Source organism: Phyllostomus discolor, chromosome 14 (assembly GCF_004126475.2).
Source record: "Phyllostomus discolor isolate MPI-MPIP mPhyDis1 chromosome 14, mPhyDis1.pri.v3, whole genome shotgun sequence".
Classification (NCBI taxonomy): domain Eukaryota; kingdom Metazoa; phylum Chordata; class Mammalia; order Chiroptera; family Phyllostomidae; genus Phyllostomus; species Phyllostomus discolor.
In genome coordinates this window covers 24,077,615-24,191,224 of record NC_040916.2, presented here as the reverse complement: position 1 = coordinate 24,191,224, position 113,610 = coordinate 24,077,615, and the positions used below count along the sequence as shown (strand labels likewise).

The window sequence follows — 113,610 nt, the reverse complement described above, 5'->3', positions numbered from 1 at the left end:
GGCGCCCAGGATGATGCTCCAGCCCATGAGTCCCACTGGCCAGGGCTCAGGTTTTAAGTTTTGTCAGGAACCTCCATACTGTTTTCCATAGTGGCTGCACTAATTTGTAATCCCACCAACAGCGTCCGAGGGTTCCCCTGTCTCCACACCCTGGCCAGTCAATGCCTGTTATTTGCTGATTTATTGATGGTGGCCATGCTGACAGGTGTGAGGTGGTATCTTATTGTTCTGATTTGCATCTTGCCAATGACTGGTGTTGCTGAGCGTCTTTTCACCTGTCTGTCGACCATCAGTTTGTCCTCTTTGGAGAAATGCCTGTTTAGGTCCTTTGCTCACTTTTTAATCGGATCGTTTGCTTTTTTGTTCTTTTTATTTCTTTGTTTTTCAATATAATATACTACAAAGGTGTTCTCCTAGAAAGCAGAATACCGAACTGCCTTTCAAGTGTATTTATTAGAACCTCGATTCTTCATTCCTACCAGAATGGTGGGTATAAACAGAGCTCTTTCTTAGGTTCTCGATGGGGACGCTGAGGGACGGGGGTCTCTGTCCTTCGAAGTCACACGCCTTCCCTCACCGTGAGTTTGTAGGGAGCCTGTTGTCCAAGGTCCGGTTCCTGGTGCCACAGGAAGACAATAAGACAGTCCCCAACCTCTGGGTACTCATATGATGAATCAGTCGTGAGTCCCACTTCAGGCTTTGCCCCAGAAATGCCACGACATTGATGACCTTTGTCACAAACAGAAGCCAGCTGTGTCCTGACAATAACTCAGTGACTGTGCTGGGCTAGTCGCTAAAAGGCCAAGTCAGATCGCATGCGGCCCTCCTCCCCATTTCTTGAATGCCTGACCCAGAGTTTCTGTATGTAGTCACCAAGGCTCTGCCCCACATGAGCTGGGTCATGCTGCCGCCCCCGTAGAAAGCGTGGCCTACCCATCAGCCCACTCAGCCTGTGTGGGCTGGGAATGTGAGGCCACACAGGCCAGGCCTCGCCATGCCATCAAGGCCCTTTGGAAGAGCGCTGAGGTTGCTCAGCACACATTGCGTGGCGCGGAAGCCATCCTCTGACCTGCCTCTCCCTGCCTCCTGCCCTCCTTTGACATCTGCAATGGAACGCTGCGATTGCTCACTGGCCCTAAACAATTGCACCCTGTGTGAGCGGCGCACCCCGCGAGAACAAACCTATTGTTGGTGACAATTCAGATGTCGTGACACCACTCCTATCATTCTCTGACTTGCATTTGTGTGATTGTAGTTTTCTTGCCTCTGGTCTTCCTAGCTCAGACTGGCCTCCACAGAACAATCAGAATAATTTTCCTAAGGTTGAACGTGACCCTCATCCTGACCTCGGATGGTTTAAGAATTTTGGGTGCTTACCGAATAAAGTCAAAACGCATTTCTGAACTTTGTTAACCGCTTCCGCCTTAGTCTCCACTGCCGGCCTACGCACTCCCTGCAATCAGCTCCGAGGTGCCCACCAGCTTCCCAAAATGCTGCTCAGCTGTCTTATCTCTGCCGTCACTACAACCCTAGTCCGAGCTGTCGCCGTTTCTTCACTGAGATACCCCAGCTTCCCCAAACTTGTTTTTCTGATCCTGGCCTTTCCTCACTATAGTCTATGAGCGTATCAGCCAGCGTGGTCATCCCAAACCCTAGACCAAATAACGCCATTCCTCTGTTCCAGTCCCCGCCCTCCCAGTGGCTCCCCACTGTATCTGGAGCTAGATCCTAAGGTGTTAGCTCGGCCTGTCGGGCCACGCTGCCTGGCCTGCCCACCCCACCACAGGGTGTCCCTGCCCTGGTCTCCTATGACTCTGCAGCGTCCCTGTCTGGGCCAGCCATGGTGGCCTCCAGGGTTCCTTGGAGGCACCGAGCACCCACCTCAGCACCCTTGCCCCTGCAGTCCCCTCTCCCTGGAAGAGGTTCTCCCGAGAAGCCGGTGTGCAGCCCTCCCTCACCGCTCTCAGGCTCTGCCTAGTTCTCGCCTTAGCCCCCTTCAAAGAGCACACCCCCCTCCTGGCGCCACTCTGTCCCCCTGCGCTGCTTTAGACATCTGAGCGTGCGTGCCCACGTGCGGTATTACATATGTCCTCATCGTACTATCCTTGCTCCTAGAATGAGCACCGGAACGAGACTTCCCAAAAGCGGTGGCTTTGTTCCTGTTTGCCGTGCTCCAGCGGTGCCGGGCAACAGGGGTCGGTGGATGCCGCCCGCACTCCCGGGGCCAGTCCGGGACAAAGCCCACCGAGGCGGGAAGGAGCCCTGGATACGGAGCCTGATGTCCCCGTCAGGGTCAGGTTCTTCTACAAGCAGGACTTGGGACGAGTGGCCACGCTTTGCGAATCAGGCCCCTCTGGCGTGGGAATGGGGGCGAGAGATCCCCAAAGTCCTTCCGGCTCAGAAGTTCCATCAGGAGACTCGGCGGGGGGATTGTGCCCAAGTGACAAAGATAAACTGAGTCTGGGAAAAGAATGCATTGTCTCTTGACACCCATGACCTTGCATGCTAAGGATGGGGCAACAGCATCTGGCGCCCGGCAGAGCCTGCTGCACCTGGGCTCAGACCCGTTCACTTCCCCATTCCTGTTGGCACAACTGCCCCGCTCAGCCTTCCAGCACTCGGCTCCCACCTGGATGGAAGAGAAGAGGGTGGGGTGTGGGGATGCCCCTCAAGCGGGGTTTCAGCAATACGAGAACCCGAGAAGGGCCCACTCCGGAGACAGCATGCCTGCCAGCACCGTGCCGGCTGTCTTCGCTCTGCTGGTGGGTGTTGCCCTGAGAACTGGCGTGCGTGTGGCCCCGGGGTCAGGGTGTGTCCTCAGAAGTCCCCAGCGGGCTTCCAGAGCTAGTCACAGGCACGCCAGGGGCAGACCGTCACTGGTGAGGCAGCATCCCCGGTGGACGCGCCTGGACTCGGCCGCAGAGCCTGCTCCTCTCGGACGGGCCTCGCAGAACGGGTTCTGCCCGGACTATTGCGCAGAGCCAGGTGCTGGAATAGTGTATTTTCTGATAGACTTCCATATCTTTTTTAAAGAATGCACAGAACTTTTCAGAAAAAAAATGTTTTAAGTCCTGTCTTCTAAAAGCACGTGGCCTCCCCTGGCACCCTGCAAAAGCAGCAGTCACGATCGGCAGGGAGTGAGTCACCAGTCAGGAAGCTCCGAGCTGAGAGAAGGGCGTGTGCACGTGGCTCCCGTCCAGCACTCATCTGCGGCCGCGCGACCAACCGACCGACCGACCGGGGAATGGGCCCAGTGCTTTCTGGGGTTCCCACAGCCACGGGCAGGCCGTACCTGTTCAGATGCTCCTGATGCGCCCCTCCCCTCGCCCCCTCTCAACGGTGCACGAACACACACAAACACGACCGCTCGCTTGTTGTCTCTCCTCATCCAGTTTCGTATTCTCCATGTGGTTGGCGAGGTATCTGAAAAACACCTCCCAGTGGAAAATTTAGGCTTCACGCACTTTATGAAGAGCCTACCCAGGTGGAAGAGATTCATAAGGAAATGCTCTTCCCCGCTCTTAATACGGACACTAATTCGGGACCTCCAGTCCAGGTCCTCCTGACCCCAAATTCCCACCACGATGTTCGCCTTTCATCTCCTCCGAATTCTAGGGTGAGGGGTCTCAGGTGGAATGCTTACAGCAAAGAGGACGTTTCCAGTTCTTGGCGACGAGATTCGGGTACCAGGGAATGGGAGGACTCAAGCCGTGTGCACTTGTGCTTGCAACAGGCCCCTGAGGCCGGGGAGGGGGCTCCTGGGACCTAGAACTGAAAGTCCTGCCCGGGAGCTTTCCTTCCCCTCGGGGAAGGGGGGCAGGCAGAGAGAAATGTAGACGCACAGGCGCTGGGGAGGGGTGGGTGTGACATGGAAAGTCTTCCTTGATGTTATCTGTTCTTCCTGTGTGCTAGGAGGCGGGGTGTGTGCCCAGGAAGAGGGACAGATGCCACTACAGCGGATGAAAGTTAAAACAAGCTTCTGCAGGGAGTCCCTGGCACGGGCGAGGGGATGGCCCGGCTCAGCCCGTCTGCCTCCCGGCGGCAGCCTGGCTGTGCCACGGAGAAGCCGCTGTTGGGAGTTCCTTGGGGCCGCGGGTGAGGACAGATGGTCAGAGACAAAGGCCTGCTGAGGGTTTGAACGCGGATGAATTGGGGCAGGGAAGCCAGCCAGAGGGAGCCCCGGGCGGGAGATAATGGGCCGAGAGAGCAGGAGGCCTCTGCGGGCGGGCGGGTGGAAGTTTAGGGCATCCACCAGGACTTTCTGGCTGGTTGGGTTTAACATTCCACAGGAGGACCCGTTCGGAGAGATGCCAAGGTTCAGGTCATGCTCGCTCGCAGGAATTGGCTGCTGAAATCCCATGGAATGCAAAGCGGTCAGATAACAATCGATCAGAACACAAAGACAGGAGCATGTAGACACTGCTGGGCTTTCAAAACCACCGCCCCTGTTTCTCTGGGGAGGGTTTACCCATCGTCTGGGAGTGCGGCTGCTACATTGAATACTGTCCAATCCAGCAGCAAATCTGGTTGGCTTAAAATACGCCCCAAACCCCACCACCTTTATCATTGCCACCCTGTCTCTGCCTATCTGCAGGTGCATTTAACCTGGTCTTCCTGCGACTGTCCTTGTTCCCTGACAGTCTAGTCCAAACCCAGCAGCCAGAAAGGTTCATTTACAGCGTAACTCACATAACCCTTTTCTGTTCGAGACCGCAGAGGAACTTTTTGCCTCGTTCAGCAAAAAAGTCCCAGGGCTTTCCAGACCTGCCCTGTCCCCTCCCCCAGCCCCTGCCTCTTCCCCCCCACTTTGCTCTCTGGTCTCCTTTCCTACTCTCCTGCTCAGCGGGCTTCAGCCTGCTGGTCTACCTGCTGCTCTACCTGCTGCTCCTGGGTCCCCACCCCTGCCCCGCGCACTTTTATTGCAGGTGTAAGCACTCACTGTTCATTCTGCCCACAAATGAACATACACCCATACACCCATGTCATTTACTTCCTCTCCTCCTCTCGCTCTTTGCTTAAATGGCACCTTCTTCTCTAGCCTTCCCTGGCCACCCCACCGGTAGTATTGACCTTCCTCCTTCCACGAACACCATGTCCCCTCCTCTGATTTATTTATGCCGTAGGACATTGTCAGACATCCAGTGTGTTTTCTTATTGTCTATTGTGTGTGTCTTAGAACACGCAGGTGAACGCCACCCGAGTGGAGTGGGGATTTTGTCTCTTCTGCTCCAGTCAGGACCTAGAACAGTGCCTGGCTCTTCATGCGCTGGCTGAAGACATGTTTGCTCGTGACCGTGCGGCGAGATGTGATTGAATCCAAGCTCACACAGAGGGACAAAGGAGAAAGACACATGATAAGAAGGTTATGTTACCTGGAAAACAGAAAAGAGGGAAAATGAAAAAGGCCGAAGAGGGCCGAGGAGAGGAGACACTAAAATGCTGTTAATGCTCACTGACAGATCTTCAGCAGTTCAAAGGCTGAGGCAGACCAAAGGTCAGAGAGAGGAAAATGAAAGGGTAGGATGCGGATTTAGGAGATCAGCCAGAGCACAAGAGCTTGTACTCCGAGTGCATTTTGGAGGAAAAGCCTGCAACTGAATTTAACATCCTCCCACATCCTTAAAAATTAAGCTTGAAAGGAATTGAAGAACATCGTTAGAAAGGGTGATTTTTGAAAGTGTGGTTTTAGGTTTAAATAGGCCAGCACTTTAAAAGAGGGCTAAGGTGTGTCTTGTAGGCGATAAAAAACAATACTTCAAAAGAAGTCCTCTTGATATGATAAAGAGGGGAGAAAGTACTTGCATCTTGTGAGTACTGAGAGCGTGCCCTAGGTGAAGTGTTAGGGAAAAGGGTGTGCGGTGGAGAGGAGCATGGGAAGATGTGGTTAAATATAAACCTGGTTTTATTTGCAAAGCTTTAGTCTTGACAAAGGCCATGCTCTTAAAGCAAACACCTTGTCCCGGAGCTCACAGCATTATTTATGTTTCAAAATCCAGGCTATAGTCCAAAGGATTTCAAATTCTGGGACAAACGATTTCTTTAGAGTCCACTGTGCTGAGTGTTAACATGACAGCGAACCATAACCTATTAAGGAACTATTAAGGAGAAATTAATACGTACTTGTGCGAACCAGGCCATAGTAAGTAGAAATTTGTAAGTAAGCCTTTTAGTTCCTTGAGGGCTAGTCATCTGCCGGGCACTTCTCTGCAGTGCCTAGAACTTCTTCTTTTTTTAAAAAAATAAATGACGCGGGCTGCGAACCAAAGTGTCGCAGGTTTGATTCCCAGCCAGGGCACATGCCTGGGTTGCAGGCCATAACCCCAGCAACCGCACATTGATGTTTCTCTCTTTCTCTCTATCTCCCTCCCTTCCCTCTCTAAAAATAAATAAATAAAATCTTAAAAAAATAATAAAATAAAAAATAAATGATAAACAATAAACATTTAACTTAACTGAAACATGTAATGTTCATTTTCAGAAAAGATGATTATTTGAAATGATGAATCTTCACTAAATGAAATAAATTATAAGTGAGAATGAAATTACGTCTGTACAGGTAACATCTGAGTGGATGTTGATGTGTTCAGCACAAGTGTTCTTCTGGGAGCTGGATTAAGGTCTTCTGCTACCAGAATAGAAAGGTGCTCTTGTCCACAATTATAGGAAAAAATTAGGTGAATGGAAATAAATTTCTGAATTTGCATTTTTCTCCCATTAATTGTTCTGAAACATCTGGCTTCTCCTACAATCTGTTCTTAATAGACTCCTGTGTCAGGGCAGGACCCCATTGCACAAATGTGGTTGTTGTATTTTGTAAGTGTACCATCTTGAGCTCATTGGCACTGAAAAGTTATTAAAATTATGCCAAAGAGCAACTATTTATGACATGAGCTGTTGTGCAAAGGAAAACTCCATTGCCCTAGAGACCATAAACTCCCCCTCTGGCTTATGCCAGACCAGCAGAGAGCCGTGAACTTGGACCACGTAGCACTGGCCTTTGAAGTCTTATTTACACGGAACTGTGCTTAGGTGAGAGTCCACCAGCCTCTCCGGAGGGGTTCCCAGGAGACGGCATCTTCAAGTCTGCTCTTTGCAGGGATGCTCTGCACGCTACGTGGTGGCCTCTTTTCGTAGGCCTTCGAGAAGACTTTATTTTGAATGTCAGTATCAAGAAAAGTTCTTCTTCGGAACGTTTTTTGGGTACACGCTCTTGTATAACTAATAAGGTTTTTCTTTTTGCACCTGTTATTAAAAAGACATCCTGCTAAACCCAAGCCCGCCCATAGCAAAGTGACCCGGTTACTGCTCCGCGTGTTCATGTCATCCTCTTTCTTGCCTTTCGTTTGTGTCCCTACCTCTGTCTTTGCTTTCTCTCCGGCTTCTCACATATGTCGCCAAGTAGAATGCTATGTTTTCTTTTAAGCAACCATAAAACTTTCCAGGGAATAAGATGAGGTAAGTAAAAATATCAGTTCATTCAGATAGCCATGCAATTGCGTTGTGTTAGTTTTCACCAAGAGCAGGGTGCTTTCCAGCTACTCTGCCACCTGGACAAGTACGAGAACCATCGATGTGGAGCGTTAGCTGCTGGGGGGCAGGGCCGAGAAGGTTCTTTATGATAACCCGGCAAACATCAAACCACGCTCTCACCATCAGCCACTGATATTTAAAGACCTGTTTGGTGCGCTGCAGGAAAGTACTGTCTCCACAGTCTGCTTGCGAATCTACACCACGCCACAGCCTCGAATGCGGACCATTGTTTCCAGCTTAGCCTCTGGCGCAACTCACGTGCTTCTCCCTGTTGGAAGCCTCCTGAACGCAACTGGCAGCCCATTAATCGTTCTCACCGAGTATGTTTCTCCTTACTCCTGCTTTCTATGACCCAGCTTGTCTGTGGATAATTGACAGTGATTTCTGAATCACATTCTCGGACTGTGGATTCGGGCTGGAATGTCAGTGTTTGCAGCTGCTATTAAAAAAAAAACCGTACAGTCTCTACCATGGAGAAGAGCATAATGAGGTCAGTTAAAACCACTGAAGGAAGTCCGTGCGAGCTGTTGAACCCTTTGTTCGGCCTGCACAGTGGACGCCTGACCGCCACGGGCGGTCAGAACCGACGCTGGGCGTGCTGCGGGACCGCGCTCGCCACCTGCCGGGGAAGGGTGGAGTCGCAGGCTGGAAACAGCAGCTGCAAACAATAATGATAGTTTCACCAGAGCGTGAGCACACCGAACACCCCGGAACTGCGAACCTAGACGACTTGCCATTTCATCCACTTTTGTCATGTATATTTCACCACAATTTTTAAAAAGTGATGAGTGGTATAAAACGAGGCATGCAACATAGCAGGGATGAATAACAATTGTTTATAATAATTAACACCATTCTATTGATATTATAGTATGTCATAGTTATACGATCATTGTTATTAATGATGTTCCTATTGGTAATAATCAATACCTATATTATAAGCACTTTACATAGACATACAGCTTTTGTCACTATTTCCTCACGACCGCTCAGAAAATGAAAGGTTTATATTATCTGTCACACTGTTAAACTTGGCTGCCAGATTCCAGACTTGCAGAAAGCCCCTTTAGTCAACAGGGAGGAATAGAACAGATAAACCCATTACCAAATTTCTTGCCAAAAAAAAAACAATAAAAGCAGGGAAGCGTATGAAGTCATCTAATCTGCACGTCGTTCCTGAGACGCTGGGAGCTGCCCCGAGTGTAAAGCACGAACACCCAGCTGGATGAGTGCCAGGGGCTTGGACGTGGGCTCACGGAAGAGCAAAGCAGTGTGGACCCCATCAGCCCTTTCCAATCTGGCCGTTACCCGGATAGTCCCCTCATCTCTCAGTCAACTTCCCACACGTGACACACTTTTACCCACGCTGTCCCTGCTCCACGGCCATGCCCTCTGGTCAGCACACCTGTCCTGTCGCCCACAGGGAGTCAGAGCCCTGTCCAAAGAGGCAGCCATGATGGCGCCAACAGTGACCCACGTATCTGGCCACCGCCATCCATCACCCACAGTGCGCAGAATGGGGATATGTTTTGTTTATGTATATTTCTCTTACCTTCCCCCCGGATTGTCGGGTCCTCCCAGGGAGCTGCTGTTTGTATTTGTTTTGACCTTGCAAAACACTGAGTTGGTGGGCATGGTGCAGAGGGCGGGAGGTGGAGGGAGGTTGGGGTGGTGGGGGAGGCCAGTATCAGCCCGAGTCCTGAAGGAGCAGGAAGAGTGGGTGGGTATGTCAGGGAAAGCTTACAGGTGCCTGAATTTAAGTACAAGGCTCTTATGCTTCTCTGACTTCACTAACCCTTATCCCAATCCACTTCTCTGGGGTTCTGCACGGATCGCCTTAATATTTGCCCAGGGTCTTCAAGGTCAGGGTCAAATCCCCTGCCCCAAGAGCTTTCACAGTCTGACTCTATCCCGCGTGGGTCGGTCCTCCGACCGACTCCACACTACGCACCACTCAGGGTGAAGTGTGCCCGCAGCCTGCGTTGGCTTCTCGGGCTCGGCTTCTCCCTGCAGCCAGACAACAAGTGTTCGAAGGGACAAGTGTTCAGAGAGACATCTTTTCCTGTCTTTACAGATTCTCCGCTACGACGCCTGTCACGGTGCTTTGTTTCGTAGATAGAATAGGCTTAATACTTATTTTTAAAAAATCGAGATGGTGGTCCATCTACAGAAGTTAATATTATTGAGCTTTATGTCCATATACTGAATGCCAAACACTCGTATATCTTTGGGTGAGGACCTTGCACAGAACCGAGAGAGATCAGATCTTGGATCGGTGGAATCTGCCGCAGTCAGCACCTAGATATGAAAAACTCTGTCTCCTGGGCATCGACCGTGTGAATGTCTCCCCACACACTGTCCCTTGGTGTGCCCGAGTCCCTCTGCTTTCCCTGCCTCTTGACTGCCAGCACGTGACGACTTGGGAGAATCAGGCATTCACAATGTTTCATGACATAACTCTCTGTAAGAAAAAACACACACACAAGAAAAACGGTAGCGTGGAACTCTGCCATCTTTAAGTAGGTGTTAGGCCCACTGCCTTGGGCATGTGCCACTCACTGAGCCAAATCCCACTGCCTGTGACTCGCTTCTTCTTGGCCCATCCACAGCAGTACATAGTGAGACATTTCCTGCTCGTGTGGAGGATCCAAGCTACCTGCTTGGGGCTCTCCCCCTGCGTTTGCCTTGACGGTCCTGAACTCAGAACACGGTGATTACTCAAAGTTATTCTGAAAGGTGGCTTGAAGTGTGTCATTTCTTTTAGCAGCTTGAAAAAATCCCGGAGAACGAATTCCGTGTTCCCTCTGACCGTTTTGTGTTTGTGATACACCCACAGCTCTTCTTCTCCAGCTCTCATTGAGAATGATTAACGCACAGGTTGTATCTGTTTGGCTTCTTCCAAGTCATGATTCTACTGTGAGTCATTTCTTTCTTTTCTGTAGCAACCGGTTATGACATAACAACAGTGGTGTACGGTAGGTCAGCGGACGGTATACACCGCCCGGCAAAAGTTGTAATTTCATCTAAATGACTTCAAACAGAGGGATACAAACACATGTTTTTATTTCAAAGTAAGAGAGGTTTTAATATGTCTACACAGATCAGCTATATAACCCAAACATTTCATGGATCCCCCGAATGAGTGCTTTTCAGATCAATTACTAGTTCTTATTAATTAACATTCATGTCTACCTGTTTGGGGAGGATGAATCATCATCACTGTAATTTCCATTTTTATGAAAGAGAAACCAGACGGGAAGGAGAGGCTGGGAGTCGAATCACCTTGCTTCTGGTTTCAGCTCGGATGGGAACAAGCAGCAGCCCCAGGCAGGTTGCTGAAACTTTGTGGCCTCATTTTTGTGTGTATGGAATAATGAGGTTGGATCTCATGCTCCGTCCTCATCAGTTCCCCTACCTTGTATGTGGCATGATTTTATACCTCGATCATGCCTGAGGTGCTTCCATTATACCTCAGTAGATGGGAAGAGACCCTGCCCATTTCTGCAGTGGAGGGACCCGGGCCTAGCTACATAACTTGTGGGACCTATTGCAAATTGCAAAGGTTGGACTCACTGTTAAAAACTATTAAGGGGAATTTCAAGAGAGGGACCACAGCGCAGTCAGTTGGCCAGGGGCCCCTCCTGGCAAGCAGAGCTGCGTTCGGGACGACAGCCCCAGTGCTGGCTTTACAGCGATCAGCTTCACCTTGGGTGACCCGTGTTTTGAAACAGCATGCCAGCCAGCGTCAGCTAGGACGAAGCCAAGATTCTGTGTCCAGCTCTCCCCTGGTCATTTGCATTCCGCTCTGTGTCTAATGACCCCTAGTGCTGAACCACAGTGCCGTGTCTTCAGTCCCAGGCAGGACCGGTCTGACTCATGAGGCCAGTGGGACTACCGAAAATAGGTGTGTTTGTGTTTTTTCTCATGGAGGGGCTGAAGGTCATTGCCATGGAGCTCAGACAGGGTAGTTTAAGCACTTAGCATTTCATATGATGAGGTTGTTTTTCTCTCCACTGGCAAGGGAAGTTAACCATTTAAGAGTCTTGTTTGTTTCCTTTATTTTTAAATCACAGTTTGTTTTTTTAAAGAAAAAATGTAGGAAGGACAGCTACCCAGGCTAGAAATGTTTTTATTTTAAAAAAAAAAACCCTCTCTTATTAATGTGCTTAGGGTTTAAAGGAACTATCACAAAGCATGTCAACCATAGGAATATTACTTGATATAGCATCTTAATCATTGCGAAAGAGAAGCCCTTTCCTTATTGGTTCTTGAACTTTTCCCACTTGTATTTAAAATAATGCAAAAATAATGGCCACCATCTCCCTTACAGGTAGCAAGGAGTTCCATTATAAAAGTTTCACATATAAAATTGTATTCTCTAGCAGAGACTTTAACACAGCCCTGAAAGGCAATGCCTCCTCTCACGGCGTGATAGCCTCAGGAGACCTCCTCCCTGTGTCTTCCAGCGCGCCGTTCTAGTCGATGTCGCAGCCGAAGAGCTCCAGGCGGAGCGCGATGCTCTGGTTCCACGTCTTCGGGATGATGCGGATGTATCTGGAAATGATCGGGGGGTTGAAAAAGTTCTTCACGTGTCCTTTGAAGTTACTATTTCCTTCGAAAATCTGAAAGCAAAAATGTGAGACAATCCTTAACGATGGTATAATGAGTGTAAAAAATCTCACAGATAACTTTTAAGTTCTTTTGGTTCACAGCCAGGGCCTCGAAGAACACAGAAGACGTGAACTCAGAGGTGGCCCTCGGTCAGTGACGAAGTCCCGCCCCAGGCGGACCTCTCCAGGGGTTCCGCCTGGCCGGTGATCTGAGCCCAGGGAGGGGAAAGGGGAGCATGGGACGTGGGGTCACGGCCCAGCTGCCAGCCGTCCGTGTCCTCAGGCCCCTCGGAGCTGTGTGACGCTGAGCAAGTCGCGTCTGCTTCCTGCTTCTCAGTCCCCCGTTAGCCAAAGGGGGAGCATAACATTACAGAAGTTGTGAAGATTAAAAGAAAGTATGTAAACATGTAACAGGTACCTAGTCAGTGCCAGGTAGGGGCCCCAATAAATGGTTAGCTACTACCAACATTTCAAATAAGATGCAACCATGTGCTTATATTTTTCCTTTTCGATATACCCTGTATCTTCAGCTAAACTGTGTCTCTTCCTTTCTTTTCTTTTCTTTTCTATTTTTTTTTTTGGCATCCCCAGCAAGTTTCCCAAGATTTACACAGAGCAGAAGCTAAACCACTACTTATTTATGACCACGAGGCTTATCTCGCCATAAGGCTGAACTGGTACAGTGAGAAACAAACCAAACCAAGGCAAAGAAACAGCCAGCCTAGCGGTTGGTTGGCTTATGGTCATGGATGCTTGTTCAGTCATGGGTAACAACTACATCCAGGGCAATGCCGAGAGGATGCTACTTCACACCGGAAGGAACTCCAGACCCCTGTGACGGACTGCATGCCTGTGTCCTCCCAAAATCCATCTAATAAAATTGGACATTTTGTATCCAATAAGCGGGAGGGTCTGAGGAGAGGGGGCCTTTGGGAGGTAATTAGGATTAGACTGAATGGAATGAATACACATAACAAAAAGGGGAGGAGTCATGGAGTTCTCTCTTGGCGTGTGCTCAGCAAGGAAGGCCAGATGCGGGTGCAACAGGAGGAGGGCTCTCGCCAGAACCCAACCGCACTGGCATCCCCGGTCGGGACCCCAGCCTCCCGAAGCGCACGCATAACTGATGGCACAGGTGCACGGTGGAAGTGCACAGGTGGCTCAGTTGAAGCAGAAAGGTAATGAGCACGGCCTGCCCCCAGGCCAGGTACCCGCAGAGCCAGGGTTTCGAGGACCAAGAGAGCTGGTCCGTGCCAGTGCTTATCTGTCGGATACAGAGAGCTGCTTGCAAACACCAGGTGCTGCTCTCGGCACAGCACCGTCTCCTGATTCCCTTCTTCGTGCCGGGGCACCCCCCCGTACCTTGTCCACCATGGAGGACCTCTGCCTGTAAGGTGTCCAGTCCACCCCGCCGTCACTGTAGTGGACGGTGTAGCTCTTCACGTACATTTCAGAGGACAGGGACTTGCAGCCCTGTGTGACGATCGCCGTTATCTTCTTCACTTTGAGCAGATCAATTTGCAGCCACTGTCTGTTGTTGTTTGCCTGTGAAAACGGTAAGAACACCATGACAAGACAGGTGCTAGCACCTTTGCCGTTCTAGACCAAGTGACCCCGAAATGGACAGAGCTCAAAGGGTTTCTTTTCCGTGACATTAGGGCTCCCTGTCTCCTCCAAGCCTTCCCAGTTCCTTATTTGTTGTTACAGGACGTGTATTAACTTCTTCCAGAGCATGTCACACATGGTACGATCGTTATTTGGTTACTTCTTTGTATCCTTCTTCTTTAAGGAAGAGGGCCAGCTTAGTTTCTTTCTGTGCCCTCGCCACAATGCATGGCGCACAGTCGGCGTCCATCAGATATTTGTTGAATAAACAAGTAAGTGAAATTTGCTGGGGAAAAATATTACATCGACACCTTGTCTGTAAAATGTTATTCTGGAAAGCAAGTTTCCTTAAACATGTGGTATTGCTGATATTACTGAAGGGTTTTCTGTAAAAGAATTGGACCGTATCCTCTATTTATTCTTAAAAAGTCCCACTAAATGCCTAGTCACGTGTTTGGGGGATGCACGTGCAGAAAGAGGATCAGAAGGACCGACTGGGTTTACAGTATTAAACCTGAGGTGAGTTTCAACTGTGGGAGCTTCCTCATGCTCCACAGACTCAGTTCTGTGCGAAACAATGAGTACTGATATATTTTACTCAGCATCACTCACATATGCGCGTCTGTATGTATACATATATACACATATGTATGTATATACTCATATGCCTTATGTATTTTTGAAGGAAGTTATCTGAATTAAAAGGATTTGCAGTAATTTTTTGTTAACCTCCCAACACCCTCTAGTGGCATTCGGTGGTATCGCAGTGTGCCTTCAGGTCAAGGCTGTGCTGGTGACACCGAATACCGGCAGCTTGGAGGAGTTTTCTCCCCGAACAATTTTCCTGCAGGCACAAAAGGGGTAGAGACCCTTCCATCCGCTTGCACGCCTGCGTACTGCATGCCTTGCTTAGAATTTCAGCCTCTCTACAGAGACCCTAGAAAGACACTTCATGCTGATAGATTAAGGGGGAACAAATAACTCTGACCTAAAATCCCAGATTCGAAAGGGCAGCATTAAAAACCAGCATTTTGTCTCTGGAGCCTTTCCTACTTCACAAAGAGCAGGAGCAAGTTATATGCGGAGCCTTTTTTTTAAGGCTGCAAAGGGGAGGGTGGGGTGGCACGGCCTCACCACGCACTGGTCTGAAGGCTCGTCTGGGAAACAGCTGACTTCCTTTCTCTTTGTACCTTTTTTCTTTCTTTTAATGATTGCATTTTTTAAATGATATGAATGTAACATAACATTGTTACTTCTATTATTTTAACTTTTGGGGTCTCAGCTTCCCCCCTCTGCAAAACTGCAAAGTGAGGTGTTTGGCTTGCCTCAGGCGGTGGGAGGAGCTCTGGGCTGCGTGTCGGGAGAACGGGATTTCTGATCCCGCCACCGGCCCAGACGAAAATTACTCAGTCTCCCTTGTGTTGAGACGTAAGAGGAAAGTCTGGACCAGATGCTTGTAGAACCCTGGCTGCTCTGGCATTCTGTGGTTCTCTGAAAGTCCGGAAATGAGCGTGGGGGCATAGACATTGGTGCCCAGAACTACCTGTGTGGGGCCCACAGTCTCCCGTGTTCCCCACTAGGACCACAGTAACCCGGTGTGGGGCCAGGCTGTGGGAACCTGCTGAGAGCGCAGGGAACCGGAGTGCGGGCTCCTCACAGGAGGGAGTCAGGGGGACGGGAAGTAGGGAAGTCGCATAAATTAGTTGACGGGCCTGTTCTTATTTCTGATTTCGTTCTGATTCCTCGGGTCAATTGAACAGTGCAGGAAAAGTGAGTCAGTTATTAAGAGTTCCCCTAAACCTGTCACCTGAATCACTCAGTGGGCCAGTGTCGGGGGCACCCTAAGTCTCCAGGAGATGTTTCTTCAGCCTAGATCACTGACTTACAACCCTGGTTTTGGAGCATTTTACTGCGCTGCCAGTTGTGTAAAGGAATGTCACAAGTTCTCCAAAAAAAAAAAAAAAAGGAAGCAAAAACAATTTAAATGGCACTCTTAAGAAAAAAAATATTGCTGGACTGTGGGATGGGGGGAAAAAGAGACAATGTTACAAATCTAAATCATGTATCACTAAAGCCAGTTGTCTCAAAGGGGATCTGCAAAGTACAGCTCTAGGCCAAATCTGGCCCACTGCCTGGCTTTATAAATAAAGTTTTATTGGAACACAGCCATGAGCATTCATTTCGATAATGTTTCTGGCCACCTTCCTGTTACAATGACAGAGATGAGTAGTTTTGACAGGAAATGTATGGCTCACAAGCCTAAAATATTCATTGCCTGGACTCATGCCCGCCCCGGTCTAAATTAAGATCAAAGACCTGCAAAGATGGTAAACGACCTCTCTGTGAGCCAGAGCCAACACCGAGGCTCTCGGGTCAGCAGGTATCCTAGATTCTCAGCCCTGGACCGCAACCTGCAGGGATGGGGTGGGGGTGACTGTCTGGCTTCCCGGCCCCCTGAGTTCCTTATGGTGGGGTCTTTGTTTTCTCCTGGAGCAGGGAGGGCTGTGCTCACGGGGGATGAGTCACCTTGGCCTGCCAGGCGTTCACGCGGCCCTGGGCGTTGAGACGGGCCAGGGAGGGCTCCCAGGAGCCGCCCCACCAGGACGTTTTAAACGAGGAAGCTGTGATTTGCTTGTCTTCTATCTTTCTACTCTCCACGCCCAGCGGTGTGGAGCAGCCTGCGGAGAGAAAAGTAACAGGATTGATGACGCGCCAGCGACATTCCCTGCAGGGCATTTCGTGTGCAGAGGCGACAAGGAACACCGTGACCGCTGAGTACCTGCAAAACGGCCGTCACAACAATCCACTGTTGCTCTACAAGCGCGAACCTGTTTCCAGGCTCCCCTTGTACTAGGATGCAAGGCTCCTAAGTACCTTTGTGTTAGCAAGGAGAAAGGCACAGCAAGAAAAAGTAGGTTGCCCGCAGCGACACTGCTGGAAGAATGAGAAACTAAACTTGGGCCCGGGCAGTCTGACCCCAGGACGTCTAAACTCACTTCCCTCCTTCAGAGAGTCATGAGCCTCGCCGTTTGGCTCCGAGGTGGGCAGTACCCTGTCTGTGTCTATGAAAGCGAACTCCGTTTCTTCTTCTCACAACGGCTGAAGAGAAGAAGGTCAAGTGAACCCTTGGTACTCACGTTCCATGATTTATTTTCAGCCCTTTGAGGGCGATGCATGTTATGCACCATTTAGAACTCTGCCAGGGTGTGAATTTAGATGTCACAGGCAGAGAGGCTGATCTGAGAGTGTGAGAACCGTAGCGCGTGAGTGAGCCCAGCCCACTGGCCATCACCGTCATCTGGGTGACACATGGGTCTTGCTAGTAAGTCATGCAGGTGTTGCCTTGAAGTGCTACCTTACTCTCACCATGGTGGTGGGTGGGGTGGGGGCGGGGGGAGGCTGGCCCTGGCCAGGTAGCTCAGTTGGTTAGAGTGTCCTTCTGATATGCCAAGGTTGTAAATTCGGTCCCTGGTCAGGGCACATACTAGAATTAACCAACAAATGTATAAATAAGTGAAACAACAAATTGATGTCTCTCTTTCTCGCTCAAAAAACCAATTTAAAAAGGCTTAACTAGAATACTAATTAAGCCCTGGCTGGCATAGCTCAGTGGATTGAGCCTGGGCTGTGAACCAAAGCATCACAGGTTCAGTTCCCAGTCAGGGCACATGCCTGGGTTGCAGGCCACGGCCCCCAGCAACCACACATTGATGTTTCTTTCTCTCTCTCTTTCTCCCTCCCTTCCCTCTCTAGAAAATAAATAAATAAAATCTTAAAAAATTCATCCTTCTATGGACTTTAAAAAAAAGAATACTAATTAATGTTAGAATACTGATATAAATAATATGAAAATGAGATTTAAAAAAAATGTAATACTTCTTGTATGGAAAATAGAGTCGAATGCCCAGTTTTAGGTAGCCTGACTCTGTGAGCTGGACAAACTGCCCCTCACATCACAGACCACGGGGAACGGAGAAAAGGATGGTGCACGGAGACGTCCGAGGAGTGCCCGGCCCGCTCCGGGGCTGCATTTCACGGGGGCGGGGGGCGGGGGGTTACAGCCCACTGCTACCTGGGCGCTGGCAAAGTGCCCACACCTGTACCCCTCAGAATATCAACAGTATGAGGTAACACTGTCTGCTTTGATAAGAAACCGACTCCCAGGTTCGCTCCAGTCTGCACCGTGAGCGGTGGCCCCCCCACACCCCGAGAGAGGGTGCCGGGGCCTCCCAGCAGGCGCAGCACGGTGGGGTTCCGGCGGGCCTGTGCGTTGGGCTGCCTCTCCCTGCGGGCATGAGCGGCCCGGTGGTGTCTGCATCAGCCAGGCCCTGGGTCAGCTCCTTTATTCTCTTACTCCAGTGAAAAGTATTATTTGCTATATGTGCTTTGCAGCGGAACACTCTAGAAAGCACCACTTGAAGAGTCAGAGAAGGAGAGTAGTTGTTAAGACTCTTAAGCATCTTTGTTATATATAGAATTGTATTACGGCCATTGATGGTCCCCTGGATTTATTTATGGCCTGGATGGTCCCATCACATCCCCTGAAAAATAGCAGCTTATGCAGCAAAGGTTCGGGGACCTACACAGGTGCAGACCGGAATACAGACTAAGGTCAAGGTTCCAGGAAGTCGGGAAGCAGACTGAGATTTCAGGACCATTCACTGAACTCTGATCGGTGCTGGAACGCTGCTGGGTACTCTCATTACACCGAAATGAGCGGAGGACCGGGGAGAGTCGGGCTTGGTGCGCGCCTCAGTTCTACTGAAAATGGGCTGACGGCGTCCTTCCGGGCTCCGGGCCCTCCCTGGAGTGTCAGGGCCGAGCCCATGTGCTCCAGGGGCTGCTGGCACCTGTGTCCTTCTGAGTCACGTCACCTGAGTGGAAGCTCTGCTTCCCAAGAGGTATTTTTAGGAGCCAAAGCGACTGAAGAGGAATAAAATGTGTTCCCCTCCTCCCACACCCCCCAGTCCTGACTCTCTGAGTGACGGTAAGACGGCAGCGCATCTCGGCTCCTTACCGTTGATCTCACAGCCTTGCAGCTCCAGTCGAAGGGCGGGTCTGTTAAAGAACCGGGTTGGGTAGACCCTGATGTACCTGGCCACAATTGGTGGGTCAAACCGATTTTCTTTTATTGAAGAGGCGTCTGAATTGCCATCAAAATACTAGAGGAAAAGGGAAAAGCTTAGTTATGTAAAAATTCTCTATGCATGATTTTATAGTAAAACTTTGGTCTGATTTTCTCCTGTAATTGTAAGTTTCCATGTAACCCGAACCAAATCCACTGGGTCTTAGAAATATTTGAGGATACTTCCGTTTTAGGCATGTGGTGCAGGCGTCCTCTGCCCATTCTTCCTGTTAGGTACAGCTGAAAACCTGAGAGCGCTCGGGAAGGCGGAGAGAGGGAAGCAGGCTGGCTAGAGTTCTAGGACCCAGGGAACAACACGGGTTTCCTTCTCGCCCCACAGAGCCCAGACTTGGGAGAGGAGAAGCCAGCCACCAGGAAACACTAGTGGGTCCAGACAAAACAGCCCCAGCAAAAGCCTGCTTTCTCTAGCCTCAGAACCAAGAAAGGACGGCCCAGCAACACAGAAAACTTTTAGGCAATAATTGCTCTGTTTGAAGCTAAACTCTATAGAAACAACCATAGCCCCACCCCACCCAGCCGTAGCCAAGGCCAAGTGCAGAGCCTGGACTTCCACGGTTGTGAGACTGCAGGGAGGCCCCTCAGCGCCCCCCCTGGGGCTGTGTCAGAGGAGGCCAGCTTGGGACCCAGGACCTTCATCCTCGCAGCTCCTCACGGGGCTCCCAGGGGACTGCACGTCACTGCCACTCAGCAATAAGGAGGAGGAAGTCCCTCTCAGGTGGGGGACCTGGGCTTTGACCATCTGGCAGTAAGGGGACTGTGTCCCGTCCCCCTGCCGGAGCGGTGTCAGAAAGATCCGGCCGGGACAGAAGGCAGGAGCAGACTGTGTAAGCAGCTGAGTAAGTAAGACAGAAAGCAGAAACACGGCAGATAAAAGCCATGAAACAATGAGCCAGTTCTTTGACAAGATAAAAACAAAACAAACGAAAAAAAAAAAAAACCCCAAAACCCTGGCAAATCTCTAACAGGACTAACAAAGTAAAAAGAGAAGGATATCAGACGAGAAACGGGCAGGCTCATTACAGGCCTTGCAGACCTCAGAAGGAAGATAAGGGGAAACTGTAGACAACTCTGGACACAGATTGAACAACTCAGAGGAAATGGATTCGTTTATCGAAAAAGCACCAACCACCCCAACTCACCCAATGTAAAATAGATACTTTGAAGAGACCGCACTGCTAAAGAAACTGAGTCTGCGATTTTAAGACTCCCGGAAGAGCCATCGCAGGCCCCCATGGTTTCACCGGCAAATCCTACCAATGCTTGAAGAATTAACACCAATTCTGAACAATCTCTTCCAGAAGACAGAATAAAAGAGCATGCTTCCCAATTTATTACTCTGATAGCAAAGCCAGAAAAGACAGCACAAAAAGAAAATAAAACTACGCACCAATATCCCTCGTGAGTACAGATGTAAAACTCTTTAACTTAGGGAATCTGACTGGGGTCTGTGTTCTCTCCCCGCCACTGGTTAGTAAGAACCATCGTTTAAGGTTTTTCTGATCTATCTTAAGGTATAATACAAGCGATTATTACTAGGAATAGCTAAGTGATAATATAGAAAATTAGTTACAGGTGATATAGAAAATGAGAATAAAGAAAGTTAATACAATTGAAACTCTTGGTGGCATATTTTTAACACGAGCCTCTTAAGGCACAAGAACAGATATTTTACTCTGTGGTATACACCATCTGCTAATCCTAAAAGTCTGGGTATTTAGTTGGACGATAAAGTGGTTTTTAAAAAAGTTGTGTGTGTGGAGTTTTGAAATTTCAGAAGTCAAACTTATCCCTTTAATTTGTGATAGACCCATCACTTTACCCCCTTCCTCCATAAGAAAGCCCTGTGTGTTTCTAACGCCCAGACCAGCAGTCTTTGCACAGAAAGAAAGAGTCTCGGACACAACCACAGTGACCGTGGGGTGAGTCCGGAGACTCAGGAAGACACCGCCCACACACCATCACGTTCCTCGTGCTGTTCCCTTTGAAAATCTGCCAGTTGGTCTGGTCGGAGCTGTAGGCCACGCGGAACTCCGTGGTGTAGTAGGACTTCAGGTAGTGCTTGGCGCCCTGGGACTGGATGCCCGTGAACAGGACCTCCCTTTCCATGTCCACCTGCAACACAGCAAAGCCCTGAGCAGTCCCATCCCCGTCAGCGAGTCACGTGCTGCCGTCACTCGCTGTGCGACCAGCTTCCTTTAGAACCAAGGAGCCCCCCCCCCCCCCCGGGCCTTAGCAAACTAATAAAACGGCTGGATGCAGTTCGTGTTCAAGCGCAGAGGACCTGGACCTGAACCCCAGCTCAACCAGCAACTAGCTGCGTGCGACTCTGGAGAATCTGTCAATCTCTCTGTCTCGGTTTTTCCATCTGTAAAATGGGACATTACTAGAACCAACCTCACAGGGTTCATTTCAAGTACGCTAGGCACTTAGAACACTGCCGAACACCTAGTGATTGCTATCTCCCCTAACGACATGGCAAGGACAGCAAGAAGAAGTTATTCGCGTCACTTTCATCGTTACAGTAGCAGTAAATATGACCAGATTGATAAGTCATACCTGGATCCAAGGTTGAGTGTCAAATTCTGACATTTTTTCTGTCATCCAAGCATTATACGATCCACCATTGTTTAATCTTGCTAATTTGGGCTCCCAAGAACCTAAATCCAAAGGAAGAAAAGAAGGTATTATGAATTTTTTAAAAAAACACACAGTTCGCAATCTCTTCGGCAAGCTTGGGTGTACGGCAGGTGGCAAACCAGACCCCCTCGGACCTCCGTCTGCAGTTACAAGGCCAGGCAGTCGGCGCGGGTTTCTGCCCCTGACCTGGTCCACGTGATGAAATCTCGGCTTGAGGGTCAGCTGTCAGCCACCACCCGCCCCCTTTCTCGCCTACAGGTCGAGTTTATCTTCCCTTAGTCATGTCGATGTGGCTGCTGCTGGTGCGGAGTGTGCCTTCCCAGCAGGAAGGCAGGGGAGGGATTTTTGGGAGCCCTGCGGTCTCTTGCAATCAACCTCTGGATTTGGGGAAGGGCTCTGAGCCATGAAGACAATCAGGACTTTCTGACACACAGTCAGGGGATGATTAAAAGAGTTTCTCGAACAGGTGAACGGTTGGCACAGCAAAGGGCCCTACTAGTGGGGACTCCGACACTCGGTGGAGAAGACCCTGGGAGTGCGGCTGGGACCTCCCACGTGTGATCGAACCCAGAAGCGGATGAATGGGGAGAGTCAGGGGAAAGGGCACGTGGTTGTTGGAGCAGGTTCCCTCCCACCCAGTCTGCTGATAGGTAGGTCGGACTGCCAGTGTCAGGGGCCAAGCTCCCCTTATGTACTGGGGGCGGGGGGGCAGAGATAAAGGGGTGCCGACAGGCTTCAGCTCCTGCCACAGTGCTCCTTCCTCGACCAGACGAGCAGCCCGACTTGAGCTATTTTTTGTCATGCTGTGATAGAGAAGAGCCTGCAGAGGGGCCACGACCTGCAGACTCAGCGGGCGCGGAGGTCGGGCACGGCTTTCGCAGGCTGTGTCCTGCACCGTGGCGGGAGGCACCTCCTCCCATGGCCTGTGATGTCGTACTCACCCACAAACTCAGACGCCTTGATCTGTCTGTCCGCCACAACGCCCGTGCTCAGCCCCATCGGCATCCTGCATTCTGCGGGAAACAGGACGACGGATAATTCTTGCTTGGAAAATACATTTAACCAGGTGTGACTCCACGGCTAGAGATGGTGCTTCTGGTGGGTCAGTAACGAGATATTGCTTCCGACTTTGACTAGCGCTGACTTAAATGTATCTGGTCACAAAATGGTTAAGGCACTCCCGAGGCTGGTACTTGAATAGAAATAAGGGCACCCTTGAGGACAACCGATATCCTGAAATACGATTAGTTTTTAAAACTGATTTCCATGTGCTTATACCTTAAAATAAGCCACGTTACAACATTAAGCACTAGCCCTCAAAAGACTACGTTGTGAAAAGTTCACCTGCACGGTAATACCAGCTAAGGGCATACCAGCCACTGAGCCACCTGGATGTGGGCACTGTGCTGGGTGCTCAGCGGCTGCCTAACCAATGCTGGCTGGCTGGACAGACAGAGGGACATTTTTTCTCAAATACGGGGAGGCCACGTTTAGTGACTCCGTTGGTTATTGCTGGACTCCTCATATCTTTTTCCTGCTCTCCGCCAGGGGTCTGGAGAGTTTCTTCCACGTACTTTCCCATGGGTCACAGGTCAGGAAGGGGGGTGCTTTCTACTGGCTCCCTGAGGGGGAGGCGTGCCTTCGGGCTGAACCCTTTGGTTCACGTTCCCTCGATGACTGATATTTGTGGCCTAATCAGACCGCGGCCAGAATGCAAGTAATCGCTGCTACAGAGCGTGTCTCTGTGATATCAGAGTTCCGAGCTGAGTACTTCCTATCTAAAAGCAGGTAACATTCTAGTAACGGGACTCTCCTGCTAAAAGGGTCACGCGGCCCCTGCCGATACCTCTGTCCATGATGAGGAAGGGCGTTCGCATCCCTGCCCTCTGGTTTTCTCCGACCTGTGTGTCCAGGAGCCACCAGCCTGGTTTGGATGCCTTCATTTCAAGCGTCTTAAATGAGCCTGAAACAGAGGGTGAAAGACGACATTACACCCTCAAAGACTAACGGGTTCCCACAGGCTGACGGCCATCAGAGAGCCCTAACATCGCTGCATCACTAGGAGCTTTAGACTAGGACTGAGAGAGTTTTCCATTTCTTTCCGGACAGGACTCCGGTGTGACTGACAGATCACAGTAACAGTGTCACTGTCACCACCACCTCCACCACCACACACACAGCTACCAAGAAATGCCCCAGGCCTTGAAAAAATCTCGAACACCCCTTACTTACTGGGAGGAAGCTTTCATTTATCTAAACGTCACAGGTTCGCCCCCACAGTACGGAGCTCCACAGTCCTAAATATCAAAGCAGCCTGGAACGGCCTGTCCTTGGGCCTCAAAGCTACTGTCTGTGTTTCTCTTTTCTCTCTTCATTTCATTAGCCTTTCTTTTCTCATAGAAGAAAATTAAAATAAAACATCCCTTCTCCCACATTTCCAATTTCCAGTCAAGTTTACATAGTTGGACGGAGTATACATACACGGGCTCAGCACACCCCTGAAAGAATGTGACTCCTGAGACCTCTGATTGTCTGGTCTGCTGCTGACCACTGCCCCCTGCCAGTGCACACTCAAATCTGCTCACTGCAATCTGTGGCCTTTCCCCAGGCTGCAGGTAAAAAGTAACAGCCGGTGGTCATACCCCTCAGACCCTAATAAAGACCTCCAGCCCCCCCTCCCGAGCACAGATGTGTGGGTTTGCAGGGCTGAGGGGCCAGCCCACCCAGCTTTTCAGCGCTGCCACCACAGGCCCCCAGTGAGGAGAGCTGGGCTGGTCACCCACTTGGGGGACAGCAAGGAGTGAGTCTGCCCTAATCCACTCTGTCCCTGATAATCCTGGACCTACAGGATTAAAGTTTCTGAGGGTAAAATCTCTGTGTCGGCGCCGGCATTTCAGCTGGCTGCCTAGGTTTCCATGATGCCGCTGTGCTTTGCGAGTCAGTGGCGTCTAGTCCCCGTCCCAGCCCTCCTCACGTATATCTACAAATCACTCATTGGCACAATAGAATCCTTTCAGATGGCTAGTTTGTTTAAACCTTATCATTGTTTTGCACATGAAAGGCTCCAAACACCCTAGTTATTCTTTAGCTTTTATAATCATTTTTTAAAAAAGAATTTAATTTTTTTAAATAGCCTTGTAAGTTGGTTGAAGGTTAAGAATCTTGTAGTCACTCGCCTGAAGATATCAGAGTGATAGAGTGAGGGGGAGAATGCAAGAAATCAAAATACCCCGTGACGCACTGCCTGAGCCCTGTGGGAGTCATGCTGTAATCTGCTTAAGACCCGGCCCGCGTGACGCCTGCTGGCTCGGTGGCTCGGAACAGCCTGCACTAGACCTTGCCTTCTGCAGAGCCAGTTGGGACCACACGTTGAGCCAGGCCAGGGCTGCAAATGGTGCACACCCCAGCTGGCTTTTGTCACGCTCTGTACGCAGCTCCGGGGCGTGGGCTCACCCAGAGCCTGTGCATGACTCCCTAGAAGGAAATGCCCAAGGAAGGCGTGAGGGAGAGTGAGAGATGCAAAGATTGCCTTCTCGCTTCTTTGTAGCCAGGACCTCCTGCCAGGGCCCAGCTCTTTACCAGGAAGAAGGGGCCAGACCCCTAACTGGTGCTGTCGCGTGCCGTTTTCCAGCAGGGTTTGGCCATGGAAGTGAACCACGTGGATGTCTCGGGAGCCGCCCAGGTTCAACAGGTGCAGCCTTACCCACTCCTGCTCGTACATTCTCAGGCCAGGCAAGTTGTAGACCATCCCGTTGATGGCTGAAAGGACAGAGAGCTGCAATCACTTACAAATCTGTGTGCACCAGGAGAGAGGCCGGTAAGGACCTAGGAGGCCCTGCCCATCACCCAGCTTCCTTGCGTGACAGGTCCACGCAGGGTCCCCTGTGCGGCATGATGTCAGGGAGGACCACCGACTCCTTCTCACACAGCCTGCAGCAGAGTGTGGGCGAGCCCCCTTTTCCGCACTTCCTCACTCTTGTCCCCAGACCTCCCACCACTCCTGCCCTGTGCTTTACCCATGTATCCTTCCCATTCGTAGTTCGAATTCTCCTGGGCTACTGATCAGCAAGCCGGCTGAGAGAACTCCAGCGGTTACAGGGAAGAGCGCAAGGGGATGCACAGCACACCACCCTAAGGCCTCCTATGGTCAGAGACACCTGCAGGCAGGCCCAAAGCTGGACTTCACCTTTGCTGCGCCCTCAGCCGGAGTGGTGTGTGCTCGTTCTCTCATTCATAGGGTGGCTGCTCTGCCCCTTCCTGACTTGGGTGTCTGGGCTTCCGAGACCCGCCCACTCTCCCCTCAGCGAGTGTGTGTGTGTGTGTGTGTGTGTACAGCACCTGGCGAATCTGATCACCTTAAACAATAATACGAGGTTTCAATGATAGAGCTTAGTGCTACCCTGCACTTCACAGGGACTAAAGTGAGGGAAATTTCTGTAGTTGTCTATTCTTCTACAACCGAAGGAACGGTGGTGGAATTTCAGGAGCCAAGCCGGGAATTGCCGGCGGGAGAGGAGCTGAGCCCATGTGGGCTGCCCGTTTCAGCCGAGTGGATTCCGGGCACCGCCAGAGGCTAAACCGGCTGCAGCCGCTCCTTTTTACAAAGGACACGTGGGCGACCACTTCTACCACGGAAACAGTTTCCTTTAGAGGTTAAGAAACAGGTTCGTGAAGTTCTTAGGTTGCAGGATAATGCTAATAATTCCCGTTCGATGTGGGTTTCACGGAAGCGCACTGGCTTTTTTTTTTTTGCTGGTGTGTTCGGGCGTGCGTTGCGGCAGCCTCGCGTCTGTCTTCCAGACTTCCTCGCCTTCCCTCCCCTGCCGCGTCCCCCGCCAGGCCCCGTCCGCCCCCCGAGGCACGCGAGGACCTAATTTCAGTGGCAGCTCCTAGTCCCCTGCAGAGGCGTCTCCTGCCTTCTCTTGTGGAGACCTAGGGGCAGGCGCCACTGCCCCCCAGAGTGATTTAGCTCAGAGATCAAGGTCAAGGTCAGAGGGAAATACCATGAAACTCATGGGAGTGTTTTACTTCGGAGGACGTGCGTCTCCAGGACCTTTCGGGTTTCTTGTCGTAATACCAGCTCTTCTTCTCGTCGAAGACCATGAAGAGTAGGACGAATTCTCGCGTGTCCACGGGCATCTTGCTCTCCTTGTGAAGCGTCCCTTTCCGGCAGATCAGAAGGGGACCTATCAGGCCTGAGTGGATGTCCTTCTCCTGGAAGACAGTGGGGACAAATGGGACATGTTCCCTCTCAGCATTTCCTTGGCCCTTCCAGCAGCCGCTGGTCACGGATGAAAGGAAACCTCAGAGGCTCTGACTTCGAAGGTTACAAATAAGTCGCTTCATAAGGCTAGATACTGTTCCTCTAATGCTATCCCATTCCTACGCCCTTCCTTTGACTAATTGTTTATCTTGATGTGGTGGTAGTGATAATGATTATGATAATATGGATACTATCACACATACTATTTATCAAGCATTTACTACTACAGTACATATTTTGCTTATAGCTTCTTATATAATTCTGCTAACAATCCTATACAGTAAAAAAGAATTCACTTATTAAACAAACTTACCAAGGGCCTACTACGTGCTATGTACTGTTGTCACCTCATTTTTAACTGAGGAAACCGAGGCCGAGAGAGGCCAGCGAACTGTCCTGGGGCCACACGGTAAGGGACAGGGCAGGAACAGCAGTCCAGGCCTGGGCTCTCTGTCCCACGCCCGAGACGGAGGAGGCCGGACTTTGCCGCTCCTCCCCAGACACGGCGGAGGAGAAAGCCAGTCCTCGCTCACGGAGGCTGCAAGGGAACGTCCTCCTCTAGGAAGGCAGCCCCTCCGAGAGGGGCCAGCCGTTCCAGCAGCCCTCGCTCCTCTCCGCTGAGCCAGCGCTTCTCTCTCATTGCCACCTGCAGGTGCGCAGGGACCGTCCCTGGCTGTGGTAGCTCTAGAGGGAGGACCGCCGTCCTTACCCCTTCCTCACAGGTCGCAAGGCAGACATTCAACGAGAAGTCATCTTGACCCCTCCACGTAGCGACCTCAGGCTAGGGACACGACTAATCCCGGCGAGCCTACCGTGTTCACGGCTGAGTAGTAGGCCCAGGCCCGGCAGGCAGAGCCGGGGTTCTCGGGCCCCGACCTCCCCGTGGCGTGCCACACGTAGGTGTAACTGCGGTTGGGCTGGATTGCGTTGTCTTCCTTGAACCATTCGGGGGAGTCGTCTTCGTAAGTCTTCCCCTCCGATGATTTCTCGTAGGAAAGCCCGTGGGCGTGCAGAGAATACGGTCTGGATGCTAAATTTTTAAAGCGCACCTGTAAGAAGCAATGATCCACAATGCCCTTGACCGTCACAAGAACCCAGTTGCCGTGTAACTTACATATATCATTTCATCTAGTTTTTACAACCGTCCTGTGACATAAAGCCCAGGTAGTTTCACCAGAAAGACCAAAACATGTCCGTTCTTAGGCTCACAGCAGAAGTATTGCCATTATCTACCAATGCAACGCTAATGACAGGTGCCGCGGATCTGAAGGTCAAGGGGCTTGCCTCTTGCTCACGATAAGCCCTCTGCCTGCTGGTGAAGAGAGACACGCACCTGTGGACTCAAGTTAAAATCTGGGGACACGTTAAAATCTGGGGACAAAAGGTGTGGTAAACCGAGCGTGAATGGGGTTAGAGGGCAGTGCTTGGGAGGGGCCATTGGGCCGACTGTGTAGGGAGGGCTGGGGGGTTAAAGAAAGTTACTCATAGGGGAAACGGCACTGGCCCTTACTGAAGGAGCAGGAGCTCAGCAGGGGGAGAAACAAAGTCATGAGGTTATTTGCTGTTCTTGAGGGTCATCAGCTTACTTGGCAAGCTGTCTTGGAGAAGACATGTCATTATCTGTTAATTTCGGGAAACAAGTAAGTCGCCTACAGCTCTTTCTCGCCGCCTTCCCCTTGACGACCCTGCGGTGCATGCCGACACCCCTCTGATGACCTCAGCACCGCCCCGCAGGCGGCTCACCTGGATAACGTCGTCCACCTCAGCTCTAATCACAGGCCCAAGGATGCCCAGATGCTCTTCGTACTCCCCCCGAGGGTCCCGCTTGGTGAAAGTGCTGTCCAGGTACTTGCGGAAGACGACTTTCTTGTACACGGTGCCTTCCGGAACGGCATCCTCGTCTTCACTGTCCATCTCACTGAAACGGAAATAACAGGGTTTCTCTACGGGAACGAGTCAAAGGCCACTGCAAGAACTGAGGGGATGGTCTCCGTCTCTGAGCGGGCACCCGGCACACGGCCTCGCTCGCACTCTTCTCTGTGCCCGGAACGCCGCCTGGAATCTCTGTCTGGATACGTGTTCGACAAGCGAATGAATGACAATATCAGGCCCTAAAAACACAAGCCAGCAGATAGCCAGCCGCCAGCTCCCTTATCCTTTCTCAGGAAAACCCTCCCGTGAGCCTTTAGACCAGGTCGAAGCTCCTTATAGCATTCCTCCGTGCCTACGGTGTTACTACGGTATACACAGTAAAGTCCTGTGACATTCTTACAGCGTTTTTATGTGTGGCAAATGGTGTGTCATTGAGTTGTGTGATTATCTGCTAATATCTGACCCCGCCACTAGAGTGAAAGCTCCATGGAGTCTGGGGTTGTGCCTGGTTAGCTCATCATTTTATTCCCAGGGCCTCGCAGGTTAATTAGCACTTAATAAATTTTTGTTCAATGCATCAATGGACAAATATAGTCCCATATTAACCTAGCAGAGTTAATATCAGAAGTAGACAAAGCCATGAAATGGGACAATGCCCAGGGCTTAGGGCTAGGTGACGATGGTCAGCTGACTTAGAAGGCCACCTCTGTGAGGGCCACTGGATGGAGGGGTGTTCTACAATCTGAAAGTAGCCACACTTCTCACATTTCGTTTGCTCAGTTGCATTACTCCCCACGCAGCCCACCTGCTGCTCTGCCTGGGGCCAGAGCACATCAGATTTTCCCACGACCCTTGAATTCCCGCAGGCTGTGCAAACACAGGCTCATCTGTCAGTCTCCCCCACTTTGTTCCACAGCACGAGCCATCAGCAGGTGACCCCACTCCGCCCTGCTCCCAGCCTTTCCGCCCCGCTAACCTCGTCCCTCCAGACTCGAAGCATAACACCCAGCCTCACAGAACGCGGGGGGGCGGGGGGGGGGGCGAAAACCGCCTGCGTGCCCTAACCGTGGGCGGCACTGTTTAGTTTCTTTGTTTCTAGGCTAGTTCACATCCTGAGCCCCCGCTATTAGAATTTCCTGCAATTCGAATTAAACTTCACAAAGATGCCATCCACTTTGGATCCCGAGTGGATGTTTACATGGATCCGGAGACAATGTTTAAGTCTTTTGGTAAACAGGCAAAGGCAAAAGGAAATTTCTGTATCACAAACTGGGACGTAAGCTAACGTCAATGAAATCACATTGACGAGCAGATGGCTGTGGAGAGGCTGGGCTCTGCCCTGGAGCCAGACGAGGCAGCAGGGACACGCATGATGGAGAAGAAGAGAGAGTGCGGGCCTACTGAACCACAGAGCATCACAGACGTCTTACAGTGGCTGTTCGTATGCTGTCCAGATGCTGCCCAGAGCGGCTCATCTTGGAACTGACAAAGGAAATCGTGTGGGCCAAGTTGCAATAGGGGAACTCAATTATACTTAGCTAGTTTGCCCAGAATTACCTCCTTGGACTTTTTTTTTTTTTTTAGCAGTAAGCAGGGGGAAAAAAACTCGAGGAGAAAATTGGCCAAACCTTTGTGCAGATTTTGAGTAGTCCCAGGATATTTCCTCAGCAGCGATATAATAGTATTTCCTGTTGCCGTTGTTGCTACGGAGGTACCATTCTGCGATGCTGTCCGGGTTTCTGGAGGAGTTCATGTCCGTCCTCATGTCGGTTTGGTAGGGATCGTCATAGGCCACGTGGCCAAATTCGTAAGAGTCGTCTTCATCGTTCTCTTCCCTCTCGCTTGGTATCATCTCAATGTAATCTCCGTCGTCTCCACTGAAGCCAAGCACAAACGGTAGGTTAAATTCCTTTGTTAGGAAAGTGTCATTTAGTGGAGGAGACGGTTGAAGAGATGACAACTGACCGAGGTCTGAATAAGGGACAGTCTGAGCAGGTTCAGAAGTGTCGGGTGTCTGATCAATATCTGGAGGGGCTGATGTCTGCCAGACAGCAGGAGGAAGGGTCGTCTGGCCGAGGTCTGGGGAGAGGGTCTCCTGGCCAAGGCCTGGGGAGTCAGTTGTCTGGCTGAAATCTGGGGAGAGGGTCTCCTGGTCGAGGTCTAGGGAGACAGTTGTCTGGCTGAAATCTGGGGAGAGAGCATCCTGGCCGAGGTCTGGGGAGAGGGTCTCCTGGCTGAGGTCTGGGGAGAGGGTCTCCTGGTCGAGGTCTGGGGAGTCAGTTGTCTGGCTGAAATCTGGGGAGATAGTCTCCTGGCCAAGGTCTGGGGAGAGGGTCTCCTGGCCGAGGTCTGGGGCAAGGGTCTCCTGGCTGAGGTCTGGGGAGTCAGTCTCCTGGCTAAGATCTGGGGAGACAGTCTCCTGGCTGGGGTCTGGGGAGAGGGTTGTCTGGCCAAGGTCTGGGGAGACAGTTGTCTGGCTGAAATCTGGGGAGAGAGCATCCTGGCTGAGGTCTGGGGAGAGGGTCTCCTGGCTGAGGTCTGGGGAGAGGGTCGTCTGGGTGAGGTCTGGGGAGTCAGTTGTCTGGCTGAAATCTGGGGAGAGGGTCTCCTGGTCGAGGTCTGGGGAGACAGTTGTCTGGCTGAAATCTGGGGAGAGAGCATCCTGGCCGAGGTCTGGGGAGAGAGCATCCTGGCTGAGGTCTGGGGAGAGGGTCTCCTGGCTGAGGTCTGGGGAGAGGGTCGTCTGGGTGAGGTCTGGGGAGTCAGTTGTCTGGCTGAAATCTGGGGAGAGGGTCTCCTGGTCGAGGTCTGGGGAGACAGTTGTCTGGCTGAAATCTGGGGAGAGAGCATCCTGGCCGAGGTCTGGGGAGAGAGCATCCTGGCTGGGGTCTGGGGAGAGGGTTGTCTGGCCAAGGTCTGGGGAGACAGTTGTCTGGCTGAAATCTGGGGAGAGAGCATCCTGGCCGAGGTCTGGGGAGAGGGTCGTCTGGGTGAGGTCCGGGGAGATGGCCGTCTGCCAGACTTCAAGTTCCAAGGACGGAGACATTTGTCCAGAGTCCTCGGGGGAGGACGGGTGTCTTAGGTCAGCACTGACCGCCTGGCCGGGCTCTGGAGAAGGCCCGTGTCTGGGCCTCATGGGGAGATGCGTTGGATCGGGGTCTGGGAGGGGGAACTGGTGATCGCGCCCTTCTGGGGCTGCTGTCCGCGGAATGTCCGGCGAGAGGCCTGGCTGACCGGTGCCGTTCGGGGGGCTCCCACTGCGGTCGGGCAGTGAGGCCAGCGGGCTGAGGTCTGCAGGGGCGAGCGGCTGGTGCAGGTGCATGGGGATCGACGACTCGTTGGACGTGGGACGTGGGTCGGAGCGCGTGCCGTTGGCCGCCCCTCCGAGGGGGCGGAAGCTCCTTGGAGAGAACGGGGTGCGGTGTGCAAACTTCTTTCTTCGTGTCCGGATCAAAACGGTGCTGTTCCTCGGTCGGCTGCTTCTCCCTCCCTGCCTGAGTCGTGGATATTTATGTCTAACGCCATAAAGCTTTGGGCGGCCACTCCGATGTCCATCATGCTTGTTCGGAGGAGGGGCGCTCCCCGCCCAGGGCCCGGAGGCATTCTGGGGGTTACTAACAGCCAAGTCCTTATCCGCCTCTGGGATGACCTCGTAGCTCCCCTTTTCAGAAACCAAATGCCATTTCCCGTTCAAAGTCTTAGATGGCGTGTCCTGTTTCAGGAGTAGCAGGTCACTGGGGAGGTCCTCCCAGGGCTCTGTCTCGGAAGAAGAGCTGTCTTGGCTTGCCGGTCTCCCGGTTATATGTTCTAGAAGTTCCGTCTGGGACAACTTGTGCCCGGCCTGTCCGTCTCTTCCCGCCTGGAATCCGTTGCTTGCAGCGTGTCCTTGACCTCTCAGTCCCTCTGCCCCGGGCGGAAGGAGGCTTATCTCCGTGACGATCGACGGTAGGGGGTCCTCCCGAGGGTCTTCGGAGTAGGGGCTGGAGCGCTCCGCTGCGGGGGGGCTGCGATCTGCGGTCTTTTCTGAGCTGCGTCCCCCGGGGGGGTCGGCTGTGGTGGTTGCGGGGTGAGGGAGGCTTTCGTGAGCTCCTGCAAAGGGACGGGCCGCGAGCCCGCTCCTGTTACCCGGGGAAGGAGAATTCGGACCCACAGCCGTGTCAGGACTTGGAGGCACGAGTTCAGCGCTGTTGTCCAGGGCCAGGGCGGTGAGGTTGAACTCGTCCCCCTGCGGACTCAGGGGTGCGTTCCTGAATGACCGCAGTCCCAGCTCTAAAGCCAGCCTGTCCTGTTCATCGTAGTCCGCGTCGTCGTCGTCCGCCCCACGGTCTTCTGGGAACTCGCGCATTTTCCGTGTCGTCATGGAGGCAGACGGAGGCTCGTAGATGACATAGTCGTCCTCCCTGTCGTCCCAGATGCACTTCACGTCCCTGAACCTCAGCCTCAGGTTCCTGCTCCTTGGGTTAGAATTCATGGTGGTTAACATCCAGGTTCCTATGGAAGGGAGACAGGATGGGGAGCCCTAAGTCCGGGAGAGGACACAAAAGCCCTCACAGACGTGGTGGCAGGCAACAGCCGGGTCGTCTGTGGACCCCGCTGGCCCCGAGGAGACAAGCTGAGGAATGTCAAGTGCTTAGGACACTCTCGGCCCTTTGACATTGCTGTGACGTCCAAGCGTGTGGTCAGGACACTCACCTGGTGTAACAGAATGCAGACCAAACATATGGGTCAGTGGAGAGTAGGGAGAAAAAACTTCTTAGTAGAGACCGTTGTAGAGCCGCTACGTTAGAACATATTTTAAAAGGGATGAATTGAGACTAAAGTGAACTTTGAAAATCATGTACCTCTTGTGAGCTGTGCATCTCATTTGGAACTGGGGCTCAGGGGGAGGGTGGGGATGTCTGCCCCCAGAAATCAGGGACATTTCGGCATTCCAAGTGACCAATAATTCACGTGGGCCCGGGGCAGTTTTGAACCTCTTTGAAATGCTGTGATCTGCTGGCACACGGGAGATTTCCTGGGAAGTCTCCGATAGTTACCGCTCGCTGAGTGTCCCCCGAGTGCTGGAATCTTAGCACACAGTATAATCAGTGATCAAAGCACCTCTGCAAGGTGTTGCTAGTCTACTTCTTTCAGACGAATAAACGGAGGCTCAAGGCACCTGCCCAGGGTGGCACAGATACCGAGTGGCAGGGCAGGATGTGAACCCAGGTCTGGTGACCTCCAAAGCCCTCGTGCCTTCCAGGACACTGTGCTGCCCCGAGGCCAGCCTCTAAGGCGCTGTCTCCGGTGACCACTGAGCCCAGTGGGGCGGGCTGTCTTAAAAAACCAAGAAGGGCATGCTGATCAAAGAAATTTTCTTTTGCGACCGAATACTGATGCTTCCTCCTCAAAGTGGTGCCGTATCTTTCTGTGGGTATGTGTTTTCGCTGAGCTCTCAGCCCAGAGCAGGGCAGGTGGGACTTGCATGAAAGGGCTGGACCCACGGAGGTCGTGAACTCCCCAGACAGAAATCAGGACGAGTACTGGAAGGACGGTCCGCAGGGCAGCAGAGGGGGGTGAGCCCAGGAGCTGCGGGGTCCGGAGGGCCGCAGGGGACATTCAGAGACAGCGGGGGGGGGCCCCCTCTCTGCGGCCAGGCCCTTACCTACGTTATCCATCGTGACGGTCACAGACTCCCCGCTCATGGGAAAGAGGGCCAGAGTGTCCTCATGCCTCTTGCCGTAGATGAAGGAGTGCCCGGTGAAGTGGATGGTCAGAACGTCATCCTGGGTCCCCACGCTGCAGAAGTGCCACTGAACGGTGTCGTCAAAGCAGAAGCCCAGCGTGGATATGCTCTCGGGCACGTAGCCGTTGATGGCTGCAAGAGTCAGACCCGTGAGCACGCCAGGCCTGCGCCCACCAGGAGGCGCCTGTGCCGCACCCAAAACAAACGCCCCCGTGCTGACTGGGTTGCACCGAGGCCACGAGTACCTGGGCTAAGGTTCACCAGCTCTGACACGTGGCTGGAAGATCACACGTGGACTCCCCACCGCAGCGGCTCTGGACCCTGAACCTCCAATGGCAGCACAGGCCCGAGCCAGGGCTCAGAGAACCCCTGCTGCCCGGCACGTCTCGCTGCGCACTTCACACCACGTCATGGAGTGCCCTTGCAGAACTCCTGGCTCCTCCCCTGCCCCCAACGTCCTCAGCGTGATGTGAAAGTGCAGTCTGGAATTACTTACCTTGTTTCTGCCCTGGCCGTAGGGTACCCCCCTTGCACCCACTCTGCGCCCCAGGCCCCACTGGCCGGGGCCCGACGCCCTTTGCTTTGCTGCTCTGGCCCCTCGCCTGCTCTTCCCTGTTCAGAGCGTGCCCACCAGCACACGCGTGCACACACACACGTGCACACACACACACACACACACACACTCGCAGCAGGAGACCCAGAAGACGTGTGCGAATAAGCAGCTTCGGGCGTCCTGCAGTGAAACGGTGGCCCCCATGTCACCGTTTAGGTCCTCTCACCACCGGACCCCGGCTGCGGTGAGGCCGAGAGGCCAGCCAGTGGTTCTAACTCTGGCTGCCTCCGGACCCCGCCGTGCTTCCCCCGCAGGGGGGCGCCGCCACTCACTGCTCATGATGTTGGACTCGTAAAACTTGGGGTCGGCCCGGTCCACCTTCTCGGGGCTCGCGCAGAACTTGTTGATGTTGTCCTCGATGTACCAGCTCCGGTTCTCGTCGAACACGGCGAACACAGCCTGCTGCTCGATGTCTGCCGCCCGCTGCGGGGAAGGCGCCGGGCTCAGTGGCTGCCGTGCCGGCCAGCTCCCCACAGCGTCGGGCACCGAAGGGACAGGCACGTCCTCGGGGCCCCCGGAGCCACGCACGTGGGCATTTGCGAGAGACCGGCGGGCACAGAGCCCTCGTTAGGAAAGGCACTCCCCAAAAGCAAGCGGGGAAGGTCAGAACACCCCGAGACCGAAGTGGCCTGAGAGGAAAATTCCATTTGTCGGGGCAGCTGCAACTCTGTTTATCCCTGTGACCGAACACCTTTCCGCCTGACCCCTGACCCTTCCGCCTGACCCCTGACCCCGGGCTGGGTGCGCTCGCCGAGGACTCGAGAGGAGGAGGTTGCAGCAGGAAGGCGCCCCACCTCTCCCTACCTGCTTCCTTCCCCAGCTCCACGAATCAGGCTCTACCAAATGTTCGTTCCTGCTTTCCCTGGGTGTATATTTATTTATCTTGTATGCCTTGGGGTGAAACTTTTGGAATTAGAGCTTAGCCCGATTGTCTGTGAATTTTATGTTAATGATAGGATGCTATTCCACGGTGAAGACCAAGCCAAAAGACCCGCCGCTTTGTGTCATTCGGCCTCACTAGAGACGGGCCATCACTGAGGCCCGGTCTCACCGGGAGCTCTGTCTGCAGTGTAGCTCTCTTATCTCTTTCTAGTGAAGACCTCAAAGACGACAAGGGTCGGTACGGAGCCCTGCACTTTGACTGCGTGGTGTCTCACCGCGCCCCAGCACAACCCTGTAAAAGCTTTAGCGTGGGTATCACCCATTTCGTAAAAGGCAGAAACGGAGGGAGGCTACGTGGCCTGCTCAGCACACAGAGCACACCAGCGGACCTGGAACTGGAAATGATCGCAAGGTACGGTTTTGCTCCGCAGACTCGCCCTCCGCAGCGGGAGTCCCCGGGAAAACAGACAAGACGAAAAAGTTACCCAGGGAATGAATGTTATCCCGCTCGAGAGGACGGCTCAGTGTCTTCCGCTCCCTGGAAGAGCCCCGTTGTTGTTTAGCAAGGAGACCTAACCTGTCCCAGCCAGGAGAAATTCCTGGAATCCCTGAAAGGTCACGTCGAGGGCGAAATACCTGTATGCCTCGCTTGTCCAGGGACCTGCTCTTACAGATCAGAAGCAGCCCTATCAGCCCCGAGGCCAGGTCCCTGGTGACGTCCACAGCACTGTAGTACGGCCTCGTCAGGCACTGGGCGTCGTTTTCCGTGGGCTCATCGGACTCTAGGACATTCCACTTGTAAGTGTAGGTCTCCCCTGGCTGAACCGCTTTGACCATGGGGTTGCCGCCTGCAAGCAAATACAGTCACAGTCGTGCGCACTTTCAGGGGTATTTCATGAAGATGAGCACAGGAATAAACGAACAGAAGGAGGCATAAATAATACGATTGAGCTCTCACTGCAACCAGTTAGCATCGGGAAAGGAATATTCTTTTTATATTAAGAGCCACTTAAGAGAACCCCGGGGTAGCGTGCAATCGGCAGATCTGGCTCCACTAGGGGCCGCTGTGTCCCTGACAAAAGACACTGTTTTGTCACTAGTGCTGTAGACAAAGTCCCTGCAGGGAGCAGGGTTTCCTTGTGACTTCTAGGGGGCCCGATGATCACGTGTCTGCCCTGGCGTGTACATTCCCTGGCGGCACAAGTGCTACTTCTGAGCAAGGGAGGGAGTAGAAAGAGGAGGGAGCCTCTCAGAGGCCACAGAGGCCAGTAGACGTGAAGGAGTCAAACCTGTGTAGGAGGAAGAGTTGGTTTCCTCTTCAACGGGGGAGAAGGTCACTCCATGAGGGTAAATGCTGTAGGGGCGGCTGGCCATGTTTTTGAACACGATCTACAAAGTTAACACAGGTTCGTGATTCGGGGTGTAAGATGTTCACTCTGCCCATTCACTTGCTGGATGGCGTGTGTGTGTGTGTGTGTGCTCGCTCGCACAAACTAGCTGCTTATCTGAGCAGCAATCTGTGCTCTCACGTGACAGAAGCGTTTGAGAGTTTCACCTCACATCGCAGGACCTAGGAAGTGACATTCCCCTCGCAGTATGCCGCCCTCTGCAAGCTGGTGCCCATCCCCCTTCCCCTCTTCTTTCAGCTTGGACCGCATCTGCCTTGGAATCTGCTCCTCCTTCTCTCTACGCCACGACCCCCTTCTCTAGCCGGCCAGACCCCCCAGGAGCCAGCTTCTAGAAGGGCATGGCAAACAGCCGGACCCTAAATTTCCAGGGAGGCATCTTCGCACTCCCTGCCAGCACCTGTAAGGAATCAGGGGTGAAGGGAGGGCAAGAGGACCAGGGAAGGCTGCCCTCTGGTCCTCTTGTTATTCTCAGATGAGCAGACTGGCCTGGTCTGCAGATGTCCTCTCAGCTCAGCCCCCCGCAGAGGTGGTGGGGGGCTTTATTCACTCGGGAGTCCTGGTTAGGCCCCTCCCTCTTCCAAAGAGAACGTTAACCTTCTTCTACGTGGCTGATTGCCAAAGCATTTGGATCGCCCCGCATAATCTAGAATGCAAGATGATCCGCATTCTAGAATCTCGCCGGAGATTGCAGCCTTGCATTCCCTGCTCTCCAGCCCTTACAAAAGCTTGGTGGGGTGACGCCACGTTAAAGGAACACTGTCCGGAGAATGTGCTCAGGGCTCGTGATCCGCATCTCGGGTTACTTCCGTCTGAGACCAGGGTTCGGAGGACGACCTAGCTGGACCCCAGCGAAGAGCAGGTTTTCTCTCACTTGTGTTGACTGTGGTATCCTCAGCGCTAATGAGCAACATTCTTAAAAGGCTCTACAATGTTTGGTTTATCGTACCAGCTGTAGGGATTATGCTGAGGAATCCTTCCACCGCCTCACACGGCATCCTCTTTTCGAGGACCCGTGGGAGGAATTCCTGTCCGGTTCCTGGGCTGCCTTGGTGACTTCCGTGAGCCTGGCCCTGGCACGCTTCCCGTCTACTCTGGCAGCTAGGGACGCTCGGGACAAAGCTGACAAACAACCAGGTGAGATCATATGGTGTGTGTTCCATTGTACTTACCTGATCCTCCGTTTTCTTTTCTTGCACCCCTTATTACTCACCCCAGTTACAGTCACTCTTTGTTTACTCCTTTACAATTTGATCAGCTGTCTCAGGTTCTTTGTATTATCAGGGAGGCTATAACTAAGTGCAAATACTAAATAAAAACTGAAAGTTACGTTTGAGTTAAATTATACGGATATCTTTAAAAACCCACCACTTACAATGTCCTGTACTATTTAATTTCCCCCACACGGTCCGACGTGTCTGCCACTTACTTTGAGTGTGTCCCTGACCTGGGCTCTGATGACAGGGCCCAGGATCCCGTCGTTTTTGTTGTCAGAATCCTCCAGGCGTTTGGTGAAGGACTCATCTTGGTACTGTTTGTAGACAGCCTTCTTGTACTGTTTTCCAATTTGGTTCGAGAAATTATCCAAATGCAGAGACCTGTATTTTCTTAAAGTGAAATAAAACTATTTAAAAATTAACCGCTTCCTCAAGTAGAGACTCTGGTGGGGCGGGGAACCCCTGGTGCTTAGAAGTCCTGTTCTTGGATTAGCTAAAAAGCTAGTTTTCTAAAAAAAATAAACAAAAACAAAACAAAGAACAAAAACTCTTAATGTGATTTGCAAAGTCCTGACATCTCCCCTCTGACTGGAAAACTGGAAACTTCTCCTCTGTCTGACAACATCACGGTCAAGCTTAGAAGCAGCTACCTAGAATTCCTGTCACTCTGGTTGCTAGAGGAGACCCGAGGTGTCTCTGGTCTCGGTGACTGCTCCATGGTACGCCATTTCCCCTGTGAACGGGAACATCTCACAGTCAATTCCCAGGGTGAGACTGCAGGGTCAAAGGGCACAGGCATTTATCACTTTAATACGTAAGGCCATATCCTCTAGAATGGCCCTCCCAATGTGCTCGTCCGCCAGCAATGCACGGCCGTGCCTGCGTCTCACGGCCCTGCCAGGGGATGTGCTGCCTGGCCCGAGAGTCCGATAGGTGAAGACCGGCATTTCAGAGAAGCTTGATTTGCATTTCTCTTAGAGTGAGTGGGCTTGAATGTTTTCCAAATTTCTTAATTATCTCTGACCTATTTCCTAATCTACATAATAAATGAGAGCTGTTTCTCGCTTCTGGAGTTCAAGGGAAGCTCTTCAAAAGGATTTAACATAGTGCTTGGAATCAATAAACATTCAACTAGTGGTAGCTGCCATTATTATTATTTTTTTCCCTTGGTGAGTTGGGGTAGTTCCAGGTTGACTTTGAACAAGACCTGAATGGAATCCAACACATGGGTTCCCTGGACAGCCGCCAACCCCTCACACTTCACCCACGCAGCGAGGACCCTGCGGGACACACCCTGAACCTCTGCCCAGTGGTCGAGGCCCCCCCCACTCACTTGTCCATGTTCACTGGTATGACAGGCGCGTAGTCCCAGATGACTTCCTCCGCAGCGATGAAGTACTCCCACCTCTTCATGTGCCGCCGCTGCTCACGCGTCAGCATCTTGGAGCTCCTGGTCTTCTTGGGGCAGTCTCGGATGTCCACGGAGGCCTGCATGCCCGCTGGGTTGGTGTGGGAAGACGGGGAAAGAGTATGAGAGAAGAAATCAAGGCTGATCACAATGTGCATCTTGGGAAACTGTGGGAGGTGTAAGTAATAATCGTAAAAGCAGTGCTCTGGCAGCTTGCGACACTTGGGTCTGGAGCTCTGTTCGGGCAGTGGAGAAAGAGGCAAGAGGAAAATGTGAGGGAACAGGAGCATGGGTTAGGGGAAAGGCTTGGAAAGCTTTCCTTTGCTTCTTCCACAGCAGGAACCTTGGTCATTTCCAGACCCTTAAAACCTTCTGACTTAGGTTTTGCTGATTTCTCATTTTCCCTGTCATCTGTCTCTTTATTTGTAAAGTCAAAAGTACGTGCTGTATGAGACTTCTGGCCAAGGTGGAGGCGTAGGTAGACACACTGTGCCTCCTCGCACGACCAAAAGGACAACAACTAATTTAAAAACAAAAAACAACCGGGAACTGACAGAAAATTGAACTGTATGGAAGTCTGACAACCAAGGAGTTAAACCACAAACATTCATCCAGACTGGTAGGAGGGGCAGACTCAGGCACTGGTAAGGAGGCGGATTGCAGACAGGGTGGTCTCACATTTGCGTGCAGATAAACTGGGAGGAACAACTGGGGAACAAGACAGACCACACAACCAGGGTCCCAGCTCAGGGAAATACAGCTTCAAACCACTGATTAAAGACACCTGTGGGGGTGGAGGTGTCGGGAGAGACTCCCGGCCTCACAGGAGAGAGCGTTGGAGAATCCCACAAGGTCCTAGAATGCACACAAGCCCACCCACATGGAAATCAGCACCAGAAGGGCCCAATTTGATTGTGGGAAGTGGGGAAAGTGACTGAAATCCGGCAGAGAGCAGAGCAAGCTCCATTGTTCCTCTTGGACCCTCCCCCACATACAGCGTCACAACCCAGTGACTGGGTTGCCCCGCCCTGGTGAACACCTAAGGCTCCACCCCTCATACATAACAGGCACATCAAGACAAAAAAAAAGAGGCCCAAACAAAAGAACAGGTCAAAGTTCCAGAAAAAATACAACTAAGTGACGAAGAGATAGCCAACCTATCAGATGCACAGTTCAAAACACTGGTGATCAGGATGCTCACAGAATTGGTTGAATTTGGTCACAAATTAGATGAAAAAAGATGAAGGCTATGCTAAGTGAAATAAAGGAAAATGTACAGGGAGCCAATAGTGATGGGAAAGAAACTGGGACTCAAATCAATGGTGCAGACCAGAAGGAAGAAAGAAACATCCAATCAGAAAAGAATGAGGAAACAAGAATTTAAAAAAATGAGGAGAGGCTTAGGAACCTCTTGGATAACTTTAAACATTCCAACATCCAAATCATACGAGTGCCGGAAGAGAAGAGGAAGAACAAGAAATTGAACACTTATTTGAAAACATAATAAAGGAGAACTTCCCCAATTTGGCAAAGGAAAGAGACTTCCAGGAAGTCCAGGAAGCTCAGAGAGTCCCAAAGAAGTTGGACCCAAGGAGGAACACACCAAGGCACATCATAATTACATTACCCAAGATTAAAGATAAGGAGAGAATCTTAAAAGCAGCAAGACAAAAGGAGACAGTTACCTACAAAGGAATTCCCATCAGACTGTCAGCTGATATCTCAAAAGAGACCTTCCAGGCAAGAAGGGGCTGGAAAGAAGTATTCCAAGTCATGGAAGGCAAGGACCTCCATCCCAGATTGCTCTATGCAAGATTGCTAATGATAAAAGCTATCATTTAGAATGGAAGGGCAGATAAAGTACTTCTCAGACCAGGTCAAGTTAAAGGGGTTCATCATCACCAAGCCCTTATTATATGAAATGTTAAAGGGATTTACCTAAGAAAAAGAAGATAAAAATATGTACATCAAAATGACAGCAAACTCACAATTATTAACAACCACACCTAAAAGAAAAGCAAAAGCAAACTAAGCAAACAACTAGAACAGGAACAGAACCACAGAAATGGAGATCACATGGAGGGTTATCAGCAGGGGAGTGGGAGGGGGAGAGAGGGGGAAAAGGTACAGAGAATAAGGAGCATAGATGGTAGATGGAAAATAGACAGGGGAAGGGTAAGAATAGTACGGGAAATGCAGAAGCCAAAGAACTTATATGTACGACCCATGGACATGAGCTACAGGGGGGGAATGTGGGTGGGAGGGAGTACGCAGGGCGGAGGGGAATGAATGGGGGAAATGAGACAACTGTAATAGCATAATCAATAAGAAATATTTTTTAAAAAGTACATGCTGTATGAAATTGTTGTTAAAAATTAAATAAATTAATACCAAAAGCACTTCACCTCAACAGTGTTAGTTTTGTTGCTGTTTCACTGTGACTCGGTGTTCTATCTGCCAGGGATCCTGGGGCACTTGTGTTACTTCCAATACGGTTTGGACTGCTCGGTGCAGAGGAAAACCAAGTGGTCCCATGAAGTCTCTCTCATGTGCTTTGCTTATCTACGTACTTTTGGTAACAAAGTGGTTTCCTATAGTCGTGTGATTGACTTACACTTTAATTTCTGTTCACAGAAACCCACTGGGTTCCTCTTCGTGCCAGTCCCCGCGCTCACCTCGTTAGGAAAGAGGACCTTCTCACGGCACACCTGTTTACACACTTCCTGTAACCTGGCGCTTCTATAAATTTGCACATTTGTCTCATTCTAGCCTGCGGGTCTTTTCTTTCGGCTGCGTGTTAAATGCCCCGAGAAAGAATATCTCTTCGTAAACATATGCTTCCTTCCTCCTTTCTCCTTTCAAGGAAGTGGGGACCGCTTCAGCGTTTGCTTCACTTTGAAAAACTCTTTGTCAATATCTCCACGTCCTCCACCCCCCCGCCAGGGCTGCGTGTCTCACAGCGGAGAACGCGTGGTCTGTTCTCAGGGCCCCTGAGACACACACGTGTGCCTGGAGCACGCGAGACATGCAAAAGCAGAGGACACGGAGGGAGTCCGTGCCCGGGAAGAAAGGGCTCTGCTTTCATAAGCGAGACTGTGGGGAGGGCCTCTTGCCTTGCATGTGAGTAGGGGTGAGAGAGGACACGATCCACTTCCCCCCGGGGCCCATGGTCATGTTCGCAGTGGTGGACGTGGCGCTGACGAGGGTCATGGCCGAGATCTTATGCCGGTTGTGCTCCAGCACCTGGCCGTTGAAGTGAATGGAGAACAGCTCTGGTCCGGAGCTCATTCCAATCAGATGCCAGCTGACTTGGTCGTTGGCGCAGACCGTTATATCTGAGGGAGGGGGAGAGAGGAGAGGGGTGCGACAGGCGGTCAGCACTCTGTGATCCGAGACCCACGCACCGGGTAGGTACGGAGTGCCTGCCACGCGCCAGGCTCTGCCAGGTCCCGAGGGAGAGACCCTGCAGTGGCAGCCCCTGCCCTAGGAAGCAGGCGCCCGAGTGAGGGCCCACGAGCAGTCCCAGCTCGCTGCAGTAGGCGGCGGGCACTGCAGCGGTGAGAAGAGAGCCGAGGGGCGGGGGGCGTTCCTTCAGAAACAGGGATGGCTAAGGGGTTAGGCCACGAAGGGAGCCCAGTAGGTTCCAGTGGTGCAGCGTTTTCAGTGTCAGCTCAGGGACAGTCCTGGGCCAGCCTGGGCACCTGGTCACTGCAGAGCCAATCTGGGCTGAGCGTGGGAGGCCCCAAGGCCTCCGATAGGGCCGAACTCAAGAAGGAGACGTGAAGGTGACCTAGGGGCTGTGTCTTGCAGTCTGTGCCCACTGGCTGGTTGTTTTAAGGACAAGGCATCGAATGACGCTGTGAGTCGCAGCCTCCCCCTAAAATGCCGCGGATGGGTCCGCACTACGCTGGCCACTGGGGGCATCATGTGGATGGAGGAATGAGAGCGGAGCGCAAGCGCGGAACTTGGCTCATTGTTTCGCTCCCACGGTAACTGGGAAAACGCCCATTTGCTGTAGGGGAGACTCCAACTCCGGCTTCTAGGGTTGGCCTGGGCTTTACGTGTCAGAGCCGTAATCGTTAGACACCAGACCGTGGGGCTGGGGACCAGTCCCTTCTCTGTAGAGGAGCTGAGGGCCTTGTCTTTTTTTTAGGGGCTCCTTACAACAAGACAGGGGTTCTGGTATCACGGGGAGAACAAGAAGCTAAAACCTGAGAACGGGAAGCTGAAAGGCAGGAGGCTTTGGTGGGAGCACTTGGCCACCCCAGGGAAACCCTCGCATCGACCTGAACATTTAATACATCTGCACCAGCATTTACTGTATTTACTCCATTTATACTGCTCTGTGACGCTGCTTTACAAGCCCTTACTTATTTCCGTTTCTACAGATGCCATTTCCCTCCCCTGCCCCTCTGAGCCCCAACCAGCTTGTCTTTTTCAACTACAACTTCATAGACTGTATTCCCTGGCCAAGTTATTCATCTTTGTTTCTGGTTTTCGTATGGTTTGCTTTTGGGGGCTTCTGCACATCTACCCAGATGACTCGCTCTGCCGGGACACAGACACAGTTTCCCTTTTCACCACGCCCCTGTACAGCCCAGAGTCCCGGAGATGCTATTTTTACAAGTGAAGAAATTCTTAAACACCCTCTCTCCTAACACAGATAGTTACTCCATTTTTGTACATTAGCACGTGGAGGCAGCTACCTGCTGGGGCCCACATTACAGTGGAGAAAGGAGCTAAACTTGAACTCAGATCTCCTGCGTTACACTACTTCAGTGGAGTCCTGGAACTCCGCCGGATCAAAGCCCAGAGCTGTCAGAGTGTGTCTGCAGTATAACCCAGGGGGGCTGACGCAGTCAAATGGAATTGAAGACAATTTAAAACCAATGTCCAGCTCCCCAGTCTTGCCAAGTTTTGTGTGTAGTGAGGCCATTTGTGATTTTTCAGATACGGAGAATGACCCCTGAGAAACCTAGGTTTTGGGTGCTTTAATTAATAGAGTAATATTTTCACTTTTCCACTTTCTTCTTCAGGACCTTTGGCGCTGAGGCGCCTCTATCAGACAGAAGTCACAAGCGGTTCAGGTGGGAGTCAGTGCCTTTCTCTAAGAGTTGCCCTGACTCACGTGCAGATGGAAGAGAAGACATTCTGTGTGCCTTCACTGTTCCCCACCCAGCAGCTTTGGACAAGCGAGGAGTGCTCTGGTGTGGTGGGTGTTTGCCCTAATCTCCCGTTCATCTTACTGCAAGTGCCTCCACTGAACTCTTCCTGCGGACCCTTTCTGCCAGGGGCTGACCTTGAACTTCTGTCCTGAAAGGCTTCCTCTGTGGATGAAGGCATGCATGGTCACCATGCGGCGGGGACCACAGGACCCTCTGAAGGAGACGGATACCCTGGATACCAGCGAGCTGGCATCCTGGAGCAGACGCAGGCCCAGGGGGAGCCTGCTCGGAGCGCCGCAGCTAACAAGCTGCACCCTCCTTCACTTGGGCAGCTCCCACTTTGTCTGCTGTCCTTGATGGCCAAGAAAAAAGAAGACACAATCTTGAGACCCACTGAGCTAGACTACATTGCCTTTCTGAGTGAGAGCTGAAACAGAGTGCGGACGGTCAGCTTCCTAGGGCCCTGAGGAGGACCGTGCAGAGTTGGAGGTCCTGGCCGTGCCGGCGCCGCCGGGCAGTGCACGGCCAGCCCGTTCCTTACCTGGCATGGTCCCGTTCACATAGCCGTTGACCGTGTACATGACAGACGGCGACCGGCTCCAGCTCTTGCTTTCGTCAAACACGGCGAACATCAGCACGTGCTGCTTGTCAAACATCTTCTGAATCCCGCCCTCACCGAGGGTGCCTGGGAAGGAAAGACGGCGTGTCGGTCGCATCCCGGAAAGAGGTCCCCACGTCTTCTTCCCAGACAGCAAAGAGTTTAAGGCAGGCAACCCATCACAGTGAAGTCAACGCGAGGAAAATCTTATTTCCAAAACAGCACCTTTACCAAGTCATGACGATGGGGGTCTTGTGAAAATCCTGTGTTTTCTCTGGCACCTCATAGCCTTGAGGAATGGGGCTTTAAAGGTAAATGTGGTCTGGCACAGAGAGGATGTTTGGTGACTGTCAAGGATTTGGTGAAAGTGTCCATCCCCTCCACCCCCACCCGTGTCAGGCCAGCACAAAGGCACCACAGCTCGGAGGGTAAAATCACTGCTGTCCAAGTTTAATGCAGCCACCCTGCTAGTGCAAGGAACGGCGCACTAGGTGTTGGTTGAGAGTTCAGGATGAATCCACTCTCCCATGGGAAAAACGCAGCTGAAAGTAGGAGGAAAGAACGGCTGTTTCTCAGTTTTGATTTCTGTAGGGCCACCCCAGTGTCCCCTAGATCCCAGGCAATGCACGCACGCATGGGTGCAGCGAGCACACGCACTGGGACTCTGCGTGCGTGCAGACACAGGGTGAGCTCATCCCATTGTTTCCCACCGTGCAGTGTTGCGTGGTGGTTGTTCGTTTCATTGAAAGATGAGCCGAATTCTTTTCGGGTACAAGGAAAACGCAGGCTTGCTGCTCAAAGCCCAGCCAATGACATCTCGTGTAAAGCGGACTGAGTGTGTTTGCAGCCTGCCACCAGAGAGTTGGGCTCTTTGAGGGAAAAGCAAGCTGGAATTGTGTGTATGTGTAGACCAGATTACCAACCCAAACCTCACGTATGTTCACGTTCTTTCCAAGCGCGATCAGCAGAGTACAGGCTGCTGTGACTTTCAAAAAGACTTGGCTTTGCCATGACCAGTGTGGCTCAGTGGGTTGGGCATTGTCTTATGGACCTCAAGGTCGTTGGTTCAATTCCCGGTCAGGGCACATGCCTGGGTTTGGGCCAGGTCCCTGGTTGGGGACATGCGAGAGGCAGCCGATCGATGTTTCTTTCTGACATCTCTCCCTTTCTCACTCCCTCCCCCTCTCTCTAAAAATAAATAAATCTTCTTGTTAAGATTTTATTCATTTATTTTTAGAGGGGGAAGGGAGAGAGAGAGAGAGAGAGAGAGAGAGAGAGAGAGAGAAACATCAATGTGCAGTTACTGGGGGCCGTGGCCTGCAACCCAGGCATGTGCCCTGACTGGGAATCGAAGCTGCGATGCTTTGGTTCACAGCCCGTGCTCAGTCCACTGAGCTATGCCAGCCAGGGCGATAAATAAATCTTTAAAAAAGAAAAAGGGAACTTGGCTTTGAGGTAAGCATTACAGACCACGCGGGCATGGCCCCGGAGCGAATTCTCAGACAGGGATTTGCCCGGGAGGGACTGGGAGGAACGGAGGAGGCTTCTAAGCCCCCAGGCCCCTGTGCGAGCGCAGCGCTCTGGCCCCCACACCCGCCGCCCTCTGCTTGGCTCACTGCAAGGTTCCAAGACTCTCCCCAGCCTCATTCCACCGCAGTGCTCCTCACCATCCCGGTGTCTTTGGCTTTTGCTTTGTTACCTTTCTTGCAGATAAGCAGAGGGCCGATCAGCCCGGAGTTGAAGTCCTGTATCAGGTCGTCGTAGGAGTAGTAGATGTACGTGAGGCACGGCGGGTCATCGCGGGTGGGCCCACTGTCCTCACGGACGGTCCACTCGTAGGTGTACTCATGGCCCGGGGCTACAGCGTCGTCCATCTTCTCCACAGGAAACGTGTGGTCCTCGTAGGAAGCACCTGGGGAATAAAGGGCGTGAGCACACCTGGACAGTCGGTGAGGATCGCTTTGTAGTAGCTATCAGGTTCGAAGGAACGGGAGCGCCCTGCAGAGATACCTGACCCTCTCTGTGGCGAACCTTCATCGTGTGGAAAGATCCCCATTATACCCACTTCCGTGCCTGCGTGATTGTAAGGGCTTGAGTCCACGGTGACCTGGAGTGATTAAGAAGTGTTGCTAGTACATGGTTGGAGGTGGAGTGAATTCACTTCCCAGGGTCCCTAAGTAGTTACTGTTTAAATGTAATCAGAGAATTGAATCACCCTTGATCAGCGAACCATCTCAGAATATGGAAATGGGTTGTCTTTTCTCTGTGGTGCTTGATGCGACATCTGATCTGTAACAGCCTGTTAGCGCAGGGTGTCACTGCCCTCAGGCCCATTTACGTATTGTTCTGTGTCAAAGTGTACGGTTTTCATTTCTCCTTTCCAGCCGCCGCCACCTTCAGCCCCGTTTCGCTGCTGTGTCACAGCTACAGCGCCCGATCGTCCCAGCCCCGTCCCCAGAGTCTGGCTCCTACATGCTGCTGAGGTGTCCTCGGGGTGGGAAAAGCATCCACCCCCCCCCCCCCCCCACCGAAACTTAGACGTCTTGCTTCGTACACCCGCAGACCCGCCATTAACCCTTTCGTCTATGCCTCTTTCTCTGCCGGTGACAGAGGGGAGGACGCACGGTAGAAATCGGTCTCCCTTATATTGCAGAGACGCCACTGAGATTCCGCAGATGAAAGGATTGCGGAAGGCCGGGGGACGCTTTCGACAGCCCAAGGAAGATGTGGCCGGAGATGGAGCAAGTGCGGTCGGGAAGGGGAGAGTTCCTGCCGTCCACAGCCGTGTGGGACGGGCAGCTTCCCCAGCCTGCGACATCCCCCTTCCACTAGGTGACAGTGTCCCTGGCCTGGGCTGGTGCCAGAGTCTCTCTTTGGGAAGCAGGCCTCTCTGCTTGGTACAAGGTCCTGACAAACTCCTCGAGGTGGAGGGTGAGGTCATCGGAGCGTGGACGTGGGCAGACAAGGAGGAGTTTTTAAACTATAACTAAAATGTTCTCCATGACAGGGCGAAGGGCCAGTGGCAACCATTCTTGCTGAAGGGACTGTGCTTTCTGGAAACAAAAATGCTCCATGTTTTGTTTCCTTATTCCTTTCCCTTTCTTCCTTTCTTTCTTTTCTTTCTTTCTTTCTTTCTTTCTTTCTTTCTTTCTTTCTTTCTTTCTTTCTTTCTTTCTTTCTCCGTTTTGCTGTCTTTATTGAGTTATAAATCACACATAATGAAATCCACCACTTCTAAGTACGATATTTGCTGAGCTTTGACAGATGGGCACTGTCCCACGGCTGCCGTCACTACGAAGGCGCAGAACGCCCCCCCCCACCCCAAAACTTCTGTCGCCCGTGCCGTTCGTCATCAATGCCTTCCCCACCCCCCGGGCCCAGGTGGCCGGGGCTCCGCTTTCTGTCACGGTATTGTGTTTTCTGATCATGGCGTAAAAGTGGAATAACACGTTAGACACCCCCTGTGCTTGGTTAGTGGGAGTATGGTGTATCGTTTTTTATCCTTTTTCACTCATCTTTAATTTAAAGTGGATTGCTTGAGTTCAGCGTGCAGTGGGTGTGGGTTTTTATCCAACTGTACAATCTGTCTCTTTTAATATAATTACTGAGATGGTTGGGTTTAAGTCTGCCTTCCTGTTATTTTCTATCTGTCCACCTGGTCTTTGTTTCTTCTCCTCTTCTTTCTGGCTTTCCCCCCCTCTGGATGGACTATTTTTTATTGTTCCTTTCCATGTCCACTATCGGCCCGTTAGCCTCGCTCCGTGTCGCACCACGCAGACAGAATGTTCCTTAAAGCCCCAGATCTTGGTCACGTTCCTGCTCTAAACCCTGACGATGGTTCCTTGTTTCCCAACGTCCTTCGCACGGGCCACCCGTCCATGTGTGCTCCACCCCTACTCCTCTCTCCACTGTCCTTCTGTCCTTCTGTCCTCCTGTGTGACTCCTGCCCCAGGGGCCTGTGTAGCAGTCACTCGGGCCCCTCTGATTCCCCGGACCTGCCGACTCCCTCCTGCCGCAGGGCCTTTGCAGACGCTATTCCCTCGGCCCAGCGTGTTCTTCCTCCCTGTCTTCTCTTGGGCACACGAGCGAGTGCTCATCCTTCAGACGCCAGCCGAAGTGGAAGCCCATCGCTGCCCCCGGCTCGTGCTGTGCTGCGCGTCTTTCACTTCCACAGCACTCATCCCGGTTCAGGGTCGAATGTGTGGCATTATACGATCAATCTCATTGTATCCTCCTGGATAGGAGTCGTTTGCATGCTGCACATAGTGGGACCCGAGCAAGCTCCGCAAAGGCGGGTGCTGGACTGTGTTCATCTCCGTGTTTCCGGTGCCCGTCCCTGTGCCCGGCACGGGCAGGACGCTCCGTGAATGTCCACGGAACTCTTAGGATGTCAGGTCCTGAGGGCCAGAACCCGGGTCCTCAAGTCATAGCTCGTGGGTGTGTTCCATTAGAGCTGCACGTGTTCAAACAAAGGAAATGCCAACATGGACAGTATGGGGATATTGTATGAGAGTCTGGCTTGCTGGTTGCTCTTAAAAACAAAGTAGAGCCTGAAGACCCGGTGTCCCGGGACCGAACTCCTGCACAGAATTGGTCTGGACGTGGGTCCTGACTGTCCCCTCAGATAGGGCACAGCTGTCTGATCGCCAGTTCCTACTGGACTTATTTTTCATTGAGTCACCCTCTCGGCTTCTGCGAGTGTCTGAGTTCGTGACCCTCGTGCTAGTGGAAAGCGTAACACGGGGCTGTGTTTTTTTCCTTTTCCTAAAAGGTAGTTTGCCATTGATAACCGTGTTTCCTATAGACCACACTTTCACTCTGCTGATAAGAAGGATTTGAGTGTTCAAAAGACCAGGAGCCGACAAACGTCAAAAGCTTAAATAACTTCCTGTAGTATTGTTCCAGCCCGATCTGAGAAGAAAAAAGCATTTACGAGGAAGACTCTCTGATAGCAAACAGGAAGGGTTTCTCTGGAAAGTTGCAAAACAGCTTCTGTAGCGAAGCACAAACAGGGCTGATAAGGACTGCAGTGCTCTCGGTCCAACCTCGTCTGTTTGACAGGGACACGCGTGGCGGAGGGGTGGCCGGGTCTGTCTTGAAGCGAGTTGCTGGCCCTTAGCCAGTGCCTCCTGCTCTGTGGCCTCGGGAAGTGAAAACAGAGCATTCCCGGACACGGCGCTTGCACTGTCCCAGCCGTGACAACAGCCCAGGGTAGCCCGTAGTGGAGGACAGCGGTCTCTGTCGCCTCCGCAAACTCTCGGAACGACGAGGCGAGACGTTTGTAGGGGGAGAGAGGACTCTTTCTTTCTTTGGATAAATGCACGCTTGTCCTCCAGATAGCAGCTTAAATGTCAGCTTACTCATTCCCTGGTCTCTGACTGCGTATCTCATAATAGAGATATATATACATGGGTGTGCATCATCTGCGTTTATGCTATGAATACAGGCACATGGAACAGCATTATATGCTACATCTCTGTAACAGCACTCATCAATATCCAGTTAAATATCTGTGAGGTCACCTGGTTCAGGACACTTCTCCTAGAGGGTGAGATGTTTTGTTGTGGTGGCTGAACCACTTGCTAACTGCGGGAATGTGGGAAAGCTTCTGATCTCCCCCTGAGCCTCGGGTTCCTCACTCCTCACTAGATACTCTCCTCCTCGTGCTGGCACGCACATTTCTATCTTAGCTGGGTCAGGAACAGCAGGAAGCACAAGCGACTCGTCCAGCCCCAACCACTGCCATGGCGCCGCTGACGTGTGGGGCCGCTTCCCAGCCTCCTCCCTCACGTTTCACTTCTAATAAGATGCGTCTGCAGCACTCCTGAGTTCTCTCAACGCTTGCGAGGAAGACTGACGGTGGCGATGTATCTATTCTAAAGGTGGTAAAGGCTGGTAATAAGATTGGGTAACTACTCACAGTCAGCAATACAATACATTTCAGAGCAAGGGGAAATAAACGTAGCCTCTCCTTTCTAAGCCAGTCCTCAGTCCCTCAGTCTAGTTCAGTTGTCATGTGACCATCGTCATCATCAATATCTTCATCATCATCATCATCGCCACCATTATCATATCATCTTCATCATCATCATCATCATCACTATCATCATTGCCGCCATTATCGTCATATCATCAGCATCACCATCATCATCACCACCATTATCATCATATCATCATCATCACCACCATTATCATCATCATCATCATCATCATCACCACCATCATCACCATCACCACCATTACCATCATACCATCATCATCACCATCACCATCATCATCATCTATGTTCTCAGCTCTATTCCCAGCACCAGGGCACAAATGTAAGGAAAACAGCCTGAGACCCTGAGGGGCTCACAGCCCAGTTAACAGTGGGGTTCCTGCTGGCGCCCCAGTTGCTATAAATGTCACCCCTAGAATCCTTCTAGTGCCCCTTCCATGGAGATGCCACAGTTAGAATCCATTATTCTTCCGCAATGAGAACTGGTTGATAGAAGCATCTAAGAATCACCGAGGAGGCTGTAACTCATGCTATCATCTTTGGAGCCGGAGTGATTTCCCAGGGATAGCGAACTCGTGTTTAAATGGTCAATGTTTCATATCCAGGTTTCACTGAACACGTAGTAGTTTATAAATGTTCATCTAGTTGACCATAGTAAATTATGGAGAATTTCACATTCACATATTAGTTAAATATATAAATTTCAAATAACTGAATGAATGATTTTAAGTTTGCTGTATTACTAAAAAGGTGAATTTGGGGCATCTTGAGACAAACAGTGAACAACATAGATTTAGACATGGAGGTAGATCTTGTAATTACACTGAGTGAGGATTACCAAGGAGATAGTTTGGGGATAGTTTTATCAGTGCTTTTTTTTTCTTTTCCCTTCAAAGCATTTTATTTTACCTTTAATCTACAATAGAACAGGCACACTGTATCTGTGAATTTGCAGCCTACGTAACGGGAGCTGTGGAATATAAACAGCTATTCAGAAGCAGCAGTTTCATGAAAAGCATTTTTGGGGGCAAATCTAATTGTGACTCTGCAATCAGAATAAGGTGAAACTCTCAATGGAGAAGGAGAGAAACGCGCAGGAAAGACCAGTGCTCTAGAACACAAAACGTCCTTGTTCAGCTTCTTGCCGGACGGAATTCTCAGCACAAGGGCGGCCCTTCATCTCACATTTGCTCAGTTCTGTTCGCTTCCTGATGAGTCCTCAGTCCGCTTTGTGATGTGTTTGCCCGCGTCGCGATGAACTAATTATTTGCCGAAGGGCTCTCAGTATTTTTTTTTCAGACGTAAAACGGTGTGACCCGTTTGGGGAAGTGAAGTTACATAAAGAGCCCCTTTGGTCGCCCATCTGGGTGTTCCTTCATGAAATCCTTCCTTGTTACTTGTCCTTCTTTTTTTTTAAACAGCTCTTTTCCTCTCCATTTAATAATCTTAGTGAATGCGTCAGTGTGCCTTTAATGATGCTGAGGATTCTTTTAGAAGCTTTCATTGAGGCGATGGGAAAATTGGGATGCCGGGGTTTTGTAAGGGGCCTGGCTCCCCTGCACAGGGCAGGCAGCTCCCTTTTGAAGGGGAGTTCATGCTAATTCCCATGAATAGATTCATGAGAATTATTACGTCAGCTCTTACAGTTTGTTTTAGGTGCTTATCATAGACTCACAGAAGTGTCTATGTTAGGCCAAAATACTCAGATGAAAAGTGAAAAATGTAATTGCCTATATTAAGTCAAACATTGGAATGCTTTGGAAAAACCTAGAAGACTAAGTTTTCATATAGAGAATGTGGCAACACTGAGGTGCAAAGAACAATCTCCAGTGTAAATTTTACTTTTTTATATTTTATTCAGAGAGTTGGCTTACCAGCAGAAAGCTGAACATTATAGAATGTTACACTACAGTACTTATCATGTAACTCATATTTAAAATATGAGAAAGTAAATCAAATAAAAGAATAGTATAACATTCATTTTGAAACAAACTTTTAAAGGTAATCACGCAAAGAACTTCAAAGATCTTAATGAACAACAAAATTTGCTGGAAGGAGCAGCATTATAATCAGCCATCAAACGCTAGTTACAGAGTTTCTGAAATTTTAGCCTCAAATCAAAACTCTTTTAGTGACAGAAAGTTGAAAAGCAATTAGGTGCAGTTGTGACTGCAGTTTGAAACACATTCCTGTTAAAGACGTTTCTAAAGGAAAGGACCTTGTAAGCATTTTTATAAGTCAGGATCTGTCCATCCTGTCGGGGGGTTACTCATCCCTGCCCTGCACACTGCCGAGGTCACCCTCAGGCACACCTGGGGAGGGTGCACCTGGGCGAAGCCGAGAGACACCAAGCTACAACTCAGCCTTTATGTCAGATGCTGCCGGTGCACGGACGATGGGCCAGCGTGAGACTTCCACACCAAGTGCAGTGACACCTTTCCTGTCCAGAACCCAGATTTCCAGCCATCGCCTAATTTAAGCATAGCCACACACTCAAAAGGGAGCCACGGAAAGAATGCCTGGGAACCAAGGCCCCCGGGCAAAACGATGTACAAAATCCATGAATGAAAGCTCAGGGTTTTTCCCTGTGAGTACTACCAGAGAAAAATAACATCAGATTTCATTTAGAATCCGTCCACTCTTAGACTGCACAGAGTCCTAACGTTTACGGGTGCCTGTGAAATCTCCCGGTAGACCGGAAGTCGTGGTTCAGGGAGGGATTAGAATTTTGCTTCTCATCCTCTGTTTCAAAAGGTATACTGAGGAAGTATACCACTTAGAAAGATTTATGCCCAGAGTAATTACGAGGAAATATCTTAGGCGCTCAATCTGGACAATGTAATTATTCAAAATGACTTACTCCCTGTGCGCTCAGGATAACTGACTTTTTTTTGTGTGCCATTGAGTTCATTTTGGCGTCCGAATTCTGTGGGAGAGTTTTATCTCATTTGAGTGTGATGACGCTATCCAAGGCCAAAGCCTTCATTCGATCTCAGCTTCTGGAAGCAAAATTGAATGCCTGCACCATGCACAGCCATGACATGACCACCGCAGCAATACCCAGCATCACTGTGCATCGACTGCGAGCTTAGAAGTTTCCCGATGTTGTGACCAATAACCTTGGCTGGACAGGAGTCGCTAATCCCCCTTTATAGATCTAACACTGAGGGTCAGTAGTAAAGGAAATTGCTGAAGTTTGCTAAGGGCTCATGTCCAGGCATTCTGGCCCTGAAGCCAGCGTTCTCCCGTGGCTCTCTCTCCTTGCAGCTGACGAGAGTAGGTGCCCGAATCCTGGAGGGGCCCAGAGGTTAACTCCCGTGCAAGGAGGGCTGCTGGCTGGCTTGTTCGGTCCTCTGGTTAGCTCTGGCAGCCACAGGGCTGAGGACTCAGTCCGCTCGACCTGTCACTTGTCTGGACCTCCCACCACCCACCGCTCAGTATCGACCTCTGAGATAAAGAAATCTGGGCTCTCAAGTAGCTGGCCCAGCATGGAGCTTCTCTCCACTCCTGGAAAAATAATTCAGACCGTAGCAGGAGGCTATGGGGGAGGGCGAGAGTCAGGCACGAAGAAGATATTTTATTTTCACACAGAGGGCACGACAGAATGCAGAGACTGGTCTTTTCCCATGAAGGGTACCCTTTCTCCACTCACTAGATTTGCATCTCATTCCCGAGACAAAATTTGACTTTCCCACCCATCTGTGTTTACTGTCCCCAGAGTCGCGCAGCCGGGGGCAGTTGGCAGGTGACCGGCGGAGGGGGTGGGAGCATCTGAAGCCGCCGCTCACCAGTGATTGCTGGAGGTGGGGGAGCGAGTGAGTGCAGGGGCAGATAAACAGGGAGGGAAGAGGGACAGGGTTGCAAGGTTCACTTCCTGCACAAACAGCCCCGCTCGGAACGCAAAGTCCACAGCACTGCCTCCCCCACGTTGGGAATGGGTCCTGCATGGGACACAGTGGGGTCCTCTCCTCTGGCCACACAGAGCTGACTTCCTGAGGCAGTCAGCTGGGAGCCTCGTAAGGAGGCTGCGTGGGTGTTCCGTGTCACCACATGACCGTAGGGACACAGAAGGGACAGACTCCCACGCACACTGCCTCGCCCAGCGTCTGGACAAACTGGCCCTTTAAGGTGCCTGAAATTTCATGGCTGACGATTCACTGGTTCCCCTCCAGCCACAGAGCGAGTTTCCGGGGAGGGCAGGTCATCGCCCTCCTGCCAGCCACGCATCCCTTAGCAGAGACGGGTTTGCACAGACAATAGTGCAAGTACATCCATGCATCATTCAAACTATCTGAATACCAGAAAGAAATTTAATTGTGATGTAATTGACATATAACATCATTTGGACAAATTTTGATTCAAGAATCACCTTTGCCATCCTAGCTAGTATTTTATCGAGTGCTTTTCATATGCTGGGCATTGTTCTAAGCTTCCCTGACGACAAGCCTGCGTGAAGAGGGCCTGATTGTTATTTTCATTTCACAGATGAGAAAAGTGAGGCACAGAGAGGGTGAGTCACTTTCTCAAAGACACACAGTTAGTGTTGGAGCCAGGATTTGTGCTGGGCAGTCTAAATCCCGAACCTGCACCGGAAACCGCTCCCCTGCACAGTCATTCTCTTCCAAGGCGTGATGGTTGGGACACGCGGCAGAAAGAGGTTTGTGAATTATAGAAGGACTGAAGTTCCTTTTACGTGTTATTATGCTAACATCTATTACAAAGTGGATACAATTTTCTTATGTCACTTCCTAACAGAGCTCTGCTCTGTTCATTACGAACACCAGTGTAATGGGAGTGATTAGAACAATGGCGATGACAGGTGCCTACTACCCTGTGACTGATGTGGCCGCTCCTGTCTCCATCACCCTCATGATCCTCACCGTCATTGTCCTCATTATGGTCACTGTCATCATTGTCATCATTCACCGAGGGCTTTCTACCTTTCAGGAACCATGTTTATTCAGCATAACACCTAAATGATCTCCTTTGATCCCCAGAGCAATACTACGGAGCGGGCATAACCCTCCCCATTTTACAGATGAGAAAACTGAGGTTCAGGGATGCTGAGGTCACTCAGCCAGAAATGATACAGCTGGAACCTGAACCTAAGTCTGCCTTCAAAGCTCATGTTCTTAAGCACTTCGCTATGTCCAAAATTTTAATAGTACTTATTAATTGTCATCTGTGCACCCGGCTAGCCTGATGTCAGGCTAGTCCTTTGACACTATTTCAAACCACAGTTACGGGCCAAATCCAGCCAGCTCCATTCTCTTTGCAAATAAAGTTTCCTTGGGATGCAGCCGTGTTCATTCTCTTACATCTGTATCGCCTTTAGCGGCTTTGGTTCTAAAAGGTGGAGCGGAGTCACTGCCACAGAGATCCCACGACCCACAGCGCCAAACATAGTTCCTTTCTGGCTTTTGGTAGAAACGTTTGCAGACCCTGGCCTTAAACCACCTGGCAATATATGTAAGATTATTCTCATTTTGCAGACGAACGTGCTGGAATTCCGAGAGATCGGCTGATTTGCCCACCTGGCTGTTAAAGAACAAGCACCTAGCAAAACACGGCTGGGGTCTAGTTGGTGCCAGAACTTGCTCATGTCCCTCTCTGAAGCTTAAGGAGACAACCACTTCGCTCTCACCAGCGGCAGGAGCGTTCTCTGACATGTGGCTGATGAGGTGGTTTCAACTGTTTGACACTGGTGTTCAGGAGTCGTGCACTTTCCTCTCGTCAGAGGGACAGGGAGTTCCGCTTACCTTCTGAGAATTTACTGTACTTGATTCCTTGAGGGTGGATGCTTAAGGGCTTGTCCGCGTTGTTTTTAAAGTGGACTCTCATGATGTCTCCAACTTCAGCATATAAAGTAGGCCCAAGGAGTCCTAGGGAAGCAAGGATACATATACATCAGGATCGCCAAAGACGGAGCTGCTAAGCACACACGTACACCACGCAGAAAACCCCGTGAGTGATGGCTGCCACGTCTCCAGGCTCTGAGGGTGACCCGCTTGCCTCCCACCTGGTCGGCTCTGCCCGCTCACGAGCTCAACACCGCATGTAGTCAGGTAAGGACAGGGAGGTAGCGACACCCGGCCTGGCTCAGAGCCAGCCGAGAGACAGGGAGCGATCGCTCTGGCCAGGCCCACCCCCTTCTGAGCCACTGTCACTCCTCAGAGACGACCTCTGGCCACGCGGATAAAGATGTGCCTTTTCCATTGTCCGGGGTGACGTGAAGAGAATGTTTTCATAAAGGCGTTCCCAACGCCTTCATGCATGAAGGCAAACACAGCGCGGAAAGTTCCGGAGCCACTGCTCAGCGCCTCCGTCAGCCAGGTGTCCAAGAAGCGCTCCCACCCTCTCCTCCGCCCAGAGACAGGCTGAGGGCAGGGGTGGCCCGTCCTGGCCTCCCAGGACGGCAGCACAGCGGGCATCAAATCTGACCCCTGCTACTTGGGTGAAGCAGGGACTGCGGAAAACAGGGCAGCCCTCGCTGCAGCGCTTTCGGAGCCTTCCAGGACAAACATGTCATAACTTTCCTTGAAAAAACGCAAAGACTCAAGCTAGCCATTCTAAAGCCCAAGACAGGATTTCCGACAGTGAGCCCCGCCCGGCCACCTGTCCAGGGCAGGCACCTGTCTTCGGACCTCCAGGGCTGCAGCCTAGCACCTCCACCCGGCCACTTACAGTAAGGTCTGGGCTCTTGCTGCAGACGGGGGGCCCACGACTGCTCCTGTTGGGGCTAGGCTGGAATCACACCCACCAGCCGAGTGGGGCAGGAAGTGGGGGAAAGAAAGCACCAGTGACACAGAACTGGGCTGGCCAGGGGGAAGTCACTGAGTCAGGACAGTGTACAAAGCCAGAGCTTCTCATGCACCATCTGGGGCTTGGTCTTTGCACCAGATTTGCCTCCTTGCGTCAGCTTCTACTGGCACACAAAAGTGAGCGAGAGGTCACCCCTGGCCGCCAGGGGGTCACGGGTCGGTAAGCGCCTTTGGGGTTTAGGAAGAGGCTGCATGCAATGGATGTTAGAAGGCCTCAGGGCTCACATAGAACAAGTCTGTCCAGGAGACACACGGAGCGGACAGGAAGATGACGTTTTCAGTGCACAGGGCTTCCGCAGAGGTCATCTGTCAAGGTCTGCTTCTGAAGAATGAGGGTGCATCAGGAGGTCACTACAGAAGTGCATCGTCTCAAAGGAGTCTGATCACACCGCTCTCCTCAAAAACCATCAGTGCCTTCTTATTGCTGAAAACATGGTCTCCAGCCTGGCACCGGTCCTTCCTGCCACTCACAGGGCTCTCAGCACGATGGCTGACACAGCGCAGATGTTTGCATCCAGCTAGCTCGGCAGGAGCCGCAGAAGGCAGGGCTCTCGGCTCTCGGCACTCGGCACCCAGCACCCGGCACCCAGCACCCGCCCGGTGCCTGGTTCCGCAGGCCTTCCGAGTTTGTTTCCTGGCCCGTTTTCCCTTCACCGGCCCACAGTTTAAGTTAATTAAGCCGCTCTGAAGTATCGATTGTGTGTGCTGGGGTTGGAGCCAGAGCTACGAAAAGGAGCAGACTGTGACAGAGGACAGGAGACCCTTTTGAAAACTTCCTGCCCACAGTTACAAACTCAATCATATTAGCAACCTCACAGCCCCTAGCGGAGGTGGTATCTGGTCTACCGCCGGCTCACCAGCTCCGCTCTCAACCCCATCATTCCCTGCTTCTTCTGAGTGTGGCTCCCTCCAGGAGGTGTCTTTATTCCCTCCTTTCCTATTGGATTCTTCCCTTGAGAACTTAGGTAATATTTTTAAAAGATCTTCTTTATTTATTTTTAGAGAGAAGGGAAGGGAGGGAGCAAGAGAGGGAGAGAAACACGGATGTGTGAGAGACACGTCGGTTGGTTGACCCTTCCGTTCGCAGGCTGGCACCAGCCAGGGCACCCTTAGCTATTTTAAGTCACTGCATTCCTTTTATAAAGCTCCAGAACATCCTTAAACCTCATATTCCCTCCCAGAGCTCCGCTATCTCTCCTCCCACGTGGAGCCATGTCCCCTGGAGCCACGCCCCGGGAGAGGGTTATCTACACCTCCCTCCTGCTTCCTCTTCCTCATCGCCCCTCCCTGCGGCCCTGCTGCGGCTCGCCCGCCCCAGTGGAGGCAGCGCTGGGGACACCAGGCAACGGGAGCGTGTCTGGAAGGGGAGCATCGAAAGTCCTAGAAACGTCCAGTCAGAAAAGGCCTGGCAAACAAACGCTGGCCCTGGCATCTACACAGTCACAGATGCTCTCCTTGGGAGAGGTTTCAGTGAGCTCCCCGTGGAGCAGGGGACACGGGGGGTGGGGGGGGCGGAGGAAATGATACCCTGGAGAATGCACGGACCGTTCCCACGGAAATGGGTGGTGAAGAGAGGGGAGGAGAAGGAAAGGCAGGCAGAGTCCAGGGGGCTGTTCTTTCCTAGGTGGAGTTTAACCTGAGCAGAGTCGTGCCTCCTGTTGTTGCTAATGGTCTTTGGCCGCAGGGAAGGCGCCCGTCCAGGAAGGCGTGAAGATAAAGGGGGATCAGAGGAGGCGGGAAGAATGGGATGAATCGGGGGGGGGGGGGGGGGGGGGGGGGCGGAAGAGTGAGTCTGGGGCAGGTCACAGGTCTTCCCCTGGCGGGGGGTGGGGGGGGAGGCGGGGGGGCGGGCTGAGTGAATTATTGACCTGGGGACCCCAGAGGAGGACGTCCTCTCTTGACGGCCCTGTGAGCCTGTGAAAAGGTGGTGCCCTAGGTCAGCTCCCCAAATCCATGGACTTGCTATCCTTGACTGAAGAAGAGAGGAGGAAAGGGGTTTTTCTGTAAAAACACGAGCTACCATGCACATGACACTAAATGACACGGGAGAAGAGAAGGGGAAGACAGGAGCACGAGAACTGGCCACGCACAGTCCCTCCGAATGAGCCCAGGGGGCCGGGGGGCTGCCCTTGACCTGCACTCGTCAGACCGGACCCGGAGCCCCAGGGAGGCAGGGCACTCGCGTCTCATCTCCTGTGGCCTCCACGGCGTCTAGTTCAATGCCCCGCCCTTGGCACGAGCTCAGTAAGAGTTTGTTAGACAAGTGGAGAAGAATTCAAATAACTGGGGTGTTCCAGCTTTTTGATCAAGGTTAACAACGGCTGTTTTCATGGGCATGGGGTCTGTGACCTGCGACCCCCGGGGTTACCCGGGGCCCCCTGCTCGGCTCACCTGAAGTTCTCGATCGTGGTTTTTCTTTCTCAAAATATGCTTCATACTCTCTGTAGACAATCTTCTTAAAGGAGGTTGCAGACGGGTTCGAACTGGAAATAAAATACAAGAATTACTTTGGAAGGTATGTGTGATATCTCCTCCTCACATTGCAAGAAAGGGGTCTCTCGTGTCCTCAGACTTGTACCAGGAATAACAGCATTTCCCACTGTGTTTCGGAGACCCGCAGTGTTTTAAATATGAAGAATAAGCGAAGAGTGGATAGAAATAATTATCACTCTCTTCCAGAATATTCTGTTGTGGTGATCATTCTACCACAAATGAAGTCTGCCCTGACTAATCCTGCTACTCAGAATCCATTTTCTAAAGAAGATTCCAAGATCCCAGCGTGGACCCCAATTTTAAGTTTCAATGTTAAATGATCAAAAGTATGGTCAAATCTTTTATGAATAAACACGTGGGCTGTTTGCAGCCGGTCAGTCAGATACAGTGGTAAGCCGCAGGGGAGCGCCGTGGAACGCCGTGGGGAGCTCCTATCGGTCTGGTGGGCCCTGTTTCCGCTGGAGAAGCTGGATGTGGCTCACGGAGTGACATCCCTGGGACTCATTCTGGGGACACACAAATGAGTGAAAAAAACCGAACTCTTGAAAAGCTTAAGTAACTTGACCAAGGAGAAGCCGCCGGTGAATGGTAGAGCCAAGATGCGCAAAAGAGAAACGATTGGATTCATGGTGAAGCCAGTGCGGGGGCGGGGGAGTGGGCGGGTGTTGGCAGGGGCGGTGCCCGGATAACCTCCCCTCCCTGTCCTTTGTGTCTCCGAGGGTGCAGGGCTCCTGGGGGAGGACCATTCAGAACAAGTTCGTAGTTCAAGCAGCCAGATGTACAGGTTAGACTTTTTCACACGAAAGCGCTAGAGAAGAAACGACATGATTCGAGGCTCAAACATATGGAGACTTGGTCTGGGTTAGCAGTCTACGGTCTTGACTCGATAATTGATACCAGAGGAGTGACTCGTCCCAGAATTCTGGAGACACGGCCGAGGCATGAGAGGGCAGGGTGCCCGGCGACGGCTCCCTCTGGCTCACCATGTGACTCAGGCTGTCGCCCAGTGTGGCTCTGCCTCCGGGTCTGTGCCTGCTTAGTGTTGGCACCGACCAGGGGCGGAAGACCAAACCTCCCAGCCTGAGCTCCGCGGCCGCTGGCAGGCCAGCCACCCAGGCAGCAGCCAGCCACCCAGGCAGCGTCCCGCCCGGGAGCAGGGGAGATGGGTGCTGGGCGGGCTCTCTCTCCCCTGGGGCTGCAGTTCATGGCAGTTCCCGGACTGCGGGGGTGGCCTGGAATGTCACCTTGAAGCGCAATACTGAAGGGTAATTTTTTTTTTAAAGAGGGATTTCTTATTATTACAAGACCAAGGGATATATGCACGGCCCTCCAAAATCACCCTTACACAGAAAATTCTTAAAGGGTTAAGGTTATACCTAAAAGACTCTAAAAATGTTACGATATCTCTTGGTAGACCGCTTTGTAATTGTAAAAGAGGAACACAGCTTTCGCAATCATTCAGAGTGTGATGTTTAGTTTAAAAAAAATTTGAGTCACACCAAGAGGCTTACCATGAAAACAAATAAAAATATAACCAGCTGGAAATATTGAGTGGGTCCTGTAATTTGTCTCATTTCCGGGAAGCCTTATTTTTAGCCTTTCAATTAGGAAAAAATGTCTGCGACTCAAAGATAGACTTTTGTTATTTAAACCTCTACCCTTGGAGTGGCCGCCCCAAGCCTCAGGGCAGACACACCAGGGAGCGATTGAGGGAGAACAACGAAGGGTCAGATGAAGTGGAAAAGGGCGCAAGAATAGAAATGTTGCGTTTTCCCGGACCGGCAATGCTTTGACAGTGAATAACAAGAAACAACAAAATGAGGGCAATGGCTATGGGATAATAATAGTAATCTGCTCACAGCGAAGTACAGGGTGAATGCCCGTCCTCGCGTTTAGAAGATGAAGCTGTGCAGAGAATGGAGTAGACAATATATGACTAGAAGTTCCATGCAAACACCAGACTTCTCAAATGCTACCACAGGAGGCTGCAGGAGGCTGCCGAGGGGGTGGGCGCCTGGTGGTTTTGAGTCAATCAATATCCTAAACCAACAATCAATCGTACTAACAAGACTGTGGATCAGCAAACTCTTGAAAGCAGCATCCAGCCAATCGAACTGCGTGGTCTCTATATCCTCAGAGGGACAGGCTGTGTCCCTGGAGGCAGGACGAGCGAAGGGAATGCCGTCTAAGGAAACAGCTCCCTCTCCCCGGAGGAGCCGCCCGGGACACCGCGCCCGCCTTACCTGTGCTCCGCCGGCTCAGGGTGGTAGTTCCAGCGGATGCCCTGAGCCGCCACATAGAACTCCCTTAGCCGCGCGGCCTCAGCCCCCGTGCGCCCCCCGCCCGCCCAGCTAGAGCCCAGGACCACCAGGACCCAGAGGCGTGGGCAGCCTGGGGACATGGCTCCTTTTCTGCTCCTGCCCTCGGCTACCCCCAGGGCCCGGACAGAGGTCTCCTGCGCCACCGAGTCGCCGCGTGTGCGCGCTGCACTGAGCTCCCGGAGGCTGTGGGTGGCAGTGTCCTCCCCTGCAGCTTCCCCGGCAGGCTCCGCAGCGGCAGCCTCCGTCTGTCCCCGCCTCCCGGGGCCTTTCCAGGCAAGGGGCGGGGGGAGGGGGGATGCGGCTAGGTCACTGCCCCCGGTGACCAGAGGTAACAGGGAGGGCACCCGGTTTGGTGACTGTTTTACTCCAGGTGAAGAAAGGGCGGGGCTCAGAGGCTCCAGCAGGTGGGGCTATACCCAGGGATTCGCACGCCAGGGGCAAAGCTGTATCCTTGCGCTTGCAGATGCTGGGCCACAGAGCGGCAGCCCCTCACCCCGCCCCCCTTAAAAACCGCCAGGGGCAAAGTTCACACTCGCCTCACCCTCCGGAACTCCGCATGCATGCCGTGCGACCCACACCCTGAACCACAGCACTCCGCTGCTCTCAGGAAAGGGCCTTTGCGCACTGTTGCCCGGCACAGACCTGTGTCCCCAGGTGGTGGGGAAGCCAGGGGACGAGCCGGAGGCCAGGGCCACACCACTGACATCCGCCTGCACCCAGCTCTGCCCTGACAAGGTCCTGCCTCCAGGCCAGCAAGGCAGCCCCAGGGCGGGGGCTTCCGAGTATGGCGGAGAGAGGCAGCACGCCAGGCCCCAGGCCCCCTCGCTAGCTGTGCGCGTCCTCTTGGACACGCCCCTCAGCCTCTTCGGAGCTCAGGTTCGCGGTCTACACTGCAGGGATGACAACAGCAGCTTCCCCGATAGGGTTGTAGGTGGCGGGTAAGAAAATACGGCAGAACGCGTAATTCCTGGCGGCTGGAAAGCACTGAGCACGTGCTCGTTACTAGGATCGTATTTTTTAAAAGATTTTATTTATTTATTTTTTAGAGAGGGAAGGGAGGGAGGGAGGGAGGGAGAGAGACAGACAGACAGACAGACATCAATGTGCGGTTGCTGGGGGCCGTGGCCTGCAACCCAAGCACGTGCCCTGACTGGGAATCGAACCTGTGATGCTTTGGTTTGCAGCCCCCACTCAATCCACTGAGCTACGCCAGCCAGGGCATGGATGGTATTGTTCCTGCCTCTGCCAGGTCCCTTCTGTGTCTCAGACCACCTGTTTCCACTGCCTTGAGCCCTTGTTTTGCTGCTGGCAGAGGGGCAGAGAACTGTGCTGTCTGCAGCGTCAGGACGACTTGTCGCAGGTTCCCTGAACCTATGTGCCCCCTAAGCCTCTGTCTTAAGGTTTGTCCCCGTGGATGGATTGTCACCGGCGCCTTGTGTGAGGTCCCGAGGATGCCAGGCTCCTCAGCAGCTTCGCCCCCGACACGCCACCTTCGGCCTTTGCCCCTTCGCTGACATGACTCTCCCCACTCGGAGCGCCCGTTCTGCCCAGTCTTTGACGCCCACTCAGAGTTCTACCGTCTCCTGATTCTGGGCCCAGGTGGACGTTTCCCTCTCGTGGCTCCTACAACACTGTCCAAATCACAGGTGGTGGTGATTACCCTTTCGTGCTTTGGGCGGGTGTCTGTCATCTCCCCAGCGAGACCATACGCTATTCAGGAGCAGGACACTCCTCTGTGCTGCGATCGATATCAGGCTCCCGGGGAGCTTTGGCAAAATGTGACTCAGACTCCGGAGACAGGGCGGAGAACCACTGTCCTATGGCGAGCCCCACCCTAGCGACCGGCAGTCGGAGATGCCGGCGACAGTACACCAGAGCACGGCGTCCCTCCGTCCCATGCCTACTACCAAAGTCTGTGCCCTTGACTTAGACTGTTCCGCCATTTTTATTTGCACAGTTGCCTGTGTGTCATCTCCCATCTGCATGACATGTCCCCGGCCTCACGTGTCACAGAGACCAGAGAGCTGCCTTGTGGGCCTCTCGATATCTGATTGGCTCCCGATGACCACCGTGCGACTTTCAACAACCTGTTTATTGAGAATGTGACCTGCAGGATGTGCGCAACACACCCGTGCCTCCCTGTAGGACGTGCAGGTGATGAAGACCCGCGGCGCGCCTCTGGCCTGCCCCTTGCGGGGAGGCGGTACGGTACATACTCTGACCCACCGACCGACGGGTCAGACAGTAGAGGGGACAGTGGTAGTTCTGAGTTATATGGATGTAAACAAAGCGATGGACACAGACCTTATTGGACAAAACACCAAATGATAGAGCATGGCATTTGGGGGGGGCAGGAAGCCTGTTCATGACACATTTGAGTATTGGTCTTTGGGGGAGAGAGTGACAGTGGGGGGACCAGCTACAGTGGCCTGCGCCTTCCCGTCTTCATCCTCCGCCTTCTGCAGCGTCCCTGGACGCCTCAGCAGCAGAGGGCTGAGGGACATCCCCAACAGCCGCACCAGCGACCCTGGGGGCCCACGGACAGTTCCCCGGCCAGAGACACCCTTCCGGCCTTCCGAAGAAGTACAGGGTGCCTCCCTCCACCCCCAAAATACAGGCGCCCTTTCACGTCTCCCCAGGGCGGTCTTCTGGTGACTCAGATGCTCTAGTCGTTGGCTAATTCGTATTCCGGGTGACAGCCGGGGCGAAGCCCGTCACAGACCGCGGCCCGCCCGCTGCCCGCCCGCTGCCCGCCTGCGTGGAGGCTTGCGCTGGAGGAGGCGGGGAGGTGGGGCCGGAAGGGTGGGCTCGTGGCGCAGGCCCTCTGCCCTGGTGCAGAGCTAATCTCAGGGAAATGCCATGTCCTTCGTGCACAAACATTTGCAGAAAACCGCAGCAAACACGCTCCGGTTTGTCAAGTCTCGCAGGAAGCCTGGCGGTTTTTCGACGACAGGAGTCTTCTGAGGCCGAGGGACCCGCAGAAGGACATGTACTTGAAAACGAACCAAGATAAATGAAAGTCATTCCGTTTCCTTAAAAAAAAATAAACGAAAGAGAGAAAGAGAGCTCTCATCGTCTCTGTCCCCCGAGGCCCCATGTAATCTTTGTGGATTCCAGATTTTCTGCCACCCAGGCCACGTTCCGTGGGAAGCCCAGCTGCCCACCACCCGCCGAGCCGTCTGGGAGCGAGAAGGGGCCGGGCCGGGTCGTTTCCGTTCGCCCGGCAGGCCGACACAGGGCACTGGCTCCCCAAAAGTTTGTAAAATGTCCCCAGCGGTCAAGACGGCTGGCTATGAAGCCTCCGTGTCCACACCACCCAGGGGCCATGAAAGGGTGCGCCGTGCATCCTGACATGAGTGAGGCCTCGCTAGACCGGGGCTACGCTGGGGGCGACGGAAACCCTCACACGGACCCACTTTCTGCTGTCGCTGCGCTGCCCTACCTGTCCCCTGTGCCAACACAGTCTCCTTCACGGCCTGACACCTTAATACATGCGTGAAATTTAACTCGTGATCATATAAAGAAAAGTCAAGCTTCAAGGCTTCCCCTCCCCCCTACCGTTCTGCTCCCTTTAAAAATGTCGTCACCGGGGACTTACCTTAAGGGGCCGGGTCGAACGCAGCGTTCGAGAAGACTCCGTAGGTGCCCAGTTGGCTGCAGAGCAGAAACACAACGGTGACCGGCCGTACGGTGCTTAGCCCCCGGCCGCGGTCCGGCCCCTGGCTTCTCCAGGCCGCGGGTTATTACCGCCCACCCCGGGGATTCTGCTCTCGAGGGGGAAGGAGAAATGCCAAGGGAATGTTCTAGACCCCACTTAATCTCTCTGGGAAGTGGGCATTGCACTCCGTCCCCGGGTGAATGTGTTGTTGACGCCGTGGGCGCGGAGTGCCTGCTATGCCCCCGCGGGGCTGCGGGTTCTTACGGTGAGAGGAAATCCTTCCCAGATGCCCAGCCTCGATTCCGAACCGCCTGGCAGTGTGTTCAAAGGGTGCGGGTAGCGCCCCCTCAAGGCGTTTTTTGGTTTTCACGATGATCAAGAGATCTGTTGACACTTCGGGGCAGGGACCAGGACCCTGGATGTCCTGATACGCACAGGAGGCAAAAGGACTGTCCTACACCCCACCCACCTTCGGACTAGGTACTCGGTATTCATGTGGGTGAGAACCTCTGAGCCTGGAACGTCACTGCTTTATGTAGAAACAGTACCATTTGGGTTGTTTTTTTGTTTGTTTTTGATATCTTCTCACATGCATCTGCCACGTGACTTGAGGGAAGATTTTAACCGGTTTTCCAACTTTTTACCAATTGTTTGTCATTTTAAAAATCAGGCTGGGACCCTGGCTGGCGTAGCTCAGTGGATTGAGTGCAGGCTGCGAACCAAAGTGTCGCAGGTTTGATTCCCAGTCAGGGCACATGCCTGGGTTGCAGGCCATGACCCCCAGCAACCGCACATTGATGTTTCTCTCTCTCTCTCCCCCTCCCTTTCCTCTCTAAAAAAATAAATACATAAAATCTTTTTAAAAAATCAGGCTGGCAACACCTCTGAAGCCTTTGGAGCCACTCCTATGGTCTTCCTGTCTGCTGTCCTCTGAGGCGGAGCCTCCCCAGCAATCCCACCCGAAGGCACGCGCCTCGGTGACCTCGCGGCACCCGCCGGGGAGCCAGCGCCCCGGCCCTGGCAGTTACGCCTACTGTTCCTCCCTCATACTGTAGTTCTGGCGCCGGTGGGTTTTGAAAGGCTTGCCTACTTAGGGTATATGATCTGTGTGCTTTGATTCAGAATTCAAAAGTTTTGCCACGAGGAGGGAGTGTTGTGTACAATCATCCTGACATGTTACGGTGAAATAGAAAGTCAGACTAGAACATTTAACTCAGGCATAAAACATTTCCTTCTTACCTGTGAGGGTTCAACGGGCTTTTCCCATCATCTGAAATAAGCAGGAGGACACAGATGATTGGTTTCAAAGGAGGAAACAAGGTGAGGGGGAAAGGTCATCTGGTCAAGGTGAAGGTGGGAGTTGTTGGGGAGAGCTGGTGGCAGACAGGTTTTCAGACGGACTTGTTAGAAGGGGCGGGGCGGGAGCCGTCTCTCCCCGAGCGGCAGGACCTGCCCGTTCCAGGCTAAACCAAGCATTTGCCCACGTAGCTCCAGGGCCCTCTCCTCCTCCCCTCGTCCCCGTCAGGGACGGCCTCCCCTCCCGCGTCTGCGGCCTGCCTGCCTTCAGCCCCTTGAGTGTTTGTGGGTGGTTGTTGAGATCACTGGCTCTCAGAACCCGTCTCCTTGGCACTCGCGGTGGGTCCCCTCTCGCTCGTCCTGTGTCGCACTCCCTCAGCCGTCGGTGGGCAAGTTAATTACATGAACGAGCCCACCTTGTCACTGTGGCAGTGACAGTCTCCCCTGCCCTGGTGACACATGTGATCAGGAGCCTCCTGTGTTAACCCTGACTGTGAACTCTGACCGTGGGAACCCAAGTCTCCGTAGCAGGCCTGTCGGTTGAAGCATCTCATTAGTTAGTTTTAAAATGTTAGGTCAAATGAAGGTGAACTAGTATGTTTAGTCCAGAGCACTGTTGAGCCTTGAATGTGAAAATGAACGTGCGTTCTGAACTTGCAAGAGAATACAGTAGGACGCATCGTCCTATTCTTTGACCACAGGATCCTAGGAAATTTAAAATCAAATGGGGAGAGGGCAAGGGAAAATCCTCACAAATAAATCTATTTTTTAATAAAGATTATTGGGGATTGCGTGGCTGCGGGTCCCTCTCCTTAGTTCAGAGGGATCCCTGGAAATGTCTCCAAACCTGAGGAAGAACTTGGGGGAAAGGCAGGGGGAGTTCGGTCCCCACGCGGGTATGGAGAACAGCTCTGGCCGGCCGCCTGCTGGGTTTGCCTGTGCAAGCCCGGAGGCAGCGCAGAGGGACCGGTGAGGGTCTCTGGTTTTCACACGGTGTTGCTCTGTGCCTACGGTCCCCCCGCCCACGCACCGGGGAGTCCGTGGGGGACCTTTGGACAGTGAGCCCCCACACGGTGACAGCCGTGTGGCCCGAGGGAGCGTGGGAGTAGTTGAGACTAGGAGGGGGAACTCCTCAGCTCCGGGAGAACCATGGCAGGTGCTTTGGACAGAGCCACTGCCGGTGGCCACCAGGGGCGGAGCGTTCGGACTCCTCCAACACCCCTGGTCGCTCCCCTTCCGGGAGGGAGGGTGAGGAGCCTCGCTGGCTGGTCAAAGGAAGTTTCTGAACTCAGGGACGGGCGGAGCCTCGGAGGCAGACAGACAAAGGCCGTTCTGACCCTGGAGAAATGGTTCCCTTCGCGCATGCCCAGGCCAGAGCTGGTTTCTGCAGAGGAGTCTGATGAACACGGTTTCCCTTGGAGGGTCTTCGTCCCTTTCGGTCCCTTCCGGTCCCTTCCCTGCTCAGGCCCTGCACTAACTCCACGGGTTTCCACGTGCACACACCCCCTCTCAGCTTCTCCCACCCAGGCGTGAGCAGGGCAGCGGCGCTTCCGACCTCCAGCTCCGAGTCTCACCTCCCCCACGACTCGGGGGCAGCAGACTGCCGAACACGGCCCTTCCCCGATGACGATGACGGGTTCGCCCTGTTCAGTCTCTCCCGCCTCGTCCCCTCTGCTGGAACTCGTTTTTACTGCCCCCTCTCCCCCCCACCCCGTGGCAAAATCCTTCTTTACTTTTCCAAGCTGAGCTTTAAAAGAGCCTTTCTGAATGATCAGTCTGGTTGTGATAGGGGCTTAAGACTTGGGAAAATTTAGCTTAAGATAAATAGTCATAAATCTAGCAAGTAATGTGTATGTTAAGTTTTTGTTTCAGTAACTACAGATCAGGCCCATCCTGGTGCCTGAGAATAAGCAGCTGACCTCCTGGAGAGGTCTGCACCAGGAAGAAGCAAGCGACTACCCTTCCCCCCTTGGAAGCAACTGTTGAATTTCAAAGGCTTTCGCTGACACCTTGTTTGCCCTCCCCCAACCCCCTTATAAAAGATCTGGCTGGGAAAGAAAGAGTAAGATGGTTTGTTAGGGTATGAACCAGCCATCTTCTCGGATCACCAGCCATCTGAATAAAGCGCCTATAAAAGATTCAATCACTGTCATTGCTTATTGGATTTGGTAGTGACAGGCAGCCCTAACGCCGGTGTCTTTTCCGGTTACAGTTGGGACCCCTCTGTTCCGTGTTCCAGTAACACTCAGGTTGCAGGCCTGTCCTGGCACAGTGCTACCTTCAGGAGCGGCACGGGTTTCCCTGGGGTGTCTCCCCGGTGGGTCACCAGGGACCATCGGTCTGGGTCCCGCTACCGAACACAGTAGATCAGGGATGACCAGGGCGTGAAGGAACAGGGAGGAGAGCGGAGGAGGAGAGAAGCAGGACGCTGTTTTATTAACTCGCTTTGCTGTGACTGACCTCCCCTGGACCAGAGGCCCCGATGCCGGTGTGCCTTTGGAGGGGCGGAATGCCGGAAAATTCAGATTTCTGAGCTCCTTCTCAGGTCCCCTGTGTGAGCATCTGTATTTCATTAGAAGTTCTTCATTTCTGAAAAGGGGATTCCCCCAGGCAGCCAGCTCTCAAGGTCACTTCTCTAGGCCTTGTTTTCTTCTAATGCAAATGTCTTCAACCGTGAACGGCTGAGGGTGTGCTTTCTCGGCCCCACCCCCCACCCCCTGCCTGTCACGTGAAAGAAGGAGGAAAGGAGAAGACTCTTTCCTAGTTACCTTTCTGCCTGCAGCGCCTTCTTAGCAGAGCCAGGAGGGTCCCACCGATCGCCAAGCCCGTGGCAGAGGCCACTGCGCCCCCGAAGTAAGTCAGAGCTTCCTGGACAGTCAGAGGCCCCGCTGCAAAGCAAACACACGCGTGTGCAAGACTTAGTGTGTACTGTGCAAAAGGCCACCCTCCCAGAAGCGTTCCCATGAATGCTAAGAGGTGCGATCCAGTAGGGTCACTTTGGAAGTCATAAACCACCTTTTATCCCTAACACTTAAATATCAAATGCAATTTTCTTTTTTGTTTTTTTAAAATTTTTTTAAAGATTTTATTTACTTATTTTTAGAGAGGGAAGGGAGGGAGAAAGAGACAGAGAGAAACATCAATGTGCGGTTGCTGGGGGTCGTGGCCTGCAACCCAGGCATGTGCTCTGACTGGGAATCGAACCTGCGATGCTTTGGTTCGAAGCCCGTGCTCAATCCACTGAGCTATGCCAGCCAGGGCTCAAATGCAATTTTCAAAGGAGTCAGGGTAAGGATGTGATAAAAGGAATTAAATGATTAAATGGTAGACACAAGGAATAGAGTTTTGGGCAAATAAAATAAACTGTGAGTAGCTTTTGTTGTAATCAAAAAATACAGCTATAGAACGAAAATTAATCATGATAAACTGTAGAGAAAAAAATTGAAAAAAAAGGATGGACGGATAAAATAAACCTTACAAACAGATGGAGCTTAATTAAGGAAGGTCTGTGGTATTTTCAGGTTTTAGAGGTACATGATAAGGTTCTCCTGAGACGAATTAGGAACCTGCATAAAAATAACCTTCAGTTTGAAACAATTTGAGACGAGATCGGGTGGTTCAGGGTGGCAAGGCCGTAGACAGTGGAGACCAGTTTGAAACTTCAAGGTGTATTCTCCCCCCCCTCCCAGATTATGAAGAAATGAGAGGACTCATTTCATAAATCTCAGCTGTGAAGAAGGGGTGGCAATTGTCTGCACAGGGTCATTGATTTTAGTCCCTTCTGCTCTGTATAAGGCAATTTCTTGCCTCGTTGATTCATTGCGAAACATTCATTAAGTGCAGGGAAAACCCAGTGACAGAAAGTGAGACCCACAGAGACACAGAGAAGAAACACTGATTTTGCTCTTTTCCATGGCGGCGTGGCTCCCTGCACCGCAGCACCGCCGTACCTTGGCAGGTGGGCACGGCCGTGGACCACTGGCCTGTGTGTAGGCACGCTGTCCTCGCCGAGCCAGCGAGCGGTTGTCCCTCTGGACAGTGGAAGGTGCAGGCTGACCCATAGCTGAACTGTCCCCAAGGGTCCGAGCAGTTCATCAGCAGCGGGTCCACAACGGGCAGCTCAGGGCACTTGACAGCTGCAGAAAAAGGGGGGAAAGGCGAATGCAGGAAAAACAAACGTGCACACAATGAAGCTGAGAGCGACTGGTTCCATCTGCATCCTGGCGGGCTCTGCAGCAGATGAGGCGGACTGCGCAAGGTCGGAGAGGGGAGGAGGCCCTCCGGCACGCAGGCTGGCGCCCCCGACATCGCACAGGCACCAGGGTTGCCACGGAGACCCAAGAACCGGGTGGGCACAGAGCAGCACCCAACACACGCCTGCTAACAGATCGATCGACCTTGCCTACAAAAACAATGCTATTGTTTTGCTTCTCAAAAGCGCTATTGTCCTAAATGTTGTTATTATTACAGTTGGCAATTAGCTGGCATGTCCACACCTGTTATTAAATATTGTTAAAATATTTAGTAAGCATTCGAGCACCACTGGACTCGGGAAGTTTGAAAGAGGTAGAGACCACCACCCTCTTGAAACTATTTTTTTTTCTGGGAACTTCAAGGTATGCACCCTAATTTGTGGGTAGGAAGCTAAAGCTCAAGAGATTAAATGCAACTCAAATGGACAGTGAGATGTAGGGACATTTACAAGACACTGTGCTGCGTGTGTTGTGTGGGGAGCAGAAAGACGGGGTGACATAGTGCTTCGTGCGTGGGGTGACAGCCCTCTGGGAGGTGCCGTGCATGGTGTGTCTTTTTGTTTAGGTTCGCATCATGCAAACATGGCATGTTCACCCTGTCACATAATTAGGGGAACTGCAGCTTGTATGTTGTCATTCATGGACCCGGTTTAAGTGTAGCATGCTTATTGTCCTGACACACTTTTGAACATTTACAAATGTTCCCTCCCTTGGGTCCGTGAGTACCAGGGCGTTAGCTTGTGACGACAGGAAGGCGGGAAGTGATGTGCTTGCCACAGGTGAGTTCTAACTGGGCCTGGGGTGGGCTTCGTGGAGGAGCTGACACGGGAAGTGGTCGCTGGGGCTGGATGGGATTTCAGCCGGCAGGCGCGGTGCCTAGCTAAGTGCCGGCTGGAAGTCGGCATCAGAACCGCCTGCCCAGCTCCCGGTACCTGTGCAGGCTGGCACCGCTGCTGTCCACCGTCCTGACGGCCTGCATCGGAGCTCCCTCTCTCCCCTGAGTGTGAACCCGGCTTGGCATCCGAAGGAACAGGTGGTGTCCGGCCCGAAGGCTGCCAGGCGGTGTCTGCAGGACACGGTGCCCTGCTCCGGAGTGACGAGGGCCGGGCATCGCACTGCTGGCGTGGGAGCCACCGCTGCCCCTGCCGTGAGAAAACATCTCCATGTGCAGAGGCTGCGATAGCCTCCGGCTGTCCTGGAACAGCGGCGTCCCCTCCTTCATACGGAAGGAAGCTCTAGCCATAGCTCCTTAAGGCAGTTGAGGAAAACTGCTCATCGCAGGTATGGGAAACGAGGTACGGGAAAGCGTTTGCCAGTGTCCTTGGAGAGAGTTCTCCAGGCTAGAACAAGAAACTGGAAGAGTGAGGTCACCGATGTTTAAAAAAAAAAAAAGAAAGAAAGCAGGAGAGTTGGTGTGGAGATACAGGAAATTTCGTAGGAAGCCAAATGGGCGTGGGCCAGTTGCCCATCCACCCCTGCCTTGTTGGGAGGGGGTGGTGTCCTCTGGCCAAAGGTCAGCATGAGATGTGACTCGTGAGTGACACCACTGGCTCCGCCATAGGCACGACACGCGGGAGAAAGATGGGCTCCGCACCCCCATCTCTTGATCGTAGGAGCCGGGTCAGTGACTCCGCCCCTGTGCTCTCTCTCCGCAATGAGGCGATGGAGACCAGTCCATCCACCCGATACAGCTCTTTGAGAGAGAGGCCGAAATCACGAAAAAAAATCTCTGCTTCAGAATCAGTGCACCTCTTATTCGCAAACATAAAAAGGTCCCGCCACCCCTTATGCGTTTCTAGATCTGAAACCTGGGTTCCCTAGACCCTATTTCAGAACAAGAAGTGGTGGTTTCATAGAAATCATAATACGAGGCGTCCCTGTTGCAGGGCGAGAGCTCTGTCAGGGTTTGCGACCTCGGAGGGAGGAGCTGCCGGGAGGGCCGCCCCAGTGAGCGTGTCTTAGGGTGTTACCTTCGCAGGTCGGCGGGGCTGCCGTCCATCTCCCAGACGCTGCGCATGTGACGCTGTCAGACCCCTCCAGCCGAAAGCCCTCGTGGCAGGAGAAGCGGCAGGTGGAGCCCACGTTGAATTCCCCGCGCGTGTCGGAACAATTCAGCCTGCCCCGCTCTGGGGCGAGTAGTTCTGGGCACCTGATGGCTGGAGAAGCAAAGCAAGAATGTCAAAATCTCCCAGTGCATTCGGAAGCTTTGTTGTGCACCAGGCCGCCCTTTCAGGCACTGGACACACAGTTATCGAGCGTGTTTTGCTAAGCGGCAGGCATCCCAGGACCAGGACGGAGAGGACAGGGCATCTACCACACGGGGCAGGCGGAGGGGGTGGGGGGCTCACAGAGAGGGGTGTGGGTGGAAGCCACAACGATGACGAAGTCCAGGATCGGGGCAGTGAGCCCGAGAACTCAGTCTCTTCTCCTCCCTGCACGGCTTCTCCTCCAGAGGCCGCAGAGCCTCCCTCGGCTCCCCCGATCCCGTCTGCACGGATGCAGTCCAGGATTTCCCTCCTGCCGAGGGGCCTTCCTCTCAGATAGCCTGCTGTCCCTGCAAGTCCCACACATCTGAAACCCCGGGACCATCTGTCCCAAGCGGTTTCCTCCCCTCGGGGCCTCGGGGCCCAGGCGACTTCTTTCCGCCGCAGCTCCAGGGGAGCTCGGACCCTCCTGCTGGAGCTCCATCAGCCAGCCCCTGGGGGTTCCCGGAACCGGCCTCGTGCGCTGTGGGCTCTGGTTCCCGGCTGACCCCGCCCCCCATGCCTTTCTGCCTCCGCAGGCTAGCACCCCACCAGTCCTCCGGGGTCCGGCTGACCACCGCAGCCTGAGGTCCCCTCCGAGCACATCGGCTTTTGGTTCGAATGCACGTCACGTGTCCTTTCTTCCCACTTCCACGAGACACAGAGCTCCCGAAACCCAGGAGCCATAAGCCCTCGCATGCCCCGCAATTCACAGGGCAGGGTTTCAAGCGCGTAGCCATTTGCCAAGTGTATGAAGACCTGAAATTTTAACTCACTAATCATTTACCACAAAAATTGGTTTTGTTTTTAAGCCTCACCTGAGGACATTTTTTATTAATTTTTTTAAGAGAGAGAGAGAAACACTCATGTGAGAGAGAAGCATTGACTGGTGGCCGTCTGCAATGGGAAATGAATCCACGCCCTGACCGGGAATTGAACCCATGACCTTTGGGTGTGGGACGACACCCACCCAACTTAGTCACACCGGCCAGGGCTCAAAAATTGCTTTTGTGAATTGTTGCAGTTACGTATTTCTCTCAGCATTATGTCTTTCTCCTCATTAAATTCTCTCACAGAAGGTTATTATTTAGCAACAAATACTGGGTTATTGGCAAACTGAATGACTATTCTTTCTCCACATTCAAGGCTATTCTGAAAAAAAATGGCTTGCTCATGTAAGGCCCATCTTGCTTAGCTTTCTTAAACAAACAAACAAACAAACAAACAAACACCTCTTGAAGTCCTATGTGCTACTGCATGGAAAAACGATACATTTGACTTTTATGACCCCGCTCACTTGTTTTGCGGTGACAGGCCCTTCACTGGAGAACTGTGTGTTGTCACTGTGTGAGTCCGCTGCACTAGCCACAGCGACACACCGAATTTCAGTTTAATGCCCTCAGGTTGTCCAGCAGCTGATAAATCCGTGTCTGGCCGATCAGTCCCTCTTACCAGGCATTTACTCAGTATATTTATTGGTGTCGGTCACAGAGGTTAAATCACCTGTGAACACCTGCAGATGACTCTGTCAGAATCCGCCAGGATTTTGTATTTAAGCCCAAGAAAATGCATGGTGCCAGGTGCCGAGAGCAGGGTCCCCACCAGCTCGTCTCCGTACTGTACCCCAGGGACCAGGGCTGGCACAGAGCAGGGGCTCCAGAATTATTTGCCAAGGGAGCTAGTAAGTTTCTGAGCGCACGGTACTGAGCCTTCTAACGAGTGTTTCTTACCCGGTTTGAACAGAGCAAGAGGAGTTACCGTCTTACAAGCGGCCCATGGTGTACGGGGGATGACTGCAGTATTCGGTCTACCTGGGGATGTGGCTTTGGTCTTGACTTTGTAAGTCTCTTCCTGCCGAGGTTACAGATACACCCTCCCGTATCTGTGAAGGACTCTGGACCCTCTCATGGAAAAATTATCTTTGTTCCACCCAAGGCCTCTCAATAGCTTTAAGAATTTAGCTTTGAATCGTGTAAGGAAGCAGGCTCTCCTGTCTGAGGGGACTCATTGCTTCCCTGGTCACTCTGCCTCTGCCCACTCGGTGGCCCCCGAGTCCCTCTGGTGCACCCTAGGATGCGGCGAACACCACGCGAAAACCGGGGCTCTGGGCCTGTGCCGGAGGGCTGCACGCTCCTGGACTCCAGCAAACGGGAGAGGAAGAACTGTTTGTGAAGATCTCTGGAACAGATTTGGAGAAGGAGGAAGAAACACAGGTATAAAGGCCAGAGAGAGCTCAAGGTCAGGCTCAGACACAGATGACAATGCCGAGTGCCCCGGTTGGCTGGAGCGGTGCCCAGGGCCAGGGCTGATGCCAGATGCGGGGCAGGGCTCCGCCCACAGGGTGGGAGGCTGGAGCCTCTTCCTGTGGAGAAAGGGGGGGCGGGAAGGGGTGTGGTGGGGTGCAGGGGCTTCAGAGGTTCCAGATACAACAACCATGTTGGCTGCGTATATGATTTAAAACTTCAGTGAGATAGTTCTCACAGGTTGGTTTTTTTATTGTTTGGCCTTAAAACAGAACATAGGAAAACAGAGTTCAAGATCAACGTTGATGGAATAAATAAATGAGTGAGAAGTAAGTGAATGGCAATGACCTGTCACCCGGCAGCTTGTAGCGTGTCCTTCTGACAGCAGGTGGCAGCATTTTATGTCCTTTAACCTGCAGCACCCTTGACCACCCAGAGGTCAATCAGGTGGTCCCCTCCTCTCCTTTCTGAATCAGGAACAATGCCCCCTGAGGGTGTGACGAGACTTTCTAAAATGGCACAGGACTTGGAGGGAGAATGACGGTGGTCTTCGGAGAGCAATCTATGCTCGTTCCACAAGGAAGAATAAACCGTATCTTAGCTGTATTTCATATAATGCTAATGACACATTCCTATCAACATATTCCCTCATCTGGTCACCAGGCACCGCTGTTTCCAAAGTTCATTTCAGCAGTCACAACTGCAGCCTGGGGCGTGAAAAAGGATACATGTATAAGCAACTGCCCCAGGGTGCAGAAACCCCACCACTGGGTGGCAGTGTAGGGTAGTGGTGAGGACACCAGCTCTATCGATGGGCGGACTAACCCTGGCTTGGGAGGCTGGCGCCATGCCCCCTAGCTGCGTGTCCTTCGCCTGCTATTTATTCTCTCAAGGCCTCAGTTTCTTCATCTTTAAGATGGGGATAAGAAGAACCATGGTATTCTTGCGTGGGTTGCATGTGGTCATGCATGTGAAATAGCCAGTGCTTACTACACAGGCGTTGAAGGTCACTGCTGGTCTCATTATCAGTGAGTACACTGAACCATAGATTGGTACAATGGTACCTTCCGAAGGTAAACATGACCTGTGGTTAGTCAATTCAGTAAATTCCCGTTTTAGAGTACACTATATACTAGGTGCTGTGTCCCCCAGATGTTTGGGGGAGACCAAAGACTGAGGGGGGGTTCCAGCCCCCACTTTTGACGACTTCACTAATGTCACCGTCCGTAGGGCTTGTGCTGGAGTCCCTCTTACCAGTAAATGATAAGCTCCGATTGGACAGATATTTGTCACCCAGCCACCTTCTCTGTCTGGTTGCTGCGGTGGACAGGAGGATGCAGAGGGTGCAGCTCCTGCCCTCACGGAGTCTGCACCCTCATGGGCATGGAGGGAGGGGAGAAGCACAGAGGAGTCAGACCGAGACCCTCCAGGGGCTCGGGCGCCGGGCTGTGCTGGGGAGAGGCGAGCGCAGGAGTGAGCCAGTGGCGCCTGCGGTAGACAAAGCCTTTGCAGGGAAGGAGAGGCCCCGTGCGGTGGCTGCGCCTCAGCGTTCTCCCACGCCTGAGTGGTGACCGGCTGCTCGCCCTCTCTGACCCTGTCTCCTCGTCTCTAAAACGGAGCTGATACTGCCCGCCCCCGTTATTTCCGAACCGTGGTAACCATCAATGCCACCGAGACCTGAGAACTCTTTAAAAAGCTGTGCAGTTGTCAGCTGAACTTACTAGCGTAAGGACAGAGAGGCGGGGGAGGGGACCTCCTTTGGGCCTAGACCGCCATGCCTGGGGGAGAGTGCGTGTCCTTTAGCTCAAGACAGTTTTCCACGAACCCCGTTCTATAGCGTTGCCTGAGAAGCCCTAAGAGCACACAGGCCACTGATCCTACCTTCACACGTCGGTGGGAAGCCTGTCCAGTGTCCAGATGCAGTGCAGTCCAGTCTTTGTAGTCCCGTGAGAGAGAATCCCTCATCACAGGTGAAGTGACAAGTGGACTTGTAAGTGGAATGTCCCAGAGGCTGGTCACAGGTCACCGTCCCATTCTTTGGGCTTGGCAGCGGTGTGCAGGTAACAGCTAAAGGGGCGTGGCAGAGGAGGAGAGAAGAGGCTGTTTTAGAACCCAGGAGTCCGACAGGTGTGTGTGTGTGTGTGTGTGTGTGTGTGCGCCCCAACACACACGGGCAGCGTTCGGCCAGAAAGGGCTGCATCTCCCGTCACAGGCCCTGGAACGCAGCAGCGGCTGCCGGCTGACCCACGCCCCGGTGCTTTGTCTGTGAAGACAGCGGTGCAGCTCGCTCCAGTGGCCCGTGTTGGGGCTGGAAGTGGCTGCTTCCTTAGCACTTTTTGCAGAAACGGACCTCTGACCTTGCCAGAAAACACTGGCAAGCGCCCGGAGATTGGAAAGTGGAGTAAAGTGCTTTCCTCTCCTTCCAACTGTCCTCGCCCCGCCCCAGGGGCAGGAAGGCCCTGCCCCCGTCACTCGCCAGCACCGCGTCTGGACAGCACACACTCCAGCCTCAGTTGCCCCATCTACGAAATGGGAAACGCAGTCAGTTGTATAAAAATAAGAGACAATTTACATCGCATATTAAACTGGGATGTAAAAATCGTGGACGTAAAGCGGACATTAATGTAAATGGCCATCTGCCAATGTCTCCCCACGGGCCTCATCCTGCAGTGACCAGTCTCAAATGACCCTACCTGTTTACTTGTGAAAAAAGGTTAAATTAGATTTCACTTTTTTTGTCACAGTTTATGCACGTAGAGCTTGAGGTACCAGGGGATTGGCTTGGGTTGGAGACCATGCTCTGTGACTTTTGGCAAGTCACTTAACCTCTCTGAGCCTTGATATCTTTACCTTTGCAATGTGGAGAATAGCATTCCATAGGCCCAGGGTTTCCCCAGGGACCCAAAGTGAAGATACCGCGTGCCAATGCTCATAGCCGGTGACATGCCGATGGCAAAAAATGAAGACCAAGAAACACACGGTTTAGGGTGTTTCTTCTTCCCTGTCTGACCCGAGCGAGCCGTGTGTGGCTGAATCTGAGACCGTGCTTCAACCACTGGCTCGAACTAGGTTTCGAGAACATTTTCTGTACCTTTCTCTTCCCTTCATCACTTCCCCTGTTTAACTACATCCTCCCCAATCTGATCAGCTTGCCCAAAGACCTCATTTTCCCTGCCTCTTGAAAAGTCTGTGCATTCAGGGCATGTGTGTGTGTTGGGTGGGGAGGTGTGGGGGGGGGGTGAGGAGGAGAGGAGAAAGGTCAGCGGCCTATAATCTGCAAGGACAAAGGGGGAGTCCATCTCCAGCTCTGTGGTGGCCTTGCCTCCCGACAGCTGGGGGGGCACACAGGGGTGGGAGGGGCACTGAAAAGGGAAATTGGTAACACCGTCTCAGAAGTGTTACAACAGCTAGTAGATTGCAAGCCTCCGGGTACCTTCCTGCCCAGCCCACATGTGGGTATTGTGCTGGGTGCTCACCCAGCAACAAGAGGAGAAAGTTCAGTCGGAGTAAACAAAGAACCAAAAGCAGAAGGGAACTAGCAGGTCACAGGAAGCCGCAGTGTGTGCCAGCCTCCTGGCAGTGAAACGCCCCCACGCAGGACAGTGTGGGGCAATGAATGGTAATCGGCCCCGCGAGGCCCAGGGCGGCCCGGAGGACTTCTGATCACTGCGGAACCCTCTCCAGGGTTCTTCCCAGTTCCTCCCCAAAGCTGTGGGGACCTGGTGACATGGCCAGGCTGCATGGTGGCCAGGAGAGGTGAGAGGCAAGGTCACACGCCTCACCCTGGCCCCCCCAGACCCAGCTGGGGATAGGCACCCGCCCCAGCTCCAGCGGCTGGCGGGCTCCCCGTGCCTGGGGGTGGGGTGGGGAAGGCCATCCGGTGCTGCTGGGTCCGTTCACTCATTCATTCACTCATTCGTTCTTCCACTTGTTTGCCGTTGCCCCCGCTTAACGGTAGAGAGAGAGAGAGAGAGTGAGTGTGTGTGTGTGTGTGTGCGTGCTGGTGTGTGACCTGAAGCGCAAGTGGTTTCCTCTCCATTAAAAACATGATCTGCCTGCGCTCGCTCAGCTGTTGAGAGCTCGTGCAAAGTGAAGGGAAAGGCCGACAGTGCAGACCCGTCTAGTGATCTTCTTGTTCAGCTTAATTTTTGTAAAGTTGTGTGAGCATCAGGACAACGCCGACGGCTTGGAGGGGACAGTGGGTAGGGAAAGTATCGGAGGAATTCATGAGAATGCCAAGAGTGTCTATTTTCAGGTGGCCATATTTTTAGGGGATTTTTATTTTCTCTATTTTCTTATCTGTAGCTTTTGTAGATGTAAATATTGCTTTTTTAAAAAGCAGCGTGTGCCCTAAATACAACTAAAACTTGGGCACGTTAGGGGATGATAAACACATACACCTGTCCTTCCGTTCCCCAACACAGGTGATCACAACCAGCTGTGTCGCGTACGACATGGACAGAACACGTCGGCTTTGTTTTTTATCGAGTACAATACAGACGGACATGCTTATGCTGGATACGCACTTTTTAAAGTCTTAACATTTTATAACCTTGCATTTCTGGATTAAATTTTTCCTCTTCTTTGTCTCCTCACTTTACCCTAAGTGTATTTCTGCAAACTTACGCCAGATTTGGAGGATGTTCGCAGCCAGGCACCTGTAAGTTTTGCCCCTCCCCATTCCACCACGAGACTTCCTAGGGGTGAAGGTCAGCCTTGGGACGGCCCTCCTTGGGCTACTTTTGTTCCCTGGCCTTCCTTCCAGGCACTAGTTTTAGCCAAGCGAGTGGTTGGTTGGCGGGGCCCACTCCCTTCGCCCACTGCCCAGCATCCTGCCCCTTGCACTGCCTGCCCAGCCCCTGGGGGCATCTATGGTCCGAATCACTGGGTTAGGGATAAAAGGGCGCATCCAGTTTTCAGTCCATCTCAGCTCTCTGGGTGCTACACAGTCCCCACCTCTAAAACAGAGCCTTTAGCTCTGGCTGGTGTAGCTCAGTGGAATGAGCGCGGGCTGAGAACCAAAGTGTCGCAGGTTCGACTCCCAGTCAGGGCACATGCCTGGGTTGCAGGCCATGACCCCCAGCGACTGCACATTGATGTTCCTCTCTCTCTCTCTCTTTCTCCCTCCCTTCCCTCTCTAAAAATAAATAAATAAAATCTTTAAAAAAAGAGTTCCCTTTATAAAAAAACAAAAAAACAAAAAAACAGAGCCTTTTAAATACAGCCCAAAATTCATTTCCCAGAAGCTGGGGAGAATGCGGCTCACCTCGGCACTCCGGAAGGCGCGCGCTCCAGGCCCCCGTTGCCAGGCACTGTAGCTCGCTGGCGCCCACCAGGGCTGAGCCTTCCTCACAGGCGAAGCTGCAGGTGGACTGGTACTGAAAGGCACCGAAGCGGTGGGCGCAGCTCATCCAGGCCCTGTCCGGAGCCCGCAGACCCTGGCACTGCAGAGCTGAGGGAGAAGATAGGAGGGAGTGAGGGAGCAGGACACAGGGGTATGCAAGCGCTCACCGATCCCACCCCTTCCCCCAATCGGGTGCCAAGAACAGGGATTCCGAATCTGTGGCGTTTAACCTGGAGGATGAGAAGAGTGGCATTTAATCACAATGGCGCGTGAAGGATTTTATGAGGAAAATGCTGAGCCATTGTTCAACATTTTGGCAATATGTGTGAATGATTTCAGAATATCATACTATTGGACCCAAGAATCTATGCTAAGTATAATCAACATGCATACGGGAAAAATCAATTCACTGATTTTTTAAAATTACCACATGATTTATAAGAGCAAAATATTGAGAACAAATGTTGGTGCCACTGAGCAGAGGCTGAAAATAAATGATGGTGGGTCCCTGAGAGGGACGCTGAGGGTCCCTGAAAACGACATTGTTCACCTTGAAAAGCTATGGAAAGCGTCTTACGGTGTGGTGGTAAGTCAGGGGGCAGAACGTAAATTGTATGACCTCATACACCGCCACCACCTCCTCCGTCGTGTAATACAGATGGTCATCCGTGGAGAGAGCACTCGGATTCTAGGTGTGTTAAGCCTTATCTTTGCATTGGGAATGAGGACTGTAGCCCCCTCAGGGAGTTAGACTCAAGTGCTTGGCACACCCTGTCTCTTGGGACCGTGATCAGAGGCTGCAGCCATGGCAGCGGTGGCAGCAGCGGTGACAGACAGCAGGAGTATCATTGAGTCCGGGCACCAGGTGCAGACCATGGCTGTCAGAGTAGAAACACCGGGGAGGATTGTCAAGGGGGCTCTTGAGACCACCTCTGTGGATGCCCACGAGAGCATCCAGCCATCTCTCCTGGGTGGTCTGCCTGCCTGGAGACAAGAGCGGCGCCCGTGAGCCCTTAAGAGCCCGCCCTCCGAAGCGTGTCCGCGGGCTCTCGCGTCTGTGTCTTTCAGACGGTGCGTGTGCTGAGCATCTGGCTGCTCTCACCGGCCTCACCTCCGTGGCGCACGGTCGTCTGTTTCCCCGCCGCCCCTCTGTTCCCCCAACTTTCACTGTGGTAAAATACACATGGGGTGCAATTTACCCTTCACCACCTACCCGTTCAGTGGTGTGCAGTGCGTTCCCACTCACCATAGCTGCCATTCAGCTCCGGAACCCTTCCGTCCTCTTAACCTGCTCGCCATACCAACCGCACAGTAACTACCCATCTACTGTTTCCCGGCCCCCGGCAATGACCCTTCCGCCTTCTGTCGATGACCCTGACGACTCCAAGTACCTCCTATAAGTGGAATCGTGCGGTATCTGTCCTTCGGTGACTTGCTTGTTTCCCTTAGCCTAACGCTCTTGAAGTTGACTCATGTTGTGGCGTGTGTCTGAATCTTTTCCATGTTAAGGCAGAATGCTGTTGCATCACATTTGTGCCACCTGCTGTTGACCCGCTCACCTGCTGCTGGGCCCTGGGCGGCGTCCGCAGTCTAACCGTGATGGTGTGCTGCGCACGCGGGTGCACTAACCCCGTTTCAGGACACTGGTTTCAAACCGCTGCCTTATTTTTCAATTGGACTCAGGGACTCGCGTGGGTTTCCCAGAGGTCCCTGCGCCAGCATTTGTGAAGCTCATCACGGTTTTAAGCTGGATTTGCACACGTTAACGGACAAGCACTAGCGGGCAGGCAAGGAAGGCAGGTGGAAGCTCTCCCGGGTCACAGAAGACACGGAGCCTCCAGGAGACCAAAGCGTGTTGCCAGGACGTGACAGGACTGGACTAAAGGCCTTGTCCGTTACCCCCCCGCCGTCCCACGCTGTTGTTCTCGCCCCGCTCCTTCCTCCCTACCTGCCTCCTTGGCGCCAACCCACCCCCTACGTGTCAATCAACACGCGTCATGAACACACTGTGCCTAGGACAGGCTTTGCTCCCCGTGTCCTCCCTGGTGCCCAGCACAAAGGGCCTGGCACACAGTAGGCTCTTCATGAGTGTCTGATGAATAAATGAATGACCTTGGCAAATGCAGACGCGGATGCCTTTACCAGGCTGAGTCGCACAGAGGAATGTTTTGATGCCATCGTACCTTGGCAGACTGGGGCTGGCGCTGTCCACTGCCCCGTGCCGGCACACCGAACCGTGTCGGCTCCGCTCAGCACGAAGCCGTCCGTACAGCGGAAGCTGCAGCTGGCGTTGTACTGGAATGGTCCTGCGGATGGGGAGCAGGCCACGCTTCCATTGGGGGGACTTGCCAGGGGCTCGCAGGCAACGGCTGAAAGGAGAAGGTCATGGGCTGAGACGGGGTAATGGGTGGCTTGGTTCCTTCTCAGAGAGCCCCTGGGAGAGGCTGCCTCTTTCTATCCACGTGGTCCGGATGTCCAGACCCGCTTTCCCAAAGGGAAACTGCCCAGAACACCGCCCCATGCCACCCTTTTCCTAGGTCACTCGCCTGCCCTTTCAGTTGTTGGGAACCGCCCTGCCTGGTTTCAGAAGCTGTAACCCCACCATGGCTAAGGCTGAATGGGTGACCTTGGGACCATAAGCCACTAAGGAGACAAAGCGTATGTCCCTGGCAGGGGCACCGCCTCGGCCCCTTTTACTTCACCCTACCTGGCCCCCAATGCATGATCACTTAGCCAATGATGGGTAAGATTCCTCAAGGGAGGGACGACCTAAGACAGGCACAATCATGGGGGTGGGGCCCAGGGAAGGACTTGGGGGGCTATAGCAAAAGGGGGTGATGAATTTTCACCCCTCAGCTTTGACAAAGTCCTCATTCTGTCTGCGAGAAGTCTCCTAATCTCCTGGTTGCCTTATTTCCCCTGCCTGACTTAAGCCTGAAACAATGACAGAGGGTGGTGCAGCCCTGTGCTGGAAAGGGCAGGTTCCCCTGGGTGATCAGGCCTAAGAAAGAGTATGTAAGATCCTGTGAAACCTGCTTTACTAAGAATGCTCTCAGTTTTCTGATAAGGGTCCGAGCAGGAAATGAGTTTGTTTCCCAAAGTTTTGTAGCCCTTTAGCTAACGGACCCTAATTCAGAATAAGCCCTCAGAGTTCTTTGTATGTTATCTATCGTTTGATCCTTACTGCCTGACAATGATTGATGGGCTTTACCCATATTCCTGTGCAAACTGAACCCAGTAAAAGCCCGTTGAGGAAAAGGCTCTTGGCCCTTCTCCTTTGGGAGATTGGCCACCTTTCCTCCCCAAGCAGATCATGTGCTGGTAGACTTATTCTCATTCGTGGTGGCTGGGGGTCGGGGGGGCTGGGCCTGCCGGTGGAGCCCCCCCGCCCCCATCTAATCTTGGCTTAGACTTCACTTTCTTTAAGAACCTCCTCTGCCTATCCCAACTCAGGGGTAGGAACCACACCCCCACCCCTGTGCTCCCACGGCCCCTGTTCCTGCCCTGTTCATATACTAGTGTGATTCTGCCCACACACTAGTGTGATTCTGCCCCTTGGAGCACAGTCTCCTGTGGCCTGGAGTCCGTCACTCTCCATCGTATCTCAGAGCCTTGCAGCGCCCGGTGCAGCCAAGGTGCTCTTGAAGCATGTGCCGGCATTATTTAGGGAAGGGTAGGTGTAGAACAGGCTGGACTTTTAGGAAAAAGCTGGAGTAGCATAGCTGATTGCCGATGCTGGGTTATCTCGCCCCAGGCGCTTTGTCTCTGGAATACAGGATGTCATCCTCATCAGCCTTCGGTTGCCAAGGGAGCGCAGCCCGACGTGAGTTCCTGAGCACAGCGAGGTCCCAAAGGACCTTAGTTCTGATAAGTCTGGTTTCCTCTCGCTCGTCCCTGATAAAGCATTTCATCTCTAGGCTGGCCGTTCCTGGTTTTCCGTTTGGTCTTTTTTTTTTTTTTTTCTGAAAGAACCACCCTTACACCCTGGGCTTAGACATCTGGTTTTCACGTGTAAGAACCAGAGACGCTGTAGGGTTTCTCTCTCATGTTACGGACCAGGAAAGGGAGGTTCAGCAAGTTTCAGCGACTTCCCTGGAGCCTCCTATCTAGACACTAGCAGAGCTGGCTTGCACCCGAGGTCTCGTAGGAATTCACTCAGCCAGCCTTTAATTCCCTGCAGCCCTGTTCTTCCTTCCTGCCTTGTCATCGGGGCGGGTGGGGGTGGGGGGGGCGCTGGCACAGAGTTCGCCTCTGCGGTGCTAGTTCACTGCCTGGCATTGCATCACAGCCTGTCTCTCAGTGCAGTGCCCCTTCTTCCTCTGTCACAGGCCACCTTCAAGGGCTATGACAAGTAATCTCCTTTTTTTTTTTTTTTTTTGTTCTAACAGCCACTGCTCTGACTCCCTGTCAAGCATAGGACATTGCCCCTTGTGTATGCCGGCAGGGCGGGAGGGAGAACAAGAGGCAGAGACTGAGGGGCTCAGCTCTGTGCGGGGTGCTTTATGCATGCCATTTAACTCCGTGCCTTTTATATGCTTCACCCTCACCAGAGCCCCTTGCAATTCTCAGCTCCTTTCGCAGATGAGAAAGCCATGCCTCCCGGGGGCTGGGCAGCTTGCCCAGCGCCAGAGCCTGGAGGAGGCGATCCTCCCACTGTGCTGGGCCTCCCTCCTGGGTGCATGGGGGCTGCCGGAGGAACATCCTACCCTCCAGGCTGGCAAGGGTGTGGTCCGCTGGGCGGGGCCGGGGCCGCAAAGTGTGTGCCAGCCCCTCTCTGGATAGCCAGGTCCCACTTGAATTTGTAGCTGGAACCACGTGAAGAGGCAGCCCGGGCGTGAGCGCAGTGCTCGGTTCCTTTGCCGGGGCTCCCGGAGCTGACATGGCCCAGCTGGAGAGAATGCCCAAGGACAGAGAGAGGCCTGAGGAGGGGGACGGGCCATGCCCACAGCTGGAGAGCCGCACAGAAGCACCTCGAAGGAGGGCTGGAGGGGTAGGAAGCTGTGAGGCTTAGGAGAGCCTAACGCTGTTGGTCCAGATGCAGAGTAACAGGCTGCAGGGTGACCCAAACCTCTTAAAAATCACAGACTCCAATGTCCTCTCTTCTCTCTCCCTTTGCACCCCTGTCCCAGGAGGCCTTCTGGTGTCTACCTACAGGTGCGGATGCCACCTGTTCCCCGCTCACGTGAAATCTATGAACGAGATCATTCTGACCCTACCTGAGGGCTGTGAGTTTGCGGGGAGGGAAGATTTTTTTTTAAGTTATACTTCTAGTAAACTCGGCCTCTTACTTTTCTAGGGCCCAGCGCTCTGTTCCTTCCCCTGGCTGCAGCCACGTGCTGCGGGGGAGATGGAAGGACAGTCAGGCTGTGGCCCCACGGGCCCGCTTCTCCGTAGCCGGCCAGGGTCCCCCGTACTCCGGGCCGGCACTGGGTGCAGTGGACATCGTACATGCCCCGCCGCCTGCGACTCACCTCTGCACACGGGGGGCGAGGCCGTCCACACCCCCGAGGCCGTGCACTGCACCAGCTCCGGCCCCACCAGGACGGATCCCTCTTCGCAGCTGAAGTTGCAGCTGGACTGGCCGGGGGGCGCACCCGCAGCGGGCAGGCAGCGCACGCTGCCTCGCTCGGGGGGCCGCAGCGGCGGGCACGGGGTGGCTGAAAACAAGCACAGGCCGTGGTGTGAGCCCCTGGGGAGCCGAGGAGGACACCGCAGCAGCGGGGTGCCTTCCCAGAGGGACAGGCAGGGCGATGGGCTCGGTGGTGGCTTAGGTGGTGTTTGTGTTAGCTGATTGGAAAGATCCAAGCACCCTTATTTTTCATTTACTTTTTTAGAGCAGCAAGGCCAAACGATCAAATTAATAATATTCACCCCCCAAGTCCTCCTTATCGCACTCTGTTCATGCTGCAATCAACAGAGGGAGAGAGGGCCCTCTGCAGTGTTTTTGCCTGAGCATCAAGGCTCAAGCGGATTGTCCCACTCTACAGGGGCAAAACACCACGGACATCAAGGCCAGGGTTACTCTGGCTGATGGGCAATAGCAATAACCAGAACTCCTCACCGACTGTAGGTCCTCATTGTTTACTATTCTTCTCAATGCGGAAAGCCCCTCCTCCCCTCTGAAGTTCAAGGTGTCGGTGAGGGCGGAAGGCATAGGATCTACGTACCCACACAGCGCGGGGGCTTGTTGGACCAGGTTCCGGAAGCCAAGCACTCCAGCTCTCGGGCTCCGTCCAGGGTGTACCCGTCGGCGCAGCGGAAGCTGCACTGTGAGTGGAAGGAGAAGTTTCCCAGGGGGTGGCTGCAGTTCATGAGCACGCGCTGGGGGAGCTCCAGGGCCCCGCACTCCCTGACTGCGGGGGGGGGGGGGGGGCGAGATAAGGATCTTTTCACTGTAGGCTTAAAGGCAAGGTCAGCTTTGCTGGACGCTGGGACTATTTGATTAACCCTCCTAACCCTGTCCCTCCACGCTCCTCACCCCACCGGGTCCTTTTAGTTCCTTTGTACGGGCTGCATGTGGGGAAACACCCATTCTTTCACTGGCACAATATTCGCCTAGCTTTGCTGCCTTTACATCTCCCCATTTACCTCCTGAGATGGGATGGCAAGTGTTCTCCCCAGGAATAGAGTGGTTTTAGCCCCAAGTGCGTGTCTAGGGGCACCTGAGCGGGGCAGAGGGCTGGGTGGTGGAGAAAGCACAGCCCCAGCGCCACGGCGGGACCCACGGGGCGGCGGCCTCACCGTATTCGCAGTCCGGTCCGTAGAAGCCGGGGTAGCAGGAACAGGTGTAGTTCCCGATGGTCTCGATGCAGTCCCCTTGTCGGCTGCAGGCCGGGTCCCGGCAGGAGGCTGCGTGGGGGCGGAGAGGTCAGTGCTGGGCAGCTCAGCACGTGCAGAGGGAAGCTGGGTTCTTGGCTCCGAGCCCCGGGCTCAGACCCCCTCTCCGCTGAGGCTGAACCGGTGAAATGACACCAAACCTCAGGGCCGTTTGGAGAGCTGGCCTGGCCCCCGCAAAGGGCATCGCCTGGCCTCCATTCGAGCTGCTTCCCTCTTGCCTAAGGAGGGACTCCTGTGTGGGGACGCAGAGGGACACGCGGAGCCGCCGGCAGAAGCGTAGACAGGGTCTCCTCTGCACAGTACCAAATAGGCTGTGCCTTTTCACCCGAGGCTGCGCACAGCGGTTATTATTCCAGCCACCCTACGGCAGGTGTCACGGTGCGGAGGCTGGGGGTCACATACACACCACCATGACCCTGGCTCTGCTGCCTACTCGTGACCTTGCCGTGACGTCGGGCAAGGTCCTGCGCGGAGCCCGACCTGCGCTCTGTCAGGGCCCAGACACCTTTAGTCTGTTTCAAATCCGTGCCCCGTGCCACAGGGCCGAGGACCAGAGGACCAGATGAGAGTTTTGAGACCTGCTCTTGGTAAAGGACACGTGGTTTTGTGAGAAGATGTTGCAAAGGTCTAAACAGGCCAGGCTCGGATGGGGCAGAGCCTGAGCGAGCTGCCCGGCCCTCCTCACTGGGTCCGTGCCACCGGGCGACAGACAGAGGGAGGTGGGCCAGCAGGAGACTCTTCGAGGGTGAGTGCACTGTGCAGTGGGGGGAGGGGGGGTTAGAACCGATGCTGTCCGAGCGCTGAGGCTGTTTTCGTTGATATTTTTGATAGTGGGTGCAAGGTCTGTGGCTGGACTGTCTTCTGGGGTGTTTCCTGTTCACTGAGCCCCGGCCGTACACTGGGTCCATTTCTGGCTCCTATTATAAGAGGAAGTCCCTAGGTCATGTAGAGGACTCTACTCGATGCTCTCTCTGTTTCCTCTCAACGCTGAGGTGCTGTACGTCTCTACAACCCCCGCAAGGCTCTGCAGAAGTTCCCATGGCTGTCAGAGAGCTGGGTGAAGCTGCACTGAGGCGCCGGGAAAGGCCCCAAGCAGAGACCATGCAGGAGGCAGCAGTCGCTGGTAGACAGAGGCTGGGGCCTCGTTGTGCATCCTGCGCCCTCTGACCCCCGGCGCCTTGCAGGAGCGCTGCCTGCCCTGTGCTCTCAGAGTGCACAGGCTTTGCTCTGACTGTGCTTCCCCAGGGCCTCAGAGCCCCAGGAATAACAGAACAGCCTGTGTTCGATACTCCACTCCTTTGCAGGGTTTCAGTCCAGTCCCCTTAGTAACTTGTCTGTTCTTTGGGATCTCCAGGAAAGAAACTAATGATGATTCAATGAGTAAATCTTTTTTTTTTTTGAAAGCCTATTCTGAGACCTAACTACAAATCCCGACACTTACGGAATTATCCCAACTTCATGTCTTGTTGCAGTGTGTGTATATTCTCCTCTGTCTCCTGCAAGGAGCTGACGGTTCTCTGCACTTTCTCCTCTCGGATGGCCAAACGCCAGCCCGTGCCGGTGGAGCGGGCAGCCAGCGGTACTGGGTGTAAAACTGTGCCAGTCAGTGATGTCTGCTGATGTTGCAGCTCAGACGGGTGGCACCGCTCACGGCCGTCATTTTCAGTCTCCTTTCAGTCCTGTAACTTTTGTGCCTTTTATTGGAAAAGACTATCTTGCCAGTATGGACTGCGGGGGCTGGGCGGGGAGTGGGAGCCACGGCAGGCAGCCGAGCCCGTCAGACCGGGTGAGCCCTGCACCCAGCAGGGTGTCCCTGGGGGAGCTGGCGCACGAGCCGATATCCTGCTGGTGTCCATCCTGGCCTTTGAAGAGCAGCCATTCATGTACTTAATAACAAGTTATTTATAAAATGAGGCCTGACTACATGACGAGGCATTTATGGATGTGGTTCCCCGCAGCTAGGAGGCTCGGGGGAGGGGAAAGAGGAAGCGGAAGGAATACTCTGGACTGTGTATTCTGTTCCTATTGCCGAGGACTCGTGTGGGGGTGTGTTTATAATCTAAAGGAGCTAGAACATACGCAGGAGGATGTGGCATCTGTGAGAGGACCTATGAAGGAGGAAGCTCAGGACTGGCGACACCAGCCCAGTGCTCAGGTGCCACGCAGGGCAAGAAGGGCTCCTCTGGTCGGGCAGCCACATGGGGAAGATGGAGTCAGTTCTGGCCCGGGCGCAAGCATCTGGGGAGACCGAGCTGTCGTGCCTGTCCGCTTAGCCTGGGGCTGGGAGAGCTGAGCATCGAATCCACTCACAGGGTCTCATCTTCCGTTCCCTCGTCCCCTTTCTCATCTCCCAACCCCCACCGAAGTCCAGCGGACCTGAAGATGTGTCGTCATGGAAGGGAACCTATGAAGCACTCGTGATCCTCGGTCATGTTCTCTAATTGTCTCGTAAGAATGTGGAGCAAGGAGTGTGGTGGCCTGCGTGGCTCAAAAAGACCAGCTTTGCCATCAACACGTGTGTCAAAGTGGCTCCATCATCAGGAGCTTAGAACCTTGGGCAGATTCCTTCAAGGCTCCGAGCCTTTCCTCCTTCAGCAAAATGAGAGTAATGGGAGGAGTGACGGATGGGGGTCTCCTGAGGACCAGCTGCCACTGATGCAAAACGGTCTCACGACCCCTAGGCTGATGACGACGCCCGGGGCATACTGATGTCCGTGGGTGTCCGTCACAGCCGTGTCTCCTAGAGGTCGGGCTGAGTCCCCGCCCAGCTTACACTCTCTCTCATTCTAGGGCGCGGTGGTGCCAGAAGGCTCTGGACGTACATGTTAGGAGACTGAAACTTCCTGAGCCCCTGTGTCATCAGCTACAAAATGAGAAGGACACGGTAGATGGTATTAAAGTGGCCTTCTGGTTTCGGAAGCCCAGTTTGCTCTAAGCCTGACCTCCTGTTCTTCAAGGTGCTCAGTGACGCCGCTGGGTGGACAGTTCACTCTGTGTCCACGTCCCTGACTTTGTGACTCCGTGTCGCTGACTCAGGGACCGTGCTCATGAGCCAGGGGGTGGCACTTCCTGTGTCAAACAGAGAACCCCAGAGCAGAGGAGACCCTACCTGTGTAGCACAGCGCCCGCTTCCTCTTCCCGCACGGCTCGTCGTTCCACTTGCCGGGGGCCGACACGCTCTTGATGTAGATCTCCACGCAGTCCTGGTTGTTCTTCTTGTTGTTGGGCTCGTTGTCGGCCCAGTTCTCAGCCTCCTTGGTGAGGGTCTTTTTGGTCCCCACCCAGGTCCAGTTGTTATTGATCTTCCGGATCCCGATCCAGTAGTAGTCTTTGTAGTAAGGCAGGACGTCGTTCAGGTAGGCGATCTCGTCTTTGTTCTGGATGGCCACCAGGTCCGTGAAGAACCGCTGGCAGAACAGGCGGGAGGAGTTCCACGAGTAGGCGCTGCTGCTGTAGTTGTAGGTCCACGCCGCCGCGCCGTGCTGGCCCGTCAGCTCTGCGGAAGGGAGAGGGAGGGAGGACGGGAGAGTCAGCGTGTCCAGCCAGGGGCGGCTGCGAGTGGAAGTGTGCGTCCGTGGAGCTGGGCGAGTTTTCACCCAGAAGACGGGTACCCCACACGTGACTCTTTGGTGTCCAATCGAGTTGTTTTAAGGAAAAAGACTGGTTTCCATCTTTCATGTAAAAGGGAACATGAAATCACAATAGGGAAGATGACCTGTTCTGAGGATGCTTGGAACTGAAGGATTGGAATCCTAAGGTACCAGAATGGGGAGGGACTTTAGAAGTCATCTCATCTTCTCCTTTTATAAATGGGGGGGGGGCATGGTAAGAAATCGGCCAAGTCCAAGCTAAATGACACCTACGACGCCCCGAGGGCTGCCTCCTGTCTACCTGTGCTAGCCCTTCCCGGGGAGACTAGGATGCACTGTGACCCGGAGCCTACCTGCTGGCCCGCCTCTTCGCCCTCACATTTACATTCTTAGCAAGACAGAGTGCCGATGCCCACGCCTTTGTGCATGTTCTTCCTGCCGTCCTGGCTGCTCTCCCCACCCGTGCCCGGTAAACCCTCCCTCCTGCTTTCCCTGGTACCCAGGCGCGCTGGGCGCTCCTCCCTCTGGGCTCCCCCTGCACCTCAGCTCTGCCTCCGCCTCCCTCCTGCCCTCCTGCCCTCCTGCGTGGCAGCGTCTGTTTCTGTGTTCCCATGGCACGGTGCACACCTGCCGGACCGTGGATGCTGACGTGGTCCCTTCTCAGCTCTGGGTTCCTGACACCAAGCAGACAGCCTGGTGGTGCGTAACGGGCACTCGGTGAGCACCGGTTGGGTGGAGCACGGCAGCTCTGTGGCAGAGGCGGGTTAGAAATCAGACCTGCTGCCTTGCCATTGGACACTCAGTCCACGGCTCTGGGCCGCCCCTCTTTGATAAACCACTTCCCCCGTCTCTGCTCACTCAGGTGCCGAAGTCCAACACGGGCCTGTGAAAGAAGCGCTGGTGCTGTCCAGTGAAGTAAAGAATGAGCCCTCCAAGTGTGTAAAGGGCGAGCACGGGAGTGCAGGCACCGTCGCCGTGGCCAGCGGGCGCCCCCCCAAACAGAAGAGGCGGGCTCCCACGTGGAGCGGGGCACAATGCAGGCAGTCAGACCTGGAAGTGGCTCCCTTTCCTGTTTATAAAGTCTTTTCCTATCTGGCTCTCCCCCCCAGCGCCTGCCTGAGGGTCGGTCTTGCTCGTCCCTCTCTCCCTGACACCCTTGTTAGGCTATTGTTCTGGCCTAACACTTTATTACTCCGATGTCACCGGGGACGCCTCATGATGTTCACGGACTCGGGGTAATTTTGCCTTCATGGGCCCCTTCTTCCATAATAGTTATTAAAAACAATATCTTACACCTGCATCGGCAGAAAGATGACGACATTGCCATTGTATCCTACGAACGTTTCCTTTGACCTGGACAGAAGTCCATGTTACAGAAACTGAGGCATCACTGTGGCTCCCTCACCGTCCTGTGGGCCTGGGCCCCTTGGTTAGAGCGGACCTGGAGGGACCCGCACGAGTTCTCCCCGAAGCCCTTGCTAGCAGCAGGTTGGTGCCTGTTGTCCTCCCAGGGACCTAGGCTCGGGCAGCTTTCCCGTGCCTTCGTCCCCCCCCCCCACCAGGAGAGGGGACCCTCACCGCCCACGGCCAGAGGAAGGGTGAGCACAGAGGTTACCGGAGATCAGGGCGCTGAGGCAGAGAAGCTGGGCGGCTCCGAAGACTCCCCGAGGCCTCCAGTTCCCGCGGGCTCCTAGGCAGCTGGCCTGCAACGAGAAAAGGAAACTCCCTTCTAGTGCCCACGTGCGGTCAGCGGGACCACAGGTGCTCCAGTCCACGAGCACCACGTGGAGCTACAGTCCCGCCTGCTTCTTGTTTCTCACTGCTCTGCTTCCAAGTTCTGCCCTCGCTGCACCCCCCACCAGTGCCGCCGTTGCTTCATTCACCCCGCAAATAGGTGCCGGGGAATGACTGTACTTCGTGCCTCTAATACGCTTCTTTTGTGACACATGTTGTAATACGCATGTCGGAAAGACACTGTCATTATTACTGTGTAATCGTCTCCCTTTGAGAACGGGTGTGCCGTCCCCAGGAATGGCAGGCAGTCACACGGAGACTTGAGCCTCGCTCGCTGTGCTGTGCCGGGTCCTGTTTGACCCATGTTCCGTCTTCCAGCTCTACCGTGTCATCACGCGTCTGCAGGGCTGTCCGATGTTTAGCAGACATGTGTGCGCCCCCAGGTGCCACTCACTCATACACGTCATGTTCTCCTCGGACTGAGGGCACGGGTTGTTTCTCATGAGCTCCCTTCTGTTGGGACCTCACCAAATCCGTTAACATTTTGAAAATTGTTTTTAGACAAGTGAGTTCTAGAAGTGTTTATCCCGCTCAGCCCCCTCGTGTCGAGCACAGAAAGACTGAAGGCTGAGGGCCTAAGACAACACATGCAAAATGGCCCCAGCAGCAGAGCCCGACCGTGACCCAAGAAGGCTCTTCACTCCTTTACCTTCATGAACCTCCAGGCCCCCAAATCCGTGCGGCACTGTTGGGGACGACAGAGCCTGTGCTGTGACCAAGCCTGGCTGCTGCATGGGCGCCCCCCCAAACCCCCACCCTCCAACGTAAAACCACCGACGTAAAAGCAGTGTGTGGCTTAGCAACTGAAGTTTTCTTGCTCCTCCATCCAGATGGCTACCTGAACCCCCTCCGACAGAGAAATTCTGAATTGCAGAGACCACGCTGCAGCGATGGATGATGTAAGGTGTATGGGGTGGGGTGTGCACGCACTGTGGACCACAGCCTGACGAGAGAGTGGGCACACATAAATCACCGCAAGTCTCCCGGATAGCGGGGTTACCGCTGCACGAGAAGCCCAGTACTCTTCCATCTAGGAGTTCCCGAATACTGGCGTTGCCAAGTAGGCATATTGTGTCCTTGTGAGCAAGGGCACTGGTCGACTGGCCTCAGGAGGACCTATGGCGAAGCACTGGGAGGAGGAACACCATCATAACATTACGGTTCACAGGGCTGGCTGTCTGCACAGGAAGTGTGCTGGTAGCCCCTGGCTGGGGACTTGACCCCACCGGCTGCTCTCTGGGTTGTGTTGAATCACCGGCTAGTATTAAGACCACATTTCCATTCAGTACCCACCAAGTACACGCCAGGTGCTGCACCAGAAATCTTTGAACCAGGATGAGGCGGACTTCCCAAAGGGCGCACAAGCAAGAATTTAAGAAATACATGTTCAATGCCCTGGCTGGTGTAGCTCAGTGGGTTGAGCATGGGCTGCAAACCAAAGTGTCGCAAGTTCAATTCCCAGTCAGGGTACATGCCTGGGTTGCAGGCCATGACCCCCAGCAACCACACATTGATGTTTCTCTCTCTCTCTCTCTCTTCTCCCTCCCTTCCCTCTCTAAAAATAAATAAATAAAATCTTAAAAAGAGAAATACATGTTCAGATTTCCAATTTCTAAAAGCATACTTTCCTAAAACCATTGTGCCTAAGATCATATCATTCTTCCATTTTATAAGAGAAATCTCACCTTTTACTCATCTGACTCTTACTTATTATGGGGTCTTGCCACCAAGCCCCCATCTATAAAACAAAAACATTGGTGTGCTGGACAGAGACCATCCACAATGTTGGAACAGGTATTGAGACCTCCAGTGCTTCAGATGACCTTGTGACAAATCCTCTTCAAGTCTGGGGGCTTCCATATCTCTCCTTTCATCAACTCAGATGGAGGACCAATCAAGTTGTCAGATGCTAAAGCACAGACGCGGTGTTGATGATGAAGCACCATGTGACTTTGGGCATGTAGCTGGGAAGGAGTTCAAAGAACTGACATTGCTATACTAAAGCCTCCCTTTCCCTTTACTTCTTCATGTGAATGAGGTTTCTCAGTGTTTAAATCCTTAAAATGAAATGTTGGAGTAGGGTTGACGTTGAACTTGTCTGCTTGTATTGACAAGTAATATTCATGCGCCATTGCATGAACAAAGAGAGTAAAAGCCCCTCTTCTCATTTAGATTCATCTTCAATCACATTTTAAATATAAAAGTTTAAATTATGCATCAAAATGTGTAGCATGTTTATGCTGTTTCATTTAATTATTTACTAAAAGTAATCATCACACAGATACAATCAAAGAAGAAAAATTGCACACATGGAGATATGATTTCAGAAAACTGAACCTTTTCCGTTGGGGAGCGGCAGGGAGAGAGCTGGTTTTAGTGTTTCACGGTTTCAGAGGCCTGGGAGGCGCTTCTGACCGAGGCACGACTTCCAGGAAAGGAAAGCACAAGTCACTGTGCCTCCCTGTTTTGGTCTGCCCACACTTCCCCATTTTTCAAAGTCACCCAACCCCGAGAGTCGCCTCTCAGGGCCGATTTGAGAGGGGAGCTGCCAGAGACCACGGAGACTGATGCCAAGTCCATTTGGTCTTTCTCCGGAATTCTACAGCAGGTCTTTGGACCAGGGATGCTCAAGGCAGAGCCGCCACCTCTGCCCGTCCTGAGACGCGGTGGCTTCGGACGCCTTGTCCGTGCTTGCTCACCTGAACGTATTGTATGTTGGGCTAACGCCGTGATTCTCATTCTCACAGCGTTCATGAACTCCTCTGGAAGTCTGATAAAAGCCATCGTTAGGATTCTTTTTAAAAAATACACACATTTTTTAAAGATGATTTCAGAGGGTTCATGGGCCCACTAAGTCCATCCATGTTTAATGGACCCTGAGTTCAAATCTCTGTGTTAACTGTAAGGCAGCACCTTGGCTCATTGGCAACCGGCAAGGGTTTTGTGTGTGGGACCAGAGGGTGGAGGATGCTTAAAAGTCTCCCTGACTTTTTGAGTGAGTGATAACTTCCTGTGAAACTTCCCTGGGGTGGACGGGCATCATCACACCTGCTCTGTCCACAGCATCATCCCCAGGACGGTGCTGGCTGTCAGCTACTGAAGACCTCAAGACTCTGTCCTTGTTCTACGAAGCAAGTCTAGTGCTGCAACAAGAGGAAATCCTCGCAAGGCAAAGTGGCCATGGGTTCTGATAATTTCTACTTCAGTGATCTCTGGCCACCCACTTCCAACTGGACATCATCGGGAAGCAATCTGAGACCGGGTCTCTGGAGCGACATCCCGAGCCTGTGTGACCATCACTAAGGCTGCTTCACTCCGGGGTCATCTTTAGTGTTACTTCTCCAAAGAACTGAAAGCGATGGCGGAGTGGGGGTAGGGGTGCAGAGAGAAAGTGGAACGAGCAGGTGATTTTCCCTGGGCCTCACTTGGTGGACAAAGAGGTGCTGGGGGCCAGCAGGAGCCCCATCGCCAGCATCCGGGCACCTTACGGGACCACCGCCACGCAAGGAGACTCCATTCCGTCTACACTGGAGACCACGGCTTTGTGCTTCTAGAAGCGGAATCGAGCAATGTCCCTCCTAAGACCCTTCGTCTTCTGTCCAGATGTTGCCCAATGTCTTATCTTGTCTACAGCTCAGTTTTCTTAACTTCCTCGCCTCCGCTCTGCTCCCTGGCCCCTGCCCCAGCAGCCGGCAGAACCCCTCGTGCTAACTTCGCCCCCAGCATCCAAGCGCCCACGCCCAGTGAGGACACCCACCCTTATCTCCGTTGACCGTTCAGCAGCAGCAAATACGACTGGCGACTTCCTTTTGCTTACAACCCTCCCCTGGGTTCTTCTCTTACTTCTCCTCTGACCGCTTAAGCGATGTTTCTGAGTTTCTCCTGAATTTACCTCAAGTCCCCACCTTCACTCGCAGAGACAGGGATTCCTCTGGGCTCCTGTCTCCACAACCCAGTCCTCGTGTCATTCGGCTGTTTTCCCGGGGCCTCCTCAGGGCCGTCGTTTGCCAGTGGCCCCTGTCAGCATCTCCATCCCCGACCCCCCTCCTGAGCACGAGCCCCACATTCCAAAGGCAAAGCAAATGTCTGAGAAGGTGGCTGGGGAGGGCTGCTGGCAGAGGCTCCTCACGGGCCGGGACTTGGACTTACTTGGGTCTGAACCCCAGCCGGAGCAGAGAGCAGGTGCCTGACGCTTAATGAACATGTTAGGGGTGGACGGAGGGAGGGAGGGAGGGAGGGAGGAATGGATGGAGGGAGGGAGGGAGGATAATGGCAGAGGAATGACTGAGAGCAAGATAGCAGTATACACCAACTAGGAAAATGTGTGATAATCATAACGAAGGTCATTCTGGTTTAAAGCAGGGATTGTATCAAATTTAGAAGTGCATCATGATCAGGTAGATGAGCTTAAGGCCGTGCCAAAAACTATGTTCTCGGCACTCTGCCTCATCCTGTCTGAGTGAGAGAGGAACATGGGACACGATGGCCCGCGTCCCCCCGTGAGAGGACAGGGGAGCAGGACTCCCTCTCTCAATCCCATCCTGTCCCCGTGGGGTGTGCAGTCTCCTGGGGAAGGCAGACTATGAAACAAGCCCCGTAAGCGTACAACGGCGGTGAGCGTGTAAACATGAAAAAGAGAAGACGGTTATGCATGCCGGGTCGGGGGCGAAGGCGGGGCAGTGTGGGAGGATGGCTGGCGGTCACATGAGACAGGTGGCCAGGGCCGTGGGTGTGACGCTGAGAGCAGACCGGCCCGCAGACACCAGCCAGTGAGGAGCAGGAGGAAGAGAAAAGGAAAAGCGAGTCCGAAGGCGTCAAGATGGAAGCTAAACGGGAAGGGTTGAGAGAACAGAAAGACAGTGTGTCTGGAACAGAGTGGACGAGGGGAAGGAGGGCATGACATGAGGCTGGTGGCATGTCCTCCTGGGCACCAAAACAGGGGGACGAGATCTTGTTCTGGGTGCAGTGAGAAGCTGGAGGTGGAGGTGGAGGAAGAAGGTGGGGGCGCTGGGCTAAGAGAGGTAATGACGTGGTCTGATGGCTGTTGACACTGGAAGGTCCCAGAGGGTAACTGAGAAGGTAGGCTGGGGCCAGATCTTGTGAGTCCGAAATGACCGTTGCAGAAGGAATCCAAATGCCAGGGTTTTGGGCAGAGAAGACCCTGAGCGGATGCATGCAGCAATGGCGTTTCCGAGGAGTCAGAAGCAGGGGGCTGAGCTGTAGAAGGGGCGGCTACGGTGACAGTCCCGGGGGTTTGGGCTGGGGCCCGTGGGGGTGCAAAGGGGGAGGCAGACGTGCTAGTCATCGAGGAGGCAGAACCGGACACCTTGGTGGCCGCATCCTGACTTTACAAGGCTTCCCAGCTGATATATTATTTCTCTTAAGGTTCTGGGGAGCACAGATATTAGGGGCCCCAGCTTCAAAACAGAACATGAAACACGGTGAAAAAACAAGAGGTCTCTAAGCTGAACAGTAAGTTAGAAGTAGGAACAGGAGGAAACCCAGGATCTCAACACTAAGAATCAAAGCCTATATTTAAATTAGACAACTGGTCACCATTGCTTAGGGTGAAATACTAGCATTAATTATACAGTAACCTACCTAAAAAATTTTGTAAAAGTCCATTGCATAATGGCCAAGCTGTCTCCCTACAAATATGAAGGAAGGATTTGTTTGGTATTTGATGTTATAAAATTCCATTCTGTTTTCTAGTCAGAGAAGTGAGACACACCCAGAAGATGATGGAGCAAGTGTCGTGGATGAAACTGTCAGGTGCCCACTCTCTAGGGTGAGGTCTCGGGTCTTTTCTCAGCGCCGCTGCTTACATAGTGAGTCGCTCTGATCTCTGAGGGTTTGACTGAGAAGCCTCCACTTACAGAACTCTGATGCTGGACATGCTAAGAGCCAGTGGCCAGCCCAGGAGAGGGCGAACCATCTAGCTGCACTTTGTGAAAAACAAGTAACGGAAGGAAGAGTAAGATCTAGAAGCCACAGACCTATGCTGGTGGAAGGTATGAATGGAAGAGAATCCAGACAGGCTCCTCAGCCCCCTGAAACCTTGACTGACTGTGGCATCATTTTGCTGCAAGTTTCCAATTGAGAGCTGCCCCGCTGAGCCCACCTGACCGTGCAGACACTCCACTGATAAACCTTGACCTCTTTCCTCAGGTCCTAGAGGTCAATGGAAACCACTCTGAACTTGAAGCCAAACTATACACAGGGTTCGAGCTTCCTGAAAGTTAAATGTGTTCAAGGGCAAAGGGAGAGGTCTTGTCTTTGGAATCTTTAAGCCAATGCCAGGACCTGGGAGCTTAGCACTTCACTGCAGGTCCAGTCTGTGCTGAGGGAGCCACAGGGAGCTTCTGAGTATAAAACATAGAGGGTGATAGGGTGGGGCTCCAACCCTGGGTCCCCCATGGAGGGTAGGGACCCCCTACAATTTTCCATAAAGCTTGGTGTTTATGTGGATATTTTCATTTTTTATCTGGAAAGAGTATTTCTTTCATCAGAATCTCAAGGAACTCTGCCCTGGCTGGTGTAGCTCAGAGGATTGAGAGTGGGCTTGCGAACCAAAGGGTCACTGGTTCGATTCCCAGTCAGGGCACATGCCTGGGTTGCAGGCCAGGTTCCCAGTAGGGGCCATGCAAGAGGCAGCCACACATGAATGATTTTCCCCTCTCTTTCTCCTTCCCTTCCCCTCTCTCTAAAAAGAAATAAATCAAATATTTAAAAAAAGGAATCTCAAAGAACTCCAAGATTCAATATGTTAACATCCCTGAGATAAAGGAGAATCCCAAAGGCGAGGGAAGGAGGAGAGGAATGACTGCTCATTCACTTAAGCTGACCAGGTCAGGAGAAGTATGGTATGCAAAGGATAAGACAAAAGTAATCCACATGCTTATGTCATTCGGGGGCCAACTCAGGACCGGCCGAAACTCCTTCTTCCTCTCTTCATCACCCTCTTACCCGCTTCTCCTGACCCAGAAATCCCCGCTATGAGGGTTTGAAAAGTATACTACAGTAAGGCGGGGGGTGGGGGGAGGGAGGGAGCAAATCAGGTATAAGTGGCATCCTATAGGAAGGGACTCAGAGACAGAGGCAGCCCGGGGCCTCCCCAGCCACAGACGACAGGGTTCACGCCTGGGACTGAGTGGGAGGTGCTCCTGGTGAGTTGGGGGTAAAACCAAAGTGCCCCTTACCTAGGATTTTGTTAACGAGTTCAAGAATGTCTTTTTCCTTGGGTCTTCCCTGGACCCCACACCTCACTAAGCCGGAGAATTTTCTCCTCCTCATAAGGATGATAGCCAACATCTACCAATCAATAACTGAGTGCCCGCCTCATCTCACACTCACAAGGACACTGCGAAGAAGAAGGCCATTTCATAACTCTACAGGCGAGGAGACTGAGTCACCAGCAGGGCTGAGCCTTAGGGCAGAAGTGCAAACCACGGGGGCACTCCACACCAGTCCCAGCGGACTCCTGGGGCTCGGGAAAGAAATAGGAGGGCCGGGGAGAAGAAACCCGTCCACCGTAGGCTTGCCCCAGGTGCTTCCTCAGCCTGGCATTCGACCCAGAGAGAAGAGCATCCCTGGAGAAGGGGTCAAAGTGCCCACATCTGCTCCAGGACAGTCCCCGTGAGCCCTGGTGGGAGCCAGGGGACAGGAATCCAGAAAAGCACAGCGCTAAGACGGACAGTGCCAGCGCAGGTGCCACACCGGTCTCGTACAGCATCCCGGCTGCGTTACGACGCGCAAATAACCTCAGCGGCAAGGGCGGCGGCAGGGTCAGAACGGCAGCAGAAACGCCGGCCAGCCCTGCAGGGCTAGTCCACCAGCAGCCTGCAGCTCCTACGGCGCTTCCTCGTTTCCTGCACCTGTGCCTTCCCCGCGCAGCCCCAACCGCGTCCCAGAGCGGGGAGACTCCAACTCACCATGTCTTCTGCGGCGCACCGGGGTTCTGCCGCCGGCCCAGCCCGGACTTCTTATACTCTCGGTCTCGCTGCCTGCCCACGGCGTCAGGCTGTGCAGAGGAGCAATTTCCTACCCACTTGCCAGAAATTCATTCGCCACAGCCCTTCCCACGAAGTGAGAGTGCTGATAAGACCGGAGCAACGCTGGCAGAGGGGAAGAGCTGTTAGCAAGGGGTGGGGGCGGGGGTGGGGGGCTGCTTCCCCCGGAGGTGCACTAGAGATAGGGCCGGTGTGACTCATGCCTGGATGTGCCCGCACTCCAGGGGTCAGGTTCCTTTTGATTACACGAGCCCCGACAAAAGGTCACACATTTGGAAAGCGTGCTTTGTCTCCACCATAAGGTCTTCGAGTACGTTTCCCAGTCGCCGTGAATTCCAAGGGCGTGTTTTCTGTTCTGGCCGTCTTCTGAGGGGAGGGCGCAAAAATAGTAACGCGGATAATTTCGTAGGAAAGGAAAAAGCTCTTCAGGGTTTTCTGGCAACGGGGGCCAGGGGAAAATGTCAGAAACCGTTTTGAAATGGAATATGAAACAGACAGACGTCATTTTTAGGAAGGAATTTCGGCTGCTTACATCAAAGGCGTCAGAAGGGGAGCCTGGGCGCCCGGGAGGGAGTAAAAGGCGGGGCAGCGCAGTGTGAAGATGGGGGCTCTGTGACCCCCGGTGCCCGCGACCCGCCCTGGCTTGAGTGTGGCTCTCCCTGAGGCGGGCCACCGAAGCTCCCTGTGCCTCTGTCTGCTCAGCCGAGACACAGAATGAACATGACAGAACGTCCCTTACGAGGCTGCTGCCATGTGGTTAAACGAGCTAGTCCTCGGAGGGTGCTTAAACACGGCCCCAGCTACCCAAGTTGGCACCCCGTCCAGGCAAGCTGCCATTATTCATTTTCCGGTTTGCTCTCAGACACCAAAAGCGAGAGTCAAAGATTTCGTGTGGGGTCAGAACGCGGGACCGAGGCTTGTCCCCTGGGATGGCCGGCCGTGCAGACGTGGCTGTTATTCCCTGCTCGCTGCGTGCCGGTCACAGCTTCTGGGTGGGCACCGTGCGGGTGGATTAAAGACGGGGTGGACGGCAAGACCTGGAGGGAAGCCCAAACAGGACGGTGACTTCAGGAGCGCGGGGCTGCATTTGCACCCAGGAATGTGGGTCCGGGAGGAAGGGAAGAGTTGTTGCATAGCAGACATACAGAGCCTGGTGGAGGAGGTAGTGGCAAAGGAAGGAGGGAAGGGGGACAGGGGATGCCGAGAGAGAGGCGAGAGAGGGGGGACCTGGGGGCAGCGTGACGCAGGGTCGGAGCCCGGCCCCTGGAACCAGACTGCCCGGCTCCGCCACCCCCACGCCAGGCGGCCTGGGTGAGGCGCTGCCCTCCTGTGACTCAGTTCCCCGAGCTGCCTTAACAAACACGGGTGCCTGTCACCAACAGTCATCGAATACAAGTGTTAGGGCAACGTCATGGATTTACACGGAAAGTGCTCAGAACAATAGCTGGCACCCTGAGTGCAGCGGGACGTGTGAGCCGTTCTCCGTGCGGACGCGCCTCCGCTTCCTCTGCCCGTGTTCTCGGCCCCTGCCCCTCTGTTCGGCCGTGGTTCCCTCCTCGCTTCTCCGAGAGGTGCCGGGCAGACTGTGGGTTCTCCCCGATCGTGTGTTTTCAGTCGGATAATGTTAAGTTTTAGGGGTCTCAGGGGCAGTGGGGAAGGATTCCCAGGAACAGGAAAGGGAGGAAAAGACGGTTTCACTTTGTTTCAAAGCTGTTCAGGCCGAGCCCCGTGTGCCCACACGGACATGGTGTATGCAGAGAAGTCGGGCTGATGCTTCCCGCCGCGTGGCCATCAAACACACAATACGATTCCAGTGCAACTTAAGCAGCGGCGATAGCTGTTCCACGCACGTTTCCCCCGCTCTTCATACTGCACCATAAGTCCCCAGAGGGCACGGCCCTCCCTGGGGGTCTCGCTGCCCCTGCAGCGCCTACAGAGAACAGACCCTGCCGAATTCTTGCGGTCCCTTGAGGAGTGGGACGGCCCCGGGGGGCAGGTGGCGGTGCCCCCTCTGCCCTCCTCTCTGCATCCCGTCCATCACAGGACAGGCTGGCGCACGCACAGTCATGAGAAATACCAAAGTCCGTCCCTTCAAAGCTCCGGGCAGGGGGTGACCCCTAAGGATTCAGGAATGGGCAAAACCGTCGTGGGGCTCACGGTTGTTTGATTTTGAGGGGGGCGGGGGAAGTGGAGGGACATCAAGATATTAAATAAAAACCACACCAATAAATGCAGGGAGAAAAGAATGTGCTCAGGAAAAGGGCATGGTGGGAATTTGACTTAAGAAGGTTCCCCCCAGCAGTGACGTCAGAACAGGGGTCTTCATTCGAATAAGGGTCCCCACCCTGGGCGGGGAGGACACTCTAAGCTACTAAAGGGAGCAGCCTGGGGGCCTCCTGACAGCCACAGGGGCTGGAGGGGTAGGGCCACCCAGACGGTGCTGGGGTGTCCTTGCAGGCACGCTCTGTCGTCGGGTCAGACAGAGGCCGGTAGTCCCTCAGGGAGGGTCACCCGCACGGCCAGTCCCTCCTCTCGGAGGAGGCAGGAAACTTTCTACCCACGAAGCGATGGGGTGACCAGTTAGGACTTGACATAGATATACAGTCCCCCCCCCCACCCCGTTATTGTTGATATAATGCATGTTTGCTTTTAGAAAATTTTAGGAAAATACAGAGGAAGTGGAAAAAATCACCCACAATGCTGTCACCAGTGGAGTTGGGATGGAATTGTGTATGCAGCACAGTCCTTTTTATTCAGCTGATAACATGTCATAAACCTTTCTGGTGTTTTGAACCGTGTTTATGCTCAAGTTGCCACTGATACAAGCAGATGTAAGTCGAGGTACGGATGCAACGTGAAGGTGAGGAGTGAACGATGAACTCGACCTTGCCACAGCCTACCTGGGCTCGTCACGACTTCCCGGACAGAGGGGGCCCTTAGGCCTGCTGGCCTGAAGGGTCTATCCCTCCCCAGAGGGCCGAGTGTGTCACCGACAAAGACGTCAGCTCTCCCCACGCAGCTCTGGGAAGACCGCTGACATAAGGTCCGTGAACTTCGACCTCTCCATGCTGAAATTCTGTTTAAACTGGTCTGCGGTGTTCGGACCAGATGTTTCTCCTCTCTGTCTTTGCCCTCCACGTTTGGAAACCGGCAGGGGAGGGGGGGGAAGGCCAAGGACTTAGTCATCTTGGCAAAGGTCTCAGGTGGCAAATGCGAACTTTCACAGCTGCCCGCCCGCAGAACCTTAAACGGGAACCAGAGTCTCGGGACACACTCCTGGTTGCCACGTTTGCACCCGCCTCGCCCCACCCAGGGGTGCATTTAATCGTCCTACACATTTTTGTGAGGGCCGCTCTGCACTGTCATCTAAGTGACACTCGGGAGACACAGAGATGAATAAGGCTCGGCCCCTGTCCTGCAGGAGCTCAAAGACCAGTGGAGAGAGCACAGGAAGCTGATGAGCGGCGTGGAGAGGGCCGGGGGCACACCTGTCCCCTTGCGAGGCCGGCGGCAGGCAGCAGACTCAGGCTGGCAGGGACGGCGGGGAGGCGGCCGGAGCGGGTGCTCAGAGGACCCGGACCTTCAGCTGAGGGGAACAAACCAGACTCTTCGTGCAAGCTCATTGGCTGGACAGAGCACACAGCACCTACTCTACCCTCAACCGATAAATTAGGAAGTGGTTTTTCTCATTAAAAGCATCTTTACTATTTCAAACACATATTGTGTCTGGGGCCTTTAGGTTCCCAGCAAGCTGTGACAACCACAGAAGGGTTATCACCCACACCAGAATGCCAGAAACGCTGCTGAATGGGCGACCTGCTTACACATGAAAACCGTGCCCAGGCTATTTAAAGGCCTCAGAGGAAGCGAAGCAGAGATACTGTGTTTACGAGCTAACCGTGCTGAGCACTCGCTCTCGGGCCGGCCCCCGTGCTAAGCATCTCAGAAGCTGTATCTCACTGAATCCTCCCCAGACTTTAGGAGGCAGATTCCATTGGCCCAGCGGACCCATCGACTTAGAGGGTGTTATTCCATGCATTTTGTTGAAGAGGAAATCGAGGCTTGGAGGGTTACATGCCTTGCTCAAGATAACAGAGCTGATCGGTGGACAATTCCAATTCGAGTCCAGTTGAAATGGCACGACACTAAAAGCTGGGTTTTTACTGTTAAATTCATTACCAGGTGCTTTCTGGAAAGGGGAGAAGATGGGCTTCTGACACCCTTCTCTCGGTTTTCCGGGGGGTTACTCTACGCTCAAAAGCTCTGGTCATCGAAGATGAACCCGGGGTCCCACAAAATCCAACTCCGTCTCATGTTCATGTCGGACACGGGGCTCTCTTCTCGGGGCAAACCCTTCTGTGTCTGAGCGGACTGAGCAGGGGGGTCGCGGGTGGAAGCACATTCTTTCTGCAGGTCCTCTCAGCCCCTCATTCCCGCCCACACCTCGCACATGCACTTTTACTTAAATAAAAAAAAGAGTATTATTTTTCATTATAATGAACTTCTTATGAGTCAGGTGACTATAGAAATGTTTCCTTTTTAAAAAAAAAATGTGCCCCTGTTATGGGTTCCTAAAATCAGACTAAAAACGGTGTGACCTCCTTGGAGCCTGCCCCTTGCTTTGTACTGGCAGGAAGGGTGTGCACCCTGTTACGGGGCTGCTCCGGGCCAGGTTTAAGTTCAGGGGTGTGGCCCTGGGAACCGAAGGAGGGAGGCCCATGAAGGAAAGAGTCGGAGGGGAAGGTTGGAGGACCTGAGAGTCAGAGCCCTGAGGCCACAGGTAATGTCAAAGGCAGAAGCAAAGGAGAGGCAGGGCTTTCGACTTCCCTGGCACCTTCCCCTGGTAGGTAGTTTCACACTGTGTTTAAAAAATGGACATACGCACTTAAAAGTTCCTTCCTTTGCTTGTAAATATTTTGGTTATCAAAATGGGTAATTTATTAAAATGCATACGAACTCCAGCGGTGACATTAAGCAATAGATTGTAATACAATAAATAGGAAAAAATAGCCGCCATACAAATCACTTAGCTGGAAGTAATCAAACCAAGCCCTTTTTAAAAAAAAAAATCCACGAATAATTCTGCGATCCTGGCTCCTGATAAAAGGACGTTCATTGTCTTACCCAGAGGTACAATGGTCCCTGAGGGTTTGCGTTCCTCCTGACAACAGAGGACAGGAAAAATCATTGAGATTTTAACTCGGGTGGCCGGTTTGTACTTACACTGTGCTTCCTGAGTAATCTTCTTCTGTGGCTAGAGTTATTACAGTAAAACTCAAAAAGTCTGTGGTTTACCTGGCAATGTAATCAATAAAGATAAATCTCCATAAGAAAATAGCTTTTTTGCTAAAGTGAAAGTATGAAAGTAATGTGTTCTCTTAGAAAAGATTTATACTATACTAAAAGGCAAATAAAAGCAAAAATTATCCATTACATCGCCCCTCCCACTGTTAACTTGGTAGGCTTTCAGAAATGTTTTAATTCACTTATCCATGACTAAATTTTCAACAAAATAGATTCAAGTTTTATTTTTGTATTTTAGTTTTTAAAACTTAATCATATATTAAGGATATCTTGATGTTGATCAATATAGGGCTACATCAGCCTTTAGAAAGGCTACATAATATTCCATTATATGATGCACCACAGCTTATTTAAAATGCCCTATAGTGATAAAAACTGTCATCACTCATAATTTTTTGCTATCGTAACACTGCGAAACATCCTAGGACATTTAACTTTGCCTATATTTGTCCTATTGTTACAGAACAGACTGTGGGGGTGGGGGGGGCTGAACGATATACTATTATCAAAAGGACCCCCCCTTTTTTTCCGGGGGGTTCTTCCCCTGTATTAGGTTCGTTTTGCCTGCCACCAGAGGAAAGATGTTTCTCAATGCCAGAGGCTGGTGAGAAGGAAGGAATTATTATTTATTTAGAAGTTATACAGGCTAAAGTTCTTTAGAATATCCACAAACGCACACAGCCAGCCCTTCCTTCTCCCTCTGCCCAGTCTGGGGTAGAAGTCTGTGATTCAGGCTCCCTGCACCCTCCACACAGCAAAAGGGGAGCACTTCCAAAGCCACGTGGTCTCCACTCCCGCCAAGCCGCGTGGTCCCAACAAGATGCCCAAGCCTCGTGGTCCCCAGAAAGACCCCTAGTGGCCCCACGCCTGGGTTTAAATCCCAGCGCCAGTCTCCCTCTGCAGCCCCATTTCCGGCTCCTCCCACAATTGGCCACAGCTGCCAGCATTCCGGGCAGGTGTGGCCCTGTGGTGTGGGGCCCGTCAATCATCTCCAAGCTCTTCTGGACCCCATTACAAACCCCTATTTGGGGCCCCCGTCTTGGCTGCACCCTGTCACACTGTAGTTTCTCGGGAAAATTGCCAGAAGTGGATTTACTGGACCAAAGTGTGTGGGCACTTAAAATGCCCACAGACACTCTTTCACTGCCCTCCAGATGGAACTGTAAACTTGAACTTCCCCCGGCAGTGCCTGCGAGTGCCCATCCCCCATCCCCCCCGCCAGCCCTCAGCTTTGTTAATTTGAAGAGACGTGGCCATGTTGGTAGACACCACCAACAAAAAAAATCTCATTTTTCTAAATTTTATGACTTAGATTGCTATGGAGCTTACCGAGTATGCAATGTCTTGAGAAGTAACCCAGAAAATGAGGACCCTGCCTCAAGACGCCGTGGGTGTCACTTCTGGCCCCTCTGCAAGCTCGGGGACTTGGGTGCAGTCACTAGCAGCAAGGCACTAGAGGTGGCAGGCCCAGCAAAGGTGGGAAAAGGGAGAAATTCAGGACTCAGACAGGGACGGGCCCTGGGGCCTGGGGCTGCCGCTGTGCAGCGGTTAGGCCTCTGCCTGCCAGCTCCCCATGGAGGGGGGGGAGGGTCGGTTGGTTCATTTCTAGAAAAGCAGCTTGTTTCATTACTGTGTGCTGGAGACCACACTGCACGGAACCCTCTAAATTCACGGAGGGGAAGTCTAGTAAACATGGGGGGGGGGTCTGAATAATAAAACAACTCCAGCTGTGCTTTGGAACAACATTTGGCATCCACGTATGTTGGTTATCAGAATGAGTCATCGACTGAAAAACATGTATATGCCAACTGTGAAACCAAACAACAGGTTATAACAGCAAAGAACAGAAAAACAACAGCTACATAAAGTCACTTAGCTGGAAGAAATCAAATGAAGTTTAATTTGTTAACCTTTAAATAATTCTATGATTCTGATAAGAGGGAGCTGTCTTAGCCAGAGGTTCAATAGCCTCTCCTTACTGAAGAGGTGATGGGGACCCTGCATGGCCCCAAATGGGGCCTGGGGTCCCAGAGAGCAGGGCCGCTAGGCAAGGTCAGTTCTGGGTGCCGTTGCCCAGGGGCCAGAGCGGCCCTCTCCGAATGCAGTGGTCTGCTGGCAAAATCTATGCTCCTTCTAGGCTGAATCTACTTCTTGTAGACTGTGTCATTCCGAACTGCAAGGTTTCAATAATTGGCTCTTTATAAATATTTGGGCTGTTTGGCCTTGGGCAAGTGATTCAGCTTCTCTGAGCTTACTTTCCCCTCCGTGACCCATATAAACAATAAAGAGGTTGCATAATGCGCCCTGACCAATTCACCTTAGGAATGCAAAACAGGTTTAACATTAGAAAATCAGCTGTATAATGAAAGGGGATTAAAGAAGAAAAATGTAATGTTCTCAATGCACACACACACACACACACACACAAACTCAGTGAAATTCAACACCCATTCACAAAGGCCTAGAATGACAAGGAGCTTCTATAATGTGAAAAATGCTACCTACAAAGAAAACGTGTAATAAGCATCCTCTTTAACGGTGAAACACTAGAAGCTTTCTCTTTCATTTCTGGAACAAAACAATCTCACTGTTTCTGCTTCTGTGTACTCATCATCTTAGACGAGGCAGTAGGAATAAAAGGAAAAAAATAAAAGATAAAAGGACTGGAGAGTTGTAAATAAAATGGTATTTATTTGCAAGTGATACGATGGTATAGAAACCTCAGTGAATCTATGAATAAATTATTAGAACTAATTTTAAAAACTTTAAAATGTGACTCAATAAATAATACAGAATATCACAGTTGTAAGCATCAACACAAAGAATTAGAAAATGTGATGTTTTTACAAAAATTTCAGATACCTAGGGATGAATCTTACCAAAAATGTACAATACCTTTATAGCTAAACATTGTAAAATTTTGTTGAAAAAAATACAGGAAACATAAGGACATGTTTATGAATTATTAAAATACAAATAATCCTAAAATTGAGTTGCCAGATTTAATGCAATTTTAATAAAAATCCCAGTAGATTTTTTAAAAATCTTTATATTTTCAGATTTTATTTATTTATTTTACACAAAGGGGAAGGGAGGGAGAAAGAGGGAGAGAAATATCAACGTGTGATTGCCTCTTGCACGTCCCCTACTGGAGACCCAACCTCAACCCAGGCATCCCGCAACCCAGGCATGAGCCCCGACTGGGAATCGAGTCCGCAAGTCTTTGGTTCGCAGGTCAGTGCTCAATCCACTGAGCCACACCAACCAGGCAGGGCCCAGTAGATCTTTTTTTTTTTTAATTAAAGAGCTTCTTATTAACTTAGTGAATGTTTATTGGGCACTTGCCAGACACTGTACTAAGAACAGCAGGCCACAGCAACCAGCGGGGCGCGAGGTCCCAATTCTTACGCACCCGAGCATGGTGGGAGAAACTGACTTAAAACCAGTAATTACTAGTATATAAAACACTGATTTTAGGCTGTGTGGGTGACATTTTACAGGCACTCAAATGGAAGCTGAAATGAGGTAGTTGCCCGGCCAGGACTGCAAAGCCGGTACTAGAGCCGCTCCTCAGATCCAAGGCCACCGAGTCTGAGTTCAAAGCCCACCTTCTTCCCACATCACCGCACAGGTTTCCGAGACCCCATTCGGCCAACAGCTCAGCCACGGCACACCCCGAGGGAGGTCCTCTGTGGACCCTGGGGGGGCCACGCCTGCTTCTGAAACACGCACGGAGGGTATGAAACCTGGGCGCCCGGGGGCACGGATGGCGTGGTCGCGTCGCCGGCGCCGCTGGGTTCTGCGTGTGGGCAAAGCCGGCGGAGGCTGTGATGAGCTCCCGGGCATGCTGCTCCTCTGGGCCGTCCCCCAAATTCCATCGCTGGAGACTCGGACAGAGGGGTTTCTAGGAAGGTTGGCAAATAAGTGAAAATATCAGCCACCGCCTCATCTCCAGTGCCATTACTTTTACTTCTTCTTCTTCTTTTTTTTTTTTTAATTAACCACAATGACAATGACACAGAAGCTCTGCCCTGCCCCACCACACTGAGTGAGACTTTGCCGCAGCCTGGCTTTCTCCCCTAAGGTGCCCCACGTCGGCCCCCAGATGCACAGCCATCCCTCAGACATGGGGTCGGACCACTGTTCTGAAGAGTGAGAAAAGCCGAGCTTCCCAACGTGACCACGAAAACGCCTGGTCCAGGGAGACGCAGAGGGAAGCTGCAGGGTCGTGGCTCCTCCCATCCCCACGCACGTGACCCACCTCACCACGGCAGCCACGCGGTCCTGTCCAAGAATGCCGGCGGTGCCAGCAGCCCCAGGCTTTGGCGTGGAAGTACCCATTGCTTTCCGCTGCCTGTAGAAAATTCCTGTTCTCATTGGGGTCCCCTGTGTCTTCCTAGGTCAGTCAACTCACACTGCTCTCCTGGGGACATACTTAATCTCCCGGTATCTCTGACATAAAGACAGAATTACATCAAAGGGTCATGTCATGGCCTGGAAGGCCAATTGCCTTCTTCATACCATCGCTGAGATCCCAACTGTGTTGATAAGCGATGGAGAGATCACTGCAAACCCCCGGGTTACGTCGCTGTCCGGTGGTGCGTGCCTGCTGACGGAGAGGGGTGCTGTGACCACACGTTCTTTAACGGACCGTTGGAGAGGCAGATGGTGTAAGGAGAACAGGGTGGCACCAGAGACCAACTTAAACTATGTCACAGTTGGGGATGGCCCCGGCTTTGGTTTGGGCACCATGACAGGGGCGATGAAACAGCAGCGACTCTTATCTCTTCCTGTCCTCTAGGACCTAGGGGACCACACAGGAAGTTGGTTTCGTGGACCGGCAAACTTGGAAGATTAATAGTGGTGGCCTTTCCCGGGCAGCGTTACACTTCCCCTATTCATACCTCCCATTGTGGAAAAATCTAAACAAACCAGAATTCTCAGGAATTCTCAACGCCTTTCTTTCTATTGTAAAGTTTTCCTTGCTGAACTTTTACGGAGCCCCATCTGGAGGAGTTCCAAGATTGGAAAAAGAATGCCTTAACGTCAGTGCATAAATATTTTTAACCTCATGTGTTGAAAACTAATATCTGATAAAGAAGTTTATATGCACAATCGGTGGTGATGGGGCCGTGGTGGTGAACAGTCTGTGTACAGCATGATGGACGAGTCTCACAGATACGGCGCTGAGAGAAACCAGCCCCCAAGAGAGAACATGCTGGAAGGTTTTGTAGATAAAGTCCAAAGACAGTGGGATCGATCTGTGCTGTTAGAAATCAGGAGAGGGGCTGCCCTTGGGGGAGGGTCAGCTGATGGCTGGGAGAGGTGATGAAGGATGCTTCTGGGATGGTGGGGGGCACTGGTCTGGGCGGTCCCCTGGGTGCTGATCACGTGGGTGCGCCTGCTTGTTGAAGACCCCCGAGCCGTGTGCTCTGCACAGGCACCCTTTCTCAGACGGCGTGTTCGGCTGCAGAGAGGCTCCAACAGTAATTAGTGTTCTGGCTTGGTCATCATTCCACCTTTCCAGAAAAGGAGCCACCCGTCATTTTAAAGATGGGCAAATCTGGGAGGAAAACTGGGGTGACGAAAGTTCAGAATTTAGGTTTATTGGGTCATGAGGTTTATTAAGTTTATGGGTTTATTCTCCACGTATTACAGCAACGTGGGCTAATGCCCCGATTCCAGCCCTTAAGGGGCCAGAGCACTTTGTGGTTTCTGTCTAAGGAGAC

At 52.8% G+C, this 113,610-nt stretch overlaps 2 protein-coding genes across 3 annotated transcripts; both read right to left on the bottom strand.

Moving 5' to 3' along the window:
- Window positions 1-10,576: 10,576 nt before the first annotated feature.
- Window positions 10,577-63,515, bottom strand: F5 (coagulation factor V). Of its 2 annotated transcripts, XM_036015960.1 has the most exons (25): window positions 63,233-63,515; window positions 60,888-60,979; window positions 57,435-57,557; window positions 47,377-47,589; window positions 45,621-45,764; window positions 43,028-43,249; window positions 39,840-40,005; window positions 38,719-38,896; window positions 37,173-37,272; window positions 36,520-36,731; window positions 35,274-35,424; window positions 34,308-34,520; window positions 30,292-33,154; window positions 28,535-28,709; window positions 27,604-27,840; window positions 26,532-26,742; window positions 25,108-25,287; window positions 23,375-23,491; window positions 22,470-22,541; window positions 21,448-21,548; window positions 20,848-21,003; window positions 18,763-18,907; window positions 16,272-16,423; window positions 13,503-13,685; window positions 10,577-12,152 (listed from the first exon to the last, which is right to left on the bottom strand). In XM_036015960.1, the coding sequence occupies exons 1-25, from the start codon at window positions 63,388-63,390 to the stop codon at window positions 12,006-12,008; spliced, it is 6,711 nt and encodes a 2,236-aa protein (XP_035871853.1). In that variant the 5' UTR covers window positions 63,391-63,515; the 3' UTR covers window positions 10,577-12,005. The 2 variants fall into 2 exon arrangements, with proteins under 2 accessions (XP_035871853.1, XP_035871852.1); XM_036015959.1 differs by lacking the exons at window positions 43,028-43,249; window positions 45,621-45,764; window positions 47,377-47,589; ... (1 more) ...; window positions 60,888-60,979; window positions 63,233-63,515 and having other exon boundaries at window positions 30,292-31,298; window positions 31,353-33,154; window positions 39,840-40,009.
- A 3,261-nt stretch (window positions 63,516-66,776) lies between these two features.
- Window positions 66,777-102,647, bottom strand: LOC114512149 (selectin P). Its single transcript, XM_036015313.1, has 15 exons — window positions 102,500-102,647; window positions 94,390-94,477; window positions 92,294-92,680; window positions 89,089-89,196; window positions 88,515-88,700; window positions 87,819-88,004; window positions 84,531-84,716; window positions 82,270-82,455; window positions 78,885-79,070; window positions 74,488-74,673; window positions 73,450-73,659; window positions 72,215-72,400; window positions 71,033-71,152; window positions 68,208-68,238; window positions 66,777-66,964 (listed from the first exon to the last, which is right to left on the bottom strand). The coding sequence occupies exons 1-15, from the start codon at window positions 102,500-102,502 to the stop codon at window positions 66,910-66,912; spliced, it is 2,304 nt and encodes a 767-aa protein (XP_035871206.1). The 5' UTR covers window positions 102,503-102,647; the 3' UTR covers window positions 66,777-66,909.
- Between the last annotated feature and the right edge of the window lie 10,963 nt (window positions 102,648-113,610).

Coding starts and splice junctions, on each gene's coding strand:
- F5 (XM_036015960.1), bottom strand. CDS start 63,390: ATGTCCCCAGGCTGCCCACGCCTCTGGGTCCTGGTGGTCCTGGGCTCT. Junction 45,765..47,376: donor TCTGCTTATCTGCAAGAAAG/GTAACAAAGCAA, acceptor TTTCCTTCCCAG/GCACCCTCGGTGAGGGCGGG. Junction 40,006..43,027: donor CACCCCTACTCACATGCAAG/GCAAGAGGCCCT, acceptor ACACCAACCCAG/CGGGCATGCAGGCCTCCGTG.
- LOC114512149 (XM_036015313.1), bottom strand. Junction 73,660..74,487: donor AGCCCCGCCGACCTGCGAAG/GTAACACCCTAA, acceptor TTCTCACGGCAG/GGGCAGCGGTGGCTCCCACG. Junction 68,239..71,032: donor AAGGCGCTGCAGGCAGAAAG/GTAACTAGGAAA, acceptor TGCTTATTTCAG/ATGATGGGAAAAGCCCGTTG.